The 141265-nt window shown below is 44.1% G+C and overlaps 5 protein-coding genes across 9 annotated transcripts; 2 read left to right on the top strand and 3 right to left on the bottom strand.

The window, feature by feature from the left end:
- Window positions 1-8374: 8374 nt before the first annotated feature.
- LOC309593978 (uncharacterized protein C9orf152) lies at window positions 8375-13871 on the top strand (the record flags this gene model as incomplete). The annotated part of the gene is made up of 2 exons (XM_082319181.1): window positions 8375-8603; window positions 13300-13871. The coding sequence occupies 2 exons, from the start codon at window positions 8375-8377 to the stop codon at window positions 13869-13871; spliced, it is 801 nt and encodes a 266-aa protein (XP_082175307.1).
- A 5304-nt stretch (window positions 13872-19175) lies between these two features.
- Window positions 19176-38012, top strand: NUB1 (negative regulator of ubiquitin like proteins 1). 3 transcript variants are annotated; one of them, XM_082307556.1, is made up of 16 exons: window positions 19176-19312; window positions 22630-22747; window positions 22834-22995; window positions 25741-25799; window positions 26387-26457; window positions 27314-27496; window positions 29037-29125; window positions 30542-30648; window positions 31519-31705; window positions 32079-32186; window positions 32358-32510; window positions 33505-33651; window positions 33926-34021; window positions 34779-34971; window positions 36508-37185; window positions 37966-38012. In XM_082307556.1, the coding sequence occupies exons 2-15, from the start codon at window positions 22631-22633 to the stop codon at window positions 36669-36671; spliced, it is 1836 nt and encodes a 611-aa protein (XP_082163682.1). In that variant the 5' UTR covers window positions 19176-19312; window position 22630; the 3' UTR covers window positions 36672-37185; window positions 37966-38012. The 3 variants fall into 3 exon arrangements, with proteins under 3 accessions (XP_082163682.1, XP_082163680.1, XP_082163681.1); XM_082307554.1 differs by lacking the exon at window positions 19176-19312 and adding an exon at window positions 20018-20075; XM_082307555.1 differs by lacking the exons at window positions 19176-19312; window positions 37966-38012 and adding exons at window positions 20018-20075; window positions 37357-37430.
- Window positions 38013-40541: 2529 nt separating this feature from the next.
- On the bottom strand, window positions 40542-64885 carry WDR86 (WD repeat domain 86). The gene is made up of 7 exons (XM_082308470.1): window positions 64814-64885; window positions 62572-62884; window positions 59624-59765; window positions 57638-58070; window positions 47875-48010; window positions 42851-42954; window positions 40542-40807 (listed from the first exon to the last, which is right to left on the bottom strand). Exons 2-7 carry the CDS (start codon window positions 62732-62734, stop codon window positions 40589-40591), a joined length of 1197 nt encoding a protein of 398 aa, XP_082164596.1. The 5' UTR covers window positions 62735-62884; window positions 64814-64885; the 3' UTR covers window positions 40542-40588.
- A 17161-nt stretch (window positions 64886-82046) lies between these two features.
- CRYGN (crystallin gamma N) lies at window positions 82047-90544 on the bottom strand (the record flags this gene model as incomplete). The annotated part of the gene is made up of 4 exons (XM_082321978.1): window positions 82047-82274; window positions 87925-88070; window positions 89814-90062; window positions 90524-90544. 4 exons carry the CDS (start codon window positions 90542-90544, stop codon window positions 82139-82141), a joined length of 552 nt encoding a protein of 183 aa, XP_082178104.1. The 3' UTR covers window positions 82047-82138.
- Window positions 90545-97217: 6673 nt separating this feature from the next.
- RHEB (Ras homolog, mTORC1 binding) lies at window positions 97218-139442 on the bottom strand. 3 transcript variants are annotated; one of them, XM_082318383.1, is made up of 8 exons: window positions 139181-139442; window positions 120263-120334; window positions 113337-113404; window positions 110036-110118; window positions 105769-105825; window positions 105621-105668; window positions 105007-105088; window positions 97218-97990 (listed from the first exon to the last, which is right to left on the bottom strand). In XM_082318383.1, the coding sequence occupies exons 1-8, from the start codon at window positions 139230-139232 to the stop codon at window positions 97898-97900; spliced, it is 555 nt and encodes a 184-aa protein (XP_082174509.1). In that variant the 5' UTR covers window positions 139233-139442; the 3' UTR covers window positions 97218-97897. The 3 variants fall into 3 exon arrangements, with proteins under 3 accessions (XP_082174509.1, XP_082174510.1, XP_082174511.1); XM_082318385.1 differs by lacking the exon at window positions 97218-97990 and adding an exon at window positions 97999-103093; XM_082318384.1 differs by lacking the exon at window positions 105769-105825.
- Window positions 139443-141265: the final 1823 nt, after the last annotated feature.

The following is a 141265-nucleotide window of genomic DNA, read 5'->3' as shown; positions in this document are numbered from 1 at the left end:
GGATAGAATGGGAATGTTAACGTTGCTACTTTCACTTGTTATGTTTTTCTAGAGAAAATAGGGAGGTCTGAAGAATCATTGCCTTACCCAGTCACTCTGTTGCCCACCCTTCCATCAAGGCAGCGTTCTCTCAAATTTAGTTGTTTGTGTATGGAAAATGTGCATTGCTGCTGTTCTTTCTGCATTAAAGTTTATACTGGTGGATACTACCATAACCTCCAAAATTGAAAGCAAACAAGGTTTAGCTGCACAGTTATCAGTGAAGTTGTAGTCATGTACTAGTGATGCTTTAGCACTGACAAATCCGGAATTTCCAGAGGGGATGGACAAAATTCCGTTTATAACTGAAATGTCACCACTGCAGATTAACCGTCTGAGGCAGAGCACAGATTAATCACTCAAGACGCACAGAGCAGGGTAAAGGGAAAAGCGAGTTTATTCCCCCTTTCCTATTAACTAGTTTCTGACCTGATGGAGGAGCAATACTTCCATGCTATCCTAGGCCCTTGGCTGTTTTGATAAGTTATAACTAGCATGTCAGTTAATGCTTTTTTTTTTCCTTCCCCCACTGTCAAGTTAACTTCAACTGCACATTTATTTCAAGTCATTGCAAAACATCAATTATTTTAACTGTATTCCATATTCCTACATACTGAGGTTTTTCACTTTTTATTCTCAGTTCGAGTATCAAAATCTGCCTCTGATCTCAGTTGCACCCTGATATAAACTTAGGTTTAACTGCATTCTTCAGCTTTACACTGGTGAACTCCTTCAAAGCCTAACTACCGTACTTCATTATCATCACATCATCTTAGACATGCCAACAAGCTAGAGAACAGATAGACCAGACCTTTGATATAAATTAGGATTACTATATTGACAGCAGTCCAGCTATCCTGATTTATACTGCCTACGTAATTTAATGGGATGTGAAAATACTCACACCTTCATAGAAAGTAACAGAAGTCCATGGGCAACTACAAAGCTACCAATCCTTTTGCTTCCAGCAGTAGATTTTGGGCATCTAACTAGTTATTTTAAGTAGCAGGGCAGCCAAATATTTCTAAGCCCCAAACAGGTATTTCACATTCGTACGTGAGCATAGCTTGGCATAGAAGAAACAGCGGGACAGATAAGAGTCACTGCACATACAGACACCAGTTATGCACGCTGGATACAACCGCGGCAGCCCGTATTTTAGACCTAGCACCATTAGTCCTGCTGGCACAATTATCCTTTTCCCAATAAGAAATCTTGTGGGTCTTTAATTAGCCTCAGAAACATTAAACATACTAAGCTGGGTCAGATAAATGCCAGCCTATCTGCCAAGTAACCTGACAGTCAGGTGCAATGCTGCTAATTAGGTGGGAGATGTTTACAATGTTAAGCCCCAAGTAACACAACAATAACACATTAACACATCACCTTAAAAAAAATCCCAGCTTGAGTACTAGACCTACCTACTGGAAAGCGATCTGAACGACGACAACGCTCTAAAGGTCACTGCCTTTCTGCTTAGCATTGCAGGTACTCTGTTATCACAAAATCTCCAGCAATGTTTAACCAAGTACTGATAATATACCACAGTCTGAATCTGATCTGAATTCTCTCAGTGCCAAATATACCACAGTACCATAAATTAAAAGATGAAGTTGCTCTTCTTTTTATTGAGATGGCATTATAACACCAAAAATATTTTCCTTTCCCTAAATATGCACTTCTCTGTTGAAGTTACTTCTGCACACGACTTTGTGGTAACCACTGTGTTTGTCCATACCTCCGAATGCTGTGGAGAGTCTCATTATTCACTCTGTAAAAATAAGTACTTAATGTTTAAAAGCAATGCATCGAGGTGGCTGTTATCCACTGTAATTTCACTGAAATTAAAATCAATTAAAGTATGTATAAAGACCCAGCAAAAGCCCTATGCATGAGTTCCACAAGAGGAAGCCCAGACCACAGTTGTTACATGGAGACTGAAGACATAGCTTATTTAGGTACAGTAATTATTCCACATACTTATTGGTTGATTTAATTCTTGACATGTGCATATTCAAAATCCCAGGTGTGGTACTGCATTAACCAGTTCAGGCCCTTTACAGAGACCTGATGAAGAACTGGCACAGGATTCCATATAAAAGCATATATGTGCACATGAACAATGGGTACAAGAAAGCACTTAAATGATGCCTCAACTCCACAATCTCAATTACGCTGCCAGTTTCATAGGTGTTGGTCAATTTGCAGCTTTTATTTCGTCATGTACATAAAATCCTCCAATTTCACTTCTGTCGAATTCAACAGAACGTTTTGACTTCAGTGGGTAGTGAATCAGGCACTGTGGAATTGTATCTGGTTTTACATACTCTAGTTTTACAGATGTAATTTCATTGACTCAATTAGGCTACTAGTGATTATGAAGTGCAGTACAAATTCCTCATGAGATCTCTGCATGGAAGTGAAGGACGTTTCTGAATAGCAAATTATTTTTAGGATACTTTTCTCCCCTGCACAGACTTCAAGTCCATATTCATTCTCACAATAGTAATTGTACTTAACCATCCTCTTTGGAGGACTATCTTAACTAGAGTCATTTGCAAGGCTTATTAAAGTTAACTTACACACCCAGCAGATTTCCTTGAAGATGAATGCTGAAGTGGTTTGTGTCCTAATGCTCAAAAGCAAATATCTCAGAAGCAAGATGTTGTCATCCAGATAAAACTTTTCATTAACAACAGATTAACCAGTTCTTTCATGCTGTACTTGATTCTTATCAAACTCCACTTACAGATAAGTACATTTTATTGATTAAAAACAATCAAAGATAAACTCATTCCTACTCAAACAATGCCTGAAGTGGAAACTAATAAGGGCCAAACCTTGCGCTTTTCAGCACCATCCTGCAAGGATCAAAAATCGTTTTGCAATCAAGAATGAATCAAAATCATGTAGTTTACGGTTGGAAAAAATCAAGGCAGAAAATTTATATAGCTTATCCAGTTTGTTTTAGACCCTGCTTGAAATTCTCCCAGACTTCCTATATGTGTATTACGTCTGTTGGGAGAATGAATAAACACGGACTGCTGTCACCTCCCAGAGCTGTAGCCACCATAAATCTATGGATAGGAAACAGTCGGAGAAGTACATGGTATAGAAAAGACACTCAGCAGTACCAGAAAGGTGAACTCTGCTTATCAGTAACTGATATTTTAGGCATCTGTAGGATCAAGGAAGCTTCAACGAATTTCCAAAATCTTCTGAAGAGGGCTATGGAAGGACATTCAGTTCCCTCACACCCTCTTCTCATGGACAGTTTTATGAGGTCAAAATGGAGTAAACCTAAGCATCTTGTTTGTCACGCTGATTTAAGAAACCCAAGAACTAAGAAGGAAGCAAGGGCAATGGCAAGGAAAGATGTCAGGGTTCAGTGGTTTAAAATCTCTAACTGGTAAATAACCAGTTTCTTCTTAGACTCGCCTCTGCACACTATCACTTCTAAAAGGGAATCTCAGAAGTTCTCAGTGGGCAAGGACAGCAGAACTACAAAATGAACACCGACCCCGACCCTAAATTTTGGATGCTCATTGTTTACACAGAGGGAGTAATAATGCGGACAACCAACAGAGTGGCCCTCTAACAGAGCAAATTTCAGCATTTTAGTTTATTTTCCATAGCAAGTAACACTCCAAAGGAAGGGTACTTAATCCTCAGCACCAATAGAGAGTCAACACAGAACAGAGGTTTTTAAATGCTGCTTATGCCAGGCACAAAAAACACATACAGAACATGTGCTGCATTTAACTCCTCACAACCAGCGCAACTCAATTTGACTTAGATGAATCCAATGATTTCAGTGTGACTGCACTTAACGTCCCCAAAATAAAAACCAGAATGTGGTTCTGCAGAGGGAACTGGATAGCACCAAGTTCTCAACACATGCAAAGCCAGAGTATTGAATACATGAGTATTAGAGCTGAAGCACAGGATGATTGGTATGAAATCCTCGGTGCCAACTTGGTGTCCTTGATTTAAGCCTCTACAGCCAGCCAGGCAGAGCGTAGGATCAGAGATGCCAGAGCTCACCACTGCACTGGAGCAATTTGGAGCTTCCTAACAGCTTCTACCTCATTCTGGGCACACCAGCGTTTTGCAAAACCCCTCCCGATCACTAGGGCTGGATCAGTGTTACTGGATTCAGTCACTCGGGAACCTCAGGGATCTAAGGAATAGGAATTTGGCAAGCCATTTTACAGCCTGTACTAACCAGACAACCTTCTCAGACAGCTAACAAAATAACATTCCCGATTTATTTTTGATATACAGATATATTGATATATACCTACATACACACACCCTACTGAATTATATTTACATAAAGACCCCAAGGGATAAAAGGGGAAAATAGAATACTATCGAGGAAATGTGAAGGTGGACTACATACGACCCAAGCTCACCAAACCTTCAGAGGGACTTGAAGGACAGCCGGGCCACCCTCCCTTTGACACGCTTGAACCCTTTATGTCTGAAAGCACATGAACTGTCAGACCAGAAGAAACATCTCGAGATCATAATGAAAACTTGCATCGTAGGCTCCATCATCCCATTAGCATGGACATGCAGAGAGCACCAAAAAATAACCTTGCGTCCTCAGAAAGTCCTGTGCTCTAACTACTTACACCAGTCCCTAACTGTGGCATGCTTTAAGGGTGTGCTTTCAAATAATAGAAATATACGTGCTCTTATCAAAAATCTCATTAAATAGTAAACAATTACTATTGATTCTACTAATACTGTCTGGAATCCAAATAATAGCAGCCACCCTGTTTCTACCTTTCTTTCTGTTATTACATTTTCTAACAATAAAATAGCTACTTTCTAACACTTCAAGACTGCATTTAAATTAAAAAAAAAAAAACACTACAGAAAGCTAGAAAAAGGGGATTATCACAGTAACTTTGATTTACCTTCTCCATGCCAGTTAAAATCTAAAGATATTTGTATTCTGTCTTTGTAACCTGCATGAACAGTGTTGGACATGTCTGTAATTCTGCGCATGAACAACACGAATAATCATATATACCTCTGGTCCCAGGTGTGCAGTAAAATCCAGTGTTACAGGAAGTGCATTCAGACAGTTAACCATTATGAGCATTTTTAATTATCTTTAAATCAACAATTATTCCTATAAGGTCCTCCAAACATTTTTTTAATAAAAACCTAATTTACTACTCACAAATTAATTAGTATGAGATAAAATTAGTTGCATCTTTTTAAATGAGATTTTGCAACCAAGGTCAAGGGCAGTAAACATCTACTTCGAGTTCTAAAAGCCATTGCTTATGGATTATGAAGGATTCTCAAATTTTTTTGCCTGAAGGAAATGAAGAATCGCTTCCATTGTGTGATGGAAGAACAGACTTCAGGGAAATATGGCACTTCAGACTTCAGTGGGTAATCAAATGAAAACCACTCACAGCTGATGTTTTTGAGAGGAGTTTGTTCAATTAAAGACAGACAAGTTTTTACACAAGCCTAATCATGGCGGTAAATTTTCAGAACCTACAGTACTGTTAGGAGACATATGTACCAGTGCTAGGAAATGGCTTGACTGCTTATATTCCTCAGCAACCTACAAGCCAAATGGGGACCTCTAACATTTTAGGACTAAGGCAAAGATAGTCATACCACTCCAATAGTGCCACCTGCTGCGTATTTTAAAAGTATACAGTGGTCTGCAGATCTAAGTAACTCAATTTAAAGAAGACTGAACGATTGACTGATTTAAACAGAAGTCATAATTTTGTGTGCATGTATGACAATATGAAAATTTAACTTTTTCTTTTTATTAGTAATACCTAAACAGGCTAGAGGTACAAAGGAAGTTGTTCCACTATGGTATAAGAACAGAAGCCACAGGTAATCCATTTCCAAGTTTCTGTCAGTGGCATAACAATGATTAGTTACATCCGCTCACTAGGCATCAAAACCACAATTAACCTTATGTACTTTGTGATACCATGTAGATTAGACCTGCAGCCCATTTCATGAATTGTATTCATCATTTGCAATCAATTGCAAGTTATTCACAAGAGGTATGTCTGTGAGTGTATATATATATTTTACACACACATGCGCACGCCTTGATAGCAAAGTATATACACCCAAACACATATATACGCACCTCTTGAGACTGAATCAAGAGGCCCTGTTCACAAGCTTTCCCTGAAAAGGAAAGGAACTGCAATGTATATGGGATTGGCTCAGCAAAACACAAGCTAATCCTGTTCCTGGTTCCAGCGCTCTGCTGTACCAGCTGGACTCATTCACTTCATTTCACCGGGCATCTGGTTTCTTTTCCCGGTTTCTGGTTTTGCTGCTTACCCATGCAACTGTTTGGGAAGAGACTGCTTTGTATAATCCATTTGCGTAACTAAGAGTGATAGCTCTTCCATGATCCTGAAGGAATGGTATAGTACAAATAATTAATAATAATAATTTCTGATCAGATACAAACTCACTATACTTCTAATGAGAAGTGTACGTCTTTTAAGACAGCGTACATTTCATGTTCAAGGATGCCATCCTGGTAATTCCTTCTACAGCACATAGTCACGTTGCACAAGTCACTTTCACAGGAGGTCAATGAGTCAAATAGTGTGACTGGAATTTTAAAAAGGTTGGGTAACTTTTATGACCATTAATAATGTTTGTATTGAATGCCAGCTCAAACTGTAATGAGCTTAGTTAAATCTCCCGCCCCAATGTATAAACCAACTGCCTGAAGGTCCAAAAGAGGACTCCATGTACCAACAACTCGGAACACTGAGCAAACAAGGCAACTGAGGTACTCCTTTCTACGGAGCACTAGGTGTTTGTCACTACTAAAGGCTGAATGTCAAAGTAGATCTACCAAAGCCATGATACATCAGAACAACTCTAACAAGACACGTGCTTTTTCCAGGGTCAAGAGAGAAGCTAACTTGAAGAGTATCTACAATGTCTGACAAAGTATTGTGTTTACTGTTCTCTCCCTGGCTAAGGCAGGAAAAGACCACAGTTGAGGTAGGCAACGTGATCTGCAAGACACAAGCATATTGGGAAGGCAAAAGCAATTAAGAAGTGAATTACAGCAGACTTACACATGTGAGCCTGCTGAGCCTTACCAGAACTCTATGCACTGCGTAACTGGAGTCCTGTCACCTGCGTATGCACAACTGCCAAAGGGATTCCCCAGATCTGCAGGATTTGAGCCCGATTCGGTAAATCATTTCTGATGCAAATCATCACATAATTTCTGCCAGTAACTGGAAAAATACAGCACTCCGGCATTCTTTCCACATACTGCCCTTTCACAATGTTTTTTTATGCAATGTTTTTTACTGCAAGGAACCTAGCAGATGCACAATTATATTAAAACTACTGTTTAACTGCATTATTTTTTCACATACTAGTCTCTTGAGCCCTTGCAACAGTATCAGATGGACCTATTTCAGGGAGAGAAACTTGCAGTTCATAGTGCAGACACAGTCTCATACTTTATTTGATATGATCAAAAGCCATGTATTTTTAAAATTTTTGCCTCATTATTAGATAATACTATGACATGTATGATAAGTTTTAAACTGTGGCTTACCATGCATTTGAAGAGTTTGTTCAGCTCTCAGTAAGGAAATGATCATTTCTATAGTTTGTTTCATTTTATAGAAAGGCAGAAAAACTGAATGAGTCAGAGTAAGGCATTCCTGTCTCCAGCCTCCCAATTCCAAGTGCCATTGGCACATACTGTTTTGACTCTGCACCCAGGCCTGAATACTTTTAACACAGTCTTAAAAGGGAGCAAGAAGCACAAAATTATTAAGGTATAACAAATCCTCCCCTCCCACTCCGCTGCCCTAAGCGGCAGCAGCAAGAATGAAACTGGATGAAAGTTAAGGAAGGGAGAGTGGAGGGGAAAAGACACAAAATACATGGAAAGAAACCTGAAGAAAGATTTCCCTGGTGGAACTACTGTCTTGGGGAGGTCACCATGACAGCATCCCTTTAAGAATTAACATTACTACACAAACCAGTATTACCCAGCCCTTTGTGCACCTGACTGTGTTCAATGAGGTTTTATATTTCATTGTTTTTTTTGGCAAAGCTTCATATGCTCACAACCTTAAGTCAACATTAAATCCAACTACCCAGTTATAATCATGAACTCTGTATGCAGTAGCTCCAGACACACCGCATGAAAACAAGCTGACTGAAATCCACAACTCCAGAGTAGACCACGCAACTTCTGAAAGAAGTCACTGTACTTAGAAGAAAGTTACTTCTTCATTTAGGAAGAATTTCAGATGCTTCATACTTTATTTGCTTTTTTGCCAACACAATGAAGGAAATGTCCTGCTTCTGCATGACTTTTTCTTCCTTGTTGCAACAGATGGTGAAGGCTTACAAATACATGACTGGTATTTTTTTAGTGACTCATACCTCAGAGCAACAGGCTTCAGATCATGATAAGCAGCCAACCAAGATGGATGTAAGCTTACTTGAGGAGCAGTATGGCCATATAAAACAGAAGCAAAAACTGCAATCACACATTATTGTATTTAAAACAGGTATGCTTATATTTATAGGAAACAATGCAAATGTAGATGTAAAGACTATTGCTTTAAATCTTTAATAACTCCTAGCTTTGTTCTTTTTATGCTCAGCTTCAAGAGAGGTACAAACTGAATTCTTTCTCTGTCATTTTCGGTTTTTATTTGTTTCATTGAAAGGCAGTCTTATGTTTATATCAGTTAGCTTCACGGCAGTGAAACACTAACATGGATTTGAAACAGATGAATATTTGAGATAAGGTTTTATAGGTTTTATGTCAGTAAAGTAAAATTCTAAACATAAATGGTAACTCTTACAGGAGCCACATACTTCGTGTCTATCATCAGTGTATTTGTGCAATGTATTCTGTAACATTTCTGCTCTCTTGAATGCTTCCATCAGAACAAGCAGTTCTGGGTTTTCTGTCTCTTTTTCCCTTCTTCTTTATCTGTATAAAGAAATGTGTCCTACAAGACTACAGGAAGCAATAGCAAATATCAAGTGACTAGCACAAGTTGGGTTTTTGTTAAAAAATAACTTATACTAAGAGTCATAGTGGGTAACTAAGATACAAGCTTTGAATAAGAGGTCCCATTTTCAAAGTGTTTTCACTGTGTATTGCTTGGAAAGTACATAAATAGAAAAGCAAATTAAAATATATACCGCTCATCTGCCTGCTACATCAGGCAGATTTTATATAAGAAACTTCCAAATATTTTAAAGTTTTTAGTTAACTACTGCTTACAATACTACAGTGATATATTTTCATTTACTTTCCAAGTTAAAGTGATATTGAGAATACTAAGCCAATTAATGAAGCTGTCTTCTGAATTTAATTGCAACATGAAAAACATGCGTTGTTCACCTCTCATATTAGTATTTAGCTCAACAAATGCAGAACTTAGGTTATTTCATTCCTTACATTTTCCTCTACATTTTTCAGCAGTTCTAGATTTTGGCTGTGTCAGTCTATATCATCAAAACAATTGAAAAAACACATAATTATGAACTATACAACAGATTCACTTCTTCAGTATTCTTTCATCCAAATGTCTAGACATTCTTATGTGAAAAGAATTTAAATCTCCAAGAGGAAAATATAGATAGAGAGATATATACAAGTTTATTTTATCAGGTATGAAAAGGCAACTAACTTGAAGACAAAACAACCCATCTAATCAGCTATAGCAAAAGTGTAAGTCAGTTAAAGGAAGGAAGCATAAGTCTGTATTCAGATTAATTCAAATGAAGCTTCGGATATAATGGATGTAATCAGATCAGATTTTTGCAAGGACACCATTTGAAGATTAAAGAAAAGACATAAGAAAGTAGGACTGCACAGTTTCTGGGAAGTTTAAAATTCAGCAGGGCTGGAAGTTCACATACAAATATTTTCATATACATACACATAACTCAAAACATCCACAAAACCATATGACCTACTGCACTGCACTTTTATCTTTAAACAACCTGTGTGGAAAGGATTAATGTTACTGTTAGAAGCAGCTGAAGTTTGGGGTTTTTTTGTTATGCTGAGTTCTCACTGTCCTCAAGTTGATCTTATACATTCCTATGGTTTGGAAGCTGGAAAAACCTATTACATAGCTCAGCACTTTGAACCTGTTACATGCATCAGATTCCAAGATCATGTCAAGCAGAAATGAACACTGCCATATCAGGATAGCCTACTGCCTTATGCTCCTTAAGTTACGAGCTTCAACTATCCAGAAATTCCAGCTAGTACCAAAAGGCAATCCACGTATGTACCAGTATTTTGTAACAGCAGCAAACTGTTTCCCTACTTAGAGGGTAAGGCTATGGCTGGGCTGGAAAGGAGATGACAGTGACAGCACCACCGCAACCCCACACATACAAAAAAACGCCAGAGGCCAGACACAAAAACCTCATGAGATTCAAACATCATGGAAGGAGGGCACCTTCAGTCACTCATGGTCTTAAAAATCCCTGCCAAAGGTCTTTATTGTAGCTAGTAAAACTCTAAATTGTTTCTGCCAGACAGACCAGCTGTCTTGCCATGGTATCACAGGGATTTTGAGCATTTCAGGTTTACTGCACCACAGCTGGAATGGTAACTCCAAGTTTCCTTGAGGACTTTTAGCTTTGTATGTCACTACCTGTTTGCCAGAGTCATGAAACTGTGGACCTTTAAACGGGACTCAAGATTCTCTAACTTCTCTAGGTTTTTGACTGGTGGGTTAGTAACTGAGAAGTCACCTGAAAACAACTTTCTTCCATTCCTGCCCCAATACACACAGCCACGTTCATGCTTCTGCCTGCTCCTGATTATTCGAAAACAAAGAGCATGACAAGATTTGAAAGCCGCCAGCTAGGGCATAATACAGCAGTGTATTCATTATTTATTGGCTAAGAAGCTGAAAAACAGTATTTACTTTAGGAGTTAAATGGGAGCATTCAGCTCATGCAGTCACAACAGAATAAACACTGGGGCTCTGACTGCAGAAACCTCTTCCAAGAATTTCCCAAGCTAACTTGAAATAAGATTAACTTTTGTCACTCCAGAACGTTAAAAGTCTCTGTCTACAATGACAGCATATGAAAAAGGCCAAATGGTAAACAACCCTGCAAGAAGGCTATTATGCACAATTTAAAAAAAAAAAAAAAAAAAAAAGAGACCAAAGCTGTGTCTAATTAAAGCTTTGTTTAGAAGAGTAGACAGTGCTGAATGTGTGTTAAGTCCACACACAGTGGTTCAGGACTCTCACATTTCTATCAGAGGTCGTTGCTCAATTTTGTGTGCTGCACCTGTAGCCAAGGAATCAAATCAAACCTGAACTCAAAACCAGCCCAGACTATTAAAATGGGACTAGATGCATTACTTTGAACTCTCCGATCAACTCAAGCCAGATCATAATTCTTCAATGCCAGTTCAGGCAAGAGTGCAATTACATCCACAAGAACGTGCAAAGCTGCATCACCTCGGAGTCCCTCAGTTCCTTCTCTCTTGCTTTTTCTCTCACATATACAGAACAAGCCCCAGTTTTTGTAGCTTGGTGCTATACTGTGCTGTTCTGCAGAACATGGTGGGATCTATTTTGAAGTGGACTTCCTGCAGCCACCCAAGTTCAGCTTTATTTCCTGGATAAAGTCCAGTCATAACTTTGATTCTCACTGTTCCATGATAGAGATCTGTGTGTTCTTATCGCTGTGAATGGTTTCACCCTAGGAAATTCTGTTAGCGTACTTCACTGTACAGACATATGTACAAACACATCTGTCTCTCTAAGTTCTGCGTGTGGTTTAGTCTCCTTTCTCCTGCTAACCCTGCAGGAGAGCAGAAGATGTGAGCTGACACAGTTCTCACTCCCAGAGCCGTGCTGCAAACAGCTCTTACCAGATCAACCCTACGTGGTCAACCCAAGGAGCAGAAGAAATATCCGTGCTGGTGCCGTTGCTTCAGCAGTGGGAGCCAAAAACAGTGGTGAAAGCCCCTCCTTAGCCAAAGCCATGTTGTACAGGTTCATTTACTGCCAGTAAATCAGCTGCAGCTGACATCTTCAAATATCTCCTTGTAAAGATGGTACAAAAAACAGTTATAAAGGGGAGGCTGTGTTGTTGGTTTTTTTAAAGGCAGCATCCTATTTGAACTAGCTTCATTTCAAATTCAGGGCTGCAATTCTTTTAAAATGGCTATTCAGATATTCTGTTTCAGAATATAATCAGCACTCTTCTATGTCTACTTTTTTCACTTTAATGTGCTTCATAACTCATACTGCAACAGACACAGTTCCTATAACTCAACCCTGTAAATAAGGTCAGCATTCTGCACAATCCCTACTTTAAACTGTATTTATACTAATTGAAGTATATTTCATTAATACTTGCAATGCCAACAGCACTGTTTATCTTTAGTGTAATGGTTCAGTTTCTATTCATTTTCAAAGCACAGAAAGGCAGACATGTTCAGTAATCTGATGTCTGCTACATGTAATTACAGTAGCATTAGCATTTCTATCCCTAATATTCTAACAGTAACTTTCATACTGACCAGATTCTCTCCCACTCTTACAGCTACTCTATGCCATTCATGGAGCAAGCAGTTTTTTCCTCTAAGCGATCATACCAGCAACACTAGTGTGATAAACTATTTACTGCACACCATTTATACTGACTACAATAGTAAAATTGCAGTAAAATATTAAAATACAAGCCTATGTGTTAATAATCCCTCATTAAGAAAAAGAAGAAAGAAATTCACAAATTGTTTCATCTAGAAGCAGTCACAGTATTTTTAAGTTGTGAATACAAACTTCAAACAGTATCAAAGAGAACATTTTTGTCTTTCAAATCACAGCACCTACCAACACACGGAGAAAGTCCCTGCTCACCTTAAGAATTTTGGCTTACAAGCAAATAATTACTGAAAGTCAATTCTCAATCTGTGTTGTTAATGAGTCTTAGAGTACCAGTTAGATCAATATTGACTTGATAAATCTCCATTTTCATTTGACTAACCCTAGGGCACCATTTATGTCCCCAGAACTGCAAAACTGAGCATGAAATATTTCTGCTCCATAACCTGGCATCAAAAGAACTTGCACTACTCTCAGCCACAGATGGAAAGAGTACAGTTAAACTCATCTGTTAAAGCTCTTTAGTTGAGTTTATGCCACAGAAATTACACCCTTAATCTTTCCCACCATAGTAATGTGCATATATGCATTTCTCTTGTAGGTGAAAATGAATCTGTTCTCCCAGAATCAATGGTCAATGCTGTTATAATTAATAAAAAAGTTAGAAGATCCAAGTCGTTTACAGAACGTGTGCCTGTCAGAAAGGTCAGACTGGAGGCGACCAGCAGTGACACCGTGCAAGACAACTCACTATGGCGTACCCACCTGGGCATTCACCGCCTGGTGCAAGCCCCTTGTCAAGGGGTTTCCTGGGATCTTTCCCACTGCAAGAACGGACCGTGCAGTTTCGACAATCAGAGACTGATTTCACAGGGAAACGGCACACTGCAACCCAAGGAATTAGAAGGAGCAAGTGAACTATCTGCGCTCAGTCAACTGGGAAGTTCAAGCACGTTGACCAGCTGCAGCAAAGAGAACGGCAGCAACATTTCAAGCACCTGCCAAAAGCCTCCTCTGAAATCAGCCACTTCAGCAGCTTGGACATACCAACACATTTCTTCTACAAAATGCATGCCAGCCTACAATAAACTGAACTTTTACCCTTTCCCTAATAAAAAAGGGCCCAGAATTTCTGAAGCAGCAAGGAGGCTTGGATTATATGTCTCACAATGAAGACATTCAGTAATACATAAAACTTAGTCAAAGACTTGACTAAAACTTAAAATAGCAAAATAGTCTTCCTAGTTACACTGATTGACCTGCTGAGGGTCTACTACTTTTATTAGCCAAGGAAGATCCTTACTATATAATCTGTTGTTTTACAGTACAGTGTAAAATGAGATGTTCTCATGAAGATGATGGACTGCAATGACGGATACTCACTTTTGTTATTTGAGATATAAGAGCAATTTTATCTTTTTTTTTTTTTTCTCCTATTTTCAGGTTAGTGATTTTAGAAACTAAGATTTTATCACAGCAATATTTGAAATATCTGAAAGAGCTATAGCAAAGACAAGTAGAACCACTGATGAAGCAACTAGGCCAAATTTCAGAATGGTACTATTTAATTAGACAATAAACAAGTAACAAATGAAACAGTATTGAAGATGATTGGTACATAAAACATATGATTTCATCATTGACTTTCCTCGAAAAAAGATATTCAAGATACTTTCTAATGTATGTATTTTTAAAATCAATGAATAAAACATCTGCTCATTTCTATTGTTGTTTTAATGAGACTTAGTAAATGTCACCTTTTTCTTATATATAAATTCAATAATAACATATTGTTGGTTCCCATCTGTTCCCAGTACTTCATTAGGAAACAAAAGTCTGAAATAATTACTTAGCTCCCCGATACCGTATATCAACATACCTTCCTCACCAGAAGTATAATGCATCTTTCTGCTGTTAGAACTGCCCATGCACAAAAGGGATATAACCACCTCAACTACACAAATATAACTGTAGTAGTACAACTATTTTTTATAGATAGGGTTTAACATTTTCTCTTGTGGCACAACTGCACCACAAACCTGTGCAAGTTTTTAAACATGAGTAGTTATTGCTGGTCTCCCCTCCTGCAAGATCTTTAGAGGAAGGAGACCCTCTTTTGCGGGTGCTTTTCAATGATAAAAACATGAACTAGGTATCACCCACTTCTGGCTCCAAGTATTCAGACAGGTCTCCTTCTCAAATGTAGGCTTCAGAAAAACGGAAGACTTGAAATGTCTCCCCATTTCATGATGACATTAATGTCAAGCTATACACCTGGCAGCAACTGGCTCTGCTGAACCATTCCATATCTACCTGAGCCCTGAAAGGACAGCAAAATGAGGATCAGGTGGATGGCCCACAAAGCTCTTCATGATCCCTGCAAACAGTCTGCAAGCACACATCCCCAGTTACCACCACGGTCTCAAAATCACACCATCCACACACAAAAGAAGTGAGCCAAAAAAAAAATAAGATGCCAAAGAGGCTCGGCTGTGGTATATGTCCTTCTAGACACAAACTCTTCTCAGCAAGAAAGAGAAACCATCCCCTCATAAGATATCTCGAAAACAGAGTTAATACCAATGTGTAAATAAAATCCTATTGTCAGAGATAGCAGTGCTACCCATTTCTAAGAGAAACTACCATTTTCTTTGCATCCAGCACAACTTCAAATCATTAATCCTTCATACAATTCCACTGATTTTTGTTGTGCTTGATGGAGGATACTTCATCTAGAGATGTTTGCACAGATCTGTCAGAGCCTATGCTCCCATTGCAGGAGATTCACAGCTGTGAGTGTACCACAGTACTTCGTTAGGTCCACAAAAACAGAAAAAATATAATGGAATATAATGCTATTTTACTCCTTCTGGCCAAACACTATTTCCTCTATGCCACTCCACAGTTTCAGACCCCACCTCTGTAGTGTTCCCCACCAATCCAGCCACCACCAGCAGATAGGCAGGCACCTTGCCTCCTGGAAGCGACTGCCCTTAAGACAGTGCTGAAAAGTGCTAGCTATTACCAATAGCTATGAGTACACCACAGTAACTCCTGAAGAGTTTTCCACTCATCCTCAGTAAAAGCAGCAGACTCACAGAATCATTTAGGTTGGAAAGGACATTTAAGATCAAGTCCAACCATTAACCCAGCACTGCCAAGCCCACCACTAAACCATGGCCCTAAGCACCACATATCACATCTTTTAAATACCCCCAGGGATGGGGACTCAACCATTTCCCTGGGCAGCCTGTGCCAGGGCCTGACAACCTTTTCAGTGAAAAAATTTTCCTAATATCCAACCTAAACCTCCCCTGGCACAACCTGAGCCCATTTCCTATCGCCCTATTGATTGTTACTGGGGAGAAGAGACCGACCCCCACCTGGCTACAGCCTCCTTTCAGGCAGCTGCAGAGAGCAATAAGGTCTCCCCTCAGCCTCCTCTTCTCCAGACTAAACAACCCCAGCTCCCCCAGCCGCTCCCCATCAGACTTGTGCTCCAGACCCTTCACCAGCCTCGCTGCCCTTCTCTGGCCACGCTCCAGCACCTCCATGTCCTTCTTGGAGTGAGGGGCCCAACACTGAACACAGCACTCAAGGTGGGGCCTCACCAATGCCGAGTACAGGGGCACTGTCACCTCCCTGGTCCTGCTGGCCACACTATTCCTGATACAAGCCAGGATGCCGCTGGCCCTCTTGGCCACCTGGGCACACTGCTGGCTCATATTCAGCCGGCTGTCAACCAAAACCCCCAGGTCTTTTTCCACTAAGATGCTGATTTTTATTTCTGGGTAGGCATGACACATTAATAAAGAATCATAGCTACATTTTTTTTTTCTTAACAGTGGTTACAGTTTTTAAGGAAAGATTAGAAAGAAAAAAAAAAAGATAAAACACAGATGTGCATAATAGGTATAGGTATAATCTGGAGAAAATACTAGATAACAACTAGCCCATATGAAACAAGAAACTACCTGGTGGGAAATAACGTAAAAAAAATTCATTGCCTTTTGATATGTGGTATACATTAGCTTTCTATTTACTTGTCTTGCTGATTTGTACTCCTGCCTATCATTATACTGGAGTGTTATTTTTGTTTTATCTCCAAATCTGTAGACAACAAGAAAACCAAATAAAGCTAAAGGAATAACTGAAAGAAAAATCCCATGTTAGCAAGAGGCCACTATGAAAACTATTACAAAATTAATTCATGATCATTTTGCCTAGATACTTGCAATGACACACTTGAGAACATTTCAGCAAATGCAACCTCAACTTTTAAATCAGTATCACAGAAAGTTTATAACCTTATCTAGCCACTTACCTACTCTATAAACCTATTTGAACTAAATTAGTGATATTATTTTCTGCAAATACTTTTAAATTGATTTTAAAGTGCTTTGAATTAGTTATCTTAATTAAACATGGACCTTGAATACCTTGATTTAAAACTCAGTGCAGGTTTATGCATGGACTAAGTAACTAACTCCTGTGTAAGCACTTTCATACAAACGCTATGTCCTTTTCTGGGGCTCCTCTAGCATATTACTGTGCCTTGTACTGACTGGAGCTTATTTATAGAAGGCATTTTGCCTTTGGAGAAGTCTTTCAATTTAATTCCCAAGGACATTATGGAAGAACAATTCCAGTAAATTTTGATTTGTTAGTGGAGTAGTTTTAGTTAGGAGGAAAGTTGCTATACTTACATTTCAAGAGACTGAAATATTACACAGGCACATTGTCTAATGAGAAAATTATTTTTTTTCCTAAAGCAGCTGTAGTAAAAATTAAACAGGAAAAAACTGAAAACTTCAAATATTAGAAAGTCCTAGTTCTCAAGTGCACCTGATTTTCAAAACCCTTTACTGTTAGCTTCTTCATGTTTGGAGATCAGGGGACAGTAACTTTCCTCACTCTGTTACCATAGTTTTAGCTAAGTTTCAAGCATTGAACTCAAGTCTGCCATAAAAGCAAGTTTACTCTTATTTTATCAGTAGGCAAACTTGACTGATTTATGGACATAGGGGAGCCTAGAATCTGGAAATTCTAGTTCAGTGTCTTGTTCAGAAGCTCATGATACCTGTGAGGTTCCCATTTCCAAAGCTGCAGTATGCAGCGCCCCCACTTAGTCTGCACAACTGCCTAAGGAAACTGTTTTACATAAGGAGAATCCTGCAGGCCCATCCATTCGGGAATAAATAATACACCAGTGCAATGATTTCAGTCACACATCAGAGCAGTCAGAATAAAATCCCTTTGCTGCTGGGAGAGCTGGTCACATGAAAGAATTAACCCACGAGTTAATTATTTCTGGTGTAACCCATTAAAAGAACACGTATGTCTTTTACAGGGACCAAAAAGATTCCAGGAACAAGCCCCAACCCCTTCAGGGCCTCACATACAAATACAACATCGAGCAGCCTACGTTGTACAGCCAAACGTCTGTGTAGCCACATACCCTGCTCCCGCTCTAGGGCATTGTCGGGACGAGAAGAGACACTCCAACACCACCTCAGCTTGACGTGGTGTGTAGTACCAGATTTTCCCCACACCCCCCCCCCATGTATTCTTCCAGCCCAGTCTCTGAAACAAGGTTAAGTTTTAACAGCCCCATGACCAGGGAAGAACCTGCCCGCCACCCCAGAAGGGGAAATGTAAGCCCACGTATGAAAGCTCACCCTGAACACTGCCCTCAAAGAGCACAGCAAAAAAACCCACACATTAATCCTCTCTGGCACCTTTCACAGCACCTCAGCCTTTTGGGAAATGCTCCCTCTCAGCACTGACAAGAATTTTAGCCCCTTACAAGGGCACATAGTGATAGGACAAGGGGTAATAGCTCTAAACTGAAAGAGGGTAGATTTGGAGTAGATCCAAGGAAGAAATTTTTCACTCTGAGGGTGGTGAAGCACTGGAAGAGGTTGCCCAGGGAAGCTGTGGATGCCCCATCCCTGGAAGTGTTCAAGGCCAGGTTGGATGGGGCTTTGAGCAACCTGGCCTAGTGGAAGGTGTCCCTGCCCATGGCAGGGGGGCTGGAACCAGATGATCTTTAAGGTCCCTTCCAACCCAAACCACTCTGTGACTCTTTTGCCTCACCAATGGAGAGGCTGCAGCTGAGGGGTGGCTGCAGTGCCTCCTCCAAGCCCGAACCCCTCCCGGAAGGGAGACTCGCTCAGGTAGCCAAGCACCACGGGACCCCCAGCACCACATCCCCGGCGACAAGCAAACCCGGCTGGGCTGTACGACATCACGGGGACAGCAGCACCCGCCACCGACCGCAGCCCGCCTCGGACCGCCCCGCCCGCCTGAGGCGGGGGCGCTAAGATGGCGGGCGGAGCGCGGCTTCAACCACGTGACGAGCACCCGCCTCCCTCCCGCTCCCCCGGGCCTGCCGGGCTTCCGTAGGCACCGGCCCCCCCGCCCACACCGGGCCGGTGTGACGCGCGCGGCCCCGCCCCCCCGCCGCCCCCGGCCGTTGCTGGGGTCCGAGCTGCCGCCCCGGCCCCGTCGCCTTAGGGAGGGCGGCCCCCGCCCGCACCGCCGCTGCGTGAGGGCCCGAGCTCCCCTCAGAGACCGCCTGGGCCCCGAGGCCCGGCCTCCGCCGCCGGGCGCAGGTGGGTGCCCCGTCCCGGCGGTGTGGCGGGGAGCGCCCCTCTGCCCGCCCCCCCCCCCCCCGCCCCGCGGTGCCCGCTCGGCCTGGGCGCCTCCCGCCTCGGGGTTGCCCCGCTCAGAAGCGGGGGCTGGGCGCATCAGCTCCGCTGCCGCCATGGGAGGCCCCTGCTGTGGTTGCCCGAGGGCTCCCGGTGTTTTGGAGGTGCCTGAGACCCCCCCGCCCCGTTTAACATCCCCTGGTGACACCGGTCACTTGTGGTCTCGGTGCTGTCGTGGTAGGGGAGAGACTGGATGTGGCCTTGGGGAGGCCTAAGGACGCCCCAGGCTGGGGCTGGCCGTGTTTGGGTCTCCATCCTCGCGTTGAGCTTCTGGCTCGGGGGTTTTTTTGCACATGATGCTGCTGCAGTCTTTTGCATCCCCTCATGGCTAAAGGCGGGGTGTCATAGTTGCGCCAGGTAGCTGTTTTTAGGGAAAAAATAATGTGTACTGCTTTATTAGTAAACCACTCTCAGAATCTTCTATTCCTTCCCTCAAAAATTCGGCCTTTGAACCTTATTTCTGCAATTGTTTTCTTTAATGTCGTATATAAGACTAACTGACTTTAGAGGATGACATTTTAGTTGCAAAAACTCAGTCTTGCATTCAAAATGGCCTTTGGGAAATACCCTGGATTGCTTACAGAAATTCGTTTTGAGAAAGTCCCTTTCAGCTCTCACCGAAAGTGAAATCATGTCAGGAGCACTTGTGGTGTTGGCTGATGGAAAAGTAAGTCATAAACATTTTTGCTAAGGATTCTCTGGCAATTTAGTTGTGGTGAAATAGGAATTTATGATAAATGTTAGAAGTGTTACATATAAAATGATAGCTTTTGTGTTTGTGAAAGCAAAATTTCTCTTTTTTTAATAGAGGGTTGGAAAGAATAAGTTTTAATTGGAGACTCCAGTGCTGTTTTCTGTTTTAATACCTTAGTAAGAAATCACAAACTTATAAAACAGTATTGTTAAAAAGATGAATGACCAGTTTATAAATGCCACTTGTATCTACAATTCATAGTCTTAAACATAAGTTGCAATTTTAGAATTTATCCCCAAAGCCATGGATACCTTTTTTGTTTCTTAAGGTAATGTTAAGTAGAATTATAGCTATAAAATAGTTCTTCAGCATAACCTAAAAGTGGGGAAATGATGGTTACAGGTTGTTCGTGAGAATTGCCTGGCATACTTTGGAAAAGGGGGAAAGCTGCATTAATAACGTCAATGCAATCTCTTGAAAATTGAGCATGTTTGTTGCTTTCTGCTTTGTAAATGCCATATTTTGCCTTGGCCCCAAAGTAATAATAACAACAACATCATCCCAGCAAGAAAAAGAATGCATGGTTGTCTCTCCTAGTGGAATGCAAATTATAGCAATCAAACAGGAAGGATTGTTAAACCATCCACTTGCTCAGTTAATTCTTCTGATTCCTCTTTAGAAGAGACTATTGTCTTTGCAGCATTCAAAGATTCTTTGTAGCTCGCTAAAGCTGGGGTTAAGGTAAGGTTAACCAGTAAAGTTACCGCACATTGGATGTTTGCCTGCGGTTTTTTTTTTTCTCTCAAATAGTGTTTTTCTGAGCAGGGAACAGTCTTTGAAACTAGAAAAATGGATAGAAATGTTTGATTCTTCTTTTCTGTCCTCTTTTCTCCTGAGAGCTATGTGCTAATAAATAAGAATGAGAAAAGAAAACCACTGAAAGAAAAGTGAAACTGATTAATCAAATTTCAATGCCAACCTTAGTGCATATATGCCAACATTTTAAATGCTTTTCTGTATAAATTAAAGGACATCTTCTTCCATATGATTCTCAGTGTCCAAGAGCCAAAAGTCTCCCATGCTTTGATATGCACATAGATTTTCTTTGTTTTTTCTTCTGTTGAGCTCACTGCATCAGCCTTTGCTTGCCCTCTCTCTGCCTTCCTTTTGTTTTCTTTCGGGGGTATGCCCACTCACAGTGGTTGCGACTTTCTCTGAGCTGAACGAGAATAACTTGTGATGAATTCAGCCTAAACTCTTACCTGTGAGCCAGGGAGCTGCTCTGTTCAGCTCACTGTCATCTTCTCCCCAGTGATGGGTACTTTAATGCCTGGTGCAGATTTACAGCACACTTCATCTCTGGTCTCAGCCTCTGCACTTTGTTGCTTGTGCCCCGTGTGCCTGCAGTGGGAAGAGCATCTCTTGGACTATGAAAAGTGGCACCCTGCTATTCCGTCTCTGTGAAACCAGAACTTTACAGTACCATTTTATGATACTATTAAACTTGTTTGCTTGATAAATGGTTGAGCTTGGGGAGGGGAGGCGTAGATCATTGTCTGCTCTTTGCACTCTAGCTGATCTCACTTTGCTGGAGGGCTGGGAGCTTTACCTTATGGTCTTCTCATGGTGGAGCTTGTGGTTCTGAGATGTTCCCTCCTGACACTTCTGTCATAGAATCATAGAATCGTTTACGTTGGAAAACACCTTTAAGATCATCAAGTCCAACCGTTAACCCAGCACTGCCAGGTCCACCACTGAACCATGTCCCTAAGCACCACATCTACCCGGCTTTTAAATACCTCCAGGGATGGGGACTCAGCCGCTTCCCTGGGCAGCCTGTGCCAGTGCCCGACTGCCCTTTCCATGAAGCAATTTTTCGTAATACCCAATCTAAACCTCCCCTGGCGCAACTTGAGGCCGTTTCCTCTTGTTCTATCCCTTGTTACTTGGGAGAAGAGACCGACCCCCACCTCGCCACCTTCCTTTCGCTCCCCCCCCCCCCATCCTGTTTACTTTTTGTGCTTAGCTAGCAATAATTCATGTTCAACTGTCCACTGACATAGAAAGGCTGTTAAAGTAGGGACATGGGAGAAGCAGGAACGCAGAGGTACAGCAGGGACACATCTTAGAGGGGCGGTGGATTGAGCAGCCCTGTCCAGGGCAGGGCAGAAGAATTGAATCATGGATTTTGATGAATCAGTACCTTCTGCAATTCCAGCTTGCATGAGGGGTCAGGAAGAGGTTTAATTTGTCTTGAATTGGCAAGGTCCAATGCAGGGGGTTTCTGAATTATCCCTACTCCAACCCAGGTTTCACTCCCTTTCCAATTTTTTATAATAGTTTGGACTCAGGTTCCCCTCCCCACCAAAAGGCATGGAATGCGTTTTATACTCAACTTTTTTTGCAGAATTCCAAAATGTCACGTAGACTTCTTGAAAAAGTACAGTATCTTAGTACAGGAAGGCTATATTAAAAGATTGATTATTTTTCTTTCTTTTCCCTTCCAACTGTGCTTTTGTTTTAAAAGAATGGCGCAAAAGAAGTATTTAATAGCAAAACTGACAAGTTGCTTAAGAGAGGACAAAATTCAGCTATGGAAACCACCATATACAAATGAAAAAAAAGAAGCTGGTAAAGAGATTAAGGTAAATATTCTCTCTGAATTGATGTCATGCATCTTCCATGTCATACTGCTGGTGCATTTCCCCAGTATTTCTTGATGTTTTCTTAGGAGCTTGTACAAAAATATTCATCCAAGCTGAATATCAATGAGAACGATACAGAGAATATGCTTGAAGAAATACGGTGTAAAGCAATTGAGCGTGGAACAGGAAATGAAAATTTTAAAGTGACTGGGATTGCGAGACTTGATATATATCTGCCTCGTAGAAAAGTAAGTGACATTGCAGAAAAGTCAGGATAAGTAGCTTTACTTTGATGGCCTTTTGAATTCTAGATATGTATCTAATGCAAATATTTTCATTTCTTCAACTTTTTCAGGTGTTTTGTATGAGAGATCTATGTTAGGTATATAAAATGTGGGGGGAGGGGGAGTTATGTAGGTATATTTCAGTTTCCCAGGTATGTCATAATATCATGGCAAAGTCGTATAATATTGGGAGAAGGGTAATTGTCTTCCCTTTAGGATTTAATGAGAAATTATCTTTCCATTAAGAAAAGTAAGTTAGATTTAAGTGTCTATCTAGTTCAGTTTGATTCCTTCTGACGTAACTGTTCATATTAGCAGTAAAGAGCAGGTGTATTTTTTCAACTGTAGAATACCTCAAGTTGAGTTAGCATATGAATATCACTGTATTACCACAGCTTTTGTTTAAATGACAGCTTTAATATAAAAAAAAAAATTCTCTTTAAGTGCAATAAGCAACTTCAACTTGGTGTCATCGTAGGCCATGTATGGGTGATGATATTGAAAAGAACTCCTTTAGCTTTTAACCATGGCATGCGGCAATGTTCTTACAGTGATAACATTATCTTTGTGTAACTATTCCAGCCCAGGCAGCTAACTCAACTTACTTTAAAATAGGTATGTCCAGTGTTTGAACTTGGAAATGAGAGGCAGGATTTTCTGTTGTGACGGTACTCATCTGTTCCCTTCTAAGTTAGGCTCCTAAAAGCTTCACAAAGATAGAACTGAATTAAGTCTTGCCCTTTTAAAGCCAGGCTTCAACCTTTAGTTTCGCACATAAAATATGCCAGAATAATGATGTGAATCTAATTAAATCAGTGTCAGACTGGTCACCATACCAGATTCTGTGGCTACATCTGCCCTAGTCAGCTAAACACAGGTGGAGGCAGGCTGGCCACTGTTTGGTGGACATCCATACCGTCAGGCTGTGAGCGTCGGCTCTGATGTGGTTTGTCCCAGCCCCCTGGTGTCCGGCCAAGCAATGCCCAGGCACAGTGTGAGGGCTGACGTGGGCCAGGGACCGATCTCAGATGGCACTGTGGATACAGCTGCTCTGCTTTGAAGGTTGAGAGGATTCAACCATAGGGATGTGGAGCGTGCTGTGCAGGTTGGTCACAGGACAGAGAGCAGGCCCTTGGTTAGGTTCTTAGTAATACAAAGCCTCTTAACTGGGAATATTTCCCCCTTAAAAAACAGTCTCTAGCAAGCGCAACAGCTATCTCCAATCACTTCCTAGTTTTGATCGTATGCAGGAGCAGCACCTTCCCCAATGCTATATGTCTTCATCTGCTCTGATAACGGTGAAAGAGAAGTTCTTTGTTGAGGTGCACTTAAAAGTTGTAGTTGTCTTATCAGCAACAGAAGTGAATGTTCACTCTGGAAAAAGGTAATGTTTTTTTTCTGAACAAGATCTTAGATGGTAACCCAGGCTTCAGAAGGACTTTTTTTTTTTTTTTCCCCTACTGAATACTTAGAAAAACACAGCGCACAATCATGATTGTTCTCTCTCCTGTAGTGAAAAATAATTACCAGGGAATGCGATGGGCTAAAGGGTAGAGGGTGTTAAGTGATTGCCATGCAGTTAAAACAAACAAATCATTTCATAATTTCTCTTTACAATGCTACTGGGCATAGGGGAATTAATTAATTTAAAATTTCAGTTTATCTAATTTGGGACCAGAGACACTAATAGGAATTAATCATAACTTAGCCAGTCACAGGTGAGTGGCATAATTACAAAGCAGAGTTAAGATTGGAAGTGCATAATTAAATTAGCCAGTTTAAATTGTTTGGTTCTGAATTTAGAATTATCTAATTCTGAATCTCCTGCTGTTACAATGCTTATTATCATAGAATCACAGAACGGTTTGGGTTGGAAGGGACCTTAAACACCATCTGGTTCCAGCCCCCCTGCCATGGGCAGGGACACCTTCCACTAGGCCAGGTTGCTCAAAGCCCCATCCAACCTGGCCTTGAACACTTCCAGGGATGGGGCATCCACAGCTTCCCTGGGCAACCCGATCGAGTGCCTCACCACCCTCACGGTGAAGAATTTCTTCCTTATATCAAATGTAAATCTACCCTCTTTCAGTTTAAAGCCATTACCCCTTGTCCTGTCACTACTTGGCCTTGTAAAAAGTCCCTCTCCAGCTTTCTTGTAGACCCCCCTCAGGTACTGAAGGGCTGCAGTAAGGTCTCCCCGGAGCCTTCTCTTCTCCAGGCTGAACAACCCCAGCTCTCTCAGCCTGTCTTCATAGGAGAGGTGCCCCAGCCCCCTGATCATCTTTGTGGCCCTCCTCTGGACTCACTCCAACAGGTCCATGGCCTTCTTATATTGTGTACCGCAGAGCTGGAGGCAGTGCTGCAAGTGGGGTCTCACCAGAGCGGAGTAGAGGGGCAGAATCCCCTCCCTCGCCCTGCTGGCCACCCTTCTTGTGATGCAGCCCAGGATACGGTTGGCTTTCTGGGCTGCGAGAGCACATTGTGGGGTCACGTTGAGCATGATTTTTAGCACTGTATAGCAAGTACAAGACTCCCTACTCAGAAATTACTAATATGTATGCCCAACCATAACCCTATTAACGTGATTATTATTTGAAAAAGAAATTGTAGTTGTTGTAAAACAATTAATTAAGAAAATGTCAAAAGTATCTTGATATCATGCTTTTTTCCTTCCCTCTTCCTTTCCCCCACCCAATATAATTACTACAGAGCAGAAAAATCCCACTGGAAACTAACCTGTTCATCACAGGCAAGGAGCTCAGATCACAGTAAGTGTAATCACCCTTGGTACTTCTCTAATGAGATGGCATACTGTCATACAGAACTAAAAAGAAGACAAACGGAGCACTATTTGTTCGATTAAGCTTTTTCTTAGCATGTATGTTTGTTCAGTATGTTTGAATAGGATGCCCAGTGTCCCTATAGGGGAGTTCTTCATGTAAGAAGCTGTGGTTTAGCAGATGGAAAACAGGAAAGTTGCAACTGTGGAAGAAGATCATTCTCTGTAAATCCCCAGCCAGTACCTGAGAAGGCACTGGTGATCAGTATTCCAGATCTGCAACTGGGCAGGTCTTCTGAACAGTGAACATTAGCTTCTCTTCCTTCTGTGTTTTTAAGCCTCATAAAATCAGATTCTTTTCTGTCTGTTTTGCTTTTTCGCTTTCTGTATCCCAAATTTTCCCTATATGGTATACAAAGCTTTCTGATGATGTTATTTTATTTCTAGCAGCCTTTTATAGCCAAACTTTTAAGCCAGTTACAAGCATACTCATTTTTAAGTTTTATTGCTATTCTAACAGAAATATTGTATAGCCTTACAAATTTATATTCATGGGTGAAATGATTTATTTCACAGGATAGCACAGGAACATGCATTAAAAGAAAATGCTATCAAAATAATCATAAATAAGAAGCAGCTTGACCTGGGTATGTATACTTCTACAATAATTTTCTAGTTTACTGATTCTGAGAAGAAAAAGTTCTTGCAACTCTGTGAACTGCTGTTCCTTGGGAATTTCTGAAATTACATTTGTCAGGTTCTGCTCTACAGGAAATATAATAAATTATAATGATCAAAATTCTTAGATAGAATTAGAGCAATTGTAGGAATCCTGTAATAAATGTTGAAAATCTGTTTTTCAAGTGTTGAAACACATTCAAGAGAAACCCTAAATTTCCTCAAAAACTGTATTGTGTAGCAGCACATTCAAAAGCCTTTTGTAATGCTTTACACATGTTCAACTTGTCAGACGTTGTGGGAAGTGATGACAACAGCTTTCTCTTTATTGATGGCCTAAGCATCTGACATATTTATTTCCCTTAGAATATGTCAGAATTAGAGCCATGGAATTGACGACAGGAACTCAGATTCAATTCCCAGTTCCTCTGGACTGTTACTGTTGTGGTGTATGCTCCTGGACATGTTGTTGTGCCAGTTTTTGCCTGAAGATCAGTTAACTGAAATAGAAACAATCATATTTTTTGAATGTTCTGAAAAAAGCAAGCAAGGAAACATACCAGTCATTTAAAAAGCACTTTTAAGATGCAAGTCTGATTCTAATTTCTGAGTTTCTGCTGAATATGTCAGTAATTGGCAGGGGTTTTGATTGCGTTCTTGAGTAATTACTGCAGTTCTTCAGTCCAGCATGAGTAAGGCAAGGGGCTGTTCAGGTTGTTCTGTTTGTGGGTAGTGTTTCCCCCCCGCCAATGACATTACAATGTAAAATGGTCTCTCTTCACAAATAGGGTCTTTGGATTGTATTCATCATACTCTATTTTGCAGGCAAAACCCTTGAAGACCAAGGTGTAACACACAATGCAAAAGTGATGGTACTTCAACTGGAACAGAGTGACGAGGAAACTAAAAGAAAAGTTCAGGAAGAAGAACTGCAGTGCAAGAAGGAAAAAGAAATAAATGACAAGATGCAAAGGACTAAGAAGGGTTTGGAAATTCTAGCAGAGAGAGGTAAGAGGGGTTGTTGGGGGTTTTTTTGTTGGTGGAGAGGATATGGATATTCGTTAAGTCTTATGCATCAGAAATTATCTTCTCAGTGGGCTTTCAGCATAGAAGAGTGCCTGTACTGTGGCTGGATTTCAGTTTCTACTTTTCTAGGTTTTTTACCTACTTGAAAGCTGGATTTTAAGTTGACTAAACTTCCTCTTCAACTCTTCTTACACAACTAGAATGCTAGAAAACATCTGGCACTTTGAGAAGGATATGATATGAATCAATTATTATTTAATTGGCACTTGACAGTTAAGGGACTGACGACTCTTGAGAGCAGGCTTTAAATTTATTGTAGACATAAGCAGAGTGGAATAATGTATTATAAGTCATTACACACTTTTTTGTAGTTTACCTCAGATATGGCTGTGCGTAACCATGGTTTCATTGTGCAGAACAGCTCACTTGTCATTCTCATCTGTAATGTGGCTGTTCTGCTCTCGTTGCATTTCATGTTGATTGCTGGCAACTGTGGATTAAGTTAAAGGAATGTAATCAGTTTAACAGTAATAATTTTTCAAAATGAGGTTGTGTTTGTGAATTGCGTTGCTGGATGGTGAGTTTAAATCACTTCTCTATTTTATTGTTTCAAAAATCCCCAAACAAGAAACTGTGAAACTGAGTATGGAGTGAATTCCTGCCAAATGTAAAAATACCTGAACAAAGCTTCTTTTAATGGTCAGTGACAGCCTGTTTCTTACTATAATATCAGATTTTGAACAAACAAAAGAAGTGATTCCTCTTAAGGATTTAAGGGGTAATTTAGACCTCAGCCCTTGCATCCTGTAGAGGGCCTCTTTAAGGTATTTACCACTGTCTGTCAGTTATAGCACAATGGCAGAGTATAGAGTGGAGTCTGTCATGGGCTCACAGGTTCTGTGTGAAGTGTAGAAAGGATCTAACAACCCTTTTGTTTCATCTGAGAAAAATTGCAGGGCAGAAGCTTTTAATCTCAGCAAACTCCTGCTCAACTGTCTTTTGTTTAGAAGAAAAGCATCTTTTCATTTCAAATCAGATGGAAGTGAAAACAAAATTGGTAGTTTGGTTATAAGCGTTAAAAATGTGGGGAAAGGAAAATACTGAGCTCTATTTTTGTTTTTTTTTTCAGTTTTTTAACTGTGCTCAGTTGTGTTTTTCTTTATATTCTATGCTTTACTTGATAAAGCATTTCAAATGTTATATTGTGTAAAATGTAAGTGTTTTGTCTTCTGCAAAAAATTCTTTACAATTCATGTAACTTCTAATGTTGTGTCTAAATTTCTGGATGAACAGGGCCTTTTCCTTAGTGACCTTTCTCAAAGTTCCTCACGTTTGTCTGATCAGGGCCATTTTTGGTAGGTCTGCCCAAGACACAGATGCAGCCTTTATATGTAATTCTGTTTTTTTGTTGTTTGTTTGCTTTTTTGTTTAACCATGTGCTTACTGACATACTCTTACAACAGCAGAGTTACTCTGTCGAAGGTGGTACTTAAAATTTAAACTGCTTTTTCTTCTCTTTCAGAGGAGTACTTGGATCCAGATTCTGTTCCATACCTAGATATCGCTAATCAGACTGGAAGGTCAATTGAGATTCCTCCTCAAGCTAAAAAAGTAGGTAGAAGTATCTTACAAAGCTACAAGGACAGCTTTTTAAAGCTTGATTCATGAAGCATTTCAAATATGGGATTGAAATACAGTCAGACTTTTTTGGGATGTAACCCTGGGTCCAGTAGATGTTTGCTTAATAAAAATAATGTTGAAATAAAATTAAAGTAGAACTCTGCAATTGGGAATACTTCAGTCATCTGGAGACAGACCTCTCATTGCTGATCTAATTGCAGGTCTAATCTTGCACTAACCCCTGTGTGGTCCACATCTTATTTTTGTGTTTTAAGATGAGCTTTAACTTTGTTATATCCTAGCACCTATTTTAAATTTTGGGTGCCCTAGAACAATATGAAAATAACTTGTTCGTTAAGCCTCCGTTTCAGTTGGAAACTTGATGAGTCTCTCAAAATCGGACTCTTTTAAAATAGTTTTGAGATCTTTTGCATTGTGACCCCTCTCAAATTTAAATTTGCTCACCATTCAAGAAAATTTCATGTTCTCAACTGAAAATATCTTTGGGTGGGTGCATGGATTGAATTACAGTAGGAGTGACATACCTGATGTTGGCTGCTGAAGCAGAAGAATAGTGATAGATGCTGTCTTTTAAGATTGCTGAATTTCCTGAAGATAAATAAAAATCTTTACAAGTACTTGGAATGACACCCAGTAACAAAAAAATAGCTCGGGAAGAAATGAGCAGGCCCCAACGTGTTCTTACTGCTGCCCTCGCCTCCTCTGAGGCATGCTGTGTTTTCTGCATCATCTGGAGATGCTGAATGATTGGAATAACAGCTGTCCATTCTCACAATGCTGCTGTTCTGATGAAGTGCTGAAAGTTGTAATTCACCTGAGGAGTTAAAGCATCAAATGTTCAAGTCCACGAGATTTCATCAGTATTGAACGTGGGTGAGAAGAAATATTGCAGATTGTTTCTAGGCAGAAATATTATTTACGTTTCCATTTGTCATACTGCAGGAACTAGAGTGTTTTCCTGCCACATTCAAAATTTAATTTTCAGTTCTGAGGTTTTGGAGGAGGTGAATCGTTAGGTTTTACAAGGTAGTTGTAATAGCAAAGCAAAACAAATTTGCTGCTGTTAGGAAATGTAGCACCCAGGAAAATGCTTAGCTTTTTATCACTCATCATTGAAAATCTATCTAGGGTTGCATTCTCAAAATAAACTTGGTGCAACATTTCATGTGTCAGTAACAATCATTGCTTTTAATTAGACAATATCCAACGTTAGCAGATGGGAGAAAAGTATGGAGCGATGTGAAATAGTACTGCTCTTACAGAACTGATACCATGGTATTTTTCTAGGAAGAAGAAGGGCTCTAATGGATTACCTAGATACTTCTTTTCAGTTACAGAAGTGACTTGGGGAGGTGCAAACAAAAAGTCTCAATCTGTTTTTTCTAGGCACTTGTGCTGGCAATGGGTTATCACGAGAAGGGCAGAGCATTAATGAAGAAGAAGGAATATGAAATAGCACTGCCATATTTGTTGGATGCTGATAAACACTTCTGGTAAGAACCTGTTTGAGTCCTCATGTCTCCTTCCTTTACTGTCAGCCTAATACAGGAACAGTATCAGCTCTACCTGTGCGCATAAATCAGGGCCCGTTTTGCCCGGGATTGCTTCACACCCCTCTGCAGACGATGGGAAGCAGCAGACAAAGGCTCTGACTCGCAGTGACAGGTGGCTCCACGTAGAAGGGCTGAAACAGATACTGCCACTGGGCAATTTAATCTTTCATATCAGCATAAACAGAAACCGTCTGTATTCATATGCTAGGCTATAAACTGCATTAGCTTGAGAGACAGTTACAGATACTCTTGCAATTGCTCCTGTGAAGTAATAATTTCTTGTAAAAGGTGGAGCCGATGGCTGAGGTCAGTAACAATACCAGGGTTTCTGCAAGGAAACTACTTTCCTGTCAGCAGTCAGAGCCTGAAATTGCTGTTTTGAGATCCCCAAAAGTAATGCTGTCCCATCTGTTTCTCATCTGTATGCACATGCAAGGAGACCAGCACAGGACTTGGCACATTCACATGCGCTAAGGAAGACAGTTTCTCTGTCCTCTCAAAGATTACACAGGGTTTAATTCCACTCTGCTTTTAAAGAGATGCTGTCTTAAATAGTAACGAGTTGTGACTACTGTAATTCTTCGAGATGTAGTGTTATCATTAGTGCCCTGTGTGTTACTGAATGTGGTGGGAGATCAGTGCTTTATTAAAGTTCCACCGACATCAGTTTGCTACCTGAAATATGACGTGTGCTTTCTCAAATAAGCGAGTATGCGTGTTTCTAGCATGTTGTTTTATTAGGGGTACAAAGCGTGTGGAAAAAATAAACCACCTCTCCCAAAAAAACAAAGTAATTGTTTTATTTTGCAGCGAGTGTAGCCCAGAACTGCTGAATACCGTTGATAATTACGCAGTACTGCAGCTGGATATAGTGTGGTGCTACTTCCGCCTGGAGCAGCTGGACTGCCTGGATGACGCAGAGAAAAAGCTGTCCACAGCACACCGATGCTTCCAGAGGTGCTACGGGGAGAACCACGAGAGACTTATTGATATCAAAGTACGCTGGTTTTGATTTAATTAAGGGGGCTTTTTTTTCTTCTACATGTATTCAGTTATTGTTCAACTATTACAAGACTGACTTCTAGAAGTTTAAAGTTTCCTCGTGCCTCCTCAGCCTGCAGTCTAGTTGTGTAATTGTCAGCGTAGCGAAAGCATTGGACCCGACACAAAGGTCGTGGCAAACGTGCTTTTGTATGCACAGACATCGTCAGCGGTTTAGGTGTGCTGCTTGATCTGCATACTGAGTGTCACATATTAGCGACTATGTCGTCTTTAAATGTGTAAAGTGTTCTATTGATAATGAATTGATGTTCTACCGTATGCTTCTGCCCATGTGCCCCTTCCCCTCCCTTGTTTAAACAACTCTTTAGGGAAGCTATGGTCGTGAGAAGGTTTTATTTCTACGGCTTTACCTCCTTCAAGGGATAGGACACTATCACAGCGGCAGAGAAAAGGAGGCTGCTGAGTATATTCAGAAGGTAAGACACCACTAGGTAAAACTTCCGAGTCGTTCACGCTAGCTCCTGTGTTTGGGCTCTGTCTTGCACCTTCTCCTTGTTCTTTGCTTACTCAGAAAAATGGGGAGACTTTTGTTTGTTTGTGTGTTAGCAGCAGCGTAAGTGGCATCATTTTGGTCTTTCTATATACAGGCATCTCGTTTATATGAAGAGCTGTCCATAGATCCTGATAAAGTTTATCGCCTGTCACTCCTGGGATTCTCCGAACAGGAAGCCCGCCTTGCCCTGCGAGCATGCCATGGGAACGTGGAGCACGCTGCCAATCTTATCACCAACAGGAGAGAGGTATGGTGCAGTGAAAGCGTGAAATCAAGGGTCATATTAGTTGGGGTGTCCAGAAGATCGTGTTTTGTGTGACTAGTGCAACAGGGTGCTAAGTTAAGGACTTTGATTATCCTGCTCTGGCACTGTCCGTGCAACTGACAGCTTGACATCTGTTGCCACAAGTTTGAAACCAAAATTTAGTACAACAAGGGAAGCTCTGTCCCAAAACAGATGGGATGAGAGAGCCAGAGACCTGTGGCTGTACCACAGAAGTGCATAGCAAGACTTTGCACCAGCGTTTGCTGGTCAGCCATGCTCCATGTGGGAACAAAACCACCTTGATCAAGCTGTCCCTCCTGGGCTTGGCTGGTCTGAAAGACAAGAGGCTGCACAGTAAAGTGCTGTGAGGGGTAATATGAGGGTTGAGCTGCAGCAATACAACCATCAAGCCACACCATATTTTGGCTTTGGACGTGGAAGATCCAGGAGGGGAGAAGGATTTTTTTGTGCTGAAGTGAAGGAAGCTAAAGTGAAGTGAAGACGGCGTTGTCCAGATCTGAAGTGCCTGAAGTTAGGTTTGGTAAGCTGAGGTGGCACTTGTAGACTTCCGAGAGTGAAATGTGGATGGAGAAGTCAAATGGCTGAGAGAAGGGCTGAGCAGAACGCCTTGGCTCCGTGCCCAGTTCTGACTGCGCGTCCTTGGCAAGTCTGGTCTGCAGGCCCATCTGCCAAACAGGTTTATCGCTTACCACACAGGGCCTGTAATAGCTGTGGTAGCATGAGAGCCGATCCGCAGAGAGAGCGGAAGTATGGCAACAGTGCTAGCTCGTGGAAAGGCAACTTCATTTAGTAATGAGTGTCTGGCAGCACAGTCTGTATTTTAAAAAGAAAAAAACCTCCCTTTTCCTCAAGAGATTCAAACTCAAAGAAGTAAATCCAAGAAACTCTATATGCAGAGGGGAAGGCTGAAGCATTCCCATGCACAGTGCGCTTTGTAATGGCTGTGTTCTTGCAGGAAAAGGCACAGATAAGGAGGGAGGAGAGAGCCAAAAGAAGGCAGCGCCTGGAAGACATAAACACCTTGAAAAGTATGGGCTATTCAAAGAGAGCTGCTCAAGTAGCCCTGCATAATACACAAGGAAACCTGGACCAAGCCTTCAAGGTAAGTGATGTTCAGGAGTAGTACTTTTGTACAAAAACAGCTTGGTTTGCTTCTTTTATTTATTGTGTAGCAGATTCTTATTTCCTGTTGTCCATGTTCATAGCTACCCTTTCTGAACTGTAATGACTGAACTTCCACTTCCTGACCCAGTGAATCAGATATAAGCAAACCTCAGCCAACTTAAATGATATCAACTGTTGGGCTAAATACGTCTCCTACCGAGGTCCATTATATTGCTGTTGCTCTATTTTGACCCTTCTCTGTTTTATTGTAGTTTATTCTTGACAATCCAGAGTTATTGTTGGAAGATGATGATGATGATCCTGTGGCCACGGACCAGTTTCAGGTTTCCCAGGAAAGTATCGATCAAGTAAGTTAGACTTTTTGCGTTCTTAGGAGTCAGTTGTCTTGTTTCTGAATTATAACTTCAAACACACCAGATCTTCCTTGAGCAAAGCTGTACAAATTTTCTTTGACCCGTGTCACTCAGGCTGTCAGACTTCCACTGTCTGGCATCTGCTCTTCACGGTGAAGTCACACTCTGGCTAAAACGTGATCCGTGTGCACCTCCTGCCCGTGACGCCAACCTGTCACGTACGGATGCGGAGCAAAGTCTGCACTCTAACGCTCTATCCGAAAAAGACAACAAATGAGAAATTCATTCAAGTTTCTAAACGTGGCAGTGCACGAGGGAGAGTTGGAATGTGTCTTTCTCATCACAGGCCGTCTGAAAAGCTCCTCAGGAGTTAGTGTGGCTGCGGAATCAGTGTCAGATAGGCAAGAAGACGGTATCGCCTAGAAAAAGTAAATAGCACATGCACCCTCCCAATATGCTGGAGTGCTTTGAAGTTTCCTTTTGAAAAACAGAAAAAGAATTGGTTTGATATTAAACAAGAGGCTCTTGATTCTGCTCAACATCCCCATTCCTTTAATAGGTCACTGCCCTGTTGTTAACTGTTCCAGTAAACCAGAGTCAGTGTCCTGGAATTCCTGGCATGCAGCGCTTTCCTCTCTGCATCTGATAGTCATTCCTCTTGCACAGTCAGATTCCTGTCAGGCCCTGGTGCTGGATGAGCTTAGATTTCTCCAGATTTTTTTATTTTGACTTTTTTTCCCCTCTCCTGTAGCTGATGTATATGGGTTTCAGCCGTGAGTCGGCAGAGCAAGCTTTAAAGGTCTTCAAAGGCAACATCCACTTAGCTTCCCAAACCCTTGCTCATTACGGGGGAGCTCTCCCTGCCTCGCTGCAGCTGTCTCCAGAAGGGTCCAGTCCCTCAGAAGAATCGACTTCATCAAAAGACTCGCCTACGGAGTCTGCAGGTCAGAAACGTTGCGTACAGCGGGCAGAGGAGAGGGGAGGGGAGGGCTGTTCTTCTGGCTCGGGTACAAAGCGATTAAGCAATCTCTGCTTAAATACTGGTAGAGGGCCTCAAGTAACGCCCCAGACTACTTTTATTAGTAACACAGTTAGGGCGTCCAAGGGGATACGCGTCGGCTGCAGGCAGCGCCCAAGAGGGACGCATCCCAGAAGAGAGGGGTGTAACCTTCGGAGGCCTCCTGGGAAAGAGGGACCGGCGCTGAGCGGGCTGTGGCTTGGGCACCCCGGGCGGGAGAGCTCGGCTGTCTGCATCCTCGCTTCCCCGGGAGGGACACCCGGCCCGCTCCAGCCCGCCAGCGAGCCCGGCTTCTCCCGTCTCGTGGTTCTCGCTCACAACAGTTCTCTTTAAAAACAAACCACCCTCTCCCTGCCTGTACGTTCAGAGAGCGAGCACTACGTTGCTGGAGCACGTTCCCTGGACCTGCCCCTGACAATGATGATTTTTTGGTGTGCTGATATCTGAGTTCTGACTGCCGGGAAGTTTATTCCCAATCCGTGCTATACAGTCAGCTGATTTGACCACATACTCCTTCCGCGTGCCCCGTCCGTGGTAGAACTGTAATTGATACTCACCATTTAGCAAAGAATCATAGAATCATACAATTGTTAGGTTGGAAAAGACCCTTAAGATCACCAAGTCCAACCATTAACCTGTCACTGCCAAGTCCACCACTAAACCATGTCCTCGAGCACCACCTCTACCCATCTTTTAAATACCTCCAGGGATGGGGACTCCACCACTGCCCTGGGCAGCCTGTTCAGTGCCTGACTGCTCTTTCAGTGAAGAAGTTTTTTCTAATGTCCAACCTAAACCTCCCCTGGCGCAGCTTGGGGCCGTTTCCTCTCGTCCTATCGCTTGTTACTGGGGAGAAGAGACCGACCCCCACCTGGCTACAGCCTCCTTTCAGGCAGTTGTAGGGAGCAATAAGGTCTCCCCTCAGCCTCCTCTTCTCCAGACTAAACAACCCCAGCTCCCCCAGCCGCTCCCCATCAGACTTGTGCTCCAGACCCTTCACCAGCTTCGTTGCCCTTCTCTGGCCACGCTCCAGCACCTCGATGTCCTTCTTGTAGTGAGGGGCCCAACACTGAACACAGCACTCGAGGGGCGGCCTCACCAGTGCCCAGTACAGGGGCACCGTCACCTCCCTGGTCCTGCTGGCCGCACTATCCCTGATACAAGCCAGGATGCCATTGGGCCTCTTGGCCACCTGAGCACACTGCTGGCGCATGTTCAGGAAAGGAAACTTGCACATTCTCTCTCTTCCGTTATTTGTCAGAGCTGTAGTGATCCCTGTTGTACAACTAAGGCTTTCCTGCAGCTTTTAATAACAGGAAAAAACCGCCAGCCTGCAATATCCTTCGCAGAGCTGTTCCCAGTGAGGCGGTTTTGCAGTAACAGACTCGCAGAGCAGTCGTGTTGGGGAGAGAGGGAAGGTACCGGCTCCTTTGAATTCACTGCTGCTCTTCTTTCTCGGAAGGTTCTTCTAGTTCACCAACAGATGAAGACATGGAGACTGATGCAGTCAATGAAATCCTAGAGGATATTCCGGAACATGAAGAGGATTATCTGGATTTAACACTGGAGGAAGAGGAACAGATCATTCATGAATACTTATCCTATATACAAGTACCACAGCATTAAATCCCTTTACATCTACTTCAGTTACATGTATTTACCTTGACAAATTGAGTTTGGATTATAAATGCACCTTCAGCTTATCTCTTACTAAATTCCTTGAATTCAGTTAAACAGTAGGTGGAACACTTAATTCCCGCTTATTTATAAATATCTGCTTAAAGCCTACATTTGTGATACATCATTGTAATTTATTGTCATAGCAGAAAAATAGAAACATTTATTTTCAGAAGAAAATTTAATAGAACTAAACTATATTTTTATTGTGAAATAAGTTAATCACTTAGTATTCAAGTAAAGCATTTCTATACCATTTTAAAATACCAGCTTTAAAAAAAGAAAAAAAAAAGGTGAGTTTGTAAATCAGAAACCTGGCTGATGAGGTTCTAGAGGTATCAGCTTACAAACTGTTCTCCTTTTCTTCTGAAAGGTTTCCAAGAGTCAGTTCCGTATCTGTTGTGCATGGATTGATACTGTGTTCTGCTTGTCACTTCACGCGGGTGTTACGCAGGCAATAAAGGTAACGCTGTGCCGCTGCCGCCGCCGCTTTTAGGAAGAGTTTTCTGTGCTTTGGTTTTAGAAGTGGGAGCTACCGGCAGGGCCGTGCCCCGTCAGCCCCCGTCCCCTGCGGGGTGGTGGCATTTCCCTGGGTAACCAAATAACCCAGGCAGCTCCTCCTGACCTCTGGCAGGTGTGCGGCTTAAGACGGACGGATTTCACGGGGACTGCAAGATTTTCTTCCATCGGCTGCTGGACAAAACCCGGCTCGGCGCTGTCTCAGTACTTGTACCCGGCCTCAGCCTTCTGGAGGGATATCTGGGGTTTGAGTCTGGTCTGTAACGTCCGGCTGCCAGCTGTGGGAGCACCCCTGCTTGTCAGCTTTTCTCAAAAAGGGTTTATTTGCTTTCCGTACCTTCAGCCTCGCGGTAGAGGGAGCTCACGGCCCGTCTGCCGCCGGTGGGAACGGGGGGACCGGCAGCGAGCTCCGCTTAGAGCCCAGCCTAAATGAACCTTCCCGGTGCTGACGGGTTATTCTTACCCGGCGTTTAGCACCGCGCTGGTGTTGGGGCAAGCCCGCTGCTGGGGGAGGCAGAGCGTTGGCCTGCCAGATCCCTGCGCAGTTCCACTGCAGGGACTTGAGAGCTTTCGGTAGCGGATTTTTTTTCCCCCCTGGCTACCTTAGCCGGGGACAGCAAAAAGCAGGCAGTGATTACACTGCCAAGGAATTATTTGTGCTTCATACTTCTGCATCAAGACAAGTGCTATAAAAATGGAGTCGTTTTGTGTCTCCTCCCGGAAGGCTGAAGCATTTCCGAAGCCGGTAATGTGAGCTGCTGAGGAGAAAAGGCAGCCCCAGCAACCATCGCGTCCTGTCTCGCTCTCGGGGAGCGCTGAGGGACCACTGGACAACACACAGCGCAAAACCAGAACATAGGAAAGGACTGAAAAGGAGAAAAACAAAGCGATGGATGTCGTTTTCACAAGAAGTAAGTGGGAAAGCACAAATTTCTCCCTTCCTTCAGCCAGAGGGGTTCCCAAACCTGCTGGCGTTGTGGCATTGCCTTATGCTAGCCCGTCGGCAGGCAGGGAAGGCAGCGCAGGCAGTATTTCTCCTCTTTGAAGTGGCTTGCGTAGCAAACTGGCAGTGACAACTTCAGAAGCGAACGTTTGTCCTTGGGGAATTTAAAATTAGCATCATAACACGCAATGAGGTAATGCTGCCAGCACTGCCCCGGCGTAACTGCCGGCAGTTTGAAGCGATCAGCAGGGCAGGAGGCATTGGCTAAAACTTTTAAGTTAATTTTGACCATGTATTTGAAGACACGGTGATATGTTTAGCAACAGAGAGATGCAGATCTCATGAAGAGTGGAATTAATGAGTCATTACCGCTTCTATGAAATCCGTTGGCTAATTCTCTGGGCAGCTGCCGTACGGCCAGATAAGCTCGCACGTCTAATGTACTGCGTGCAAAGTTTGAAACAAAAAGTATAGCCCGGACCATCTGTGCAACGCTGTCCATCTCTGCCGGAGGCCTCCTGCTTAGCATTGACCTCAGAGGCAAAATACAAATAAAATGAGCCGCATAGCAAGCCATCACCCCAGCAACCGAGAGCCACCATCTCATACACATTTCCCACAGGGCCAGCACCGAGCTACGCTGACAGTTTACACTGGAATGAAGCCTACGCTATGCAGATGACCTCCCAAATTAGTCTCCTGGTAGGCATTTAACATAATTAAAATGCTGTTTCCTACTAGATGCGGAAACCTGCCAGGTAAGGGCTGAGGAGGCTGCTCATCAGGAGAGGTGAGCAGGGCACGGAGCCGCGCTGGCAGACCCGGCCCCGTGACGCAGGGTTACGGTTTCGGAGCGGGGGTCTTCAGTGCCACCACGGCGAGCGCTGAGCTTTCCCTTAAGGCTGGGCTCACTCCTTCCCCGGGGCAGGGAAACCGAGCTCTGGTGGCTGGCGGGAGGCAGGACGGCCTGACTCCAGCCCCAGCAGTAAGGGAAAGGCAAGAAATGTTTCCAAAAGTAGTTCTGTTTTTTGGTTTTTTTTCCATATTCCATCCATTCTTACCTGCTGTGCATCTGCAGCCAGCCACATCCCCTTAAAATGAGAGGAAAATAAAAACTAGACGGTTCGTTGTCTGTAGATGCCACATGTTTATTAGTCCATTCTAAAAAAGGATTACAGCATTTTTATCTTGCTGTAGTACAGAATAAATAAAGCCATAAAAATAAAAACATGTGGTTAGATATTTTTATACTGGTTCTACAAAGAGTTATATCTGCCAATAGAAAAATAGAAGAACCCTTGTTTATTCATGGCTCAGTGGTTATCAGAGGGATGAACCTGGAAAAAGACTGGGAGAACTTCTCTTGAGTTTGACCGCTTCTCTGATGCTCCTAGCAACCCAAGGCCAGGCGTAGCCTCCGGAGGAGGAAAGACAGCACATCTAGAGCGCCCAATAAATTTCCTCACTTTGCTCTCCTCTCCCCTGAAAATATCCCACAATTTGACATTCCCGGTGGGTACAAGGAAAACCTTTCCCCGCCCAGGACAGTCAAGCAGTGGGCCAGGCTGCCCAGAGGCGCTGCACTCACCACCGTAGACCTGGTGCCGAAGGAACTCTTCCGTGCCCGCCAGGAGCCTCCCACCTGGGGAACCGGGCCTGGGGTAAGCGGGCGGCTGGAGCACGCTCCCCCCGCAGCACACAGACACGTGAGGCCGCTGATGCTTCCTTTGCTAAGTGCAAGATCGTAAAAGGTAAAAAAAGAACCCGCCAGGCTGTTGGGAGGAGGACAACTGCTGTGCCTTGGCGAAGAGCTGACCTTGGTACAAAAGGTTTCGCTTGTTCGCTAGCTTACGTTTTGTTAAAAAAAAAAAAAAATTAATTTCTGTCCTACTACTCCCTGCTTCCCAGAGAGGTGTCCAGCCTGCTTTGAGCTCCTCCTGCTGAGCCATGCCGTCCTGCGTTAGCTGGGCTCATCAGCAAAAAACTGACCCGAAGGTCAGCTGTGAGAATTGCATTGGCAGTCGTACTGCAGCGCACCTTTCATTTCTACACACGGCCGAACAGAGGGCACGTGAGCGGGCAGCAGGAACGGGAGAAAACAGCGCTAGATACTAGACAGGCAGAAGCGTGCAACACCTCTGTGCCAGGGGGAACTGAAAACAAGCAGTCCTGGGTAAAGTTCTTAATTACACGCAGAGGTACATCACCTGAACCGCACCGCAGTCCCTCCTGACAATACCTGCCTTGGCGCCGTCCGACAGTCACAGAGAATCCCGGCTCCTGAAAAAGAGGTTCAAGCAAAGCCTTCTCCCATCTCTTTCCAAGTTCTGGTTTACATGGACACAGTGGTGCAGAAAACAAAAGGTTCAGCTTTGGTCACGGATGGAAAGTCTCTTCTGGACAGTCACATTAGTTCAACGGCCTCGTGTTCCCCATTTTCTTGCTGTACCATACAGCCGACTTTATTGTTGAAGAGACGAGACAGACTGCCCTTCTGAGAGCTCCTGCCCTGGGCAGACCTCTCCTTCTTCAAACGCCGCTTATTTCTCTTGCATATTCCCCGGATGTCCCAAATCCTTAGCGTGCCATCGTGGGAAGCTGTGTAGAGGAGCTCGTTGTGGATCTGGAACAACAGGGTCACATTTAATACCAAACCGTACAGCTCGGAATCGGCACAATCCAACTGTCACAAATCAGAGCAAACACAGCTTGATCCTAACACTTAAGGCCTGATAGCTCATTGCAAGAGCCAGTATAAATTATCACAAAAGCTGCTGAAGTGGGATGAGACATTACCACGTCAGGACTCATTTCTCAGCCACTTCACAGAGCCATAAAATATAAACAGCAAGAGTTATTTATAACCTAAACCCACCAGAAAAGCAATGGGGAACTAAACTCGATGTCAGAGTAGGCTGTAGCTGGGAATTTCTGGGCTGATTTCAGGCTGCTGGTTTTGAAGATGAAGCTTAAGGAGGCACCAAAATCAGCATCAGTGGGCAGCAGGGGGGAGGGGTCAGGAATGCTTCCCTTCTCACTTCCTTTGCAGGAAGTTATAGGTACAATTCCTCTTCAAAATTTGTTGTTCTTCCAAACCTGCAGAAATTTAACCTCGATTCCCCCCCCCGTAGTTTCAGTTCCTTGATGAAACATTTGCTGCTGTTGGTAATGTTTCCAGTTGTCCTCACCCCGCCCTAGAAGTAAGCCGTGGGTCTTGATCATCTTCCCCTTCCTGCGTCAGTCTGTCCGCCACGGGCACTCGCAGTCGCCGGAGGCGGGCCGTGATAGCGAGCATCCCACCGGCAGCCTGGCTTACATCAGCGTGAAGCACCGCACAACCACAGCCCCCTCATCCATCCCTCATTAATATACGTAAGATCATATTAAGGTCGCCACTTCTCAGTCCTGTCTCTTCCCGGGATTTTTTTGCCCTGTGCACTTGGAAATGAAATTACAAAAAAAATACGAAGCCAAGCTCTGGTGTTGTCAAGACTTAGGAGCTGCACAGAGTGATCGTATCCGCTATCAGCCAAATACATCCAGGTGACCACCTGCTCCACAGCCAACTGGTCGATACCCAAGAGTGTGCAGTTTAAGACCAACTAGCCACTTGCTAATCCACAAAAAATATACAAAAGACAACCCTATTTACAACTCTCTACGCTTGGGATCAACTCCAAAAGGACTCTTATCCCCTCTCCTTTTCCTTTCGACTGTCAGCCTGCCAGAAATACCCACAGTGTCTCATGTCCATCATCAAAATCCTCCTCCCGCACGCAGCTTTTGCTGAGACCCTGAGGCAGGGAGATGTGGACTCTTACTTGCACAAAGCATCTAAAGATTCAAGTTTTCCCCCCAGGGTTCCTTGCATGATACTGGTCTTTGCATTGCCACCAAGGATTACTAATTCCTCCCCTTTTAACTTTTAAACGCCAGTATCGAGCCTGGACAATATGCAAGCAACTTTTCAGGGACTTAAATTAACTTTCAGAAAAATTTTAAGCCAGTGGCAGAGACTCTTCCATTTGCCTGGTAGGATGTGGGCCAGACATCAATACCGAGCTGCTTCGTCATCTTCATCCCTTCAGAAAAACAGATCCTGATGGCAATATTTTATATAAACGTTTATATACAGGTAGCACATGGAAATCACCACTAGCTCTTCCCTAAGATCAGAAAGGACGGTGAGCAGTCGCCAGCCTGTTGAGGGATGCCATGCCCGGGGGGTTAGGGGTATAACACCGCATATTATTCTGCTGGGATAAAGCAGGAACGTCTCCTCCGCCTAGAGCACTGCAAACATGTATCATCAGCGTCTTGTAACGGAAGGGGTCTCATGAGGTTGGCGTCCACTCCCTGCCCCTACACAGGATCAGTTACATCTGTCTCATTTCTTACGGTTGCTTGTCTAACCCGACCTGAAAAACCTCCAATCACACACAAAGGACTGTCTCTGAGGACTCGTTCTGTGGTTTCACTTATCCTCATTATTATCGAGTTTGTCTAAAATTACAAAAGGAATATTCAAGTCCGTTACTTTTCGTCTTACCCTAGCGCAACATCCAGCCCAAGACACACAGAGCAGCTAGCCACACCAACTCCCACAAACCAAACGAGGGAGCAATCCGAAGTGAGAAATCCCAGCAAAAAGAAACCCCTTCCTGACCTGGATGCAGTTGATGATGAACTTGTGCCCTCGAAAGATCTTCTGCAGGACACCGCTCTTGGAATTGAAAGCTCTCGCGCAGGCATCACCGCTTCCCGTGAACACTGCAACGCAACCACACAACAGAGCACACGGCCAGATGTCAGCAGCCACGTAAGATCAGCTCATGCGAGTTCAAAACGTACCTAACACTGGTTCACAAAGGACCACGACGTATCATTTTTGGGCTTGATTCTCTTCTCGGTTATTGCAAGTCCAGATAATTTTCATTTCGCTGACCCCAGCACGCTTGTTTTCATTGATGTTTTTCACTGAACTGCCTTAAGCCTGAAGTTCCTACATACATCGGCATTTCACTCCACACACACTTCAAATATCTATTTCTGCTCTTCTCTTCCACGCATATTTCCCTGCCTAAACATGCCTCAATAATTCTAAGCAGGCAATTTATCTCAAGTCTGGCTTTAAGGATTTCCACTAAGCCTTCCATTTGTTTTACCACAGTTATTTCCAGGTTTCCATTCAGTACTACAGTATCTTCATCACTTCTGCTGCTGCATCAAGCAGCAGAAGCATCTGTACAGCGGAGCTGCAAACCACAGAATCAGCGTTACCACCTCTGATGATACTAATAATATCAATTTGGCCTTAGCTTCGTTAAAACATACCCTTTTTTCCCCCCATTTTCAACCCTAAGCTTACTATCAATAGGTATGGCCATCTCTGTTGAAATACCACAGTTAAATCGTCTGCCCTCAGAGGTGAGTGGCATGTGCAGGCAGCTTTACAAAGCAGCTTTATAAATTCTTTCAGTGGGGTAGATTTCTTCAGCTAAATCCTGTAGCTTAGGATCTTTGCAAGCACAGATCAGCTTTGTAGAGCCTTTAAGTGATTCAAGACCCAAGCTGTAATCTCTATTTCAGTATGGCACAGAATTATTTGAGGGTTTTGGCTGTAACTTGTGTGCTATATTGTACATGTGCTACAAGAGGGGGGAGGAGTTTAAGTAAATTAAGCGTGACCAGGGATTTTGGCTCTTCAGCAGGTTTCCTTAGGGTATCTTAACATGTTTGAAGAACAATTTCTCAGCACTTCAGGATCTTCACATCAGATCCCCAGAACTGCTGCATCCGGGAACTGTAAGGCAGTGTTGAATATTTACATTTTTATACTTAGCAATAGGCCCCCAAAGGAGCACATTTGTGTGCTTTAAGGGTTACAATTGTCTTCATAAACACTCACTTTCCTTCACTTAACCCAAACTCCTCAAGTTTATCTAGAGATAAATATTTTAGAACTGCAAAGAGCAATATATTCGCTGCTCCCTGCATTTCACGTCTTTGCAAAAGCCACTAGCATGGAAAGATTTTTACAAAACTGAACTGCCTGGAGACAACAGATTCCTTGTCTTTTGGGAGAAGTCAGGCACTGGATTCCTAAAGAGAGGTGAAGAAATTATCACGGCAGTAAATTCAGGACTACAACAAGAGACGAGAGAACAGGCTACCTACTGCCATCAGCTTTTCAACTTCAAATTAAACGGCAGGAGGCTGGGTCCTTCCTGGGTACGCCTTCAAGAAACGTCCAGATGTGGAAAATCAATGTCATTTTATATGGGCCACTATAAATTCAATTGCCAACACAATCCTGAAAAAGCATTGCGTCCCATTCTGCAAGTGAGGAACAACGACGTAAAGCAGGGAACAAGGGACAGATTTTTTTTTTTTTTCCTAGTGAATGGAAATCACTTAATACTGTTACACACATGCAGAGTAGGAACCAATTAAGAGCTGTTTTCACTACACAGCTGTCAGTTGACTTTAGCTATCGCTATCAGGATTTTGCTGCTGACAGACATCCTTTATGTCTTTTGAACTGTCACTCTAGATATAGGAAGTCTCTTTGCACCTCTGAGTTTCAAAGGAGAGCTGTTGATCTAACCCAGATTTACCATTTAAATATATGCTTATATATACCACCTGTGAAACAAACAAACAACAAAAAAACCCAAAATCAACAATTCATTTTTATTTTGTACTTAAATTTCAGAGACTCTTGGGAAGGAGAACAGGTTTTAAATGTTCCCTCGGAGTTTTTGCAACATGAAAAAATATAAACCGCATTAAATTTTAAAGGACTGTGCACATACTGTAGGAGAGAAATAACCAACATAATATCATTAAGTAAATCAGATTGAGAACCAGCTTTAATATTCCCCCTGCTATTAATTCCACAAGCAGACTGAGGAAAGCCACTAGAAACACATTCTGATGATTTAAAGCATAGTTCTCAGATCTGTCAGGACTCCCTGTACAATATAAAGCCATTTTGGAAACACACATATATTTTTCCTCTCATTCTTCTACTATATTTTCATATTTAGACGGTAAACCCTTTGGGGAAACGAGCCTTTGGGTACTGATCAGATAGATCTGAATTCTGTTGCTCGCTAACGGAAGGTTACCACTTCTCAGCTGAGATTCTTGCCGTGTTCTTGGGCTGGTGCAAATGTGACATAAACCATAACAAACATCATTTATACTGAAGTATTTTCTCCACATTTTTGAAAGACAGAGAAGAGACACACGGTACTGATCTGTCCCAGGTGAACAGCTAGAATTTTAAGCTACACTGGCTCCAACATTTGGTATCCAGCAAACGTGTCTTTGATTACTTATTTACACAGTATGTAATAAGTTGTTTTTTTTTTTTTTTTCCCCCTTAGAATTACAACATATTACAATAATGCAAGCAATCATAGTATATAAATTCATTTTTAAGGGGAAATTTCCTCTTTCAATAACTAAAATGTGTCTAAATTAAATTCAAACAAGTCCCTAATATTTTTCCATGACCTTTTTTCTACCCTTCAAGTGGAACAATTCAATTCTCCCTGTTTGACACTTCCAGTATTTTTGCATTTGATTTGAAATGAGATCTTAAATAACTCTGTGAACATTTCCATCACACTATCAGGATGTTCTTCACAGGTCTGACTAAATGCAGCAATATTGCCTGCATTTTAAGAAAAAAAAAAAAGAGTGTTATGGAAAAATAATGTATGTGTATGGGAGGGACAGGGTGGTTGGCTGAGGGGGAAGAGAGAGAAAGCTGCAGAGCTGATGGGGGTGGCATCAGATAATGAAACTTTTGTTTGAGCCTAAACTTTCTTTATGATGGTTTTAGAGAGCCTGGGCCAGCCTACGCTGGTTGCATGAAAAGCAGGATCAACACTGAAAATACGCAGCGCTGGAGGTCTCATTAATGAAGGAGACAGTCTCTCCATCTCCCAGCCTGACATGAAGACTCCTCACTGGATCAGGCCAACATCAGCTTAGCACAGTTATCTCGCCTTTGGGTAGTCCTGATGAATTCAGTGGTTTGGTTTGTATCTTTACAATTAAAAGGGGGGAAACACACCAAATCAGTATTTTGTTTGCCACTGTTCATCCTGGATTAAAATTTCTTGTTCATTTCCCCTGTCCTACCTGCCTGCATCTTTGAGCAACAATAACTTCAGGAAACAATGTAAGTGCAGACCCTTTCGCCTTCCATTTCAGCCTTCTAGCCAACTGCAAAAGCTGAAATCAGCAGAAATTATAACCTGCAGGTAGGGGAGAGTGGGGTAGTTCTGCAATATTGGTGAGGAGAGATGAAACTAACTGCAAATCATGATTAACTGTTTTCAATGGAGAAAAGTAGTGCTGTGGGTCTAACGCTGAAAGGAAGACCAAAAAAAGGCTTCCTGATTAAAATCAAAATCTACCTATGGGCTTGGTTACACGTTACGTTTCCAAACATAATTAAGAAATCAATTCAGTTACTGGTTTATCAATGTGGTCAGTCAGCCATGTCAAGCATGGTGCTAGACAACTGCCATTAAACTGTAATCTGCCTGGGCAGGTACAACTCTCTTCTAATGTGAACCATCTTGCATTTGTCAGCCATTTATCACCATCGCTCTGATGACCTGCCAGAAGAGATGTCAAGGCCCAAATAGCAACCATTCATTTGGCGTTACCCGTTCGCTTCATAGCTGAAGTACAGAAATCAAAATCAGAAAAGCGTTGCGAATTTCCAGATTAGATTAAGACAGGCGTTGCCATCCCGGTTACCCTGAAGAAGAGAAGTACTTGTTTGGGAAGCAAATGACGGCACATCAGGTCTAACGCCAGTGGCAGGATAAGGCCAGGATGACACACAGAGAGGTTCAGGCTGATAAAAACAGAGGCACAGTCTTGCAACCCAAACCCAGAAATACAAAGATGACGTGCAGAAGGAAAGCCAACCAAGACAGCAACTTAAAAGAGGAGGTTTCATAGTCAGAATATACTGTTATGTTAACAGCGGACAGTTACGTGAAGATATCACTACTAACAGGAGTATTGACAGTAGGGGAACAGAGTCCCAAGCATTAGTAAGGCAAGCAATGCTTGGCTACTGCAGAAAGTTGGTTTGGGGAACAACTACGTGAAAGAGGACAGATAAAGGGAAAGAACTTGTGGAAAAGGAGTCTAGGAGATGGCCAGAGCCTGAACAGGAAGCCTCACTGTTAGAAAGAAGCCGTGAGCATCTGAGATGTGATTCTGGTTTAGGACAGTCCATTACACGTACCTACGAGGCAGCAGAGGCAGGCACAGGCTGCATATCCAGCAGCAGCACTTGCTGTCCCCGAGTATGCAGCAGAAGCAGCCTGACAGACATCAGAGTAGCGAGGTTAAACCACGGCTATACAAACAACCCACAGACAGCTCAGGATTTAAGCCGCTTCCCTTGGTAACAGAAATAAAGCAACTGCCTCTTCATTTGCCAGAAGACGGAGGTGGAAAATGGAGGGAAGATCTAAGCTTCCCACATGGAGTAGTGCGGTGGAGTTTGATACTGAGCATAAACATGCTGGAGTTGAAAAAAGTGACAATTTTGCAAGCCTTCAAAATTACAAGATTCTCTATTAACAATCTTTGATCAAAGACAAACATTGAAAAGGAGACAAGGGATTGCTGAACATAGCAAAAGCAACTTACAGATCCCAGCGTGGTATTTCAAAGTGCTAACGCTGTGTTTGTGAGCCTTGTACGTTTGGATTCGCTCCCCAGTGTCTACTAACCAGCACTTCACTGTCCTGTCCGCGCTTCCTGAATACAAGTGCCGATTCACTAGCTGAAGGGAAGAGAAAAAAACATCAGCAATAGTCTCTCAGGCACGTTCGTGAGAGAACTGCACTGAAGTGACTCATCCGAAGCCACGGTTTCCAACTCAACAGCCTGTTAAAGAGCAACAACTACACCTTGAAACAGAGGGATGGTGAGCACAACCAACCTTGCATTCTTCACGATCGCATGGCCCATTGACTTCTGGGCCTTAAAAACAGCTCCCACATTTCAGAAGATATAAAACTTAGCCCATCTGCTAGTGCAAGCAGGCAGGATTTCAGTGAGCTTAACAATGCTAACCCTACCTCCATAATTAGTTACATTATTACAGCCTCAAAAAAACCCTGCAGTGTAGTTTCCGCAAAGCATATTTGACAAGAACTCTTATCAGATTGTAAGTTTTAATTACAACAAAAATTTCACAACAATTTTGAGTAACAAAAAAGTGAATTAAAAATAAAATCCTATGCAACATCAACCAGGGTTTGACATGATCACTCTGCACAAGGTCAATATTCGGTAATGCTAACTCTTCCTTGATACTGTTTTGTATTTGCGTTTCCACAAGTCTAAAAAGACTGTGTTATCAAATGATTAAATAATTAACTATCCTTACACAGGTTTCTAAACATCTTCAATCAGAGTGTCTTCTGCTGTGTGTTTAGAGCGTATAAATCCCCAGGAAGACCGGTGCCTGATGACACTAGTTATCCTGCACACTGCGTGAACTCACTAGTGGTGGAGGTTGGTTTTTATTCCAGACAGACACGACAAAGAATGGCAGAGGGAAGGATTGCAGATGGGAAACCAAGAGAGGCACAGTAACAAACCATCCAAAGCCTGACAGCTCAGCAGCGAAACCCTCCACAGTCCAAAGAAAAATCTAACAAAAACAAAGTAAAGGTTTCAACAGCCATCATTAGGTACAGTTCTGATTGCGTACTCCTCCAAGCAGAGGACTGGCCCAACACCTGCCGTCAGAAGGCCGTGCAATGAAGGCAGCCAGTCACCACAAGCAATCCACGGGCTGTAGTCCGAGGTAAGCTTCATGGACTTGCAGCAATCTCTGTATCAAAAGGACAGAGAGGCAGGAGGGGGAACCCTGATCCCCCACAAAGAAACAGAATTTGCATAAGGACTAATAATACCCTCTTTCCCCTCTAGACAGACAGATCAGAAGGCTCAAGTGACGAGCAAAGCACTAACCCCTTATGCTCCTCATGTCTTCAGGAAACCAACTGCGGAACAAATGACAAATCAACTTGACATGGGTCTTAGGTCACTTTTAAGGGGCTGGTTCTTCCACCACCTTAGATTATTATAAACCCACGGCCTCCACTCTTTGCCCACTCTGTATCTGTAAGGTTGAAACGTTTTTCACGCTCTCCCATCTCCACCCCCATTCCCAGAAGAAACCACCCCGTTCCCAAAAGGCATCATAAGTGAGCTTTGTGCAAAAGAACGTTTGCACTGAGTTACAAGAACATGAAACAAAAGGTGTTTTAAGATAAACAGCACTACAGCGAGGGGAGTGTGCTAACCAACGTAAGAAACGTACACGGGCAGACCAAGATGATCACTGGCTGCAGCTCCCACCAGCCCGCTCGGAGCAGTGCATGCCACACCTCCTACCAGCAGAACGTGGCCCATGGGACAGATTTCACAGCTAATCATCAGGAGCCTGGAAAACACATACCACTGTTAAAAGCCAGTGGTACTCTGAAATGTCACATCCTATTACTTTTGAGCTGTTTTAGCAATGGCATTAAAACTACATCTCAGTGAGGACAGAGAAGGAATGACCAGCAGCACTAACAAAAACTGAGAGCTATACAGTCAGCCTGAGGAAGGTAACCTGACTTTTAAATTTCCAGACTCAACCTGAATGGGCACGAAGAGCATTGGTCACATTGCACCTGCTGAATGGAAGAGGTTGCTTTGAGTTGAGATCCCGCTGCATTGTTCTCGGCCAAGTCATTGCATTTCTTTTTCAGACATCTTGCTAGCAGCATCAACCCACTCACTGAATAAGGGAAAACACTAAGTTATAACCCCTTGCAGGTAAATGCCACTCTGCCTTAACAGTACATTACGTTACGCTGCTTCATTTCTACATTTAGGTGGGTGCGTAAGTGCTGAAGTGAAACAGAAAAGCTGTAACTTGCCTAGATCTGCTAATTTGCTAGATATAAAAATGTGTTAAATGACGTGGGCTTACTCAGGTAATTTATAGCACCAGGATCATAAGAGCCATAAAAGCTTCTGATGCCCAGTCAGAGATCAGGAGAGCTGGCTGACACACCAACCACCTTCATTAAATTCAAAGCCTCTGTGCTACCCAGGCTGCTGCATGATATACTTCTACGCACCTTCCTCCCCCTCACCAGTTTAAGCAGGCGAGCACAGCAGCAAAGGATTCTCAGCCTTGCATGGAAACAGAAATACTAACAGGTTAAACAGTCTACCGGATGCCACAGACTAAGCCTGCAGCACAGCCAACAGCAAAACCCAGGACAGGCTCTGACTGTCACACGGCCTCTCATTTACATGGTATTTTTAAAACACAGAGCATGAAATAGCAATTAGTGGAGAAAGCCATCAAGAGCTATCAGCTCAGGTTGAAGTTGCAAATCAGATCTGCCTTTAGTGACGTGATGCAGGCATCATCTCATTTAAATTGATGCAGACACCTACAGCTAAGATAAGTCTCCTTATAGTCACTGCAGTCTAGGGCACAATTCATCTCATCCCGAAGCAGATGTCTGAAACAGATCACGCCCTAAAACTCACTATTTCCCCCCCGACAAGGACAGCCTTCTCAGTTGTAGCCATCTGTATCAATTTAGGTGAGATGACTCCTTTTTCACTTGACTAAAGATAGGTCTAGTTTACAACTCCACCCTAAGCTACAACACTTCAGATATCTATATTTAATCAAAATAATAATAATAATCATCACATACTGTTCCCCTAGCCAAAGCACCTTACAAGCAGCCCCCACACTCCCGTAAAATAAATACCTTCCCTTCTGGTAAAACAAATACCTTCCCTACTTTACAGATGGGGAACCATGATATTATGCAACTGAAGTCCATCCAAAAAAGGACATGAAATTTATAGCATCCTAACTTTTGAACGCCCAAATCCCAGAGTGCAGCCCTGATTTGGGAAGTTGATCCAGGCTGCAACCGTCCCCTCCTACAACGCACAGGAAGCATTACGTGCTTCAGGGCAGCTGTGACAAGCAACAGTGCACAGCATCCCTGAAACGGGTCAAGACGGTGTATGAAAAGCAGATGGGATTCTGTCTGAGAAGAGCAAGACAGAGGCACCAATCCAGTCTGACCCACGTCAAATCGGTATTTTTCCTCCAGAGCCTTCTTTCAGAGTTTGCATCCGAACGGTGTGGCTATGCCCCAACAACGCAGAAATGGCAGCCTTGGCTCTAACTCGCCAAGGCTGGACGCACCGTGCCAATGCCCTCACGCTGCCTGGGCACAAGCCACCTTTGCTGTGGAAGCAGTGGAGGTCTTAGGGTCACAGCCAGCAGCACAGGTCCTGGGCTCCTGTAATCATTTTTCTCAAGCCATGACTGTACTGAAAACTACCTAAAAAGCCCAAGAAAGGGGGACTGTAACACAGTTCCCCTGCCCACTTCCAGACAGGTCCCCAAAGCACTAATTTCTAGTTAGGTCACCTTCTGCTGGCTCTCCTTCTAGGACTCTTGCTAACCTCCTTACACCAGCTCAGCTTCTCCTATGCAGCGGTTATGGGACTCTCCAAATGCGTTCAAATCTCCTCAGTCTGCAGACGCCATCTAATCCAGATCCGCCGGTTCTGTTAGACTACTGGGCAAAACAGTATGTTGCTGTTCCTTGGGTTAAACAGAGTTGCTGTTCCTTGGTTTAAACGTCCTCGCTGACACGTTACACTCAGCAGATCTGTCCCCTTTTGGGAGCTGGACAAAGCATACTGACCTCTTCATCAAAATGTAGGATCATGCTGCAGCTTCGGTGGGAGCTAAGCCTCCTGGCTGCCACGACTGGCACCCATTTTTGTTTATGGGCATCCAGGAACAATTATTTTCAGCAAATACTTGTGGGCTAGGTCCCCATCCCATAACTACTGGGCTTTTCTAGCCCAAAGGCTGCAAACCTTTACCCAATTCCCTACGTCTCAGTCCTATTCTTATTAAAAAATTTAATTTTCTTATGATTTAGGAGGAAAAATGTAAAATTTCACTCAACAGATTTTTCCAGATATACCCAAGTTTGTCAACTCTTGGTTTAGAAATGATCAGTAGAAACAGTTACATATTCTAATCTGCAACTGCCTGGAGAAGCGGTGATATCTTCAAAGCTGTATTTTTCTTGGCTGGCTTTTGAGCACTTCATTCACTTTGGCTAACTGCCCAACAAAGCTCCTGCCATGCTCTTCCTTGTCAAGGCAAGGACACCTGTAGCAGAGCAGACAACACAGAACAGATTTGCAGCCCAGATACTAACAAGCGGAGCGGACATTTCAAACCCAAGTAGCTTCAAAAGAATTAAAAACCTGATGACAGTCAGATGCCCAGTTCTAAAGCCTCAGCCAGACAGCAAAAAATCACTGCATTGATAGCTGTAATTTTGGACTGTTAATTTTTCTCATTACTCTGAGGGACTTTGCTTTGAACCAGATGAAACACTGAGACACATGAACGGAGCAAAGTTGTCTTAATCCTCAGGCCAAAGTACCGGAGATGTACTATTCCATGTAAAATTTCAGTCCGACTTGCTTGTGAGTAGCAAAGTAAGAGCAGTAGCAAACTACAGGTTGTAAACACTGAAGTAGTTACAGGTTTCATTATTAAAAAATGCCAGTTTTATTCAACCCTGACCTTGGCTGTAGCCCCCAGGCACACCACAGTTTGAATAAAAAAAAAAAAACAAACGATCACTTCTAGGGTTGGTCTCTCAAGACAACCACAACTCTATTGCTCCACCAGCTTGGCTGAACTGAATACATGCAGCAGCTTAAGACAATTTCTACCCATATGAATGCCAAAAATATCTGCAAAAGAACGGTTTAGAAGGTATTTCAACCTTATAGGAATGGAGTTTGCTCTCCCAGTTAATCTTTGCTATAAGAAACAATTTATCCCTCATCTGAGGAGAGGCAATCGGCTCCCCAGATTTGGACACATCCTCTTTCTGAAGGTCATTGCACTCAGACTGGCTCCCAGGAACTCCATGATGAGTTCACATCTGCAACCGTTACCCGCTTATTCTCCACATGGGGGTCAGTGTTCCTACAGTCTGCCAGCTGGGTCTTCTGTTCACAACCACTGCTAAGTTAAAAATCACCAACTTGGACCAATCTCAAGTTACAACTATGTAAGTCTTCGGCTCAGTTAGACTTTCAGGATCCTATTCAAACCACATTCATTTTAACGAGCTAACGAAATCCCTGTGGGCAAGAAATTGTTTTTTTTCCTGAGAATCCATCTAGAATGAGCTCTCTGGTCTGGCTGTTAGAGAACATTTTTCAACTTTTTTACTGCAGTGCAAAGTAATGGTCCTAGAAACATGTTTCTTTTCTACAGGTGTTGTACACATTCATATTCCTCTAATTCACATCTTCATCCTCTGATGAATTATGCAACAAATACAAACACAAATTACAAAAAATATGTGCACTTCATTTAATTGGTGTGACAAGAAAAAATTCTGTCCCCGTGACCACAACAGTTACGCGTATAAACGCAGTTCAGGCAACGGCTTAGTTCAAAGCATTCTTTTCTTCTAGTCAGCTTTAAAAGGCAACTAAAGGGAATGGTCTAAACAAAGGATCTTTTGCAGGAAAACCAGAAGCAAGTCCTTGCCCACTCATGTTCATTTAAAACTCCTTTTGCAAGAAAGGAGTTTTCTTGCAAGAATGTTTGCTATAGGATCCAAGCTAAATTCCAAGCTGGATCATTTCTCTCTGCCAGCTTTTGGCAGCACAATTTTGATAAATACTCAGAGGCAGAACAATCAGCAAAGGACAAAGCAATCCTTGTGAGCGGTTTGCAAAGCTACTTTGGAGACATTTAGAAAAACATACACAAGTAAATATTTAAGTCAGGGTTATTCAGCCTATTGCAGGCAGTCACGCTAATGAAAATGCGTGTTTGATTATTAATTGCAAATACTGGTCTTCAGCCAGGCTTGAAATCTTTAAGTGGAAGAACTAGCATGAGCTGTGTGACTACACTCAGCCCACCCTCACTTTTTCCCATCGCTTCCTATAAAATCTCATCATTGGCTCTTACATGAAGAGGGAGCACCCAAAACCGCTGCTGTCCCTTGCCTGCCAAGCTCTCAGTGCATTGCAGGAGAAACAGAGTGAAGAGTTCTGGCTGCTCCACTGCTAGTTACCTTGCCTGACTATGAGAGTCAGGGCTGACTACGTAGGTCAAGACCTGACTACGAGGTCAAGGCCACCAAGGCACCTACCATGCACACAATTCCCACTGCAGATAGAAAGTCTCCTGGCAAAACTTTTGTCAGTCTAATTTAGATAGTGGAAGGAAGAGGACAGTGGTGTTAGAATAAGCTGGTACCTGCAGCAGAACTACTCTGACAGCAGACCACATGCAATCCGTTCAGCTGTAAATCACCCTCAACAGACTGGCCCCAGGACAGCAGGACAAGCCCTGGGGAATATCTGAGGAGCTCACCCTCTTCCCTCCGCTGCCCAGGACCACCAAGGACAGGGGAAAAGGGAAAGCTAAAAGCTCATCAGTGCTTTCCATTCTGCCATGCTAGATTAGAGTTGCTTTCAGGCTCCTCTAGCTTATGCTAGCTGGCAACATCACCTAAAGGGTCTTGGAGCAATGGAGGAACATTCAAAATCCAAACATGCCTGTGGCATCACCCCTCTGCTTTTCATATGCCAGCACTGCAGGAAGCAAGGTGGAAAACATGGGTGTGCTTTATGGATATCTACCCAGAAAGGCTCCTTCAAGAAGCTCCAGGAATTTCCATTCACTGCTACAGCAACACTATTGGTATTTACTGGAAAGTAATGGGAGATGACTGGAACAGTCCAGACCTAATTTGCAGCAGTTTAGAACATCCTGGGGCATTCCCGTTAATAACAGTACTTTTTGAAGTTGGGGAAAATATGGTCTCAATATCCAAATTTTTCCTGATCTGTGTCCAGGATGAGAGATCACATTGAGCGTTTCTCAAAATTTTTGAAAGGTCACCCTCCCTTAGGGATCTTTATTTGAATAAATAAAGATCAAAATAAGTCTTTATTTTTTTCTCTTTATTCTCTCCACAGAAGCATTATACCCACCCAGAGAACAGGTAACTAGCTTTATTTGCTGGCACTAACTCAGTTTCTCCAGGACAGGGGAGTGAAAATCTGGTATAATTAGCAGCTCACTTCTGCTCTGAAGAAAATGAACTGTTGTCAACAATTAAAACTGACTGCTGGCTACTGTGAGCAATGCACAGCTACCTCCAAGTCCTTCCTGACCCCCAGTTTGAAAAAATACTAACCCAACTCACTGCCACAGATTGCAACACTGTTACTAAGAAGACCTAGGCAAAAAAGGCTCCAAGAGCTTTTTGAGAAGAAAACAAAAATTTAAAAAAATAAACACCTCTATTCAGGAAGTTTCCCTTCTGTTGTAACATCTTTGTATGGATTCTGGTGATTGACCCCTTTCTAAAACAATGAAAATACCATGTGGGCTGTGTTGAGAAGCAGCCAAGTGGAACAGAAGGGCCAGTGTTGAACCCAGTAAGGAAGAGGGAGGAATTAGGAAAGATCGACAGCCTAAAGCTATTCAACAGCAGTACAGTGACTGCTTAAGCTGGGATAAGTTTTAGAAGCCTAGAAACGAAGTGCTCTCTGTGGGGGCAGTATGTACCTCAGCTGGACTCTTCTAGCCTCAAACATCAACTGGTGATGAGAGAAGTGAGGGGCTACCAGTTACTCACAGCTAGCAGAAGACTGGACCAGGCCTGTTGCCAACACAGTCTTGGCAGCAGTAGTCTTGTGTACTTTGAATTGTTCAGGTTTTCCAAATAGATGTATTGGTTTTGCTTTTCTCCTCCCCTACAAGAAGTTCTGTTTGTTTAAAACTGTTGTTTAACTCTGTGCTCACAAGCAGAGAAGCATTGCTCATTCTTGAGCATTCAAAGAGCGTAATTGAATTTCCCAGGCTTCTGGGAGAGGGTCAAGCCAGTTTTGTGTAACAATTTTAGCAAGAGCCCAATTAAATTAAAGCAAGCTCTGTTGTTGCCAATCTGTGCCTTGGAGAAGGGTTACAATTAAACAGCAAAACATAGCATGACACTAAGAACAGCAACAGATTTACTTGAGCATCCTCAAAATATGTTACCACAATATCATAAAAACAAGCTTTAACACTGAGAATTTACCCAAGCAAGACAAACATTACTCCAGGGCAACATGATTTTCTGTGGGTTTTTTTTTTTCCTTTCTAAAACTGAAGGAAAATAGAATTCCTTCAGTACTATCGGGTTTTCAGTCTGCTAGTGTCAGCTGTGACTGCCTTCTTTAGAAACAAAGGCAACACGTATTAAACAGCTGTTAAAAATACATACTGTAGCCTCTGTAAAGGAAAACCACTTATGGACAACAAACACAAACAAGGAGAGTAATGAGAAAAATTACTGTCATTAACTTCAGTCAGACACAGAGTTATAAACATTTAAGGTTTGCTGACCCGAAACTAAGTTACAGACCATCATATACCTTCTTTAAATACACCATTAGCATTTTCTGGTGGATAATGGAGCCTACAGGACAAGTGCTTGTATGATAGTTCCCCTTTTCTTTCATCTGCCTAACCTCCTTTTCTCCTCTGCAACATTAACAAACCTGGCAGCATTCACCAGAAAAATACTGCAAACAGAAAAACAGGGCAGAGTTTTTCAGGTCACGTTAAATTTTTTCCCCTCTCTCCTTCATCATTTCCTGATTTCTCTCCCCCATGCTCTAGTTCTCTTTTCCATTGTCCTTGCCCATTTTCTTGTCTTGGCCATCTCGTTCTCCCTTTCTTTTCTCAAATTATGTCTGTGTGGTTTTTAAAACAGGATTTCTTTCAGCTTTATGCTTTCCTATTTTCTTTTGCCCACAATTTTGGGTTGGGTTTTGGGTTCGGTTTGTTTTTTGGTTGTTTTTTTTTTTTTTTTTTAAGTTATCTGGTTTACTCTGATTTTTTTTTTCCCCTCCCCTTTTTAAGTTATCTATCCGACCCTGTGTCTGTTTACTTGCTCGGGTTATTTTTCTTCAAAGTCTGGTGATCCTGTGTACACAATCCTACTCAGATGAACAGCCTTCCCAGCAAACCTACTTATGAGTTTCAAGACCTAGGAGGATTTAAATAGCTACTGAACTAGAAGTTAGACCAGGATAGCCACTAGAAGCCAAGAGGATATCAGAAAGTGTTTTAGGGAAAGAGGATTTGTCTCAAGGCCACAGAGCACTGTTATTTTGTTATTACATGAATGTTTAAGCTTACCATTTATAACCTGTCTCGGAAGAGCTTCTTTATGAAAAGACAGCTGAGACCCACATGAGTTAGGATATGGATACCCCCTTCGAAGGCTCTTGAAGAAGCCTCTGTTCTTACCTCTAGGCAAATTACTGATCCTTGATGCTCTTTGAACACTTTCAACTGCTCACCAGTGACAATATTCCACGTTCGAATGGTATAATCCGTGCTGCCAGAAAACAGCTCCCTGTTTGGTGCGTCAAGTATAAGGCATAAGACAGCCCCAGTGTGTCCCAGCAGCGTCTGGTAACAGCGCCCACTGGACACCCACCAGACCTTAACAGTGCAGTCTGTGCTACCTGTCACCAGGAGGTCTCTGCTCACTTTCTCCTCCTCCTCCTCTTCCTCCTCTTCCTCTTCAAGAACATCCCTGGAGGAATAGTGAGCTAGAGTCAGGACACAGTTCCGATGGCCCCGGAATTCCTGGATTTGTTTCTCCTTGTCCACACTCCAACAGCGGGCTGTCCTGTCATAGGAGCCACTAAAGAGATAATCTTTGGCAACCAGGATCCTGCAAAAAATAAAGTTTGCGTGTATAAACAGTATCATTCTTTTTACATAACCATTTTTTGTTACAATTTCAATGCCAAGCACCCCAAAGTCAGAAACAGTAGCATGAACACATAACCCCAATTCAGCATCACTGTTTAATACACATTATTTATGAACTTTTTTGTTGGATTTAAAAAAAAAAAAAACCAACAAAACCCAAACACTTCCCTGTTTCTACTTTTAAAATTGAGACCCCTTGTTCAGGCACACTGATGTAGACATATTTACACTATTGCATTGTAACTTTGGGCATTTGTGTTTTTCCAAAATCTTTTCCAGCAGCACTATTATGTAATTTTCATAAGTTATATATACTAGCTAACAGTTTGTTGTGGGTTTTGTTTGTTTGTTTTTAAAAAAAAAGAACTCATTCTTGGTAACTATTTATTAGTATTTCTTTGCAAATAATTATTTATAAACTGACCTATGAAAATAGCTTGGAATTAAAATAACAACAACAAAAAAACCAAAACGACACATTCCAGGAACCTGAACTGTAACTGACAGTGTGAAAAGATAATAATCTTTCCATCATCAAATAGAGAGAGTGCAGGAAAAGAGATATACACCTAATGTCACTTAGCCCAGGATCTCAAAAAAAGGTAGAGCAAGAGCACCCCACTTGTGACATAACTGAAGAGCAAATCAGAGATTACAGCTCAAGAATTCAACTTACTGGACCTCCAAAATAATGAGTAGTAGCTGCAAAAACATATAACAACAGAAAAATACCTACAGTTCACACTTCCAAACCAGAGATAGGGAATACCAGAACCTGTCTTCTTTGTCAGCTGAGTTTGGTCCTCTGGAACCTTTCAAACTGGCAACAAAGTCATGTGAATAGGGAACACATTTCCCATTTGCTGATCCAAGCAAAAATCAGGCCAGTGCCAAAATACAGACAGAGCCAGCCTTCCTAACTATTTACAGAATCTAGCTACACATCGTATGTGTTTTGAGTTTAGTAAGGAACAAAAAAAAACCCAGCCACCCGCCAAAAAAAAAGTAAGAAAAGAATACCAATCTTTGTCTGCTCTATTTGTCATTAATTAAATCCAGTCCAACTATTAAGAGGCACTTTAAATTGACAGGCCAATCAGTCACGCGCAATCAGTTTAATGTTAAACTTCATTTGCACAAACAGGAATAGTAATTCCAGAAAAAGCCCTGACTTCATCCCTCTTACTGACACAAAGGCTTGACGTGATGTTTTTACATCTATTTATCAGAAGCATCTGTTATCAATTGACTAATTTCTTCTGGAATTTCATTCCTAGCCCTGGATTCAATTCCCCTGCTGTGTGCCTTTCATTTCTCTCCTATCTGCTGTCTATGGATGTGTCAGCACTGTTGCTAGGAAAACTAATCATTACAGCACAGAACACGTGTAGCATAAACTCAAAGGTTTACACAATCCATTTTATTAGTGTAGTAATGGAGAATTGCAGTAAAATGACAATATATGCGATAATAGATTACAGGAACGCAAGGGAAGAACTCCACAGAACCAACCTGTTAACAATTGATGTGTGTCCTCGGTAAATGGCCAGGCACTGACCTGTCATCACATCCCACTTTCGAATGGTATGATCTGCGCTACACGTGAAGGCAGCCTCATTTTCTAAGTGGCAAAAGGTGATGTAACTTTCATGTCCTAGGAATAACAAAGGAAATAAATTCAATCACTGTGCATGCAAGCAGGACAGACCAGTCAGCTCTTCACCTTAACTAAAAGAAAAATAAAACAAACAAACAGACTGAAACTCTAGTTTTAAATGCACCACCACGTTCTTCACATGTAAGGATTTGTATAAAACACAACATTTTTAATTAACAGCAGAAAACTGCTTCATCATTATAAGAATTAAGTGAAAGAGTAGAACAGTACAGTTCCACCAATCAGGTAGATTGAACAGTATTATCAAAACTTAATGAGCTAAATGAATATCAGTATAATAAAACTCAGACTACTGAAGTTTAAAACCAGTAAAAAATTGGCTTATTTTTTTAATGCTTTTGCTTCCTTCTTCTGAAGTCAGGAAAAAAAGGCTGCATTTCAACCCAGCCCATTGATTGTTAGGACACAAACAGCCCTAAATTAAAGCATGAAACTATGAAAAAAGGAAGCAACATGAGACTTACCAGCAAACTTAGTTTCATTGTCCAAGCAGAATGAAACGCAAACAAGAAAACATATCTGCTAAAAAGTCGGCCAATACTTCCCCCATTACGACTAGTAACATGAATAAAACACACAATTTTCAAAATATCAGTATACCTTTAAGGAAATGACACAGAAAGAAAGAATAAGAGCACAATTATTTATACAGTATTCAGAGTATGTTGGGATTCTACAGTTACAATAAAAATAGGCACAACTGCTACTCTAAAAGTTTCGTGCTGAAAAACAGGGCAACGCTAGCAAGGAGGAATCAATATTACAACCTTAAACTTTTGATGTCGCTTAGCAAGATGTGTCATTTTTCTATTGTATCATTAAATGCACCGCATTTAAAAATCACCTTAGGATTCAAGTCCCAGCTTTGTCCAAGATCTCTTGTGTGAAATTGTTGTCACTTATCTCATCGTTGGAATAGTATTATCTTGCACTCTTCTGTTTTAGTTATTTAGACTGTAAGCTTTCAAGATCAGAACTGTTTCCTCTTAAGTCACTATCACAAGAGAGCCCCAGACTTTGGTTGAAGCTGGTGGGCCCCACTGTGATTTAAATAACACTATTCTTTGAGGAGAAAAGAAAAAAAAAAAAATATAAGAAGGACAAATGTGATTTAAGAGACACAGATCGACAGACAAAGATATTAGAAAAACAGAATCATGTTGTAGAATAAAGAGATGGTAAAAAAACTGAGGGAAAGCAGACTGCCCAGTAAAACACTTCGTTTCACTGACTGCAAAAACCAGATTTTACCACAACTCCTGTAGTTCAAAAGCTTTGTTGAAGTTCAAAAGCGAACCAGAATCCATGTTACAAACACACATCTTGTTTTCTCTTAAGCAAATTCACCAGATGCCAAAAGTTAAACAGATCACCAGGGCTATAAGCAAAACTATACCCATCCTCACATTTTTGTGAAAATTTTTTGCAGCTTAAATGGGACAGGTTTCAACCACCGGGATTTTTCTCACAGTATCATGTAATCCTGCTCTGAGAAGATCAAAAAAGCATCTTGGTTACCGCACCGAAGTCTGTCAGTCAGATTTTAATGATCAATAATACTAGAGACACACAAAGGATGCCAAAACCCCCTGTGGCAGACAAGGTCTGGTCAAAAGCAGCCACCACAGAAGCCTGTTGGTTATGCTGCGGTGGAACCTTGAAACTGTGTTATAGATACAGATTTTTCAGTAATTATAGCTTGTACAATATAAATTTATGCAACAACTGTGTGTGTGTATAAGCATAAAAGACATACAATTATCTGATTCGACTGACAGTTCACAAACCATCTAGCCAACCTTCTTTACAGTTCACCCCAAACACCAGCAGTACATAGGCCAGATTCTGAATATTATCCAATATATTTCTCTTTCTAGTTAAAAGTTAATTAGTGGTTTAAAGGGATTTCTAAGCCTAAAGCAAATGCAGTGAGTTTTCCAGGAGCTAGAACCATGGCAGGATGTGGGGAAAAAAGACAATACTCCATAGTTAAAAGCAAGCAAGAAAACAAACAAACAACAACAAAAAAAATCACAGCAATGTGATTTCTTCTTTGGAAGAAAAAAGGATACAAAATTCCAAATTTAAGAGCTTTTTCTCCCCCCGTTTATTAAGAGAAAAGAACATGAGTGAGTGAGAATACGAACATCACATCTTTAGTCCACATCTGACTCCTGCATGACTGTACTTTCTACAGAGTTTTTCTTTTCTTTCTTATTATTGAGATGGTAGTCTAAGGATAATAAATTTTGTTTAAAATGCAAAATCAATTTAAAATGAGAAAGCCCAGCAATTAACATTTCTGTGTGTCAAACGTGGGGAAAAAAAATAGCCTATTTAGTAAGGTTTCCTTCCAGACTTCTGGGTCAAGACGTTCTAAATAAAGATTGTTTCGAAAATGAGATGATTAAAAGGACATCAAAAAAAAAAAAAAAAAAAAAAAAAAAAAAAAAGAGAAGGAGAGAGAGAGAATAACAAAAAGTCCAGATTTCATCAGGGTGTAAACCAGAGGGCTTCCAGAAAGAGACGTAAGTTAATCAACTGCTATGTTCCACACCCTGGGGTAAAAGGATCCATGCATTCAGTAGCGCTGGTAACCTGTTTTGGGTTGAAACAGCTTCTGCTTAACATTACTGTAACCAATACTCAAAAAAAACACAAAACAAAACAAGCATGATTTTGGCTGCCCAGCAGGCTGCAGTGACTGGAAGAGACCAGAACATGCTGTGTGGCCTGTGCCAGGCTTTAGACTCAAAAAATAGGGAAAAAGAAGATATTGTACCTTGGAAGTGGCCATGGCACTGGCTGTCAGCAGTGCTCCAGAGCCGCGCAGTGCCATCCTCGCTACCCGTGAGCAGGCGCTGCCCGTCCGGGCTCAGGCTCAGCCAGTTGATGCCTCCTTGGTGATCTGTGCAGACCTTCACCGCTGAGCCGCTGTTCCCCATCCTGCCGGTCCCAGCGAAGGCAGAAGGCTGCGGGTCAGGTCACCGGCGCTGCGCAAACCCCAGACCGTGCTCTGGGCCTCCAGCCGTCTCCCACCGACCAACTTCAGCCATTACCTCAACTCCAAAAAACCATCAGGGTAGTCCAGACTCCTGCATGGGGACACAAAGGAGGAAGAGGAGGGCACGTTAAATCATTTCACCTCCCCCGTGGGTACATCATTTTCTCAGTCAGGGTGTGCTGAAGCCATCGAGTGCCCCTTTCTCCGCAAGGACCGAAGCCCTACCGTGGAAGCCGGCCCTTCAACCACACGCTCGCTGGTGCGGCTCCTCCATGGGCACTGAGGTACCCCCAGCCCCGAGGAGAGGACCCAGCCTGGACGGCGGCGGTGCCGCTACCTGATGCCCGGCTCCGAGGCTGCCGGCACGCCGCTTCTTTTTAAGCAATTTCAAGGCTAACTTGGGGCACGCTGAAGAGCCGACGCCTCCGAGCGAGGGAAGCCCAGCCTCAGGCGGCCCCCAACGCCCCCGGGGGCCGCCTGCCCCCTCCCCCGGCCGCCGCCGGATCACCTCAGCGGCCCGCAGCGCTCCCCGCCCCGCGCTGCCGCCGTCCCTCCCACACGGCCCCCCCGGCATCTCCGCCCTCGGCACTTACTCATCGCCCCGGACACGGCCGCGGGTGGAGGCGCGGGGCTCGTCTCCGGCGGGACGATCCCGCACTCGGCCTCCGGGGAGGGGGAACCTCCTCCCGCCGGGGGGGCCGGAGCCCAGCGCCGGGCCGAGCGCAGGATCCCCCCCGCCGCCGCCTCCGCCCTGCGGGGAGGCGGGAAGGGCTCCCCTCCGCCCCCGCCGCCGGGCCGAGGCGGGCGCCCCGCCGCTGCCGTGCCCCCCTCAGGCCACCTCGGGGCGGTTCCCTACCCCCAGCGCCGGCCCTCCCTCCATTACCTCCCCCTCCATGTTAGAGCCGCTTCCAACGGCGGCAGCCCCCCTCCCCGGGGCGGGAAGCCGAGGCCTCCCCCCGCCCGCGCCGCTTCCTCGGTGCTACCGCTTCCCGCCTCGTCCTGCCGGGAGGTGGCCGGCAGCTCTGCCCCTCCGGGACGGCCTCCCCCCGCAGCAACCCCCCTTTCGGGGGAAAGAGCCATCTCCCACCCCTCTCGCCGCCCGCCTCCCCAGGGCTGAAGCCGCCCCTTACCTCATTTCAGCCACCCGGCGGTGAGGGGGGAAGAGCGGAGGGGCGGCAGGGTCTTTCCCGGCTGGGGACCCTTTAATAACCGCACTACAACCGAAACACCCCCGCGCCCCCCGCCGCGTCCCCGGAGCTTGGCCTCGGGGGGAGGCAGCGCTTCCTGCGGCACGTTTCGCCCCCTCCGGCTGCCTGCCGGCCCCGCGGCGCGGCTGCGCCAGCCCCGCCGCCTCCGGGCACCCCCGGGGGGCAGCGGCCCCGCGGCGGGCTCCCCGGCGGGCGGCCGCATTCCCTCCCCGGCCTCTCCGGGGCGACGCAGGCGCTTGTGCTGCCGAGCTGCGGGCTGGCTTTGCGGGAAGGCATCGCCTTTTGTTCCTCCTCTCGCCCCCCTCCCCGGGCCAGCTCCCGCCAGACTTCTCAGGAGCCTCCCCACGGGAGCCCCAAACCCCCTCTCTTGCTCTGCGCCTACCCGAAGCTTTTGGGGCCGTTTCTTGTGAACGCGGTCCCTCGCCCCATCCAACCCTGGTACCCCATGGGCTGGGCTGGCTTCGTGCTGCCCCAAACCACCTGGCCAAGGGCTCCGACATGGCGGGGTGGTGGCGGGGAGCTGCTCCAAAGCGGGGCTCTGCTGCCTCGGGAGCTGTGCAAAACGTGGGCTGAAAGGGTCCTGTCCCACCGTGGTACAACTAAACATACAAAGGATAAATCCACTGGAAAGAGAAAAGTGACAGAGGGAGGCCGAGAGCCCCCAGCAAGGCAGCAGCAGTGTCCGAAGTGGATCCCCCCCATAAGAAATGGGAAGCTGCGGCTAATGTGCTGCTAAAAGCATGCTGGCGGTGGTAGGATGAATCACAAAACCCACTTCTCCCAGCTCCCGCCCCATTAGATCAGAAAACCACCTTTTTGTGTCGCATCACCAGCCTTGAAACAAGCCCATCGGCTCCATTTCACACCGGCGTGTTCCATAGCGGGGTTCACCAGGCGCTCGCAGACATTTAACAAGGCATCAGCCCTGCTCCGGCATGATGTATTTCAGCGCGTGGGCTGTACAGAAATGCATGCGTTAAATGGATACTTCATGGGATATGTTATTTTGCACGGCGCATTCTGGCAGAGGCGAAACAGGCCTAATCTGTCACACCCAATGCGAAGACGAGGTGATCCCGATTCGGCTGCCGGTTGTAGCCATGGAACCGTGGAGAAGCTTGCAAGACGGAGCTGTCGGGCTGCAAATTTGGGTTTTACGAGGGTCAGGTCGAGCCCCGTGGCGTATCGTCACCAGCCAGCTCTTTTCTGAAGACAAGCATTTCCGCACAACCCCTGCACGTTCAAGAAACGACCGAGAACTTTTGGTGTGAGATGTGAGCACTGGATTTCTTCCCTCTGAAAATCACATTATCCGTGGAAAGATATTTTTTTGGACATGGAGGCCTGGGAATCGGCTGCTCTCAGGGAGTGTCCCTCACCATCTGCTTGTACATCTGTCAAATCCACTCACAAACCCCTGCCCAGAGTGCTTGTTCGGGAAACTGTAGGATAGATTAGCACTCCTTTTTATTTTCCTACGCTGCTATGATGTGAACGCACGGGAAAATTCAGACGGAAGGGGTATTTTGTTCGGTTGAAGCGGGTATGCACGTTTTAAACACACGCAGTTTAAATCTCCAGGGGAGGCTGAGCTAGAGGGGAAGCCCTTGGCCACAGCTCGGCCGTGCGTTGCCTGTGGGAGCCCGTGGGAGCAGAGGGTGTGCGGGTGTGTGGTTCCTTCCCCCCATTTTTAAGGCCTTTTCAAGGGTTGTTATTATTATTTCAAATTAATATTTCCCTCCTGTGGTGACTGATGAAAGCATCTGGGCTTTTGAATATTTTCATGAATATTTATTCATTTTCTTGATTTTTTTTTAATGTTATTTTTCTATTCGTTTTATCTGCCTGAATTTTAGATAGTTTTTCTTTATTACATTTGTGTTGGTTTTTTTTTTTTTAATTGTAGTGCCATGAGGGAAGCAAAAGAGAGTTATCTGCTGTTTGATTTTGCTCCTCAGGGCCCAAATCCTGCAATGAATCCTCCTTCATCGAGACACCCGAGGATGCGCAAGTATGAAACTCGGGATTGCTGGTATACATTTCACTTGTCATTCTCCAACAATTTTCTATTATCTATGTACATAAATACAGATATGTACATACACAGATGTATGAGCTGCTCCTATAACATCCAGGTAACTACAAAACCTTGAGAAGGCATCTAGATGTTTATGGCTACGTTCATAGTACATGATTTGCAGGATCTAGTGGCTATTACTAAGTTTGGAGCCAAGTTTAAACTCTTTTGGCAGTTACCAGGAGTAAATGAAGGATGTGGAGTTTAGATCAGCTATGTTGTCTTTTGGAAGGGGGGGAGGTGTGCCTCTATCCTTCACCATGGACTATCCCAGGGGTCCAACATCAGCAGGTTCCTAATTCTCTTCCATTAAGTAGGATGAATTGGGACCTTTGTCTTGAAAACATACCTTCGTTCAACCAGAGGTTCAACCTGTTCTCACATTTCTGATCCAAAGACAACACAGTGCAGGGACACTCCTTAAATCCCTTCCCAAAACAGTAATGATTGGGTGCAAAAGCCTCTATGGGCAACTTCATCGCAAATTATTTGTGTTTAGACTCACCTGACAGACCTTCAGACATACAGCGTAGGCTCCCAGCCCTGCTGTAAGTCTTATTTAAGTCAGCATTTACATCAGTAGCTGCACTGATGTAAATGCTGAAGAACGTTTCCCTTGAAGAGATTTCAATAACGATGCAAATTATTTCAATAATTTTATTGACGCTGTTTGTGGGGGAAGGAACACAGGCATCTCCTCCATGTTCACCTCCCCCTTCTGGGGCCTTGGGTATCTGGATGGAATTGCAACGGTCTTTGATGGACAACAAAGGCGCTTTTGTTCTGTCAAAGAAGCAGAGCCAATAACGCCCCAAAGAAGTCAGCACCGAGAGCTCCACTCACCCGACCAAAAACAAAAGAATAAAGTGTGCAGCAATGCAAATTATCTTTCTTAGAGAATTAACCCCTTCCATCATCCCAACCCCTCCGCATTCCTACAGAAGAACTCTTCTGGCTGCCAGCATCTTTTCACTTTCATCCTATTGCTCTGCTTCAGGCTGTCAACCCCAATCACTGTCAGAATTGCTGATAATTAAGTATTGCCTCCTCTTTCTTCACCTCAGAAAACTGCAAAAGCCAGCTGACTCTCTTAAAACTACTGTCGGGGGCCTGGAAGATCGATAGTGGCATATCCTGCACTGACATCCAGCCTTGTGTTTTTTTTGAATCAACCACATCATTGTTATAGTCAATGAGAACTGTTAGCCTCAAAAGCATGTTACATGGTGTCTCCAGAGGCAAGGTTCCTCACTGAGCAAACCTAGTCTAGGCTAAGAAAATTGCCCTGGTAGGGTTAAATTTGATTTAAAAATTGATCCAGTTACACTGGTACAATGTAAATAAAATTTAATCTTAAATAGATTTAAATGTAGCTTCTACTGGTTTGATTTAATTCAAAACATTATCAACGTCTAAGTAGCTTCACTTGCATTAAGAGTTGGCACTGGTAAAGGCAGATTGATTTTACATGGATTTAATTATCAAAACTCGAGCAGATGTAGTCTTACTCTGAAGTGAGGATGGGGGAGCAGAAGTCAGCACAGTTTCTTGAATAGTACGTGACCAGGCCTTGCTCCATGGACCCGGCAAGCGCTGATGCTCAAAGGGAGGGGAGAAGCTGCCCTCTCCTCTTCCCTCCATCCTTTGGTAAGTCCAGTAACAGCAACATCCAACTTTTCCTGGCAGAGCCATACTTCAGCTAAAAGACTGGCACAGAGCTTTGTGTTAAAAATGCCACAGGATAGCTTTGCAGGATACAATGTCTTGGTTTCCCAGCCCGATGCCACAAGTATGAGGGCAAGTCAATGGAAGCCAGAGAATTTGCAATTCTGAAAGGAAATACCTTTTAGGCAACGTGTAATCAGCCTGTGGAACTCATTGCCACAGGATGCTGTTGCAGCCAAGCGTTTAACAAAGAAATTCCCCAACAATTCATACCAGTGGGACCTTGCCAGCCCTCAAAATTTATTGTAGACCACCGTGTAGCTCTAGATCCACGTGGGGCTTTGCACCCCGGTCACAGCGCAGGAGAAGGCTGTGACCATGCATTACGTCTAGGCTGTGTGTGATATTGCTTGAGGCCTCTTTGAAAGCAAGGGTTGGTTTGATCCACAGACCAGCTGCAGGCTTCTTGTCATAGTTGTGTCTACACATGGGACCACACGCTCTTTAGAGCCGTCCTCTTGCCACCCAGATTAGAAGACCTGTTGGAGCACACCATGGTTCCCTTCCAGCCTTCCCGTCCCACGTAGGCAGTGCAGGAGGGATGGTGTGTGCCCGCACCGCTCACTGTGATGCCTAACGCGGTGTCAGTTCGTAGCTGGCGTGCAGAGCCAGGCTTCACAAAACCCTAACCCACAGAGCACCAGTGTGTGAGGCACCGCTGGGAACAGGGCTGGAGAAGCACATGTAGAGGTACACAGACAACTGTAGTATCGGTAATTGTATTAGGAAACACCAAAAACTATTTTGGAAGGTGTACAGACCCTCCCCATCTGCCTACTCTGGAATTTCATGCATTCTCCCAGGGTCATCCAAAAGCCTTCAGAGGCTCTGGGCAGAGTGCCTGTATGTGCAGTTCTGCACACCATCTGAAATTATCCTTTCAAACTTGAGACCCAAGCTCCACGACTTAAGTCAGCATTGCAGTTCCTCCTGACCCCTCTGCAACTGGCCTCTTTTACAGGCAACACAGTTCTTCCTTTCCTCATTTAAGTATGGATCCTTTGCAGTTTAAAATGTCCTGGAGTGCTCAGAAGTCTAGCTTGGGTATAAACATTTAGCAAATTTCGCCTACAGGACAAAAGATGGTTGGAAACTGTCACGTACCCCAGGATAACCCCAGGATAACCCCCAGATAACATCTACAAAGTTCTTTTGGTTTTTAATCAGATCTGAAGCAGTGTTTCCAAAGCAATTCTTTTTGAAAATATTTGATGTTCTAGGTTTGCTATACTACTGTAACAAGCATACCTATCTGCAAAACTCAGGTACATCTCTGCTGTCCACTGCTGCTTTACCTGGGTGGGTGGACTGCTCCTAATCAATGTCAGGAGTCTGAAAGCCTGGGATCTGAAAAAACGAAGTGGTATTCAATGACCTAATGAATGGTTAGGTGATGGTAATATTGCTGGTTGATACAAATGGGGTCTTAGCACCTAATCCAAATATCAGTCCCTGGTGGCAATGGGAGTTTAGCCATGAACTCAGAGCAGGGGGGGGAGGGGTTGAATTAACTTTTTGCTGTGATGAACCGATAGCTTAAAAAAACACTGCTGTGAAGGCATCTTATCTCTCTGGCTAAGAAAGCAGATGCAATTTCCTAGAAATTCTGAAGATGCTACATGCCAGAAAGTGTAAGATCTCACGGCAGCTGTTTCAAAGATTACTGTAAACAGCTTCCCCCTCGCATAGTCTATAGATGGCAAGGCCCTTCCATCATGTCACTGTATAGTGGGAACTTTACTGCATAATTCAAAATTACAAATATTTACAAAATTGCAAAATAATAGTCAAAAGCTCATTTTACCCTGTTCCCTGCTTCGATGGGAGCCCTGCTGTTTCTTCCAGACGGTAAGCTGGCCTCTTGCCCAGACCATATATCTCTTATGACAGGCTCCTTAAGGACCAAATCTAAATGGAAGCCAAAAGAAATATGTCTTACTAAGTGACACAAGGGTAACTTTCTGAGTCTGATTCTGAGCCCATTTTAACTGATTTTGCACGGATACAACTCTGCTGGCTTTAACTGCATTAATCCAGATTTGTACTGATGCAAGCAGAGAGCCCCAGTGCCTTTGACATTGGTACAAAAACAAATTTCTAAAAATGCTGAAGTTGCAACCAGTGACCTAGGCAGTGTTTTAACAATTGCATTCACATCTGGCCTCTGGAAGATTTCTCAGTTGTTTGTCTGCCTCGTTGTTAGCAGAGCCAAATCGCTCTGCTACCTTAGGCAAGGGGGGAACGTTCGTGGTCTCTTACAGCTCGTCGCTGCTAAGGGAGTTATACGAACAACTGATAAAAAACCCACTGACCGAAACGGAAGAATCTTCTCCAGCCTTGACTGAGCTTTGTACCAGGCTTTCAGGGCCAGACTGCCCCTGCTCCTGCCACAGGTACCGCGGGAATTGCAAAGCTGTTCCAGGAGGTCCGAGAAGGGCAGGGAAGAGCTTAGACAAGTGTTGCTGTTGGTGGGAGCAGCTAGTACCATCCCAGGGGATGTCAAAGCTTCTGCTCTCTTCTGTGCCTCTGCCAGCACTTGTTTGGAGCCAATGCTGCTCATAGTTTCTCTCTACCAAATACCCCAGTGATACTTGGTACAGAGGACACCAGGGTAAGCATTCAGCCTACCATGAGGATTACTAGCACCTCTGAAGTTTGAGCTGCTCCCATGCAGGGAGCATCCCAGGTCAGATTCATAGAGAAAATATTCACATGATGCACCTGTTCTTTTCTTTTTTTGGCGCTTCTTTGTGCTATTTATAAGGTGCATTTTTCTTGGACCTCACAAGAAATGTGGCTCTGCCTTTTCAAATACTCTCACCCTTAGGACTGGATTTTACTTCTACCTGATCTAACGTAGGTTTGCTCAGGGAAACTGTGTGCTGCAACAACCTCCACCTCTAGCCACCAGAAATAACGTGATCCATGATTTGCATGAGTTTGGGCTTGCCAGTGGGCACGGTCTGTCTCTCTTACTTGTTGCCATTGGGCTGAAATAGAGCTGGAATGTGCTGCAGCAGCCTCATCAGGCCCACAGTGCCATTGCCAAGCAAAATCCTGCTGAAATCGGTGTCGCAATGAAAGTGCAAAAGTGTTGATGACGACTGATGTTCTGTTGGGGAGGCACAAAATGGCAGCTGTGGAGTAGCGTGAGGAAGCCTGATGCCGTGCGCTGATACTACCATGACAGATAAGGTAACGGGACATCAGTCTGCTTTCACTTCCCGAGCATGCCCCGCGGCTTGTTTGGTGTATAAATCTTTCCTCATCTCTGTTCTCCTTTTTCCCTCCCCCACCGAGTTTGCAGTAGTGTTCGTCCCATTCTTGTTTTAGGAAGGCACCCCGACTGGAGTCCTTTTCTGTCAAGAGGAGCGTGCAATTTAGCTGGTCTGTAACCGTCTGTTTCCATTCATTCCTGAGGTTTTCCAGCTGCCCACGAAAACAATGCACTGATACACTCTGTGCGGACTTGAACCACATCCAGAGCAAAGGGTTAGGTGGGGCCGGGAGATTCGGGGAGCGTTCTTTGTCCTGGAAAACGGAGCGGATACCGGCACCACACAGTCAGAAAGACAATGGCGGAGGAGCAGTCTGCTGATTCCCCAGCCCACACATGGTCCGCACACCGGACTTTGGGGTCCAGCATCCAGCTCCTTGCCTGGAGTCATGAGAAATGTCAGGAGTACCAAACTCGAGCATCTAAGCACCGGGAGGAAAAACAAACTGAATTCCAAGGGGGACCGATGCTGCACTTTCATGAATGTAAAGTAGACAGATTTCATCAGAAAGGGTGCAATATTTAGTTAATTTTTCTGTTAAACTCTCTCTCGCTTCTTTTATCTTCCTTCTTTTTCATGGAGAGACATAAAGTGAGTAATAAAAAATGCTAACAGCACAACTTCTTGATTTATACCACCAGCAGATCTCAGGCAGAACTCCCTGTTGAGTTTGAGGGAACAGCCTGATTAAAAATTGATGCCACAATATGGTCTGTCTTAGCAACAACACTCGCAAGTGAAATTCATCTAGGATATAAACTGTGACATTTAAAATGCCTGTCGGGTGAAACTTGACCAAAAAAAAAATAATAATTGGTGCGCGCAGCTCTGGGGAATAAAGGCAATTGCCGTGCCACTTTATGGAATATCGTGTGTGAATCACTGAAGCTATTAAGTCTTCTGCTGCCTTTTTCCTGGCCTCAAGAGGTTAACTTCTTCCCAGAGCCGTTCACTGGGGTGGGAAATAAGACCCGCATGTGTGTGCCACAGAGCTGTGTCTGGTCTGGGTACGCGGGTGATCTGGCTTTCGTGTTGTTTGCCTGAGAGACCCACTGGCGAGAATAATGAGGGGGTTCAAAAGAAGAATGTTCTTTCTGCCAGAAGTGGTCCTTTAACCAGGCCTTTGCTTATTTGTTGGGGGAGATTACTCACAGGGTCACCTGGCAAAAATGACTGGAAGTTATGAAAGAAAGGGCCTCCTGCCAACTATTTAAGAGAAAGAGGGAGAGAAATGGAGAAGAAACAGGAGAAAGAGCAGTGAGTTGGCTGCAGGGAAAGGGACGTTTTGTGATTCAGAGGAGAGGCCAAGAACCAAGGCTGTAAAGGGAGGGAGAGGACCCTGGGCTCCTTAGAAGGCTCGGTGCTATATTCAGGTGGCATTCAAGCATAAATTGAAAGCTGAGGCAAAGAAAAAAGGCACAGGCACTTATATATGCCTTGTGGAGCCCTTATGGCAGAGGTGGAGCTCTAGGAAGGCATGAGCATAAAGCACCGGAGTGACCTGGGGCTCGGCACTGCTTCTGGAGGTCTAGGGCTGTTGGTCTTCCCCATCCCGCTTCCAAAGAGGGGCAAAGACTGCCTGTGCTACGAAACCAAGGCCAGGAGCTTAGCCGAGTCACTCACTGGTTGTTAGCTGTTCACTGCACCCAAAGAGGTGTTTTTAAGACTCAAGAAAGGGAGGGTGCTTCTGAGCTACCCCCATAAATCTCAGCCTGGGCTGTTGTCACGACATCAGGGACCTTCTGGGGCCAAGGCAGGGCGGGCTCCCAGAGAATTTGGCTTTGAGCATGCCAACAAGGAGAGCTGTCGCAAGGCAGCAGCGATGCACCCACTGAGATCCAAGGACAATGAAAATATACAAACCCAGCACAGTTCCCTGCAGCTTACACCACTTCGACAAAACATCTGCTTGCCCGGAATAAAATCCCTCCCCTGTTCTAAGCAGATACAGTTCCCCCTGAAACAGCAATAGGAGCTGCTGCATCTGCTCACGCCATGGCCAGGCTGCAGCCCCAGGAGGATGAGGCCTTAGCTCAATCGGGCTGAGCTGCCTGCTTTATCTTACACTCTCCTGTGAATAACTTTTCTTATTACACCTTTTTACACAAGCGCCAAACCCCAAGCAGGCAGGAAAGCCAGCCAAAATGCAGAAGAATTATGACAGAGGCTCAAACATCATGGGGTTCTGGAAAGGTTATTCATTTAGTAAAAAAGTAAATGTGCCAATGAAACTCTCTGGCAGCATTTGTGTGATGATAATCATGCTGATTAAGTGTTCGAGCCTCAGGATATGCTGGGAACGGCACTAGGACCTAGAAAATAACCACCCCATGCTTTTGGAAGACAGCTGCAGGCTCTTCCTGTTCTGCTCTGTAAGTGATCCATCTCCTCTCACAGATCTGTTCGTTTTGGATGCAATTGCTCAAAATATGCATTACTTATGGTCATACAGATAAATACAAAGGGGACTAGCAGTTGTGCTGTTAACCCTTCAGATCCCCATTCGGATAAGCCATGCAATGAGGAAGCAAAAGATTCAGAGCCCAGTTTTACCTACAACTGACTTTTTGATAAAGCCAAATCAGTTACATTAGCTAAGGGTGTTAACCTTCGGAAACACACTTTTCCTCTCTCCCTCTACATTCAGCTATGGTCTCCATTACCGTTTGCTAATGAAAAAAGTGCGTGTTCTCCTGATTCCTGTGTTGGTGAAGGAAAGGAGAAGCTGATCAAACCAATGGCCTTGATTCACTTGCAGCCCTAAATTTGATATACCATTTTCATCTAATCAGTGCTCTGCAAGCATGTTAGTGAATGTCTGATGTTTAAGGCATGGAGATGAATTCCCAGGGAGTTACGATGGCACAGAAGTGGCAGGAGGAAAGAATCAGGACAGAAGAGATGCTATTTACCTCGGTCAGCTGCTTTGGGACTTCTCTCCTCCTCAAGCATGAATTTCACAACTAAAACACTGAAATAATAAAAACAACAGCTACTTTGCAGAGGTGCTGCTGAAATATGCAGTCTTGGAGCTCTCCAACAGGAATGGAAACATGAAGAAAGACTTTTAACCATATAGGAACGTATACGCACTGTGGGCCAGCTATTTGGCTGCAGGAAATCAGCGCAGTCAGGCTAAACAAACTCGATTGAACTACCTGGCTTGCTTGATGAGCCAGTTCTGCACCAGGCTCCTAAGCCAGCCGGTGTCCCTCTGGGACAGGCTGCAGTAGCCAACACACAGCTCCGGGCCTGCCCTAATTCACGCTAATTGGCACTGACTGCCTTCGACGTTGGGTAATCACACTTTGTAACTGGGAAAGCAGAGCTTCCCTGCCATTGCTGCACCCAGCAAAAGTCAAGAAGAGCAAAGGACTGAGACTGACGTCTCCTGACACAGTTTTGGGTCTTTTCCATACAAGCTAAAGTGCTCTGCTGCTTCTTTCAAGGGGTGATTTGGACCCAAATGGAAAAATCACTGATTTGAATGTTTTTATTATTGTTATTACTATTATTCTTACTATTGTCATTCTGTCCTGCTAGGGAGGTGCTGGGAAAGGAACACCGTCTGCAAGAAATCAGTGCAGGCTTTGAGAACCTAGTAACCTATGTCCTCCCCTGGAGCTTCCATCATCCTGACAGCAAGTTTGTGCTAACAGGTCAAATACCAATTTAAAAGAAAAAGAAAAAGGAAAAAAAAATACCCCAAGAACTGGAACAAGAGAAACTCTGTCTGGTACCTCTTTCCAGCCAAAGAACTCTTTAATAGCAAACTATTAGATAAATCCCAGGCCTGGGGTGTTGTTACAGAGGTTTTGGATTCCTACCAGAATTTTTTGTGTGTGTGTCTCCAAACCTATATTGTCTGAATGCAGCTGAAAAGAAGAATCATTCAGTGTAATTGGAAGTTTTTCCAGTATCATGGAAGTCCCTGTTTCTGATGGGATGTGTGATCTTTAATTGTCAAAGGAGCTGACTGTTAAATATCATTTATTAATAAATTGTAAGAAGAGAGATCTGAAACCTTTGAAATGAAGATTATCAGCTCTGTAGTTAGACCTGAACTGAAATGATAAATTCCAGAAGTCAAAATGGTGCTTGCCTGCTTTTTTTCCTCTCTCTCCTTTTAAAAGGTAGATGACAAATGAATCTGGCCCCAGCCCCCAGTGAAAAGAGAAGCTCTATTATTTTCAGAAAAATAATTTCAAAGGGCAAGTCAATAATAGCAGGATACACACAAAATAAAACCTTTGGAATCCTGTTATTATTATTATTGTTATTGTAGGTTCAGATGACTCAAATGTTATTATTTTCTTCTTGCATTACCAGCCAAGAAAACCAATGACAACCACATAAAGCTCTGCAAATCTCAGCAGTTTTGATTCCCATTTACATTACTGGAGCAGCTGTTGCACTTGGGTAGTTTAGCAGGTCAGCTCTGCGTGTGGACTGGCCCACACTGTGCTTTGTCTTCTTGAAAACTTTAGCTTGATTTACAAGCAGGATTCATGTCCAGCCTACCCTGCAGAACTAAACTAAGCTTACAGTATTACTGTGTCAGAAGGGGCTCTGTTATGTGCTAGTACCTTATGGCCCATATAGCACATAACACTGGTTCATGTACAGGTAAGAGACTTGTTTTGGTGGTGGCCACCCTCAGTAAAGTATGCAAGGAAGCGGTCTGCACCGTGGACACTCTTTTGCTATTGCTCAATCTAAGCTGTTGGTTTCCAACAGCACAAAAAAAATGCAAGGGGAAAGTCAGCTGAAACCACAGAATCTTGCCCATCTGTGAGTCAGGATCATTCACCCACCTTCCCACCACCATGATCATGGGGCAGCAACGTCACAGCTTAAAAGCACCTCTCCCAAAACATGAATAAACCTGTGCTGACCATGAGCCGGTTGTCTTGCCTGGCGTGGTGTCTTGCAGGGAAGGAGTTGCACTGCTCTCTTACCCCGTCGCAGATGATGAGCAACACTGGTGACCACCAAGAACTACTCACATGAGAATACAGCTATCTTAGTTTATATCAGGCTAAACAAACCGAGTGGCGGCATACCAAAACTGCTGCAATGAGCTAAACAAAATTTTTAAAAATGCATTTTTCTCCATGGAGTAGCAGGGACTGATCCTTCCCAGACGTTGGAGTATCCTAGCAGGAGCACATGAAACCGTGCTGACTGAGCGGAAGCATTCAGAACATTTTGGACTGTGTGAGTGCAGGTGTGAATGCCTACACAAAGTGCGAATTTACCGCAATCCACTAGAGACCGGCATATTTAAAGAAGGAATTTACATTAACAATTTCAATATGATTTCGTGTTTGCTTCACGCACAATTTGACTGAATGCACTGGTACATTCCTCCGTATGTTAACATGCTTCAAGAGGGACAGCTTGACTTGATTGCAAACTGACTTATGTTGAACCACATAAGGAGGTTCACCCGTCCATGGAAAACATGGTGCACCCATTCGCGCTTTCTTCAGTGTTTCTGTTGCTCCACGGAAAATTGATACACATTTTACTTCTGTTCTTTTCCACTTTCTTCCATGTGTGTTTGATTTCCTTCATAGCCACCAGTAAATATGGGAAGAGCTCAAATTGTGTGAGATGTTATTGCACCTCCTCCGCTGATTGAATGGTTACTCTTGGAACAAGAGGACACCAAATTACACGAGTCCCAACCACAGGAGGCTGATTTAACTGAATTTAACCTCTCCAATAAACCAGATTATTTAAAATTAAAAAGCAAAACAAATCACCATTTACAATGCTGAAGATGCCAACCACATCAGGCAGATGTAATCTGATTCAGGGACTTGTGAGTTATATCAGATTTACTCCTGGACAAGAGTTTGAGCCCATGGATAGTAAAAATTTCAAAGCCAAACCCGTTTTCACCCAAGTTAGTTTTCCATTGACTTCCATACAACAGGGAAAAGAAAGCTAAAAACCAACCAGGTGAAGCATGGGAGCCAGGATATCTGTCAGTGCTTCCAGAGCCCTAAGATGTGTCCCCTCTACGTTTTCACCCTGTCATTGCTTAGGCTTTAACAGTGACCATGGCTCTCCTCTTGATGCCAGAGGTCGGGGATGCCCTTTGAAGCTCTGCATTTCCTTTTTGCAGTCAGTCAAAGAGGTCACTGTTGAGCAAGATTTTCTACTTAAAGAACTAATAAAACAGCTCTAGCAGACACCAAGGAGTGAATTCATTTTTACCAGGTCCAGAGAGGTGTCTCTGGAGGAGGAGAGAAGAAAGCACAGGAAGGTGTGAGCGTTGGGCAGCCTCAGCAGCAGGATAACGCCTCTTGAAATCCCCGGGGCAGGGAGGCGGCTCTGCAGCCCATTCCCTGTGTAAGCAGTGAGTAGAGATTCATTTGAGCTATGACAACATCAAACATGCCATCAGTAGGCAATTTCCTCCTCACCTTCAGTATGTATACGTGTACTGGGCAGTATAACAATGCAAAAGTACTGCAGTTGCTCAGCTATCTTCCAAGGATTCATTTGAAAGAGATATTCCGTCAAATTCCCACATTATCCAGCTACAGAGAAAGGACATTTGTGTATGCAGGCATTCTGGCAGGAGCTATTTGCTTTGGGGCCAGATGTAATTCAAAGTTATTCTGAATATTACACTGCAGCAGCCTGGCCAAGCCCAGTAATGCTGATTATTAGGGCTTTCCTGATTTTCCAGATGGAGCTGATTTCATTTAGTTCTCTCTCTTGTAATTAATAACTTGTCCCTTTTGTTCATTTTTGAATCTTTGTTTTATCCCTAGCATTTCGTAGAATAGTTTCCAATTTACATAATCCACTGCTTGCCTCCGCGGTGCACGTAGCAGGACTCATTCAGCCATACAGTTTAATGACGTACAGCTCAAATCTCTGCTGTACAATCTCACATCCACTTCACATCAAGCTGGCATTTTTGTCATTTATATTTTATGTGCTATAAACTCACAAATCATACCATTTCGTACTAGAGCAATGTCAATAATCTTTAAAAAAAAACCCAACCCTAACCACTAGCAAACATATGGGGTCTGTACGTTCTGTCCTTTAAACAAGTGCAGATTTAGCAAGGAGGGGGAGGGAAAAGGAAGAGAGGAGAGCCACATCCCCCCGCTGCCAACGCAATGCATGTTCCTGCAGCATCAGTGTTTGGATTAGGCCCATGGCCACCCTACTTAGGTTTCAAATCAAGAAAAAATAGATGAAATTCAATTCCTGCTGCCAGTTTTTAGCAATATTAGACTTCTGCATACAGAGGATTTTCTTAAATAGTGTTCACATGAGACTAGCTCTTTGCATTGAGAGTGTGTTCATAAATGGGATATCAGATGTTAATAAATGATGAGTATTTAGTCTGTAGGCATATTACAGACGTGTAAAATGTGCTATAGGTGGCTAAACGCTAGCTGGTTACAAACAGGCTTCCACGCACAGCACGGATTAACCAGACTGCCTGTTTTGTGCTTTTAACTCCTAGCGCGCAGCAGGGTTCAGTCCAGGACTGAGGCTCCTAAGTACTTCCACAATTTAAATAACAAATATTAATCTACTAGAACATATAAACAACCGATGAGTTTGAAGCGTATAGATGCAGTGGGCTTGCGCACAGTAGCTGTATGTTGGAGTCAGCCTGTACATCTGTGCGTACGTGCGCAGTCCCACGTATCCCAGTAAGGACGAGGAGGGATGTCAGTGTGTCCCTCTGAGGGCTGGTCTGCACCGAGGCAGGCTGAACCGCTGAACGCTGGAAGCCGTATGGCAGAATATCTGCGATATCGCGATATCTGACCCCAACATTAGTGGGACAGTCACCTCCCCTGGCTGTGTGCACCACGTGTCGAGAAACCCAGGCGTGCGGATTTCTGGGCTTAGGCTGTTCTGCTCAGGGGAATGTGGGTGGGTGGTTGTTCTTATTTTCTTTTCTTTTGTCCTCCAACTACTTAAGAGCATCTGGGATTCCAGTTAGTGTATATTTTAAAGCCTTTGTTTCTTTATCCTTCATGCTGCACCGTGACATTGAACGTGCTTCAAATGAATGAAAAGCCTCCTTTAAAGCTAGTCACAATTCAATGGCTGTCTTTATTTGGGACCACATTTGGGGTTTTTAACAAATTAATGGCTAGAAGGTCACAACAGAGAGCAATGCATATGACTGAATATTAACTTTTAATACAGTGCACTGAGCTTAGGAGCTGATTAGAGACTTCATGAAGCAAGAGCAACACTAATCCTGGAAGGATTCCTAAAATCTTTCGTAAGCTGCATTTAATTAAAAGAAAATGAAATACGCAAAAGTTGATGCACGAGTTGCACATTTGTGCATCCCACTCAATGAATGAATCATTTCCCTGCCTTCCTCTCTGACAGAGAAATACCTTGCAATCCATTAAAGGCGCTTAAGTATTTTTATGGCTCCAATGAACCACATGTCACCACGAGCCAGCCAGGACATGGTCATTGCAGGCCAGAGCTGTTCTGGTGTAACTCTAACACTTCTGCAATGATTTGGGTAGGGGATGGCACCCAGACCATAGGCGGTCTACAAGAGTACATAACTGTTTGTGCCACTGCTAAGGCAAACATCACCAAAACTACTGCTAAATTCACAAAGTAGGATTTTTTTTTGTATTTCCATACCCCTCATAACACATATCTGGCATACATGCATCTGGGGCAAATCTCAATCGATGTAACTCTACCAACGGTACCACTTCATCACGGGAGCAGCACATGTCCTTCTCACACAGGCACAGGCCCAGTTGTTACCAATTGTCCCACTCCTGTTACTGGTAGAGAGCCACAGGGAGCCAAGAAGCTCTAGCTGGAAAGATGAACTACAAGGTGGATGAGTGTGAATTGATTGAATCATAGAATCATAGAATCATAGAATCATTAAGGTTGGAAAAGACCTTTAAGATCATCAAGTCCAACCGTTAACCCATCACTGCCAAGTCCACCACTAAACCATGTCCCTAAGCACCACGTCTACCCGTCTTTTAAATACCTCCAGGGATGGGGACTCAACCACTGCCCTGGGCAGCCTGTTCCAATGCCTGACAGCCCCTTCGGGGAAGAAGTTTTTCCTAATATCCAACCTAAACCTGCCCTGGCGCAGCTTGAGGCCGTTTCCTCTCGTCCTATCACTTGTTACTGGGGAGAAGAGACCGACCCCCACCTGGCTACAGCCTCCTTTCAGGCAGTTGTAGAGAGCAATAAGGTCTCCCCTCAGCCTCCTCTTCTCCAGACTAAACAACCCCAGCTCCCCCAGCCGCTCCCCATCAGACTTGTGCTCTAGACCCTTCACCAGCTTCGTTGCCCTTCTCTGGCCACGCTCCAGCACCTCGATGTCCTTCTTGGAGTGAGGGGCCCAACACTGAACACAGCACTCGAGGTGCGGCCTCACCAGTGCCGAGTACAGGGGCACTGTCACCTCCCTGCTCCTGCTGGCCACACTATTCCTGATACAAGCCAGGATGCCGCTGGCCCTCTTGGCCACCTGAGCACACTGCTGGCTCATGTTCAGGCAGCTGTCGACCAACACCCCCAGGTCCTTTTCAGCCAGGCAGCTCTCCAGCCACTCTTCCCCAAGCCTGTAGCGTTGCATGGGGTTGTTGTGACCCAAGTGCAGGACCCGGCACTGAGCCTTGTTGACCCTCATACAGTTGGCCCCGGCCCATCGATCCAGCCTGGCCAGATCCCTCTGAATGGCAGCCGATCTGGTGTCAGACTGGGATGCAGTACAGGACCAACCAGCCCACAGCCCTGGCACAGAGCGTGGACCCCTGCTCCTCCCGATTGCTCTGTAAAGGGCAGGGTCCCATTGCAGCCCTGCAAAGCCGAGCAGCCCTGAAGGCACAGGCGTCTTGTGCTCCAGTGCGCTGGGGACCTGTCAGCCTCGCTCACATCCCTTCGAAGGGCTGGGGACAGCGGTTAGATCAGCAGCCTTCCCACTGGATTAACACAGAGCTTTGCAGCTCTGCCGGCACCATGCCCGTGCCTGTCAGGATCCATCAGACAGCCAAGCCTTAACAGCTAATAGAATAATGGAGTGAAAAGAATAAAATTACCCCTTTCTGAAATAGCTAGAAACTCTCTTAGCTAATACAGAACACAGCTTATGATTTTACAGGAAGGAGGCTGCCTGACTTTTGGGCGCATGAATGCAAGGGGAAGCGCCCAGGCTGTAGTGGATGGTCCACAGCTGAATGGGCAGAGCTGTTCCCATCCCAGCTGCCAAGCATCAAATGGGGTTTGGAGGCACCGAGACAACTGGGATGGACTGGGAGCACCGAAGGAGCAGAAGGATGGGAAGAGGGTTGTGCAGAAAGTGACAGTGCTGTGGCTGTTTTTCTTTACTGCCGCCCCCTCAAAATGTCATTGTCAGCTGAAGGACTTATGAATCAGGGAGCAAAGAGAAGATTGCTCAGGTTTTGTGCCTTCAGGGATTTTTTTTTAATATATTTTTTAATGTGTGCTGATCTAAGGTCAAAGTAACTCAGGACGAATGATTTCTGTCACCTTCACGTCAAGACCAGCATGTCGTGCTCAGATAGACCCCGCGAGTTGGTCAGATCCTGGCATGATCCTCACATGTGTCCTGACATGGCACGAGCAGACCCTCCGACGGCTGTGCGCCTGTGCTCACAATGCATGCGTGCAGCAACGTGACCCCCTCCAGGCATCAGGAGTCACCTGGGTCCGTCACGTGGTGGCCCTGGACGGGGCAGAGTGAACACATGTCAGACCACAACCGCACTGGGGAGCGTGTTCCCAGATCTGCTTCTCACCTCCAGTCCTGGCCCATGACCCTCAGGTCCTCCTTATAAATCATTGCAGAATAAAAAAGCAAATTCATAGCACGTAAATCAAGCTTAGAAAGGTTGCAAGTCCATTCCCTCTTGAACTCATGCAAGTGATGGGAAAAAAGTACTTAGAGCCAAAAGCTGGTGTTTAACAATTTATTCCATGGATCAGTGAGTGGGAAGGAGGGTGATGCCCAGTCTCAGCAGGCCATTGCTGGTGGGATGAAAGCTCAGCTAGAAGTAGTTGATGACTCTTCTGATGGACTGGACGCTCGCGCTGCGCGCCTGCCACGCGTTGCAGCTGCTGAACTCGCCCCGCTCCACCACGTACATACGGCCTCGGTAGTTGGGCTCCTCGTACAGCACCCACCTGAGCAGAAAGGGAGGGTTACTTGGGTCCCAACAACATGGTCATGCGAGGTGGCCTCCTGCCCACATTGAGTGGCTGCATTTAGGCACAGCAGTACTGCGAACTACTGGGGCCCGATGGTCCCTCTGCAGTCCTGGTCCCATCCTGCGCACAGAAATGCCCCCAGTGGAGTTAATTGCTGGTGCTTCTCCCCGTTTCCAGCGTAGCCTGGTAATTATCCACAGCCAGACTGGACCTTGCCTTTAGAAGAAGTTGTTTTAGGTTACACCAGCAATGAAGCCTGGGACCAGGGGCTCCCTGCTTCACGTTGCTGTAAGAACGGATCTCTCTGAGCTTCACCATGTGCAACAGAAACAATTCAATAGCATTTGATAGCGCTAAAGAAGGACATGAGTCCCCTCAGCCCCTGGATAAACCCATTTTGGACCCTAAGGAGAAATGTGCAACGCTTGAAATATGTTTTACCTCTTTGAACTGACTCCTTAGCTATGATGGGAACCATATTTAATAATTTCTCTCTTTGCTAGTAATTCTAAATGGCCTCTCTTTTCCAACAGAGAGCAGGACTTGGCTTGATTATCTTCACTTTATCTCTACGTCCAGTGTTAACTACAACTTTCCTTTGGAATACAGTCAAATAGATACAACACTCAACAACCTCGGTGACTTTGGCATGCCTGACTTCTTCACTTAGCTTGGCTATGTTTCTTTAGAATGTCTTTCTCCATTTGAAGGTCTTCAAGTCAGGAACAATTCTGATGGTCAAGAGGGACAAATTTTGCGGCTCTTCTCTGCCTTCATCCCTTTAGTACACACCATGCCATGATATTAATGTGGCCACAAGTGTCACCTCTTCCCTCTATTTAAATCTCCCATGCTTTTTAACCAAGTTTTGCCATTGCTCTAATAGTTTTACAGGTTTCCACCCCATCATTGCTGAACTGCTCATCTCTGCCTTGCTCTTCTCAACTTTTTTAAGGATTTTATAAGGATCTCTGCTGCTTATCCCATCTATTCGCTCAGCAATGACAACAGAGCACAAATGCAATCTTACAAATAATTCGGTTTCTGTGGTCTGTCTCTTGCCAGGAATTCAGCTGTGACATCTGGGTTGGGTCCTACTGTATGTGGGATTTCCAGGGAGAAACTCCTTTAAGTACTGGATGGGTGAAAGACTGCTGGGCCGCCAGGGTCAGACAACACCTGGTGAACTCAGATCAGTCTGACCCAGAGCAAAAAGTTGGAGTCCTAGGAAAAAAGTTGTTTATAAAACCAGCCACCCATAGGCATTATTAAAAAAAAAAAAAGGCAAAAGGTTAGGGTATTTAGTCGAGCCAACTTACAGATTCCTTGACATATTTGGATTTATTTTGTGTTTCTGAGAGGACAGCAGGTGGGACTGTGGTGGGTTCCTTCTCCCATCTGCCTGTGCACTGGTATGACCGGCACGTTGAGCACACGCCTGCCTGGTGCCCCTCTCCACCCTGCTGCCCGCGCTTGCACGGCCCTTTTCCGCAGCATCGCTGCGATGGGCTCAGCCAAGGCATTTGGATCCTGAGCGTTTCCTGCAAGCAAACAAGTTCATTCTTTGGCACTTTTTGCAGCCAATTTATATCCGAACCAGAATTACAAAGTCATCCTCAGCCTTTTCCTTTGAAGCTCACTTTGTAGCGGATGGAGGAGGCTGCTCGCTGCTCATGTGGATATAGTGGCAGGTTGCCCCAAAGCCACTTCCCATCACATATCCTGATGTGAGCTGTCGGAGAGCATGCTCAGCTCTTCAGCTTAATTAAGAACTATTTATAAAATTATCCTCCTCTAGATACACCCCAGCCTTGTTCCTAATGCTCACATGGCTTTCTTCCTTTCCTACCCCATCCCTTTAGCTTATATGCACCTCTCCATATTTTTTGGGCCTCTTTCTCCATCAGTTCACCATCCCTCCCTTAAGCACTCCTGAAAAGAGCTCTCCATCTTATTTTCTGCACCTACCAATCACTCCCTCCTTCTGAGAATACCTAACGTTACTGAAAGCACTGCGTGATGGTAGGACAGGGATGTTCACAGGGCATTGCTGGCCCACCAGGACACAGTGGTTCTTCCAGCTCTGCTCTGCTCTAGGGTGTCTTTCAACAACTGCTGGACCCTGGGGAAGAGCGCAGGGGGTAGAGCAGCCCCTCAGAGTCACTGTCTTTCCCAAGACCTCTGCGTTTCTCTCCAGACACACGGTTGATGTGTCTGCACTGTCACACGGAGGGAATGGGACAGGCCTTGGGGTAGATGGAAGCAGACTGCGTGACCTGGTGTGGTGATAAGAACCCTCCGTCTTGTCCCTCTGCTTAGGGAAATGCTGCAAAAAAGAGGAATAAAAGGAATAGTAGAAAGATGGAAGTGAAGTGTATTGGCAGTGCAAGGTGATGAGTGAAGACTTGTACAGCTTACTTAGCTGTTCCTTTATTGCCTAAAATTTACGTTCTCTGAGTCCATCAGCGAGAGGGGAAATCAAGTCAGTCAGGAGCCCAGAAAAAAAAAAAAAAGATGATCCTGTCCTCAAGCCCAGCATGGGAGAGCTGATCCAGGCACATAGCACACAGCCCTCAAACATCTCCGTGCTGTGTTTCATTAGCACATAAACCCAGAGGACACGGGAATAAAACTCACATGGAACCAGCGCAAGCCCTGTAAGCCAACGCTGGCTGCTCGCGCTGAAAAAACTAGCAGGGAGTGCTGCAGCTTCAGCCTGAACCAAGCGGGATGCTTTCAGGAGGGCTCATTCTCCACGTAGGACTCGAGCAGTACCATGAGCAGCTATCGCCTCTGCCGAGAAATAGGTAATTCTTATTGAGTGTCAATGTTTAGGTACCTCTTCTGGTTGATATTTCACAGCCTGACAGCAGAACATCTACCAAATGCTTCAGCAGAATAAATGGTTGGTCTGGTTCCTTCAAGTTACGTCACTGTAGCTTAGAAAAGCCCTTTTTGGGGTATTCTCTCCCGGACTGTGAAACAAATTCAGCTTTTTAAAGTTGGTATTTCTAAGGAATCCTCTGTGGAGTGGCTGAGGCACAAAGGAGGACAAGAAGCGCATGTCTTCGTCTAAAACCAGGTGATACCATATGCCATACCGGAGCTGGCTCTGCCCGTGGGACGGACAAAGCCGCTCGCCACGCGAACCGCAACAGCTTCCGAGGAGGCGGTAACATCTCAAAACTGCTCCAAAATAGCAATCTCATTTCCAGCATGGTTTTAACAGCTTTATCATCACCCTTTCTGGCTGTGTGGGGTAGCAGTCGCCAGCCCAAAAAGGGCAGCAGGGAAGGTGCCGGACACCCTCAGTCCCACCACGCACCATGCCAAAGGCAGATGTTTCTCTCCATTCCCGTGTTTCCAGCTGATCCATCATCCCTTCCCGCAGGCATGGCCACCCCCACAAGTGCAGGCAACAGCTCTTTAACAGCACGTGACACCATCCACGGATTTTGAAGGGGAAGCAAATATTTCTGTATCCAACAGATGCCACGTTGCAGGAATTAAGGGGGAAAATCGCAGAGCGAGACTTCGGCGGGCAGGGAGCTCAGGAGGACCCCGCTTTACACCTGCTTTCAGGATACACAGGGTAAAACAGACCCGCTTTTAGGCTGGGGATGTGCTGGAGACAGTCTGTGGCTGAAAGTCCCCTCGTCTCCAGTGACCCCATCTCCTACGCTCCCCAAACGGTCAAGGATGGGTCCTGGGAGGCTTTGCCAGGCTGAGCCCAGCACCAGCTACACCTGCAGCATCTCTGGGGTCACCTGGGCTTATATGGTCCATCCAAAGGAGAAAAGCAGTGCCATAGGGTCCCTTTCTCCTCCCTGGTTTCACCTCACTTCTGTGGTATCTCCTTCTTCCCTCCCTCCCTCCTCCTCGCAGCCTGGGGCCAGCAGGTCCCTCTGCACTGTCCTGCCTTTTAATGGCCTTTACAGGCCCTGCCATGCGCTTGCAATAACCATCTTGGCGCGGTCTGAATGTCATGCTCCAAAACCCAGCAAGTTTCCTCACCACGCTCCTCTCAGTATTTAATTTTTTTCTATTTTTTTATCGCTACTCGAAGCCTTTGAGAAGTCATGTAATGTTAACATAAACAGTCTAGGCTCCCATACGAGGGAAAGCAAGCTTTGTGCCCCTTATATATTTTGCAGGGGAGGGGGGAAAAAAAAAATCAATCTGAAAAATTTAAGTGCTTGAAAGTTTCTGGGCAGCTTCCCAATTTGTCAAGCTCAAGGCTCTGCTACGGGGACACGTGTGGTAAATAATTGGCCCTAAAGCTCTTGCCAGAGCACTCCCAGGCTCGTTCTTGGCTTTATAGTGTTGGTACTCAACGCCTTTTCCTTCAAATGCTCAGCGCTGACGGAGTCCCCGGTGGGCTCCAGCCATTTCTTCCCATTGGGAGCGGGTAGCCCTGCTCCTTAGTTTCAATGAACCACCACTGCCTGATCACTAGCCTGATTTTTGGAAGAGGAGAGGTCTCAGGTGAATCAGAAAGGGTCCTGCAGGACACTCGCTGTCAGGATGTCACAAGCTTGGATGGCAGCAACCTTTTTCCTATTCTGGGAAAAAAATTGCTGTTGGACAGAAAGGGTCCAACATCCCACGCTGGGTGCAGGTGAGATGCGCAGTATCCAGTCCAGGACAGGCGGAGAGGAGCGTTTCTGCGCTCCCTCCTCTGCAGGGGCTCCCCTCTGCCCTGTGCCTCGCTCCAGCCACCCTCTGCCTGACTTTGGGAGGATTTTATGGCATTCCCCACTCCCAGCACACTTGCAGTGAAAATGCAGTTGTTGGACAGAGGAAAGGGAGGCGGCCAGGTAACAACCCATCTCACAACAAGAGAGAAAAAGCATAAAAAGGACCGATACTGTTAAGAAAATGCAAATCGCCACGCAACAGCAAGAAAAAGGCAAAGCTGCCGTCCCGCCAAGGCTTTCAGGAGCATCTGCAGGGCAGGAGGATGGGGCTGAGCACCAGTAACGCATCTGCAAAGTGTGTTCACAAGGCACCGAGGGTGACCAAAAACCCCCATTGCGTGGCTGTTCATCACCACCACAGTTGCCCCCGTCTTTCAGAAGTAAGATTTAATTTTAAGATGAGACGCCGCTGCCTCATTTTTGCTGTCCAAGGAAGAGGTTTCTGGTGTCGCAGCGAGCCTTGGTGAAGCCACATGCAAAGCAAAAGCCCTGACCTGCATCACCCGGAGCCATCCATCCGCCCTCCCCAAAAGCCTCTGCGCAGGTTTTAAAGAGGTGTTTGGAAACATGCACAGAAGTGTTTAAAAAAAAGAAAGAAAGAAAGAAAAAAAAAAGCTGTTTCGAGGCTTCTTGTTTCATACACCTTAAAAAGGTGTCTCGGAGGTCTTTTAGCTTGTGCTGAGCTGCCACCCTCCAAAAATCACGCCCCTTGGAAGCAGCTCTCAATAGGCAGGCATGAAAATTCACCCTTAAACCATAGGGTTAACTCACATTTTTAGGCTTTCTCCAAGTGCCCCCAGCATCGACAGGCTTTTCCACGATGGGGGGAGTCTCTGCAGCCCCCTCGCTCCCCTGCGGTGCCGGGTACAAAGGGTGCGGGGAGGGGAGCGCCGCAGCGGCTGCGTGCCGGGGCACGCGCGGTTACTTACGCGCCGTCGCCGTACACTTTGAGGGCATTGATGCAGGTCTTGTCCCAGCCTTGTCCCTGCAGGAAGGAGCAATCTTCCGTCAGCTCCAGGCTGGGACCGCTAAAATGGCTCCCCTCAAATATTTCGATCCTGTAATGCTCGCCGTGCTGGGGACAAAGGGATTTGAGTCAAGCAAAAAAAAAAAAAAAAGAAAAAAAAGCAACAAATTATTTCCCTGGCTTTTATAAGACAAAGAAAAAGAAGGAAGGGTGATTCTGAAGGGGAATGTGAAAAGGAGTCCAACACCACCAGTGCCAGCACGCACAAACTGGTGCCACTTCCCAGCACACCGCGCCAACCAGAAGAGCAGCCAGAAACCCCTCGTCTCTGCACCTTCCTACAGCTGCCGTCCACGTGCAAACACGTCGTTTGTGGATGCGTTGTGCTCAGGCACACGTAGCCCTCACCCATCTGCAGATCCCCCCACGGGCCCACAAACCCTCCGTCCCAAGTCATCAGCTACAGCGCCTGCTCTCTCACGCAGCAAAAAAAGATATGTATCCAGAGTGTACAAAGATGTTAGCCTGTTCCCCTAAACTAATTTATATTGCCTCCAGTTCCACGTGTAGCTGCTGCTCCTGACTCGAGATGTCGTGCCTTTCTTTAAGGAAAACAAAAAAAGGGAAAAGGAAGCTTTCCCAGCATCATCGTTGCTGCGTGAGCCCTTGAGGGTGACACGACATCAATTCCTCTGGGGACATTTCTGCAGCCTGCGACATAGGTATGTGGGACAGAGTGAGCTGAAAGGATATTTTTAAGCTAAATTCAAAGAATTCCTAAATGCATTTTTCAAATAAACAACGTCAATGCACAAGAAGCTGGGCTGCGATGCCAAACCCCACAGCAGGCGGCCGCCAGCAGCAGCCGAGCGGATACCGTGCCTGAGCAAACATTCCTCCGGGAATCTGCACTGCAGAAATGCCTCGAAGCACTTGCTGGCATCTCAGAGGGAAAATCATGAGCCAGGGAGGAGCACGTCCTGTGCCGGCCGGGCTCCAGGGCCCAAGGCAGAGCATCCCTCCGTGTACGGACCATGGAGGTGCTTTGGGAAGGACGTTATGGACCTGAAACAAACCCGTTGCTGTGCTGAAAAGCAGCTTTGGGGCCAGCGAGGAACCCCACCAGCTCCAAGTGGATTCAGCATTGCCCCGCAGGTCAGGAGTGACAGGAGAGTCGAATGGAAAGACCTAACCCAGATTCATTTTTCTTTGCTACTTTTTAATCTTCCCGATTAAACCTTCCTCAGGGCGGTGCTTTTAAAAGCTTCATAAGGGGAGGGCTACCTAGTATGGGGAAAAAAATGGGTTTAGTTTAGGATTAGTGGGGGTTTTTTGCAACAGCAAAGAATTCAGCTAAAATTTGCTAGGAGCAGCCCAGCTGCCCCATGGGTCCGGATCGGAAAGTCCTGGGGCTGCCCGCTCCCCCTGCGGGCACATGGGGAGACCAGGCTGCTGTGGCTCAAACTTGCCTTGGGCAGCGACCCTCCTTCTGAATTCCCCCGTGAGTATTCCGTGGCGACTCACATTAAAAAAGAAAAGCACATGATGCTGGCAGGACCTTGCCACCTCATCTGAAAAAACATGGGAAAATCCCATCCCATCCCGCTGCGCTCCATGCTGCAGGAGGAAGGAGCGGGAAACCACGACTCGGTTTTGTGGCTTGCGCAGACCGCTCCAAGGGGTGACAAACCTTCCCTATGACCATTGCCTTCTCAACAGGATGTATTATTTCTAAAAAGCGCAGATTTTTATTACACTTATTCATGGGGCTCCTAAAAATAAAGCCCAATGGCAACTCCGTCCCACTGATGCTCCGGCCGGGAGAGCGAAATGCCAGCGGCAGCCACTCACCATCCCGATGGGCCGGCAGGAGCCCAGGTGGTCGCTGCGGCCGTTCCAGCGATAGAAATCGGGGTACTCGCCGTGCTCCAGGACGTACTGCTGCCCTCGGAAGTCGGGGTGATCGAAGCAGACCCAAGCCCCGCTCTGGACGCAGATGGAGTTGACCCGGTTGAGGAAACCTCGGTCCTGGAAGCTGCCGCAGCTGCCGCAGACCTCCAGCTTTCTGCCCGTGAAGCATTTGCCTTCGTAGAAAGTGATCTGGGGGGAGGGAGGAGAGCGGGCCCGCGGTGAGGAGCAGAGGCACGGCTGGACCCCCATTTCGAGCAAATGGGAACCACTTGCAGATGCATCATTTTAGGGTGGTTGGGGTTTTTTTTCAAGCTGCTTTCCAGCAAGAGGAGCACGGCATCACTGGCATTTTTTCCTAAGAACCGTATTTGTTTTTCTGGGAACGCAGCGCATCCCGCATTTACGACACTTCTCGCCGCCTCGTGCTCGCTCACACATATTTCCAGCAGGAATGTTTAAACAGGAAACTCCGCGCCCGAAACACAGCTCCTTCTGCCGCACCCTCCCCATCCCCACTATCAAATTTACTCCCGATATCATCACTCACATCGCATCCTCTGGGATATTATCCTAACCTACTCCTTCAACCCTGAGGATGCTCAGGCTCTCCGGCCCCAGGCTGAAAGGGAACCGGTTGGGTTGTTACTTACTTTTCCTGAATATTGAGACATTTTCTGCTGGCTGCTATCCAAGAAGAAAAGCGGGAGCCAAACCAAAACCGCGAGGGACAGAAACGTTGGACACCCCGCTATATAGCAGCCGGGGCGGGGGGAGATGGGGCTGGTGTCGCGAGGGCTTTTTAACAAAGCGGCGGGAACCGGGGGCTTTACGCTTTCCTGCTTCGTAGGCAGAACCGCCGGTAACGGGGCCTGCTGAGTCCGAGGTTTTGATTTTGGGCAGACGATCTGACAAAAGATTTGCTTGGCAGGCCTTTGGTCGATTAGCGGTGCACATTTACTGCTCCTTTTTGAAGGACTTTCCCCCCTCCCCCCTATTTTTTCCTTCCCCCCCGCTTTTTTCCCTCCCTTCCCCCCCTTTTTTCTTCCCCCCCTTTTTTCTTCCCCCCCTTTTTTCTTTTTTCTCTTTTTTTTTTTTCTTTTTTCCCCCCATTTTTCCCTTTATTTTTTTTAGAACAGACAAGTAGTAAATAAGGAACCAGCAGCAGCTCTAACCATGGTGCATAGTTTCTCTATGCTACATTTGCTTCTTTTTACTGTTTTTTCTCAGCTGCTTCTCGCCTATTGCAGCGTGGCAGCCAAAAGCAAGCGTCCTTGGAAGACTCCTCACCAATAACATGTTGCGCTCCATCCGTCAAAGCAATGGTTTCTCATTCAACCTTCAAACCTCTTTAAATGGCATCTCCAAAAGCCAAGCACCTAATCCCCCCCGAAGCGCAAAGGTTGTGCTCGCAAACCCACCGACGTTACTCACGAGTGTCGTTTTTATGAATGTTCCAATCTTTCAGCACCGAAGCACCAAGACACAGATATAAGTCAGGATTAGAGGGATTTTTAAGCCATACCATCGACCATGAAGTAATATTGCCCATATAGCTGCAATTACGGCTTCAGAATCTGTCATCTCAAACGCCGGCACAAGGAGAAGCTGCTTCATATTCCCCTCTTTTGTGATATAAGAGCATCCAGAAACTTTAACTGGCTTATCCTCAGGACAAATAGCAAGGGAAAGCCCCAGCCCCGTCAGTTTATATTAATGAGTCAGGCTAAGAAGAGGTAAAGGCATATGCATGGGGGTGGCCCATGGCCCAGCACGCAGAGACGTACCAGGGCACCATGTTAAAAGGAAATTTTTCTTTTATGCTATTTAATAGCACTGGAAGAGACTTTGCACCCAGCTCCTACTCATCAAATCCTCCTCTTCATCACCCACGGGGCCCCCATCAACTCCCCCCCCGCCACCAGCACTCCGCTCCCCGGACCGTCAGGCACACGCTTTGAATCCAAACCCTAAAAACTCATTTCTTGGCAGGTCGTTCCCATCCGCACGCGTGCCAGCAACCTCGCTCGGCAACCCCGCTCTGCTGCTTTTGTTCACTGCTTCGTTTCAAGATTAAAGACCATTTGGGAAGAAAGGATGTCATTATTAAGGCTTAAACGCACGCCGCCCTTTCAATTAAGACGTAAAAGTTAATAAGCGCGTGTACACGCACACGTAGGCTGAGCTGGAAGACGTCGCATTGACTGGAATGCGCTGGAGGAGGAAGGAGGGAGATGGCATGACATCTGATGAGCATGGGCTCTTGTCTTCTTCCAAAGTGATTTTCATTACGTGCCAAGGGGTCACGAGCAAGGTTATATTGGCATAAATAAACCCAGGCTGGCTGGTCTTCAAAACGCAGCCATGAGATGCCACCACCTCTTTCCATGGGGTGTTACGTAGGATTTAGGGGGGTGAATTTTCCATGCAGTTCAGCAGACACTGGCCATTGCACGTGTCTGGCCCAGCAATACGCCTCGCAATAATCTGCAGTGGTAGGTGGTGCTGGCAGTCGGATGCTGCTGAATGACCCCAGGTAAGGCAGGAAGATGCCAAACTCACTCCTTCTCTGACACAGAGATTACAAGAGAGCAGGGCGCGACTCCTGGAGGTGAATCTTTGGGAGTAACCTCGCTAATGCTAACAGGAATATTTCTTACCAGAGGCTGAGCAGGATTAGCATTCTGCTCAGAGGTACCTACTACAGCCAGTACAACCCCCCAAATAATAATTAAGTGAGCAACAGCCAAGGAGCTGCACCACAGCCTCTGAAAGGGCCACGCTTCAGCTTCTGGAGGAGCTTTTAGTATTTGCAAAGCAGTGCAAGACCCGGCACAGGACACATCCGTATCTCAGGGCTTTCAAAACGCCACCTTGCTTTAAAAAGCTCCCAGATTTCTTCACATACCTCAGCATGAAATACTTCCAGCTCATTAGATATGGAACGACCACGGAAGATGGTTCTTCCCATGGAAAATTTTTTGGCTCGCTGCTGAAAAGGACGAGCACATCTTGTGGGCCACTTCGGAGCAGCAACAGACCTCAGAGTGAGAAACCATCCTTATGACTCAAGGGAGAGTTTCTATATTAAATCCACATTGCTTGATTAAGATCTAGCCCACCTCTCACCAGTTGCCAAAGCACTCGTTTCTGCTGGTGATGAGCCCATTCCCAGCGCCTGGGTACGCCACGTGCTGGTTACGCTAACTGCAGAACATCTCTGCAAACCATTCAAGCAGAGAAAGGACCTTCCAACCCACACCCTTGCTGGCAGAATACCTCACCTGTTGCTGGAAATGGGAATCAGCCGCCAGACGATGGTTTTGGGTTCAACACGTTGTCTTCATCATGGATGCACCGAGACATAGAGTCTCTGCAATATCTCTACCAAGGGTGGCCATCCACCACTCGTCCCATGCCACGCAACACCTCGCGTCGCCCCATGTGGGTACAGACTCCAAAAAACCTCCTCGTGCCTGAGCAAACCCTGTCACAGAACGACGGTTCAGATCCGGCCAGGTTCCTGCTAGGAAAAACAGCTCCTCACCTTGGAGTTGGGACCTGCTGGTCAGGGTTAGCCAAATATTTATTAGCAGCATTAGAGATGGATATTGAAAAAAATCTACAAAAGCTTGTTTTCAGTAATATTCTGTCTAGGGATCAGTATTAGCGCAGCTCGTCACACAGCAAGGATCTGACTGAGATGGGGCTTGGATTTCATTTTGGAAAACATCAGAAAGCCTAGCGTTTTGGGTGAAATCCTTTCAATTTTCAACTTATTTCAAAAAGGAAAGGTTCCAGTAGGGAAACCTAAGGACACCTAAGAAAAAGCTGGATGCTGAGGGCACCCGTCACCCAGATCAAGTTTAGCCACGTTTTCGCCATGCCCATAAGTTAAAGGCATCTGTGCAAAGGTTCTCACTCCCCCTCCCCAGCTGTCAAAGGGGAGGAATTTTGACCTTATTAGATGAGGTTATGAAGATTAGTCAGTATTAGCAAAACGCTCCGAAGAGGAGCAGTGCTGATTACATGAGGACTAATTAGAACCTGTTGATTTCTCTTTCTCCAGAGGCTACAGCGCAGCAGCGCTAATGAGCAGGATCAGCCCAACCAGCCCGGGTGCGTCGCCACCGCCCGCACCGCACTCGGACCGCGCGGCGCAGCGGCCTGCGATATCTGCACGGAGCAGCAGCACAAATCGTTTAGCAACAAAGGCGTAAGATTGCACATTTCTTTAAAAGAAGGTGAAACCACAAAAATACGCACCATGACATAGGCTACCCTTCTCATTTCGGGCTGCTGCTCATCTTGCACTTCAAAGGAAACTGCTGCGGGCTGGGATAGACCCAGCTGGATGTTTTACGCTCAACCGTGCCAGAAACTGCAAGAGTTGTCCTTGATCACTTCCAGGGTGCAAGTTTGGACATAGAAACTTCTCTGTTCAAAGAAACTAGAAAACAGAACACCTGAAGTCTTCACCATTGCCGCCAATGCTGCAAGAACTTCTTCAGCAAAGTCTGATTTCAGCCAACGCTCCTCTGCCCTTGGCTGAGGACCGACATAAGGCTGCCTAGTCCAGATACTACAATACAGCTACTGCAGACACAAGGGAGAAGTAACAACACTTTTCCAGCTTTTCTTCTTCTCTGGCGTGCATTCACCAAGCCTTGACAGAAGCTGGGAAGAAGCGTTGGGCAGAAGACTCCACAGACCCAAGGCAGACTGCCTCCAAGCCTTCCCCCTTGTGGAGTTAATCAGGCAGGGATAAACTTTGCTACGCACAGAAACAAGACCAGGAAAAAGAAGGATCACGTATCCTTCTGCCCGCAGTCCATCCTCCACTCGCTGAGCTGCATCTGCCCCACCACGTTCCTCCTCCTCAGCACCTCCGTGCCCGGCAGGCTGGGAGATGGGCAGCTCAGCCTCTTGGGCTCAGGACACCGAGAGGTCTCTCAGTATTCACGCAACAAAGCAAGGAGTTGGACAGGAGCACAAGCATGGCAGGAATCGCTTCCAGAACAGCACATTTTAAATCCATGCAAGTCAATGGGAATTTAACGTGACTTATGGCAGTTAAGTTTTGCTCATTTCCTCAACAGGAAAAGGATCTTTGCACTTTTACCTTTGCCAATGATCATCCCTTAAGAATAAGGCTGGGCCCCATTCCGTGTATATCAAACTTTTTCTAGCCTGGGCCAGAAAACTTATTTCCTTCATGACTTGCCTTTTAATCCGTGCACCATTTATCACAATCCTCCAGAAGCCTCCGAAGGATCAGGGCAGCTGCCAGACGAGGCTGTATACATTCATCATTCATTCCAGGCAAGCAGCAGTTTGCTAGAGACCGATTTCTTGCTTCCGTACAGAATACAGGGCTTCCAGAATTGCCTACCACCCCATTTTAGGGCTCTCACGGTGAAGAACCTAACCCATGCCAGCTCTTCAGTCAGCATAAAGCAGCACGAGGCTGCCCCAGCCTCTATTAGACTCCAGCTGCTGGAAGGTGCCACCCCGAGAAGGCCGCTGAAATCCCAGTAGAGCAAAGCACAAGTAGCTCCCTGATCACGCTTGACGACACATTTCATTAAAACTGCAAGACTATTGCACATGGCTGGTCTTTAGATCTTATTAGCAGAGAAAGGCTTGGATGAGCGGAATATATAATTTACATTTCTTACTGGATGAGCCAGCAAGAGAAAGGAAACGACGGATGTTGATGAACTCAATTCTTCAGCTATTACAGAAAATGCAAGAGCAGTACACGCTCTCAGTGCCGAGTACACAAAGCCTGGGAAGTTCCCTTTGCAAATCACCCAGAGAACCTGCACTTGCCTTTAAGCCCTCCTGAAAAGCCTCACCCCTGGAAGGCAGGGCCTCGATTATCCCAGGACTATCAAGCTGCACATTTCCTCATCCATCCCCTTTAAAGCCTCAGCAGCTGGCACACTTCAAGCACCGATGCAGCAGCTATTTCAGGCTTTAGATTGATTGCCGGTACACACACGGCCACTATTTTACAAAAAAAAAAATTGAGTAAATGTGGTCTTTGAGATTTCTGGTATTCCACAACTTCTACCTTTTGATGTAGACCACGTGACATCGTGTCCATGATGCAATGCCAAAGACTCTGGCCATGCAACACGTCATCTGCCACCTCATGATTAAGCAGTGAAGAGTACTACCAAAGAGATGCACATTGCCCCAAGTTCCACAGAAGATCATTTTGTGAATCCTCAGCAACTTCATTATCAGCCAAACCACCCTTGTTCCAGCGCTGCAGGTTTTGTGAAGGAAACCTGCTGCACAGCCCCGCATCAGCCCAGTTCCGAAATGCAAGGTGCACTGGTTTCCCAGAACGAGCGCTCCGACTCTGCTGAACTTCAGGGATCTATCGCCTGTGACCATCATCCCGCTACAGAAGCTGTATTTGGCACAAGGTACCAAAACTCAGATAACAAACAAGCTTTCAGAAACTTTGGGAAATATCCTAAATGGAGGAAAAAAGGCAACTTTTTTGCCAAGAAGCTAGTTAATCTCGTGGGGACCGAAGAAAATATTAAATTTTCTACATACACTGTTAATTGAGGGCTTTAGGCAATCTTCTATGTAGTATGAGGGAACCACTGTACAAGAAATGAAGAGATGAGACATGCTGAATTTGTACCTTTTAGCACAGACCGAAATGCAAAAGCTAAATCTGGTTGCAAAAACATTGCAAGTTTCCCTTCCATTTTCCTCCAGCCAGAAATCAAGTTTTCAAATGGACACAAAAACACATAAGAAACACTTCATTTAATTAACTGTTCCCCAAATCAGCCTCGTTTGTTGTTGTTATTTTGGGGTTTGTTTCATTTTTAAATACAAAGTAGGTTAACTGCACATTTTTTTAAATATGTAGTTGAAATAGTTTGTTTCCAGACTTAAGAGATTAAGGCTCGTTAAGCCTCTAGTCCAAAAAACAGGCAAAAACTTGCATCTGGTGAGGGGAAAAGCTGCCAGCGCCGCGCTGGGAGCCCGACATTGTGAACGGCCAGGTGCCAGGAGACCGCTCACCTCTACCAGTGCTGTCCAGGTGCAGAAGCAGAGAAATGCATGATCAACAATCCACATCCATTTGTTTGGGAGATGCAATTTATTTTAAAATGACATTTTTGTTTTCTTAGCAAGTCTATCCTTGTGACCTGGATAAATCCACTCCATCCTGAAAGCATTCCTAGTTACAAGCCCACGTGAACAGTCTGTAGCGCAGGCGTTTACCGGCCCATTACATGGGGCAGATCTACGTACCCTTTACTCCGTAACTCTTAGTTACGGAGGGAAAATACAGTGCAGGTTGTCTGGCTGAAAACCCAAGCCTTCCCTTCCAAATCAAAGGTGTCGCTTGTGCCTCCTTCCCACGACCGGGCACAAAGCACCGCTGAGCTACTCGGCCAGCCTGCGGTTCTGGTAGCAAAAATGGTTCGGATCGCTCACAGCCAGCTTCCCAAGCAAGAGTCAGACTATCCGCGGGCTCCACGGATCTCACACCTCCTCTTAAGGCCAGCAGGTGAACCTTTTTCACAAAAAAAGTTGATACGGAGTAATCAACAAAGAATTATAAACAGAACATTTAAGGTTTGCAGCTATTTTATTTACAAGTATACATTTAACACAAAGAAACACTGATATCCAAGCCTAGTTAATAGTAGTGTAACAATATGCATCATTTTGATGATTATTCTAACCAACAAACTACACTGAAAAATTAATGCCAGTAAAATTCTTGGTCATAATATTAAGAAATACAATATAGAAATTGAAAATATGATTGCTTAAAATTTGAAAATGGAAGTGAAGCCATTTGCACAGGAGTCAGAGTTTAACGTAATCTGAAGGGAAAGGCTCCAAACCAACTGTTTATCTTTCAGGTTAACAGAAGAAAAAAAAAAAAATAAAAAAAAGAAGCATAGTTTATCCTTAAAGATAATGGGCAGTTTTGCTTCTTCAGGTAGAATGTATTCCCAGTGTTTTCAGGTTTTGCAGTGGAATTACATTACTGAGCATGAAGACTTCCCTTGTGAAGCTGCCCCATCAATTTTTTCTGCCTCCAAAATTATCCTCTTAAAAACATCAACGGCAGTCTGCAAAGAGAGAGTACAACGTTAGCAGGTAAGGAGAAACTGGCCACCTACTGAAAAAATAATAATTAAAAAAAATGTTAGCAGTTCTACTGGCTACAGCAGCAGATAAACACATGTCCAACACTTATGGCAAAATCAAAGAGGGAAAACGCGGTAATTTTCTTTTTGAACACAACCTTTTGGAAGAAAAGTATAACCCCCTTCTCCACAGCAATCCTCAACTATTTTCTCTATCACTGCAGGGAGGGCAAGTTTAAACTGAGCCATACTCGCAACAGAGCTAATAACTGTAATTCAGCTTTATTTTAAATAGTAAGCTTGTGCTGGGTGACTGACAGCACTGAAGATTTTGATGCTGTGCCGCTCCAGAGAAGAAACCATTTCATTTCCTCTAAGGAATCTTTAAGATTCCAAGTAATTACAGAAGGCAGATTTTTCAGCTCTAAACACTGACTTTGCACAGCCGAGTATGAGGGGTACTTTAATATTCTTGATTTTCTCATCTTACCTATAGGTGAGACCAGTATTGGACACTGTGCAAGAACACGAGGGTAAAACACGAGCCAAACTAGCCACTGTGTAATATTAAGCAGTATCCTTTGATAAAGTCCTCCTGAAAGGGGTTTTATATTTTAAACGGCGTGAGCTATCGGGTAGCTATCGCTGACAGGGCCAGGCTCACACAAACGTCCTAGCTTTACTGTATGGAACATACAGGGTTGTAACAGAGTCCTCTGCAAAGCCGCGAGCCACGCGAGCACGACGGATCCCTCCGCTCCTTCCGAGGGAAGGCAGCAAGTGCTCGCAGAGGAGGAGTCACTTCTGCTATCAACTCCGCTTGGTCTACACCGAGTCTCCTCCCTCCGCGCTGAGCGTAAAGTGGTCTGCTGGGAAAGGCTCTCCCCGGCCGAAACTCCAGGTGATGAAACAGCACCCGGGCTCAGAAGGGCGATGCTTCCCCAGATACACGTGCACTAGCGAGTACAAGTTAAAAATCTTGGGATGGAAAGACACGATCTCTCATGAAAGCCAGTTTTAACTGAAGCAGAGGCGCTAAGAAAGGATGTCAGACCACTGGAGTGGTTCAGGAGATTTTATGGAAGAATTCGATTAAGTGTAGTTAGGTTTTTGGTGGGGTTTTGTTTGTTTGTTTTTAAGGATACTGAAAGATGGGGAGAGTAAGGTGCCTGGGACAACACCATGAATGCTACTCGTAGTAAATACCTTACACTGTTAATCTGGTATTTTCAGGATTCACTCAGTTTTAAGGGTTTCAGAGTTGTACACTACCCTCCATCAGAATATGCAGAAACTACAACATGCAGCATCTGAGATTGCCTAGAAATAATTGAAGACGACTAAATCCATACTACCGTCAAGGACAACTCCAAAGTGCTCTTCTCTATGGTATTTTCAAGCTGAAGATTCACCATGTGATCAGTACTTCAGCATGTGAATCTTCAACTTGGAAATGGTCTCCTGATCATCTCAGACATGCCATTTTAAGCTTATCTAACCTCTAGCCATCCGTTTCATGAATTCCAAGCACATGCTCCTTAAGAAGGAAAGCATATCCATTATATAAAAGCAGTCACATTATGGAAGCAGATAAAAGGGGGTTTTGTTGGTTTTAATCAGCAGGCTGAAGAGCACCCTGTGATTTATGACTGTGTTCTGACCTGACAGATGTTTTTCCACCTCCACAAGGTATAATTCTTAATTGGATCACTTCCAAATTAAACCCATTGACTAAAGTAGCCCCACAACAATCTTAAAGCAATCTTAACAAGATTAGATTGAATTTTAAAGTTTCCCATATTTATACCGTTTGTGCACATGGAACTATGTCTGGAACTATTTAAAATACTCCATCAGCTGGAAATAAGAGTATTCCTCCATATATTGAAGTTTCCCTGCAATCCCAATGGACTCTGACAGAAGCGGCTCATTAGTCCAGTACCACACAACAAATTTCCTGGGCAAATTAGGCTCTAGAACCATGGTCAGGACTGCAATTGCTATCAAACTGGCGCCACTAATGAAGTTTCCCTTAATCAAAACTTGGTGAGACACTGATTTACAAATACGCTGCACCACCAATGTTTCCCTACTTCGAGCTGAGATTTTCAATGGTTTCATTTTAATGTACAAGTTCTTTATAACCCTGCTTCAAAGCATCTATTAAAAAAAAAAAACAAACACTACAACTTATTCTGTCAACCACGAAGCTGTATGTTCTCTGTCAAAGACGTGCTACTTGAAACACTAAGATGTAGGAGTTCCCAGGGCTTGTTAATTCATTTCACAGAAAATATGTATTCACTGAGAAGGTTTAATCACTGTCCTACAGTTAACCCTTAGGAATTAGTAATTCAGCCCAAATATGCTGAAGTATTTTAGAATGAGCTTTTAAACAGCTCAGGAAGCTGTGTTTTGTGACAAGGAATAAAGAACGCAGCCAGACTTTATACGCATCTGTCTCCATATGGTCCAATTATAGAATGTGGGTCACACCTAGCCTACAGAAAGCCATCTGGCTTGCTTCTACCTTTCTCCCCCAAGGAAACAAAATAGATGTCAGCCTGGGCAATGCATGCTGCCTAGAGAGCTCAGCACCATGCAAGAGACACCGGAGGTTCAACTGCTTCTGCAGATGTGCTCCGTGGTGTGAGCAGGACAGACGGCCCAGGGACAGACGCCCAGGAGATGCAATTCTCTTGGCACAAGCAGGGAGTCGGGACCGCGATGCCAGGAAGGTGCAAACGCCCACATCCAGCCCACAGCCTCCAGAGTCGGCTCGTCCTTTGGTATGCTGTATTTTTCAACTATGCAACTGTTTTATTATTTCGAAAAGGCAACTCTCAACTGCTCACACTACGAGTTTATCTTGGCACAGAACTGGGCAAAGGAACTTGAACAATAATCAGGTAAGGAAGGGAGGTTTTCTCCCCTCCATCTGTCGCTAGTCCAAACACACTCTCCCAGGTAAACATTTCGGACCTCAGAGGGACTAAGATCCCACACCACTCTGAAGCACATACCGAGCACTGCGTCGGCTGAGCTTGGCGATGAAGTTACTCTTGAAAAAGAAGCAATGCCCAAGCAACTGCTTTTTAAGAGAGCTCTGTTCTGGCAAGAAGTAGATTTTTTTGCGACATCCTTGCCCCTTCTAAAACAGGTTTATCTAATGAGTTTTGTGTAACTGGATGAACACAATTTGGCTGCTCGTTACTCCCTAAATTCTTCCAGTAAGAGCTGGCTCCCAGCTTCAACTGGGTTTAAGACCAATTTGGATTCTGGTTGCATTTCAAAGTTACCACTTTACTGTACTGGGATTAAGATGAAGATACCATGGCTTAGGTGAAACAAATTCCACAAGAAAGGCTTGAAGCTCCTGAAGTTAGCCAAAGCAGTTCAACGTATCTGGTAATAATTCAGCAGCTTGAGAAGATACAACACTAGCCCAGCAATAGTCTAAAAGAGGTCTTTTCCATTAAGCCTCAGAATTGCCTTCTCAAAGCCCAGGGATTTCCGTAGATGACTGGTAAGTTGCTGATATGCAGGCTCCTCCGAAAGTCCCACCAGGTCACCCTTGTCGGGAGGAGCTGATACATAGCCTCAAATATATTTGACCTTGGGAACTCTTGCCAGCCGCTACCATTTACCCTTACCGCAGCTTTGATCTTTGCCTTTCTCGCTTTCCATCTACTCAAAGTCATGCTATTTCTGGAACGTGGTATCTTTTGGCAACTCCTGGCAGAATGGGACTCGTTTGCTGAGGTTAATCTATAGAACTATTTCAGTTGCCCAATAAAGTAGGGCTATGCTCCTAGGACTCTCACAGATGCTCCAAAAAGGATTTTTTTTTTTTTTTTTTTTTTTTTGCCAAAGCAGGAAGGGAGAAGAGTCAATGCTGTCCCACCCCCTTTTAGGGGGAAAGGAGCCTTTGCTATCAGAACCTGTTATAGGCAATACCTTCTCTGGTTTCAGCAGTTCCTTGCTAACAGAGCTGTTATAAAGGATAGACTACATAGCTGATCAAATTTGGTCTGACCCCTGTAGCAAGGAGTAGCTACTCTCCTCGCTGCTGTGAGGAACATCATGTACCAAACCCATTTCAGACCAGCAGACTAGAAATTATCATACTTTTGCTCCACATCCACCAAACGCAGACAGCTAGGTTTCAGAGAGAAAGGATTAACAGACTTCCCCCCAGCCAGGAATGTTTGAGCTCTCTGCTGAAGTTCTTAAGCTCTAAATTCCCAATCCAGTCCAGCTCATCCCTTTAAGCACTAAATTAGCTTTCTGTAAAGCAAACAGAATCTGAAGCAGTTCTGGAAGGAGTTTAGACTTAATCTTGATAGGCAAGTTACACTTGCTGCACCAAGCCAGTACAGGGGAAGATTTCAATGAATCTCCAAGAAAAAAAGTGCCAACAGACTTCTTTTTCCAGTAATGTTGACTGACATAAGGTGAACATTCAGTACCGGGAGAATGACAACACGCCTTGTTACTAAGTTCAAAATAAACCCTTTTCCCCTCCGAACCAGAGACAGTTTAAGAGAAGATATCCTGTCTTGACAGAGGCCTACATATCAACTGTTTTGATCCTGTCAAATTAGGATTTGGAAGAAAAAAAAAAAATGCATGAGTTCAGAAGTGCTCCTGGTCTAAGTCATAGGAAGGGACGCTACAACGGCCAATGTCTCCTGCTCCCCCCAGCACCTCACAGCTCCAGACTCCACACTTGGCTCTCGAAGCTCAATCTCCCACCTCTTCAGAAGTGAACATTGCTCTGCAACCATTTACGAGGAGACTAAGGCAGCTGCCCCAGCTTTGGGCTCCTTCACACTTTCTTCTGTCCATCCTGAGCCTCCGAAGGAAGCATGCCAGAGAGCCTGAAGGATGGTCACATGCTGTGGGCACCCATCGCAGAAGTGCCACATGATCTCCCAAACTTCTGAAGCCGGACAAATTTACCAAGTGTATTAGGTAAGAGGCACGAAGGAGGAATTCACGTTCAAGCACCTGTTTCTAACAACCTGCATCCGACTCCAGAGGGACAGAACCTACAGCGACCCACGATCGCTATCCTGAAGGATCCTGCTGAAAGGAACACCTGGTAAGAACAACTCTGACAGCACGAATGAATACAACTTTGTATTTTTCGTGGGGTTTGCACAGGACTGTACAGAATTTTGAATATCTGACATACAATTGCCATTCTGATTTCCCTGAAGGCTACAAAGTTTGCTATATAAACTTCAGCTGGCAGCATAACTTGATAGTCTGAGACTAAGGAACAGACACAAATGTATGGCAGTCAATGGGACTTTGTTAGTGCAACAATTTAATATGCAAGACATGCCAAGCATCATATAAAGCTTGTAGCTTTCCATAAATACACCCAGTTTTTTTTCTTGAACCAAGAACAATACGAACTTCAGAAGTTATCAGTAAGATATTCTGCTAGATATGAATTGCTACACTGTTACACATTGCGAACACAAGCCAAAAGAAAAAGAGTACAGACAATAGTTCTGCCTAATCCAGAAGTATTAAGTTGTTTAAAATAAGGGGGGGAATGAGATGCTTTCAACTGGCTTATTCTTTACCCTGTCAGTTTGGTTTCCTTGGGTATGCATTTGAAGCTCTCCAGCATACGGAGAAGATATTGAGAAATTTCATGCTTTCATCACGCCCAATTTTGACAAGGTTAATGCAAGTCTCAGCCAGAAACAGAAGCATTGATAAACTAACTCCATGTATTCCATATCTGGAGAAAAAAAATCCAAGTTTTTCTTCCAGGGAAAATCCAACTTTACTCAAGCAACTCATGGAACTGTTGACAACAGGCATCAGAGAGAAGCTATTTGTTTTGATTTTGGGGATGAGGGAAGAGGGAAAGAAAGGCTGCTTAAACAGGTCCTGTCCTAGCTACAGGATTGCCCTTTTGATTGTGCTGATGGTCTCAAGGAGGCCAGGGATGTGATATGCTAGGTTAAATACGAGACAATGTAAATGTTTTTTCTGCATAAGGACTCATTTGTTTAAAACTAGCCTGACAATGTCCTTTTGACTGTATCATATGTCTATCTTTTCAAAAAGGAAAAGCTGTTGAGACCTATACAGAAAAAGAAAAAAAAAAAGCGGGGGGGGAAGACACACACCCCCCGCCCCCAATCCGCAGCAGTTACCCATTACTTCAAGCCCAAACTAGGAGGCTCTTGTAGCTTAGATACACAAGGTGTCAAATCAATGACAAAGTAGTACTAACAGCCACAGGAACAAATTCAAATACCAGAACGTATTTAGGAAGCATTTTAAAGAAAGTTAGTTAGAGCAACGAAGAATAAGACATTATTTAAAATGGAATTAAACACTTTCTTTCTCTGACAGGAAACCACCAAGTGTAAATGTGTGTGGGTTATATTGGGTCAGATTGTGCAACTTCACTACAGCTGTATCACGGCAGTGTCTGACAGCCTTGGCTGGTTTCTAACATTTTTCTGTTTGTTTTTTTTTTTTTTTTTTTTTTTTTTTTTTTTTGTTTTTTTTGTTTTTTTTGTTGTTGTTTTGTTTTTTCTCATGGACCCACAAAACAATTATTCCCCACATTAGAGAGACCAAGCCTTGCCCAGCACCTTAAAACATGAGGTTCATCCCCTTATACCAACTCGCTCCTCTGCAACCGCAGCGACCTCCTATTTGGGTAACTGCAGCAGATCACAGACCCTGTTCCACCCAGCACGTGGATTCGAGTTTTAGTTTGTCACCAACTGTTCTGCTATGTTCAGTGAAGCTTAACTTTCAGTTCTTCACTTCCTCCTTCCATTTACAGTTGCATGGAAAAACTTGTATACATAAACCTGAACACAGGCAGTCATTTTGTTTCCAACCATCTACACAAAGCATCTGTAGAGCACATGCAAATATTTCAGCTTCCTTTATTAAGTGAAACTCTGAGTCATTCTACTACACTGCTACTCAAATAAAGTGAATCTTAAATCCGTTACCTGATTTTCTTTAGCAGAAGATTCCAAGAAAGCTGCGTTCCAGGATTCTGCTAAAGCTTTCCCTTCTTCGTAGCTGATCACCCTGACCAAAGAAAAAAAAGTGTGTTTCTTTATAACTTGCAAAAGAATTGAAATATGATAGGTCAGAAAAGTCCTCAGAGTACTGAAGCACATAAATGCATGTAATAGGAATGTTTTGTGAAGTCTGATCCAGAGCATTTGCTTTTGGCTGCTGTCAAATAAGTGCATTTGTACTGGGCCAGGTAAAACTGCTATGTGACCCAGAAGAGCAGTTGTCCCAAAGTATCGCTTTGTTTTCATAATCTGTAATATAATCTGGTATTTTACAGTTGTGAAAAATACACTTTGTTAATTGTTTTGGGGCAGAGGGGAAGTGTTAAATGACCGTGCCTGGAACCTTACAGCAAAAGTCAATATTACAACAGAAGTTCATGGCTCCTGGTTCGCATTCTGGACACAATTCCTTTGCCAGTACCTTACTTTAACCTACAATTTGATTTTAGTTACGGAAAGCCAAGAACAAAACTAGCGCATTGAAGCCACAGGAATGCCGGCTGCTGTCTTGCATTTCACACATACTGGAGTTCACATACCGTTCCATATGCAGGTCTTTTTTATTTCCAACCAGCATAATGGGTATTCTGTGAAAGAAAGTTCAGAACTTCAGAACAGTTATAGTATACTGAACAAAGTACTAGTAACATGCCTGCAGTGAAATGAGATGAAAGTGTCACTACTTACTGGACTTTTCCCACCATATCCAATAACTTGCCATGGATAACTTTTATCACTTCAAAACTGCAAAATAAAGGGATGAAGTCACACATGCACTCCAATGTTTATCCTTAATACCCAATACACAAGCAATTAAATGCACATGTAGGCTGCTGTGTTTAAAATTCACTCTAGGTATAGTGGCAGAACTACAAAGATGCTGAAAGTCTTACCGATTTGCGTACAACAGACAAAATGGTCCTAGAAGCAGCAAAGACCAGCCTATGCCTACCGTTATAGCCTCCCCGGTTAGGATACTTGCAGAAATAAATAACGTTACCCAGGACTGATGCATCTAACACAGGATCACTACGAGCCCCTCCCACTCCCATCTGGCTTGTATCTGCAGTAAGATATTTAACTGCTACAGTCCAACAACTCTGGATGAGCATGTCAAATTAAAGCAGTTTCAAAGAAAAAGTATTCAGTTAAGCACACTCCATCTTGAAGGAATACATTTTTTTAAGAACACTTAGTTCATATAGAATTCTTTAATTTTATTTATGTGAAAGCCAAAGGAAGCCTAAATTCTAATTTTCTGTGGAAAGTGAGCAAATTGATATGCAAGATGGCACAGAAACAGTGATTATTCAAATACTTCTTGTCTGTTCACCTACCACGTACGCGAAGTTTGGATGACGGGAGATAAGAAGCAGTACTGTGAAATACCAAGAAGCCAAAACCCACACTAACAAAATCCACTGCATTTGACATTTAGTACTTTTGCGAACAAGCTATAAACAGGGTTGAAGAGCAGATGTTGTGCTCCTCTAATTACAGTATGGAAAAAATGCTGGTACATGAAGTGCACAGTTCAGAGTTGTTTTTAAGAGAGAGGCACAGGTTCACAGACAAGACACACAACTATACAACAAAAAAGTGACCGAAGCTTTTCCAGCTTCCAAGGTTGTTAGCTACAGGCAGCGTCTTGACTTGCACTGCATTTCAATTAGAATTGAAACTCTTAAAAATAGAGCAGCACTCAAACACGCTTCCAACTCAGAGCTCTCAAAGAACTGGTGCCTAAAAACACTATTGAAGCTTTTTGAATCATTACAACTTCTCACTTCTGGAACAATGAACACTGCCATATTTAAGAAGGAGTTTCTGTCAAGTAGGTCAATTTGTCTGACTTCAGCAATAATTTTTGCGACTGAGTACAACACGATACTTTTTCATGTTCAGCTAATAGTTTTAGTATAACCTATCAAGAAAACGAGTTCTTTGCAAACAAAAGCGGGACACAGTCTGGCACAGCTTACTATTAGTACCTCAAGTACGATACTACGGATTACATAAAAATGTGGAATCAATGAAAGGACTTCAGGGCTATAAAGAGCTTATGCTGAAAAGGTATTAGTGAAATTCTGGTCTTGAGAACTTGTTTTGGACTTTCCTTCTTATAATTATTTCAAAAATAAGAGTTAAAAGGAGGCTGGTTGTGACAAAGTTGAGAGGCATTGCTACATATAGAACTAGGTGACCCTGCAAACTGAAAGAGGAATAAAAATACTACAAAAAAAAAAGTTCTGCTACACCACAGAACTGTTTCTCAGTCTGAAGCAACAGGAAAGACCTAGCGTACTAGCCACACGATAACTGAATCACTAACACAATACAATCACCCTTTCCTTTCCGCTGTTCGGCTTGCTGTTCGCAGCACAGCTAGAAAAAGCCATGCCACGGCACAGCACCCCGGCGAGCCCTCACCCGAGGTTCCAGTGCACCATGCTCCAAAGCGTTCTTGTTCAACTCGGGCTCTTCGTTTCCCAATTCTGTTTATCTGCTTGTCTAGTATAGTTCACAAGCTCCGTTTTTAGTAAAAAGACTAAGAATAAACAACTGATCTTTGTTAATAGATCAAGGTGGAAACCAAAAGAGAAGTGCTATTTAAACTCACGCACAATTCTGACACAGAAACAAGTTGCTAAGAGCTGCCAAGAATGAAATTGGCTTGACCAGATCAATTCAATGTTCTAGAAAGCTTTCCAAAGTAATAAGGCTAGAAGGAGCGGAGGCAGAGTTTAAGACAGATATTGACCAATTCAAAAAGAGCAGCATCAAATCAAGTCATGGAACAGCAAGAGATCTGGAGACCATAAGAGGTCCTTTCCAGTTGTGACAAGCAAACAGGGTTACAGCAAACAGCTCGATGTGTGAAATACAACAACAAAAAAAATTACTAGCTGTCAGATAAATGTGTTACACAAAATCATGGAACCTAGCAAGATACAAAATTGGAATTTAATTAAGCTGAACTAGAGCAAAAGCCTTCCAGTAACCTTGCTGCTGAGAGCCTGGGAATATGGAAAATGTAGGGCATTCGCTTCTACTCAAGTCCCATTTAAACTTCCCACTGGAGGTTAGCAGGGAAGATGATAATTTTAAAATGGCATTTCTATTAAGTTTGCTGTCAAAGCTCTCCCCTCTGCTGGATCAATACTCAGATCAACATACATACTTTAACAGAAGTCAAGACAGATGGTGACTCTAACTTGATTGCCTGTTGTAGAAGATCTTCCTGTTGCCTAACACTGTCTTGATACAGAACATAAGGATCATTGATACTTTGCAATTTAAAGGAAGAAACAAGAAACTTGGAATAAACAGATCAAGACTAAAATACTGATAAAAATACTATCTGCCTACACTCTTAACATACCTTGTTCTGTTAGTATTTCCACCATAACTTGGTTTCTAGTCTAACTGATTGAATGCTACCACAGAAAACATTTTCATTTCTTTATCTGGGCTGTAAGCTCAAGACGTCATGAGGCAACAACTGGAGTAGCTGAAAAAGAGCATCGCCTTTACCTGCCAACCAGGGAACGGCACAAGCTGCAGAAGCCTCCAAGGATCTATGCTGATTTGAGTCAAAGACATTTGTGTCCTCACAGTACCACTTACCAATGAACCTTTTTCTCTTCCGTTTAGAAGTTGAGTATTGTCTACTTGAGGCTGAGGATACTAACTCCTATTTCATAGAAGTTATTCATCACGAACAATGAAGCTCTGATTAAAAAAAAGGAGTTAGGTAGTTTCGTATCTCTAGATGCACATGAAAGCCTAACGTCTGTTCCGTCTCCTCCAGATCACGTGTGCTTGCCCTTCACTACTTCAGAACTAAAGATGAAAACCAAGAATGAAGGACTGCCAAAACCTGCTCAACATTAAAGACCTTGCAAGCAACAGAAATTTACAGCCAGACCGTATCCTTTCTTTGAGGAGCACAGAAGAGCCAACAGGCAAGTTGTTTTACCTGTATTTTATGATGGTCTACTAAAGAGCACTTGAGATGACCCATTTTGTCTGCTTCAAAGGAAAAGACATGGAATGCTTCAGCACTTGTAAAAAGCTGATCAGCTTCCTTGCAAGTAGAAGGGAAGCATCAACTTCTCTTCTACTTGAAGAGAGTGAAAGGCCTATGGTCTTAATCATTTTACTCAAACAAAAATTCCAAAAAATAGGATTATTTTGACTGTCATAACAAAGATGCTGTACAGTACTTGAAAATTAAGATCTATTCAAGAATGACCAGTATTTAAACAAAGCAAGACAACCAGATGGAAGGGACAAAACAATGGAAGATGACAAAACCTTACGAAGGCTGAGATGCTTTTTGCAAGCAAATGACTCCAGCCACCAGCAAGGACGAAACAGATATTCTGGGAAATTTTTCAAATAACATATTTGCTGCGGCATGGCAAGAGTGAGTCTACAGGCCAAAAGTCATATATTGATATAATGCTATGTATAGGAAAGTTTCTGATGGTTAACTAGAACAATCCAAGTCAAGAAGTCAAAGAAATCTCAACACTGTAACAAGCTACAAGGGTGAGGGACCAATCTAGCAACTAATTGGGTACTTCACATAAATGAACAGTGCCCTTTTGGTTCATATTTAAGTCTGCCTTTGTATCTGATGCTACAGCAACGAACTCTTACTTATTCTTGAAATCATTCCATGTACTTTTACTTACACCTCAAAACAATGTAGGTCAGCACTGTCTCGTTTCTTACATGGTACCTGGCATATTAGTCTGTAAAGTATCTGTGACATTTGGATCTGAGGGGAAATTTCTCGAAACCCATTAATTTTTATTTCCATTATACTTCTAAGGGAGAGATTCAATGAATTAAACACACATAAAGAAAATATAGCAGAGGCAGGAGCTGAACCCAGAATACATCTGGTTACTACCTGAACCAGAAAGAACACAACAGATTTTATTACCTTTTTATTGACGTGACTGAATAAACAAGAATGTAGCCATTGATGTCTATGGAGTACGTCTGAGGAAATATGGAGTATTCATCCTGTAAAAGGAATATTGCATTTAAAATTACTTACTGCCACAGTTCAGAACTTGACGCTAGCACATCACCAGCAGTTAAGTTTGTCTATTTGTAAGACATGAGGTGCAGGACCATTTTGTATAGGTAGTACTTTCAGAATTATGTTTTTTCATTATAATGCCAGATGTGGAATCTTTACCAAATTAAGAGAAAGCTGAGTCAGTCTGTGTACTCTAAAATTTAATCTACATATTTTTTGGTTTATTCCCTCTAAGACTGTGGATCAGCTAAAGCTATTCCCAATCCTCTTATCCTGCTTAATTATCAGTTTGTGTTAGTACAAAACATCCACTCTGTCCTACTGCTAATTAGCAATTACGTCTCTTATCTTGCTAGTGATACATTTCAAATTCCTAATTTCAACAGCTGACGACAGGGTCTAGCCATTCATAATTTCAAGTGACACTGATCACATCTAAATTACCTAAGGGGTCTGTTAGGAAGTGAATAACTGTGGCTTACCAACTAACTAATGCTTATCAACTGTAGATGCAAGAAATGCAGTTATTAGCTGCTTTAGGACAACTAGAAGTTTACATTATATGACAAGTGTTTAATTAAAAAAAAGGCAAAAACACCACAACAAAACAACAGAAACTTAATCACTGAATTTATTACCCCTGTAGAAAAGGAACTGACCAAGTAGGCAAATGAAACAGACTTACATATTGCAGGAAATGCAACACAAAAACTATGAATCTCATGTTAAAAACCAAAACTGTTCTAATAGATGTTCCCAGGAAACATTTCCATTTTGACAAGAGCCATACTTCTTAATGTACAAGCTCACAAATTTTTAAACCTGTGCTTCTTAAGATGTTAATTTTAGCTTAAGATCACATAACCTCTCTGTGCATTGTCGTGGCTGAACAGATGGAGCAGTGCAATCACACAGCTTAAATCTAGACAGCCAAAAGGAATCAAACTTCCGTAAGTGACAAATGAGGAAAAACCCTTTATAAATCAACTTCACAGATTCAGCCAAAACAGTCTGAAAGAATAACACTTGACAAAAGATGCCCTTATTTGCCTTTATTGCCACACACTGAGGGCAGCCCTCCCCCATCTTCGCTGAAATGCCAACTGCCACTTCAGTTGGCCGCGTAATCCCAAAGTCAATACAGAAGGGATCTGACCTAGTCTGAGTGTAAAACAGGTGAAAGTGCAACTCTGTAGTTGTTTGACTTTACCCACAATTTCTCAGGATTGCCCCAGCTGGAATGTGGTGTTGGGTAAGATTTCCTTTTGTGCTCCTCTTCTGTGATCCTGTACCAAGACTCCTGTTTAACTGAACTAGCCAAATCGGAATAGATAACTGTGAAAGGTAAAGAGGCATGGGACAGAAGAGAAGTAGCAAGAAAAGTAAGTGCCATAACCTCCATTTTTCCTAATTCGTTATTTAGCTTGTTAGGAGAAGGAGGAAAAGCTGCTACGCTTCCTGGAACTTGTGGGTCAAATTAAGAACTTTGCCAAGTGATAAAACAACGTAGTTATAACTTTTCAAGCCATAGCCAAGTTTTCATGTATGTTAACAAATCTACAATATAATCCTTGCTATGCTGTACACGCAAGGACTCCCTATGGATCATTAAGCAAGACAGACTTGAGAAAGAAATCTGTTCAAGCCACACCTTCCATAACCCAACATCATCTCTCCCCTCTAACCCCGTGAGCCAGAACTCAAAGTTCAAGTCATTCGTAGGAAGAATCAAATCTGAAAAAAACCACAGGCTGGGAAAGAAGTTATTTAGATTTTACAATACTGTACAACATTAAATCAACCCTGAAAATAAACCTCAGCAATAGCGGTAAGTTACCAGTGAAGTTACACTGCCTTCCCAGGCGGTCCTTTCTTCCTCAAAGAGAAATCTGACTTTTATCACCACGCTACAGCTGGAGGTGCAAGGCAAGCACACTTAGAGTGGCACACAGTGAAACCTATGGAGCTTGCTCTGCTGCTCACACTTCACAGCCTGCCCATCGCAACCCTGCTCTCCTCTGCATATTCCCCATCACACAGTCTTGCCCCAGCACATGTCGCCAGTATTGTGGTTTTAATCACTTCAGACACCTCTGACAGACCGTAAGTGCATATAGTGTTGTTGATTAGCACCCCAAGCTGACACCATATAAATACAGCATGGTTATTCTTAAGTCATGTAGTTCTCTTCAAAGAAAGCGACCAAACATACCTAGGTTACAACCCTTCTGAATAGTGTCCCAGCTATGAGCAAGTGTCCCGCAGCTTTTAAGTCTTAAGTACTGGCCATGTATTTTACAACATTAAGATTGTTTAACACTACTCATAGTTTGGAAAAACCTAAAGGCATGATATCGGAACTCAAAGACAGTAAGAACATGTAAGCGATAAAAAAACATAAGATAAAAATACAGGGGTTTAACAGTCTGTTTTCTGGTTTGAGGGTTTTTTCCTTTTTTTTTTTTTCCTTCCCCCTTTTTTAATATAGAGTCTTTCAAAAGCCGGAGCACTCCCGTGCGTGGAATGTGCACAGCAAGTTCCGCCACGCAGCACTATATAATGAACACCTGTACTTCATGAAGCGCCTGACGGTGCCACAGGACACGTGTTCACCGTCTCCTCCTGTGCTCCCCGTCATTACACGCAGCTCAGCAGCACGCACGGATCAGCACTTACTTAAAAATGTAAACAAACTGCAGTAGTTTACTGGTAGCCCAGTAAGTACTACCTATACGCATTTCTCTCCACTCCCCCGTGACTATTCCATGGATATAAGTCACAGTGGTGTAGCTGGAGCATACAAATAGCAAAAAGTCATGGAAAAAATTCTTCATGGTTTATTTAAGTGACATTTTCCATCTAAAGCAAGACTGATAGTTTAGTCTGTAAATATCAAGCAAGCTACTTATGAACTTTTGGTACATCAGAGTTAAGGCAGTTCCTTCTTCACTTTTTCAGCTATACGTTCAATAGACAGGAGAAAAAAACCAAAACACAAACAAATGAAAAAACAAAACCCAACAAAACCATTTGAATAAACACTACAGAACCATTGTTCTTTGGTGACTAAATGACAAGGGAGAATCATTTACGTTGAACTTCAGCTTTGAATGCATGGCTTCTACCAACTTAGCTCTACAGGAGCACAAATACTTGTCTTAACTCTGAAGAAAGACTCAAAGAAAGAAAGATAACTTACTTGGCCAGCAGTGTCAACCAGCTGAAGATGATATTCTTGGCCATTTACTGTGATCAGTTTTGTAAAAGCTAGAACAAATAAAGAGATACATACACATTTCAGAATTATAAACAAGAAAGCGATCAGAAGTCACTCATCTATGCCATCGTCAGCCAAGGCACTAAGAAAAAGAACTTCAGTTGTAGGCTTTAAAGTAGCAGTAAAAGGCTGGATCAGGTGGGCGTACTCTTAACTAGTATATTACAGACAACAGAATTTACTTCAAAATTTCAAATTTCAGAAGATTCTCACATTGGATGCAGCAGCTTCTCCTTTACTTAGAAATGCACGTAAAAAGCCTTTTTACTCTTTCCTTCTAAAGAGACTTCCAGGCAACTGTGATTTGTGGTAACACAAGATACTTAAATACAATTAACATCAAAGCTAACTTTGAACTTCTTATAGGATATTTTCCTCAGTTTCCAAGCAGTTTAGCAAAATCAATTTCCTAAATGTAAATACCATGAGGTAAATGATCTGGACTAAAAAAAAAAAAATTCTTTGAAGGCTAAACCACACACAGCCTAACTTACAAATATACTAAAGCTACATAATGAGAATTTAGCTAGAAGCTCGCCACGTTGCTACCAGCCGATCTAGTCCTCGGTCAGGAAGTACATTCAGTCCCTGAACGCGATGAGCGTTGCTTCTCTTCCTCGGATTCATGAAATGCCAACGCACTGTGAGCTGAGGAATCTTACTCAGTGTTTGTATTATGCAACTGCAAAAGCAAACAGTGTCACAGCTCTTGTAGGAATAATGTACTACCGAGCACTACATGTACCAACCAGAGCACGCAAACCTGGCTTCAGAGCTTCACCTTGGCGTTAGTGTTGCACTCAAGACACGATTACTGGACAGTACCGATATATTGAGTAAAGTTTGTGGTGTCGTCTGGTTGAGCTGGTTTTCCCAAATACTAACAGTCCTAAGAAGCTTCATCTTTCATTGCAGTGATGAGCAGGGACATAGCTAACACTGCAGTGACCTGTTCATCACACTCAAAATCGTCCAACAGCTTCCTAAAGCTGCGAAGTTGAATGTTCTCGACCCCGCTGTGCAGTCTCCTGCCTACGCCTTCTGGGTTTTGTACAGGGTCTCCTAGAAGCTGAAGTTTGCCAACTTTCCTCCTCCCTGCCAATGCTCATTGCCCCGCCGAGTCTCCACAATGTGAGCATTATCTTGAGTAAGTGGGCTGAAATATCTGAAACTGGAGGTTTCAGCCCACCTAGTAAATCAAAGCCCCCTTTTTAAAAAAGGGAGTAATTCAAACAGCAAAGCCAAATTAATGCAGAGTGTCTAAATAAACAGTGTAAAGCATACCTACAGTTTCCATTACAATACTGACAAGTGTCAGTTGAAATGGAGCCTCAGAGAGAGCTCCTACCTTACCCTGTCTATCCCCTAAGAAAGCTGCTTTAGCACACATCCATGCGAGCTGCTATCAAGTCACTGTCCAGACACTGTTGTCATCACTGCACAAAATTTTAGGGTTACGAAGCAAGAATCCACAACAGCTTTTTGCCTTGGCTGGATACTGCGGTGGGGACAGAAGCAACCATTTGTTTGAGCAGATGTTAACACGCAGCGTTGCTATATACAGTATCGCTGCTTCAAGTCGGAGGGAAAACAGACTCATCTGGAGAGGTACTGCATTAACAGGTACATTAAAAGTAACAGTCTCCAGTCTCTTGACACTTCATATACACATGAAAGCACTCCGCAATCAAAGTGGCTTCAAGAGCCTCATGAAGTTAATATTTAAAAAGGGACGGAGACAGATGGCAGCTTTTTCAGGCTATTCTAGAAGCCTAGAATAGACCCAGCAAAGACATCATCATCATCAGTACTGGAAGCAGAGTGTGACAGAGCCAGGGGAAGGGAAACAGTGGAGGAGTCGCCACAGACTGGGCGAGGAGAACTGTTAGTTCAGTGCAGAGGCTTGCAGCACCAGGAACAGCCCACTGCAAGAACACAAATCTGCTTTGACGCAGTCATAATTACCGAGTCCCATTTCTTTGCTGAAGCTTTTTAAAAATATTCCTGGTAGGAATTTCGTCTTGGGAAAAACCTGCAGCTCTATTAAATGTCATTAGTGATACACAGGTGCCCTTAATCCAGAGGAAGTCTTCACTTCCAACTCCATCAGCTACCATCCTGGGACACATTGCCTTCTGCTGTGCCCACGAGCAAGACAAACAACAATAACAGTCATGGGACAGTATGGCTCTGGTACGCCAAAGACAGATTTCAGCAGACCTGAACAAGCTCTGCAGTCCTAGTCATAACGTGAGCATCTGCGAAACGCTGCTCATCAGCTGAAGCATGGGTAAAGCTTGTTGTAGCTCCACGAAGCGCACAGATCTCGGAACAGGACAGGCTTACAGCTTGCAATGCATAACTCGAGTGTAGCTATAGGAAGAAAGCTGCAATCCCCACCTCCACCTACAATTGTTTCTAGTTCTGATGCATTGCTGAACGTTGGAGGATTTGGTGCTGCAGTGAACAGCACAGCACCAAACTGATCTGTGCGCACAGGTCAGGGTGCAGCGGTCAACAGCTCCGTTGCAAAGAACTAAAGCCATTCTGCTGTCAGAGAAAGTACTGGTAAAGTTTCATGCACAGCGCAGCCCTGCATGCTGCTACAGCTCAGCAGAAGTGTAACTTATGCGGCAACTCCATCAGCTGCTGATCATCGTTACCCTAAGATGAAGTATATTTCAATTAGTCTACCATGAATGAAATGATTTCCATATGCAACTCAAAAGACAGCTGCTGTGACAACAGGACATTACGATAAGAAATCAGTACCAGGCACATGAATACAGACTTTCAGATCAACAGTGCCACTGAGTAAAGGTACGAGAGTGGTGTAACATTATTCCCACAGAGCTAGCGGCTGGTAGCTAAATGCAACCGCCTCATAAGGCTTCCTCAGTTACTACCTTCTGCATCCCTTTCTGCTTGTCTTCATCCCAAAGTCAATGCCTAACACTAATCTGCCAGGACATCTTTTACAACACTGAGATATGTAATGCAACAGAGCTATTTCTAATTTTTTCTCAGAAGCCTTATTTCCACCCCTTGAGAAGGCCGCTCATCAGCAAGTCCTGGGAAGAAGCACACTTCACCCTTCCAGTGCAGCTGCCACGACATGCATGGAAGAAGTTTCGCCTTAAAGATGCTTCTAGCAGACCCATCGAAACCTATAGGTATCCCCTCCACAACTACTAGGGTGCCTCCAGCCCTCTCCCCCTTTCTAATATGCTTCTACTCACAATTGTGTTAAAAAAATGGGGTGGAGGTAGGAAGCCTTTGGGGGAAGACTGTTCCTTCCCTTAGGGAGCTACTGAGCCTGTTCAGGGAAAAAAAGGAAGATGGAAAGCGTGGCACAGTGCTAGAAGCCTCTCCGAAACTGCAAGGAAAAGCAGAAAGCAGACAGGCAGGCCTCAGAGGAGCTGGAGGAAACATTTTTGCGACTGGGGCGGACAAGTCAGCTTTTCTGCAACACAAAATCACTGAACTAATGATAACCAAAGACATCCCTGCAAAGCTGGGGGTGGGGAGAGTTATGTGCACATCCTCATTATCTATTCCGTCTGACCTATTTGCTTTGAGTTCCAAATTAAGATTCTAGTTTTTATTCCAGTAAAATTCTTGACTTTTAAATCGTTCTGGTCTTCGCTCATCTGAGCTAACCTGCCTTCAGAGCCAGTGTCCACACGGACTCCCTCCACACACCCCTGCTCTGCAAGAACCTTCCTTCTCTTTCCAACACTCCTGCAAGTAATCGTTCCAGTAGTTTCTCAACCTGTCTGTCTCAAGACTAGCCACCCATCGTGGTGGCACTCCTGTCGGGACACTCAGAAAGGGAAATTCTAGTTTGCTAAGCAATTAACTCTCACCTCCGCTGCTGCCACAAAATGCTACAAGTTACCGTTCCTGATACGCAAGTTTAGTAGAAGCAGCTAAATTCAGCATGCTTGTTAACTTAAATAAACTAACTTTTCTGGTTCTAACGTAATACAAGCAAAGGAAAGGGTGAAAAGCAGCACTGATGTGATGTTGACTTTGTTAACAAACACTAAGTGAAACCTGATGCAGGTTATTTTCCCTTTACCGCTTCCAAAGAAGGTGGGGATTTTTTACACTGCAAAATGAAACTACTGGAATATTAGGTCTTATTCCTATTGCTCAAGGCTTATATGCTGTGCAACTTATTCCTGTAAGAGCTTAACTATAGCTTGCCTTCTATACAATTTAGCTTTAGACTCTAATTTCTTTGTGCAAGTATTATTTGAAGACAAAAATTATAAAGATTAAGCTACCAGCAGTACTGCAGCTTTCTACCCTTTCATCAGTGCTGGTAGAATACTGTAATAAACTATCAGTAACAATTTTCTGGAGGCAAACCAGAAATCATATAGGCTGGACTATTCTTTAGCCTGTATTTTTTTCATTTCCCAGTTTTGTGACACTAAAGTAGACCCAGTCACTAGATGAAACTCAAAAGGTTTTTAGAACCTGCTATAAAGCACTGGAAAAATGCAACATTCTCCAACACCGCCCCTGGTATAGGAATCTGGACTTTTCAACCCCTTTTGCCAGCACTGTCAACCACTTTTGAAATTACAAGCTAGGAAAACAATAAAAGAGTTGATTACATACTTTGTGTGTTACGACCCTGCACAGAATCAGAAACACACAGCTGGGAGGGTCAAAAGACTGGATTGATCAAAGATTTATATTTAGAAAAAGCATTTTAAAAAGATTAGAATTTACGTCAAAAGAATGATTTTATACTAATCCCATCAAAACTAGTTTCACATGTCTGTCTTCAAAATAACTCGAAGGTATTTTTTTTAATTTTAGTGGTAAGTTTAGAAGTGTTCTCTCTTCTGTTCTTCACAGAAGCATTTTTAAAACATGCTCTCTCTCAGGCCTTACAGGGCTTAAGGACAGGACAGACTTCCTACTGGTTTGAACTGCAGGGCACATCTTTTACGTTTTCAATCCCTACTTCCCAGCAAAGTGTTCTGATGCAAGAAGGGCCCTTCAATTCTCTGCCTTTCAGAAAGCAAATTCCTGCAGCCATGCTGCAGATCACAAGACTTCCACCAAATGAATAATGCTGTTTGTTTTCCAAACAAATAAGAAATCAAGTGAAAAGATAAGCCTTTTCAAGATGCCCCCGCCCAACAAAGTTTTCATGGTCATGTCATGCTCCATGTTTAGAATTCAGATCAAGCAAGCAGTGCAGACTACAAGAGTCAAATAAGAGCAGAATTCATCCAGAGCCTATTTTCATACAGTTAAGAAATGCTACCAGTGAGAGACATCCAACTACAGGGTTACTAACAGCAGCTACAGACAATAGGTTTCTGTGGATGACAAGAGCTTGTAAAGGATGAAACGAGCCAACCTTCTACCAAGGTGTCAAAATCCTAAAACAGGATACAGGCTCGGTATTTGAGACACATGGGGTCAAACTCTCTCAAGCTTTATTCATTCCCATATACCTGCACAAAACTAAAAGATTACTTTAAATAATTTGCATTTATAGAGCACAGACAGTGAAAAACAAAGCTGTTCCATCTGATACTAAGATTTAAAATACAGAAACCTAATCCCCAACATTTTCTTAGCAGCTTTAATTCAAAACAAACATCATTTATAATTCTAACAAACTAAAAAGGGAGGATGGAAAATGTTAATATTAATGACATCTGTATAAGGACTAACAGATCATTCAGGTCAAGGGGGAAATCATCCACCCTGACTCGCTAAAGCAAATTTAGAGCTTCTCAAAAAGCAGCATTTTAGTTCTAAGCAATAAAATAGTCCTGAATAAAATACCCTGATAGCTACTGATTTGTAATTATTACCATATATATCCAAAAGAAACCTTGTTCTGCTGATTACTTCATTCAAACTTCCTGAGTATCACATAGGCTTAACATCCTACTGCACAAGTTCGAAACAGTAAAAACGTGTGCTACCACTGCATTTCAAAAGTCATTAAAAATACAAGAACTCCAAGGTTACGATCATGATATCAAAGTTTTATTTGCCACAATTAAAGTGAGCCAATACAATCAAATTACTCTGCCTAGCACCACAGTTGCTCAAGTACTTTATGACCCCTACTAGCTCAGAAAGAGGTGGTTGGATTGTAACGAATACTGGGTAAGTCACCTCTCAAGTGACTTGTTGCTCTTGGCAGCATTTTTACTATTAGCATCTTTACTTACCCGCTATGCTAGCTATTCACAAAGGCACTAATATTTAAAAAAAACTGCTAAGAGAAAAAAAAAGACACTTGAGAAGTCAGTAACTCAGTGTTTGCAGCAAGCTGATTGTGTACCAGGCTTGTCATTGAGCAAACAGAAATGAGTAATTTAAGAGACCATGATGGCCGCAGCACATCTACCTTAGGTAGTCATTTGCTCCTGACTGGTATTGCTGGCTTTGTGCTTATCTGGATATACTGATCAAATGAGACATTTGAGACTTTGGAATACTTGTATATAGTGGCACATTTTCATACTTAATTTGAAGGGCCCCAACTATATTAGGGGAAGCAGATGTCCAATAACATACATGCGATACAAGAAGGAGATGCCTTTTAGCCAGACTGATCAGGTTTTCCTTCATTTAGTGTTAAAAGACAGTTTAGCTGTTTGGAGAAATACGCACACAGCGATTTCCATGCTGCCATACTGTAAGCTTGGTAAGCATTGGTTTAGAAGATTAATGAAAATTAACAGTTAATTAATGAGCTTTAATGTTAATATGTGAATTCCCATATAAGTTATATGTATAACCACAATGGCATCTGATAGAAGTTAGTTAGGTACAGAAGAACTGCTTGTCAGTTATTTACTCACTGTTCTCTATGGTTGGATCATATGAATCAACAAACTGTCCTTCCACAAACTGAATCGTCAGTGAAGATTTTCCTGTAAAGCAAGGAAAACATAATTTGTATTGAAACAAGTCTTCAGGCTGTTATCACTTTACACTTACCAGCAGATACACTAATGTTTTTATAAGAGCCAGTATGAGCTTTATATGGTTCATTTAAACATCTATACATGACAGCTGACCTATTTTTAAATTAAGGGCCTATTCCCAGTAACTGGGTCTCCTGAACACGTAAAAAGTAGTGCAAGAGCTACTCGGCACGTGTTCTGCTTTTGTTTTAATATAGCATAATTTAAGTGCCTCCTCCAGTTTAAAACAAATCTAAAAGTAGCAGCGTCCAATCCTCATAAAACTAAATTTAACAAACTGTTATACTTGGAAGGTTTTTCTGTCGAGAAGCAAGGAAAACTAGAAATAATTTTCAGTCATTGCACAGAAAACTAGGAACTTGAGTGGAATTAGCCAAATTTGGTTTGACTAGGAGACTGGACATCTTTCCCATGACAAAAGGATGATCTCAGAATTCTTGAGATCAATATACTCTCCTCTTCTATTAATCCTCTTAATGCCACACTACAACAGACCAGTGGATGCTGTATTTTAAGCATAGTGATTGAGGGGGCATCATTGGATTTTTTCTTTTGAAAGCAATTTAACTGCTACTTTTGCAGACAATGTTCCCTATTTCAGTTATGCTGACCTGATCATACACCCCCCAACAAAGAGTAATGCAAAATGTTGCACTTAGTGGCAGATTGAAAAAAATGAAAACTTATTTAGTCTTGAAAGATTTTACAAGATGGTAAAAGCGAATCGCATACATTGACCATAAAAAGCACCTTTAAAGTTCTGCAACTGAAGACTTTTCAAAGCCTTACCGAAGTCTTAACACAATTTCCATTACAACATATCTTCTACATTTGGGAATCTACTAGATCCTATTACATTATGCTTACCGGACAAATATGCTCTTATAAAGATTGCCAAGTGCATTAGCTGCTTTTGGACATGAGCATATTCTTCATGCTCCTTTATACTCTTCTCCTTGGCAAGAAGCACAAACAAAACATGACCTCAGGTTAAAATTTAGACTCAAGACCATCCTACTGAGTGGAAGCCTTTCAATGACATCATAAGTAACCAATGTTGTAGATGAACTAGTTTATAGTAAAACTATTTTCAAGAATTGCTTTGGATAAAGATTGCCCACTTGCAGTGCTTAGACCATGCTATGTTTATACTTTGCGGTAGAAAAAGTTACTTCCTAAGCATTACTTCAGGAGATATTAAAAAACAGTTTTCCACTTCTAACCCCCTCATTCTTGCTTCATCATACAAGGCTCTTGACTTGTTCACATTTGACTTTTTATTATTATCAACATACTTAGCAAGTCATTTTTCTAAAGGCACTGTAAAAAATTGCAAGTCAGACAAAGTACAAGGATGAAAGTGGTGCAAGGGAAGTTTGGCTTAACATTTATAATTACATGTGCAGTCAATTCCTTCATTAACTGCAACACTTCCAGGATTTACTTCTCCAGGAGTAAGGAAGAAAATGTTACACAAGCATCATCATTTGGGGATTTTCCAACAGCTGTAACCTTCATCAGCTCACCCCTTGGTTTATTTTAACATCACTGCCCAGCTCTGCCATACTTATCCCTTTGCCATCTCCTATCAATGACGCCAGTTTATTCAAAATACAATGCTAAAAAAATCAAGACAAAACCTCAAAAGACCCATCGGCACACAACCTTTTAAGAGTTGCTTTTTCTCAAATCAAGTTCTTAGATACCATTTTCTGACACATCTAACAGCGCAACTAAAGGTGTCACACTCGCCGTGCACGAGTCTACAGAGAACATTGCGCTTTAAGCCGTTGCTCCAGCACGGAGAGAGGGGGGGAAAAAAGCAACCATGCACATCTGAAATCATCCTAATAAGGACAGACTCAGAACGAGACTATGCATCCCAGAAGCTTTCTGAAACTGTGTATTTTGGACACCATTTAGAGAGCGAATGAACTTTCAAGCTATTCCTTCTTCAGCTATAAGCTTATGAAGTCGCTACCCGGAGTTCGTGCTTCCAGATTCTTTGCCAATACCAGCACATTATGCGCTCCATTTTAAAACAAAGTTAACTATTCCTACATTAGGCTGCTATATATCTTCAAGATAAGAAGAGCTAAGTTAAGCACAGATCATCACTGAACATTTTTCCTCCTAAGAAGGATCCTAAACTAAAAGACTTGACTGCTACCGTCTGTCTGTGCTCAGTCTGGAAACCGAATACCAGAAAGAAGTCTGAGCCAACAGAAAATGTTGCATTTAACATCCAGCTGTATTAATTACTGCTTTCCTCCTAGCAGTGAAAGAGGAGGAAACAAACACAGACAAAACCAGTGTTCCAACACTCTCCTCCTAAATTCCTCCAAGCTTTGTAACAAGCCTTCCAGTAACGATGTGTTTGCGATCACAGGAGGATGCCTGCTTTCCTCGATGAGCCACAGGGAAGCTCTCCAGTCTTGGATTCAGCCACGTACCCCCTTGGGATAAGTGCACGCAACAGTATCCCAATAAAGCAAGGCTTCCAAACGGGACACAAGAAATTTAAAACCTAAATCATTAACACCCCGCTGCCTTCTCTCAGCCCATGCCAAAGAAGCATGCAGGACCACGTAAGCAACAGCTTGGCTTGAACTTTGTCCCACAGGTTTTATTCCAGGCCTTTGACCTATGCTCATGGACAGATAGGAAAATTAAGTTGACAATTTAGCTCCTATCACCTCTTTCCCTAGAAAGATCAGGCAACATTTTCAGAGAGAATTGCAACACAAACCTAACATCCGTGAGGCAGGGGCCAAGGAACTGCATGCAACTGCGTTTACTGATGAGCTAACTCCATCTCGGAGCACTGCAGGGAGGAGGACGCGGGGAGACACCGCAGTCTAAAAGGACGAGAGCGACTGACACCAGCAGCAAAGATTTGATTAATTGATTAATCAAGAGTGCATACCTCAAAAAAGGCTCCACTCTAGTATGCCCTCATTTGGAACAAAAGCCAAATGTTTTTTAGTTTGCTAAGCTTTTCCTTCTAGCATCCTCCATGCTGGTACTTTTAGTCTATCCACTGTCCTCAAGTTTTAGGAAAATAAACATCTGTGAGACCAAAAGGAGAAGCGTCACAAGCAGAAGCAAGGTAAAGTCTGCTGGAAGCAGTTCACTAAGTTGATGGAGACCCGTGATTTTAAGATGAAAAAGCATTTGCAAAATCTTACTGGAAAAGATTATGGTTTAACCTTTTGACTCTGTTCAGAATCAGAGAGCTCAGAATGACTATGAAGAAATAAATGAATCAAATAAGGGCAACACTGGGGGAAGGCAACAGGACGACTCCTCCAGCTGTACTTGCTATGGTAACTCAAAGCACCAGATACTCCATGGCAGAGGAGTCGTAAGTAAAATCCTTCAAGTTTACTGCCTCTCCCTCTCCCTGGAGGAACAGGGCAGATGGTAAGGGGTGGGAGGAATGGGTTTTACAAGTGTTTAGAATACAAGTCCCAGGTGGCCGAAAGCTCAACTCAAGTTGTCCACAAGTACCCAAAGGATACTTGTATACACAATTCATTATTTATGATATTACGTGGGAGTAGTAATGACAAGAGTTTTCCACTGTCAAAACAGAAGAGGAACAGGTTTTCGGACAGAAAGGCATTTAAAAAAATAAAGCTGTTGTATTTCTGTTCATACAATAAACCACTCACTACATAAAGAGGAACGTTCTATAAACACTGACTAGTGCAGTCATAGCACATCAGTTTCGAATGCCATTGCAGCTGTCAAGGCAAAACAATTGCCAAATTGAGTTTTTACTCATCCTTTTACTTCTTGGACAAGAGCTATGGTATTTAATCTAGCCTTAAAATTCGAGCTTTACAACTCTAGGCAGTTTACCAAGAAGCCGAGTAACTGCGCTCATGAAGAGCTGGCCTCCCCGAAGAGGCCATGCCCTCTCTTCGGGGCACCACCACCCACCTGCCGTCCCGTATCCCTGTTCTCCTTGCAATAGGCAGCAGGAAAGCCCAGATGAAATTCTCATCTGCAGCCAGCTTCTCCCCAAGCCCAGGAGATAGAAACGATGCAACTGGCCAGCGAGCAAGTCAAACAACAGCTCCACAAGCAAGGCATTGTGCAAGCTCGCTTCTGCAGCTGCCCTCTAACGTGGCATCCCCACGATGACAGCCACTGCCAGCACAGTGCAGTTTATCTCAACAGGAAGAATTTCTCAATACTCGAAATCATCTGCACAAGCAATCAGTAAACAGTTTGATGGGGTCAAGAACAACAACTACTGAAAAGTTGCAATTCTCTGTTCTGTTTGAATTTCAGATGTATAGTTTCTTTAACCCATCTTTTTCCATTAAAATGTCTGCTTATGTACTTTGCTTAATTATTAAACACTTAACAGCTGGCAGCACCTAATCCTCTCCTACCACAAGCCTAGCATCTTACCTAAGTTAGTATCTACGCAGATCTACTCAGTCTTACCTACAGAACAAACTAATTTAGGTTTTGTCACAAAAAGGTTCAGGAAATACATCTGGGTCAGTAAAGAATTCTGTTTCTAAACCTCTGGAGACAGTGACACAGTGAGTAGCTTGTGTTTTACTCAGATGCAACTTAATTCTACTATTAGACTTTTAATCACGAGGAATTATCACTTACAGACATCTGCTTTGAGCCACGGTTTTATCCATTTTGGAGTGATTTCCTTGAGACGTCAACATTCTGATACCAGGATTAAAAAAAAAAAATTTCTGATGCTTACAGAGAAAACTCTTGCTGACACACAGAGCTCAACTGGTGCACTTGCTCATACGATACTCCTGCTCGATTTGCAACACAGAGTGGTGGCACTCCTCCTCTCTCAAAGTGCTGTCTGAGCTTTCTGAAGGACAGACTAAAGCATCTGCCTTTATAATCCTGTAAGAGCGAAAGTCTGAGGACCGCAATGAGACATCTTTGGGTAGTGAGGGACCTCAAGAACAGAAGAGACCTTCATGACAAACCAAAGAGCAGATCAGCATTTCAGGACAACACAAGCTCTTTTTCAACTTCTATGGCGCTCTATCCCACTGCTACAACTGTTCCCTGCCTTCTCCTGATCTATTTTTATATTAGGATATAAGGAAATACATTTGACAGTCTAAGGCAAGGTATTGCAGCAAGAACCACTCCTGCTCTAGAAGAGGAGGTTCACATGACGGTCTGTAACACCAAGAACACAAGTGCGCAGGGAGAAAAGGACACATGCTTGTTTCCCTTCCTTCTGCATTGCACAATCTTCTTGAGGTTTATCAAAGGTATTCCTCTGCAAGCCAGAAGAAATCTGAGAGGCAGTCATTTGGAAAGGAAGTCAGATGGCTTCCTGTATTTTCTTCAGATTTCAAAGCAGTCGGTCAAACTCACAAGCATATTTGCAGGCCCTTGGAAGGTTGGCAGCAATGAGCCTTCAAAACACAAACCAAGAAGTCCTAATGATGCTCTCTAGATCATACTTTCTGTAAGGAAAGCAAGAAGAGAGCATGTGCTTTATTCGCTGGTATGTAACAGCAAGCTTGCTGCATCCTCTGCAGTGCTCACCACTCAGTGTTCACTTGCACTTTGTTGCAATGCATTGGATGTCCAGGCAAGTATGGACAGAAAAATTCCACTGTTCTGCTGCAACAGCTTAGTTGCCACTTCCAGGTGTCCACTTTGTCTCCATTTAAGTCAGTAACCTCAGCAAAGGATTGTCAGAAGAAATGTTTTCGTTATTTTAGTGCACAGTCCAGTTACCTCTGCTTGTTACCCTTGCTGGCAGAAAAGCGTGTGCCACAGTTAGCCTAATATTTCCCTTTTAATGAGGTAAACCAATTTCAATTCCACGTGTTTACTATCAGTTGTCAAAGATGGAAAAGCTGTTACAAGGCTTAAAGAAATCCAGAAGACTTCTGTGGCATGCACCTCACCCAGCTGTGGTATACATGCATAGATAGCTGCATCCAAGATGCTTTAAACAGGTCAGGGGAACTGCATCCTGGGCTCTCCTAACTACAAAGAAAATTCAGACATTCACATCCAAGACAGCCAACCAATATTTGCTCAGATAAATACCATCCTCTGTATTCCCTTCAGACGCCCTGCAGAGACCGTGCATCCCTGCAGCACCTTCCCACCTCCCTCCCCACAGCACCATGCCTAAAATATTTCAGGTGGCTGTAGAAATTCAGAGGCAACTTGACTTATCAGGCACGCCTGCTAGCCTAATTAGCAAATGTATTCCTAAAGCAAAAGTTAGGCAGTACTACTTGATATACTGGACTTCTGAAGGGAACCTTATTAAGCTTAAAAGATCAGACTCTAATGGTTTGGTTTATGACACACTTAGAGGGAAAGAGCCTGAACTTTGTACTGATTTCCCCCCGAAGAGGCAGAATTCAAGCTGTACTGCTGGGTAGAAGCCAAGTCCTCTCTCCCTATGCACACACTTCAAGCAGCTAATTAAGTATCTGAATAAACTTGACCTTTCCTTGGATCATCGGGTATGCACAACATGAAATGTCTTTGAAAGATACTTTTAGTAACTGCCATTGTTTCATCATTAAATCAGTTTTAAAATGCTATGTCATTAGAAATAAAAAAAGCGTATTTCTTGCTTTAATGCATTCCATGCATTCCCTTTTTCCATCTCCAAGGTTTTAGTTTCAACACAAGGGAACGAACTCCCAATTTCTAGTCAGTTCTTTTTTGACGCTAAAGATCACAGGAGTGTACAACTTTAACTACCTTTCTGCAAGCCAGAAATATCAGGACTAGCAGGTTTTAAGCACTTCTTCAAGAAGTGGGTCTTTCCAACTGCAGTTACCAGCACCAGCTCTCCATCCGCTGCGTAGACGCTGCCCTTGCAGCACAGCTGAACTGAACGGCAGAAGCCGATGAACTCCACTCTACGCACACCACATGGGATAAAGCAGCTGTTCAGCTTTACCCCAGGGGGTTGCAGCCATCCTTTCCCCCCCTTTTTTTTTTTCATTTCTACACGACTGGCTGAAGTTAACACCAGCCACATTAAGTTACATGCTACTACTGACCACCTGGTAAAGCAGCATGCCATCGAACAAGCCAGAGTGCGTAGGTACAAATTAGGATTTTAAACTTAACATTTCTATTAGAAAACAGGATAAACTCTTCTCTCCTCTTCCTTTCACTGCAAATCTCACTTACGTTTTTAGACTACCTGATCTATACCAATAACAGAGAAAGCTTTAATAGCACAGACCCCTTACCAAGGTGAAAGAGCTCAGTCTTGCAACGGATCCATACTGTTTCACTGACACGCAGGTCTTCCCTACGGATCTTCCTTTCTAAGGATCTTTTTGAGGACCGGAGCCATAGCACTGACTGTTGCCAACGCTGTGGCCACCATATTTCATCGTAACTTACAGCCACCACCAAGCGGAGGGCTAAGTCTCTGAAAAGGTCAGTGACATTTTCCTGGCATTATTTTTAAAAGGCAAGTCTAGGAGCTTGACCCTGAGCATATCATAACACCAAGTAAACTGTCAGAAACACAGCTGAAATGCTGAAAAACAGACCGACCCTCCTGGCAGTACTACTGAAACGCCTATGAAACAGGGCCTCAAGGAGCTTCTTGGAATTGCAGGAACAACAGTAAGAGATTCATTTCTCTCCTCTTTGTTGCAGGATGACAGAAGGCAGGTACCTGACAAAATCCTGACAAGGTAGTAATGGTAATACCCCCCTCTCTTGGTAACATTACCAAGCAAATAGTGTGATATATATCCAGCAACTATAGCAAGGAAATTTCAGCATCACTCTGACAAAAGGTCCACAGAGCTATTTGCCAATCCGCAGCAAAACCCAAAGATGCACTGATTTGTTCCAACAACTGCATGCAAGCTACTTTTACAACATACTAACCATATGTATCTCAATCTAACTGCATAATAGTCACTAGAAGATCTTGGCAACAAAAGGCAGCTTCAGCCTGCAGCACTACACCTGACTATGAAGTAGTAAGTCCATGTAACAAACTCTTTGTGCCCCCACTGATGGTCCAAAGTCTGATGAAACCAATGTCAACAAATGCCAGCGATGCACGTGGCAGCCCAAACCTGACTTTCATGGAAAGGGTGCTGCTACCGGCAGCCAACATCAGCACAGCACTATTCACCTGCCACGACCTGCGCTGCTGGAAGTTCCCAAAGCTGCTCGAAGCATCAGGAGCGGTGGTACCAACCCTGACAACACTAACATCTCTTGACACAGAACAGAGAAGGTGGTCTCTAGGGATATGGACAAAGATTAGTGTTGACGCTCTCTTCCACCAGTGGAGCAGGACATGGTCAACTTCATCACACCTCTATCAACAGATGCATAGGTAGATGCTGAGACCTCCTTGATTCATGATCATACAGTTGAGCCTTGACCACTTTAATTCTCCTGCACTAGCACAAGGTTGCTGTGGATCTATACGTAACCACGCCAACATAAAAACCAGCATGCCTGAACTGTACCTTCCTCTACAAAAACTGTCTCCACCCATCAGATTTAGATCAACTTCTGATGAGTTACTGTTGTCTCTCCTCCAATTCAATTCCAGCCCTTCTTTGAATTAACTTCATAGTTAACTATGTTACTTCTGCTTAACATGTGAAGTTCCTCCCCTTTATTAATCAGGCTTGAAAAAACCCACAATCTGTTAAATACCATCTTCATACCATAGCACTTTATACAGCTGGAGTTAGCCATTAACCCCTCCCCACTAACCCCAATTGCAAGCCTTCTTCATTTACACGCTTACCTGATCAACATAACAGAGTAGCCTCTGAATACGGAGGACAATCTGTTAACAGTAAGGAAGGTTCAAAGTAATAATACACCAAAATCACAGCATGACAGACATGGGCAAGATACCAGGAAAAAAAGACGACTCCGGGGTAAGAATAACAGCATGCAGCATACCAGAAGAATCATTAGAGCCCCCAAACTGGGCAAATTTTAAGGGAATTTAAGCCAAAGATCCATCCAAGATATGACGTGACATAGTTGATTTTGCCATAGAGCAGAGAAGACAGAGTAGGTAACCCTTGTTTGCTATAGCATACTATAGAGTTCTTGCCTGTCATGACAGCCAGCTGGCTTTCTTACCTTCCTAACCAGTGTGTATCCATCTGTTGGCTCACAAGGTACTTCAAATTAAGAGTTTTCAGGTAGGAATCATACTTTTTTATTCTCAGTTTTTATACTATCTAGTACAAAAAGGTCACAACACAGAACTTTGATCTTTCCAAGGAAGAACAACAAAAAACCCACAGAACAAATAGCAACCCACCCCAACCACCCTTGAAAATAGCCCAGGGAGATAACAGAGGATGACATTTGCAACCTGACATTAAACTGTTTTTCCATTTAGACTTTCACACATGAAGTGTCTTCCAGCCAGTCCAGCTCCGGCACCTGAGGAAGCACTTGCCAAGGGATGCTGGATTCTTCACTTCCCAGCACTCCGCTAGCACAACCATGCAACTTGGACAAGAAGCTGAGTATCAAGCTACAGTTTAAGGCAACCTAACTTCAGGCTGACCTTAAAGAGACAGAGCAGTGCGCTGTGTTTGTCTGCTGTACAGGTCTTTGCATACCAACACAAATAAAATTCTCAAAGGGCGATAGTGATTATTATTCTGCTATTATCCAGTTAAATCATAAGTTAGTCCAGCTAATCGTAAATTCAAGTCTATTTTAAACAGCACCTAAGAAATTAGGTACATCACATCTACTTGGCAGAAATGGATAAAATGTGAACTATGACAGGCAAACAGGTCAAGGGCCAAGATTTACCATAGGTACAGCAAAGCCCTTCAGAAGTTGCTTACTTCCTTGCCTGGCTGTTTGGGAAATAACACATATCTTTATTTTTGGTTTCCACACTTCCATGCTGTAAGAACTGGAGAGGCATGGCCCAACTTTCCCCACAATAAGCTGCCCTTAAAACTTGGGTCCATACACCCCTTCTCATACTGTCCCTTTTTCTCCTTACCAACCTCCACCTTTAAACCCTTTCAACCTTTGGCATGTACAGCCCATGGCCATATAAGCAGCTGGATGCCAATAAAATGGTATGTTCATACGACCGTCTTCAGAAAAAAGAAACGTATATCCTACAGTCTCATCGTTAGTTATAAACTGTGTATGAGATCATGGCTTTTTAAGATCACAATCTGTTTGCCTGGAAATGCAAAGAGAGAAGGCACCATCTTATTTTTCTGTACTACCATTAACTTACACTTGTTCATAGCGGTTGATTGTGACAAATGCACAACCCAACCCTAGGCTTAGGAACACCACCCGAGACAGTCACCTAGCAGACATTTCCACAAGCTAGTCATTGAAGCAGTTCTGGCAGTTTCATTTGAACTCTACCTCTGTCTTACCACCACACTTAGGTATAAAAGGTATTTTGCAGTTGAGGAAGGACAAGCAGAAAAACGGTTTCTGTGTCATAAGACTCCTTGATACACTCTGTATCAAGAACATGATTTTGAAACATTCAGACAACTTCTTTCTTCCAAGCTTTACTGCTCAGAAAAACTTGAATTACCTTACATTTAAACAATTTTTAGACTTAAGTTTAGCAACCACGAAAGGTTTATCAAGAATTTTGACAACCTTTTTCCCCAAACATGAAAAAAGTTCCAATAGCACAACTAACGCTTTTCTTTAGAATTGATTCGCCAGTGTCAAACAATACAGATGAAGCAGAACTTCTATTAGAAACGGACACTTCCAAAAAAGCAATGCAGAAGGTGGTACTGCAGCAAATTAAGAAACACGGTGCTTGTTTATATGCACGTTTCAAAGCAGAAACTTCCAGTTCTGACTCAAAATGGTAATTCTGAAACAGATTTTAGAACACCAAAAATTTATTATTAATGGAAGACTAAGCCTTAAAGCAAAATACACTTTACCGCATTAATGTCAAGGGCTTGATTGTTTTGACAGTTTGTAGGACAGATTTAATGGAGTCTTCCTACATATTATGCATCCCAGCTCTTTTGCATATAGCAAGAATACCTTTCAAGGAGGTCGTACATATTGAATGAAGTTTTGGCAATACAATCTGACAAGTCGTTGAAGCTAGACAGATGTATCCCTCTAACTCAGGAGACAATGCTGTCAAGAGACACTTTCATATCATAATTTCATATTACACTTGCACATGTTCACACCCACACACTGAAGACCACTTATGTATTCCCTCTTTTTCCAAATTAAAATTCATTTCACTCAATACTCTACAGAATACAAATAACTAGCTAAGATTTGTCATGCATGCTGTTCCGGTTGCTGTAATCGAAAATACCTAAGAATACTGATAACCATTTCAGAATGATTAACCCCTCATTCTTTAAGACTTCAGTGTTATATTAAAAAAAGAGAGATGAAAGGAAACGTCACTGTTTAAAGCACAATCTAACAGGGAATCGTGATTTCTTGAGTTTGTATCTATTTAATACAGAAGCACTGCAACTTTTCTGAAAAAGACTTCTAAGTATCACACATTGGAGTCTTTTGTTCCTTAAAAGGCCTTCAGAAATCATCCATTCCATCTTATGCCTCAAAAGATTAATCTTTGGCCATTATCCACAGACTCTTACAGATTTCATCCCAATTAAACTACTACAGATATCCTTCTCATGTTCTAGTCAGAAGTTCTCTAATTCACTTAAGAAGTCCTGTAAGAAATTCCAAGCAGTCTTCCCTTTTGCAGGACCCCCAAAGGTTCGCAAGCTATTTTTTGCTTGTCCTCTCTGCGTCTTGAGTGGCACATCATGCTTGATAAATCCAAAATCTGCACTTCAGGAACTACCTTTTTCACCACGGTCTCATCCCATATCCTTCATAAAACTATACTTAAAAATTTGCATGTACAGTGATCAAAGTGCATATGGTAAACTGAGGAAGAACCAGTGCATCTAAACAATGTAAGTAATTGTGATTCATTTCTATGCTGCAACAGTGTCAATAAGCATTTAGAACTAAAGGAGGAGTCAACCAGGCTGAGGAGGTCAATTGGTATTTGCAGGCAACATATATTTTGTAGCATATCTTAGCAAACGCTGAAGATTACTCTGAAAAGCAAGAGAGCCTTTAGAGTTGTTTCCACTGGTTTTCAAAGTAGGGAGGTGGTCAGCAATTCTGAACACCTTGCACGTTGTAGTCTGGACTTCTGGCTTTGCTCCGCTGCAGCATCTTTACTACCAAGCATTTCCAGAAAATTCCAGCCGATCATATCACTTGAAGCATCATCCGAGTTTGAAGACTTCAGAACAAGGTTTAGATTTACCCCAGGTCAAACATCGTACTTCTCAATTCTGCATGAAAGGATTAGATTTGACTATGAAGTTTATTTAAACAAGAATCTTGAAAAAAACTTCATTTCTTCATGGTTCCCTAATGCACAGCTCACCACCTTAACAAGGCTATCTTTTTCCGTCAAGAGAACTACTCAGGTTCAAAAGGCCCACTGTTGAAAGTTTACGAAAAAGCATTCGTGCTTATCTGGAGTGGTGGAGGAAAGTACTTACAGATGTGGTTTCATAACAGGTCTGACTGAAGCGAAGTCTGCACGGCCGCAAGAGCCTACTCCGCCCTCCCCCAAACAGCTCACGCTCCTGACCCCGCTCCCTCCGTCAGGGTTGTACTCGCAGGGCCGACCAGCTGAACGACACGAAAATTTTTCCTCCTGGTTGCGTTACTTTTGAAAGAAATAAATTCCCCCAGCGGGTCACCAGGCTTCCAGCGTGCCGGTGCCAGCAGCGGGGTGGGGGCAGGAAGGTGCAACTTCCAGCCCCGCTGCAGGACGAGCTCGAGGTGCGCCAAGGGAAGCCCCAGCCCACATAGTTCGTTTGCATCTGCCTTCAATACGTGGCAATTAAAATAGAGAAGTGGCAGAGACATCTCTTGAGAAAAGCTGCACCTGAAAGCCTGTTGCAGCACTCTGTTCAAAACCTGTCTCAGGTTATTTCCTTGTTACAAGTTCAATACAAGCATCTTTTCCCCAAAACCACAATTCCACTGTACTTCCTATTTCTCAAGAAGGAAATATAATCTTTAACGGCCCACATTCATGTGTTTTCAGTAAACTTAATGATTTTAAATCCTGCTAAGAGGTCTGCTAGGCAACATATACCATGGATTTTCTCCATATTATTCCCTTTTTTCCCATCCCACATCCCCTCATTTGCAGGATAGCTGCCATCAGTGTGTAAGAACCGTATAGGAAACCAAGTGTCCCGATCAGGATTGGAAGAGAGACATTTTGAGCAACAACCACCCCCAAACTCAGGAAGCACATTTTAGTTTCTCACAGTATCAAATTCGTAACAAATCTGCCATTCACGTCAAATATAGGCTTTGGAAAACAAAAGGAAGCCTCTCAGGTCCTTAAGGAGACAGATCCATCACCGACAAGGGCAGCTTCGTGTTTTTACATACCGTGCTTCGTGTCTGCAGCTTCCGATTTAGGATAATTTGGGTTGACACCAAGCAATTTTGACTCATGCAGGCTTCGCAGAGCTTGGGTGCGTTATGAACATCCCACAGAGAAGCTGTTTCAATTTTGGACTGAATACACAATTAAGTCGATCAGTTTTTAAACCACGCCCTTGAATGTCACCTTCAGGAGAGCTACAGGAAGTTAATCAGCATCGGTAGCTCATCACGTTTTAGCCTGCTCTTATAGTCCCAAACGCGTGGTTATGCTAAGTTTCCACAGCAGTGTGTACCGCAGAGGTGGTTGGTTTACTCAGAACCTACACTTAAGGCAGCGTAGTATATCTCAATGAAGAGAGTCGACTTTATATAGCTTATAAATTACAGGATTTACATTTCAGTTGGCTTCTCCCCTCGACGTTAACGCTAAGTTGAGTAATCAAATACCAAAACACGCAAATATACAAGCAAAACCTGCAAGCGCTACCATTAAGAGATCAGAGTAGGCAATTTAAGAGTTAATCCTGGAACGGCGTCCTCAAATAACCCTGCCGTGGCTTGATATTACAGCTGAACATGCTGCCTCTAGTGCTTCCAGCTACTGCTATCAAATGCGCTGTAGCAACTTTCGCCGTTGAACAGCGTAGTCAGTCACACCGAAATGCAATTAAAGCTGGCATTTCCAGCCTCATTTCAGTCCCCTGGTAGCTGCAACCGTTCCTTTTAGCAGCATTGCCGCACCCCGGCAGAGCGAATGCAGTCCTAACAAGGGAAGCGCTATGAAAATAATCTTGGCACTTATTAGGGAGTCGGCAAAATTTTAACCTTAGGTATCAGCCGGATCCTGAACCCCTCAATTTTCCTGTTCAATCTCAGGATTTCCAATGTTGCGGACACAACCAATTCTGTAAACCAAATTACTGCACACGACAGCAGTAATTTCTCCCTTCCTTCTCTCTTGACATTTACACGGGCAATTTATTGCCTGCTAAAATTACCACTTCCCTCTGTCCAATATCAAAGGGATACCTCCTCAGGGTGCTACACTACTGTGCGAACAGATGCCATCTTTCAGAAGCAAAAAGCAAAGCCGCAACTCCATTTTACAATACAAACCTCCCAATATTCAAATAACTCATGGTTTCAAAACCAGTAACTACGTTTTGGCCTAACAATTATTCTTACTATTTACAGGTATGTATCAAAGGCTCTACTTTTTCTGCCTTTCCTGCTTTCAGGCAAGGCGGAGAGGGGAGAAGCATTTTTGAGCTTAATACAACCACCTGGAAGCCCTTCCATATAAATCGAACCTTGGCAGGTAATTTTGTTCCATCATAGTTTTTTTTGCTACCTGCATGCCGCAGTCACAGACCACGACTACTTCTGCCTGCAGTATGGACTGTTCTCCACCCACACAAAAAACTTGATTTATTTAGATGGGGAAGAAAATAGGTAAGTGACCACTAACTTAACCTGATTTCCCCCTCAGAGCTATAAACTGACCAGGAGGGCATTTTCAGATCACCAGTTCAAATGTGTAAAATTCAGGAACAGAATTCCAGTTTGTGCAAGTATATCTGTAATACCAGCAGCACGAGTTATATGAATGCTAAAAAACAAAATCAGGCTGAGATAGTGACCTACGACTGAAGCAGCTGATCCAAACAACACCTCCCTGCTTATCTTAAATCCATCAGTTCAATATAATACAGGGACTCCCAGTAATAAGCTACTTTGCAAGACGATCTAAGAAACCTCTTCTTTCATACAGGCATTTGTGGTCTGAATTTACATATTTCTTCTATAGACATAAAAGAACCAAACTGAGCACAAAGCATTTTAGACGATACGCCGCTTTTTAGAGTGGTTGTTACTCTGAAAAATCTTAGTCTTGTTTGATTTACTTCCATGCAAATCCATTATTTCCAATTGTATTTGGGCTATGTTAAATTACGGCCCAAATACAAGTATGAAGATTATTTTTAGAGAAGGCAGTAACTTTTTAAGATTCTACGCTTCATCATGCATAAGACAGATTTTTTATTTTTTTCCCCCAGAATCAAATCTCAAGTAGCTGGTCTGCTCTGGTCACTTATCAAACAACAGTAATCAAAGTCAAGTTCCTCCCATTGTGAAACTATCAGATTTTGGGATGAAATCCATCTGACTTCTACTCAGAACCAGAGACGAGCACACACTTACATAAGGGAATGTAACTTTCATAGACCGATGTAAGCCTGAGCAGAACCCAAAGGAGACATTCTTGTGTGATTTTGCCTAGCATCATGCCACAACCTGTATGCTATATCCACACATAATTGGCCTTCCTCACCAAAAAACAAGTCCCGAAGTTCCTGGCAAATACTCCGTCTGCATCTCAGAAAGCATGCCTGCCTGGGAATTCAGGAGGCTTCCACCGTGATCTCTCCCATCAGCAAAGAATACTAGTTTCACGTATGAAAGGGTTGATGGTAGTGTTGAAAGATAGAGGGAGTGTATTCAAACAAGCAGACTCCTGAATTTTCTATTCCGAGAACTATTATGTCAGAATACCACTCCCAACCTCTAGTCTATCTGACAACAGCACTGGGATAAGAATAAAATTTAACGTAAGTAAAAGAAACAAGGGCTTAGCATGAAGCCAGTGCACGATTCAGGCTCGGTTTCACAAATCCCCGTGGAGGACATGCCTGCCCATCACTATACATGCTCACAACCTTAAAGTTCCACAGAATTGTTGAATCATCAACTGTAGGGAACAGCTCACTGCTTGAAATATGTCATCAAAACCTGGTTATTTCAACACGTAACTGAAAGAGACACAGGAAAAAAAGCTCGCCATTTTCTGATTAGCTTCATCTCAAACACCGTACAAATTACACGGAGAGCATTCAACTTCACAGAGCAGGTCACCTAAGCATTTATGCTAACCTATAAAACCATAAACATTTTACAGCTTACCAGACAGAGTTAGCCTCCCTCATTCCAGGGTCAAGATTAATGTTAATGGCAAAGCAATGTAGCTCCCTAATTATAAAAGGAAGTTTAGAAAACATTTCCTTCCAGTCCTTCAGATCTTGGAATTATTCCCCACCTTAATGAATGTTAGCTTTATTCAAATGTTGCATTTTCCCCAGACGAAATGCTCTTCATTTTCTACCACCCAAAACCTTGTCCTAAGAAGAGATTAAATCCTTTCTTACCCAGGGCTCAAGTAATGTTCTTGCCATCATAACACAAAGCAAGAGTTACTCAAAAGCTTCTCTGAAGCCAAACGAAGTCGCTATGCTCCTAGACTTTGGGAGGCATACTTGGATAAGCAGAGGACCCAGCCCAAATCTCACAGTTTAACTTACTTGTTTTTCTAACAGCTTTACAAGATGGAAGCAAGACCCCAATGACCCGTTCCTACTGCTTGAACTTTTACGTAAGTATTTGCCTAGAAATTTAATGCTCCCACATTTAAGAGTAACTTTGCCGTCTTAACATGCATGATTTTCACCTAAGAGGGAACAGATTTGCCAAGGACAATGACAACTACAGCAAACCAGATTCCCGCCCCCCCCCCCCCCCCCCCCAATTCTATGTTCATACAACTTGTAGCTGTCCTAATAAAACTTATCTTCTCCCACCAAGCCGAATACCACACTAGTCTCAGAAAACTTTAGCTGAAGAAGGTCAGCAGTAGGTCTTAATAGACGTTAGGTAACTTTTTGCCCATCCTTTCCCTATGAGTACTATTGCTCAAAACATCACCGACCAGATTATGCTATACTATTTCTTCTGCTTTTCCTCAACCGGGTATATACCTTACTGTCACCTGATTTTTTGACTGCTGCTTGTCACTGTCACAGATGAAAGAGCAAAGCTCAACAGTACACCCAGTCCCCATCACGGACTTCTCAAGGATGGCATTTCAAGCATTCTTCCTTCCCACTTACACTGCCCATCGCTTGTTTTCACCAGTGCTCAAAGAAAAAGGAGAAAAGGAAACATAACCCACAAGACAGACAATGAAACAGACTGCAACAACTGACGCCAAATATACTATGTGAACTGATCAATCTACTATTCTCTGTTCCTTTTATGGACTAGACAAATTCATCATCCTTTTTACACTGCCCCGTCTCAAAGTCAGGCTGCAGTTACACACAAAATCTAAGAGACAGCTCCACTTATTTAGCCTTTTTTTTTTGATCGTTAAAAAAAGACTTTTTTTAAGGGTTCTTTCTGCTGAGTGTGTAACAAAAGACAGGTTACTGACTTAGCCACTACCTTAATGTAAAAACCCACTTTATAGCAGCATATTATCTCTCTGTAGCATCTTCTTTTTTTTTTTTTTTTTCCAACCGCGCATTATCTTCAACATTGATCTACGCTTTTAAGTTTGATCGATCAGGATAGCTGTACCATGGTTTATTCCCCTCGGCTTTAAGCACCCCAATGTTGAAAACATCTGAAAGTGTTTTCCATCGAAGACGGTGAACGTAGGAGGAGAACGGAGTACAGGTGTGGGCAGTTAGAGGACAGAAGCCCCAGCAGCCGCCATAGACCCGGGCTGGACGCCTCCAGGAGGATTCTCCAGGCAGATTCCCCCGCGCTGGATGGCGCCAGCAGCGCCGATGCGGTGCTGGGGACACCAGGGCGGGTACAACCCCAGGGCCGCAGTGAGCACAGCCGGGCGGGCGGGCGGCCTGGCTACGCTGCTGGTGCGGGTACGAGGCACCCCTATGGACGGGGGGGGGGAAAGAAAAGGCAGGAACGGGCGGCAGACCAACGCGCTCTGCCCTCCGCGTTTCGGAGCGGGGCTGCGACTGCGATGCGTGTGGAGGGAGCTGGATGGCGGCGTCCCCGAGCCAGCGGGACCGCAGCGCTCCCGCTCCGCGCCCCGCACCCGGAGCGACCCCCCCTTTCCCCGGCGGCGGCGACGGGGGGGGGGGGGGCTCGGTCTGTGGGAAACTTCCTATTAGGGGCACGGCGGCCCCGCAGCCCCGGGCCCGCAGCGCTCTGCGGCGCCGCCATGGCGGGGCCCGCCCGCCCGCCGCGGCTGCGCGCTCCCGGCGGCGGGAAGCGGGGCGGCCCTGCCCTCCCCTCCCCTCCCCTCCCCTCCCTTCCCCTCCCCGCCGCTGCACCTGCTGCCGCGGAGGAGGGCGATGCGGCGGCGGGCCGCCGGGCCGGGCCGCGCTCCCCCGCGGGCAGGGGGGCGCTGCGGAGCCCCGGACCGAGCCGCCCGCTCCGGGGGGGGGAGAGGAAGGCGCCGCACCTCCGCCCCTAGGGCCCGCCGCCCCCCCCCCCGCACCTCACGGCGGCGCCCCCCGCGCTCACCCACGCTCCGGTAGCCCAGGATCGCGATCTTGCGGGACTTGGACGGCGGCATCTTCTCCCCGCCCGGCCCCGAACCACATCAAGGGCGGCGGCGGCAGCGGCTGCGGTCGCGGCGGAGGCGGCGGCGGTCGGCGGGCGGCTGACGGGGAGCGGGGCGCGCCGCCAGCGACATGCGGCGGGGGGAGGAGGGGCGGCGGAGCGACCGCACGGGACCCGCGGCGCCTGGCAGCAGCGGCGGCGCCCGCCCCACGTGACCGCCGGGCTCGCCAGCCCCTCACGTACCTGTGCGTCACGCGTCACAGGCCGGAGCGGCGACCTCACCGCCGCCGAGAGCCGGCGCCAGCCGCCGCCAGGGGGGGAAAACTCGCTGCGTCATGCCTCGCCTCGCCCCGCCGCACGCCGATTGGGCGGCGCCGCGGCAGCGCGGGCGGCGATTGGCCGAGAGCGGCGGTTGCGGTAACTGACGGCGTTCAAAGAAAGGGGCGGGGCCGGCCGGCGAGGGCGAGCGGGGACGCGGGGGGGGGGGCGGTGCTGGAGGCCGCGCGTGCGCAGCGCCTCAGGGGCGGTGGGTGCCGCTCCGCGGGCTGCGCGGCCGCTGAGGGGCTGCGGATCGCTGCCCCCCGGCCCCGGGGGCTCCGCCCCGGCAAGGCGGCTGCACGACGAGCCGGTGAATCGGATCCGGGGCGGGCGGGCGTCGCTTCGTGACCCGGAGCGCTGCAGGCGGTTGGCGGCTACCGGTTTCCCTGTCAGGGCGGCGGGCCCCGGGCCGCGCTCGCAGTCGGTAGACCCGGAGGGCTGCAAGGAGGCCGCTGCCGGGCCGCCTGTCCCGAAAAGGGTCACTCCGCCGGGCTGTCCGGTGGTGCCGGGGGAGGACGGGGTCTGAACGCCGGTGAGGCGCTGGGGGATGCGGAACGGGGGTGGGGGAGAGGCGCTAGCGGCGGGGTCCGTGCGCTCTGGTGGCTTCAGCGCGTAATGGATGCGGAGTTTAAGGGAGAAAGGCACGAAAAGCGGGAAACTTGCCTTTTTCCCCACTTACCGCTACTTATTTTGCCAACGTTGTTGGTAATATTTACCCATTCCACATTTTATTGGAAAATGATCATTATCGAGAAGTAAAAATCATGTTTTCCGTGTGCATCTTGTCTTTTTTGGGGGTACACCCATACATCTAGCATGCAGTTATGCTAGGGTACCACTGCTACAACTAAACCAACCTCACAGCTTGGTGATGTGAAGGGAGATGGGCTTTCTGCTCCTCCCTGACCTCAACCATTCGTTCCCATGCACTAGCGTTCGTCTGCCCTGGTCAGAGGGCAGGCAGCTAAAGCAAAAGCAAGCTATTCATACACAGAAGCGATCAGCTTCTGAAGAAGCAGATGAGGTTTAGGGAGGTTATCGGCATTGTTTGGCATAGTCCGATTGCACCCTTCATGCCCTGGATTATAGAATCGTGAAGGCTAAGTACTGGTAACTGAAACAGCAGCTGCGACAGCGTTTAGTGAATAGGTACATGATGGAAAGCGTTATTTCATGAGAAAATGGAGGGGGGGTTATGTGCTTTGTGGCTGTGGTGGATGTCATTCTGCATGCTCTTTCTGTATGTCCAGCCTCTCCTTTCCACTCGCTACGGTACGGGTTCCCGCTTTGTTGCCCCTCTGGAGTACCGCACCGCAGGGGTTGGTGTGATCCCACCACACGGATGGATTTGGTCGGGCTGAGGAAAGCAGCCTTTAGAAATCCCGCCTTCGTTACCAGAGTGCTCTTGTTCACAGCTCTCTGAGGCGTGGAGGGACAGTCCTGCCTGGTGCAGATCACTGTATCCCTTTTTGCCTTGCATGTTTTAAAAGATGTAATGTCTTTTTAAACAAGACGCGAGTCTGGCGTTTTAAAAGACGTGAGGATTGCAGTAGCCATAACCCTGCAGGACCATCCCTTGAGTAGCTCTGCAGCTGCGCCGCCATCTTTGCACCCGCTCCCTCTGGAACATGGCAGGGTCCAAAATTTGGGCTATTTACTGAGCCAGAGGACTGAAAGAACTGAGGGCAGAGTTAGCTTCCGATGACATACGTGGATCTGGAAACGTAG

Source organism: Platalea leucorodia, assembly GCF_965183815.1.
Source record: "Platalea leucorodia genome assembly, chromosome: 1".
Taxonomy (NCBI): domain Eukaryota; kingdom Metazoa; phylum Chordata; class Aves; order Pelecaniformes; family Threskiornithidae; genus Platalea; species Platalea leucorodia.
The sequence above is the reverse complement of the archived record's forward strand: the minus strand, read 5'-3'. Positions and strand labels throughout refer to the sequence as shown.

What these genes read in the sequence shown, in the direction of transcription:
- NUB1 (XM_082307554.1), top strand. An exon ending in AGAGACTTATTGATATCAAA is followed by an intron (nt 31,706 to 32,078) that starts GTACGCTGGTTT and finishes ACAACTCTTTAG; the next exon opens with GGAAGCTATGGTCGTGAGAA. An exon ending in CCCAGGAAAGTATCGATCAA is followed by an intron (nt 34,022 to 34,778) that starts GTAAGTTAGACT and finishes CCTCTCCTGTAG; the next exon opens with CTGATGTATATGGGTTTCAG.
- WDR86 (XM_082308470.1), bottom strand. Translation starts at nt 62,734, where the DNA reads ATGGGGAACAGCGGCTCAGCGGTGAAGGTCTGCACAGATCACCAAGGA. An exon ending in CACACATCAATTGTTAACAG is followed by an intron (nt 58,071 to 59,623) that starts GTTGGTTCTGTG and finishes TATTTTTTGCAG; the next exon opens with GATCCTGGTTGCCAAAGATT. An exon ending in GAAATACCACGCTGGGATCT is followed by an intron (nt 42,955 to 47,874) that starts GTAAGTTGCTTT and finishes GTTGCGTTGCAG; the next exon opens with TGTTCACGGGAAGCGGTGAT.
- RHEB (XM_082318383.1), bottom strand. Translation starts at nt 139,232, where the DNA reads ATGCCGCCGTCCAAGTCCCGCAAGATCGCGATCCTGGGCTACCGGAGC. An exon ending in CCTGGGCTACCGGAGCGTGG is followed by an intron (nt 120,335 to 139,180) that starts GTGAGCGCGGGG and finishes CTTGCTTTACAG; the next exon opens with GAAAATCTTCACTGACGATT. An exon ending in TCAGTCACGTCAATAAAAAG is followed by an intron (nt 105,826 to 110,035) that starts GTAATAAAATCT and finishes TTTATTTTGCAG; the next exon opens with TTTTGAAGTGATAAAAGTTA.